The 138,117-nt window shown below is 42.0% G+C and overlaps 2 protein-coding genes and 1 non-coding gene across 3 annotated transcripts; 2 read left to right on the forward strand and 1 right to left on the reverse strand.

Moving 5' to 3' along the window:
* Window positions 1–8,384: 8,384 nt before the first annotated feature.
* Window positions 8,385–11,475, forward strand: SPMIP9 (sperm microtubule inner protein 9). Its single transcript, XM_065927392.1, has 3 exons — window positions 8,385–8,411; window positions 9,136–9,228; window positions 11,053–11,475. The coding sequence occupies exons 1-3, from the start codon at window positions 8,385–8,387 to the stop codon at window positions 11,473–11,475; spliced, it is 543 nt and encodes a 180-aa protein (XP_065783464.1).
* Window positions 11,476–31,314: 19,839 nt separating this feature from the next.
* On the reverse strand, window positions 31,315–110,221 carry EIF2AK3 (eukaryotic translation initiation factor 2 alpha kinase 3). Its single transcript, XM_065929170.1, has 17 exons — window positions 109,724–110,221; window positions 94,285–94,414; window positions 70,955–71,149; window positions 68,903–69,036; window positions 66,374–66,608; window positions 65,212–65,374; window positions 64,093–64,233; window positions 63,067–63,189; window positions 60,853–61,070; window positions 60,359–60,471; window positions 55,128–55,250; window positions 50,925–51,074; window positions 48,430–49,210; window positions 44,916–45,083; window positions 40,424–40,525; window positions 34,679–34,741; window positions 31,315–32,495 (listed from the first exon to the last, which is right to left on the reverse strand). Exons 1-17 carry the CDS (start codon window positions 110,032–110,034, stop codon window positions 32,295–32,297), a joined length of 3,351 nt encoding a protein of 1,116 aa, XP_065785242.1. The 5' UTR covers window positions 110,035–110,221; the 3' UTR covers window positions 31,315–32,294.
* Window positions 37,063–37,135, forward strand: TRNAE-CUC (transfer RNA glutamic acid (anticodon CUC)). The gene has a single exon. It is a non-coding gene; the product is annotated as a tRNA-Glu (tRNA).
* Window positions 110,222–138,117: the final 27,896 nt, after the last annotated feature.

Raw genomic sequence — 138,117 nt, forward strand, 5'->3', positions numbered from 1 at the left:
TCTTCACATTTAGCAGGAGGACACCACAGCCCAGCCGTGGGTGCCAGTCTCTGGATTAGGAACCACTTCACTTTCTCAGGCAATTTCAGGACACTGAAAGGAAGACCATCCCCTGGAGTACCCTCTTCTAGAACCCTGTCCATTGTCTCTCCAGGTGTGTGGAGGCCGTATGGCCCTGGGATGGAGAATGTGGACTCTGACCCAAGGCAGCCAGGGCTGCAATCCTGATTCTGCCACTTACGAGGCACAAGGGACCCTAAGCAAGTCACTTAAACTCTCTGTGCCTCATTTTCCTCATTTACAAAATGGAGAGAGGGATGAAAAGGGCTTTGTGTAGAGACTTCCTTGGTGGTCCAGTGGCTAAGACTCCACACTCTCAATGCAGTGGAGGCGTGGTTTGGGGAACAAGATCCCGCAAGCCACATCTAAGACCCAGCACAATCAAACAGAAGAAGAATCTGTGTTGTAGGGTTACGATGATGCTGTCAGGACAGTGACCAGCACAGGGTACATGCTCTGTTGTTTGTTACCAGCATCTCCAACTGTCCAGCCAATTCTCAAGTGCCCGGTTGATTGTAGAGGCTCCAGATGTTGTCATTGCTCTGCTGTGTCCCCTTTCTTGTCTGTGCTGCACACTCATCCGCACTGACTTCTTTAAAATATCCCTTTCATCATGTTACTATTGAGCGGTATCTACCACACTCATTCTCCTTCGCTGAGTACTTCCCATTTGTGGTATGTGCTGGGCATTGTGCTGAGCAGGACCAACACAGCATTTTATTCCTTTCTCCGGCCAGCAAGGCATTTTCAACCCCCATTTGACCACTTAAGAACATAGGTAACTTATCCAAGGACACACTGTTGTTAAGTGGTAGTGCATGGGTGCATGCTCAGTCATGTCCAACTCTTTGTGACCCCCATGGACTGTAGCCTGCCAGGCTCCTCTGTCCATGGGATTTCCCAGGCAAGGATACTGCAGTGGATTGCCATTTTCTTCTCCAGGTCTTCCTGACCCAGAGATCAAACCCACATCTCCTGCGTTGGCAGGCAGAGTCTTTACCACTGAGCCACCTGGGAAGCCCTGTAAGTGATAGAGCTGGGTTCAAATGCAAAGTCATCTGACCCTCAAACTCTTTCCTCTTCGCACTCTGCCTCTTGTCCGAAAGTCCACACTCCTTAGCATTGAAGGCCTTTACTGTCCTACTGCAGTCTGCCCTTCCAGTTTGACCTTGAAAATTCCCCAGACAATCAAAGAGTGTCATGGAAGACCCAGCACTTACAGGTCTAGTCTGGGAGGCTCAGAGGGTGTGGAGAGGCAAAAGGCAGTTCAGATCTCTTGAGGAAGTAAAAAATGCATACCTAATGGAAATGGCATCTATAAGTGATAGATGTCTGTTGGAGTGTCTTAAATGTTCAGAGAAAAGGGGTGTGGGTGAGCAGGGGTGGACAGGAAATGAAACCTTCAGAGAAGGATCAGGTTCTGGCAAAAGAAAACTCTTCATTTAAGACTTGGTTTTACCACCACGTGTCTGCCAAGTCTCCAGGCCCCACTCTATACCACGTGGTCCTGCCTCCACACGCCCACCTGTGCTGGTTCATTCTTCCTCCTTCCCCCCCACTCACCAGGTTATAAAGTGCTGGATGGCAGGAACCTGGTGTTTTTCTTTTTCTTTTTTTGGTGGCACCATGTGGCATGTGGGATCTCAGTTCCCTGACCATTGAAAGTGTGTATGCATGTGCTCAGTAGTGTCCAATTCTTTTGTGATCCATGGACTGTAGCCCGCCAGGCTCCTCTGTCCTTGGGATTCTTCAGGCAATAATACTGGAGTCGGTTGCCATGCCCTTCTCCAGGGGATCTTCCAGACCCAGGGATCAAACCCGTATCTCGTGTCTCTGGCCTTGGCAGGCAGATTCTTGACCACTGCACCCCCTGGGAAGTCCATTACCATTGGAAGTGCAGAGCCTTAACCACTGAACCATCAGGGAAGTCCATGTTTTCCATTTTTTATAATCATTCCAACAACACACCCTTCCTCCTCCTCCTACTACACACAGCAGCAGCAGCATCCAACACGTCTCCGTCGCCTAAGGTGGTCATAGGTTTGTGTTGAACAAATGAAGCCAAATGCCCCACATTCTTGTCCCAATTTAACAATTTCCCCAGCTCTTTTGGCATCATTTCTGGAGTACCCTACACATCCACCACAGTGTACTAATCCCAGCCAGTCGATTGACTGTCTGCCCTTGTACAAGATCCTGGAAGGCTCTGGGTCTCAGCTCCCTCCTGAACAAAGGCTGGGGGTAGCCCCGTCAGGATTTCCTTCCAGAGGAGTGTAGGAATCCTAAGAATCACCGGGGAAGCTTGCGAAAAGGTAGATTCCCTGGTTGGCTCCCTCTCCCAGAGATTCTGGCACTGAAGGTGGCAGCCGAAATCTGGGTTTTTAAAGCGCATCCCAGGCGACTCTGAAGCAGTCACCGCGCTGCCCTTGAAGAAATCCACAGCTTGGCGACCCAGGAATTTCCCAGGAATCTGGCATGGAAGGGGCTGGCAGACTGTGTTGGGAGCTGGCGAAAGCATCCTTGTGGGGACAGACCTCGCTGATGCGCAAACACAGCTTAATTTTCAGAGCCGTCCACTTCAAAGCGAATGACCCGGTGGTGAGCGTACAGGAAAACCTAGAAGAGCGAGGCGGTGGGACCAGCCCGCGGCCTCTCCCCCTCCCGAAGATGCTTCCGCTGCTGCCGAACTCCAGGGATCGACTTTTGTTTGTTTGTTTGCTCTTGGCGTGAAGGGGTTTCTATTTCTACTGAGGGCCTTCCCGGCTCAGATACCCAGTTTGGGGAAAGCAGCGTTTGCTAAACCCTCCGAGACTCCGGGCTCCCGGAGGGGGATCAATATCCCCACCGCTCTGGGAGCAGGCCTTTGTACTGTCGCCTCGCTGTTTGTGCTTCAGGCTCTGGGGGGAGGTTTGCTCCTAATTAAAGGCGTAAATGCTTTAATCCCGGGCCTGAGGGCTTCCCAGAGCGCATTAGGCGAATTAGGAAGGAAATGGATTGTAATCCCTTTAATATAAGCCTGGAGGAACTCGAGGGCTTCCAGAAGAATTTCCTCCTGTGATTTAACGACATTAGCAAACTGAATTTGCATAGACAGAAACTGCGGGCCCAGGTTTTCCTTCAGAGAAAGCCAATAGGAATTTCTCTCAGATGAATGAAGGTTGCAATAATTAAGCTCCTACAGCATATCAGATCAGGTGCCAAGGCATTATCCGCGTTTTTCTCCTTTGTTTGCCTATTCGCTCAGCCCTTTCGTACTCTGCAACCTTAAGGACTGTATCCTACCAGTCTCCTTTGTCCTTGGGACTCTTCAGGCAAGAATACTGGAGTAGATTGCAGTTTCCTTCTGCGGATCTTCCCCACCCAGGGATGGAACCTGTGTCTCCTGTGTCTCCTGCATTGCAGGTGGATTCTTTACCGGCTGAGCCATTGGGAAAGCCCTTTTCTCCTTTAGCTTTCCCTTCCAATCTATGAATATGTATTTTGTCAATAAGGAAATAAAGATGATTTGCAGCAACAGGGAGGAACCTAGAGATGATCACATTAAGTGAAGTTAAGTTTGGACAGAGAAAGACAAATATCATAGGATATCACTTACACGTGGAATCCTAAAAAAAAAAAAGATACAAATGAACTTTACAAAATAGAAATGGACTTACAGAGAGGGATAAAAAAAAATTCATGGTTTCCAAAAGGGAAGGGGAGGAGGGATAAATTGGGACTTTGGAATTAATAGATGCACACTACTATATATAAAGTAAACAGCAAGGACCTACTATCTAGCCCAGGGAACTATAGTCAATATCTTCCAATAACCTAAAATAGAAAAGAATCGGAAAAGAATGTGTGTTTGTGTGTATAATTGAGTCACTTTGCTCTACACCTGAAACAGTGTAAATTGACTGCACTTCAATGTAAAAAAAGAAAAGAAATAAAGATGCAGAGGTTAATCTCCTCCTAGAGGCATCGGGGGAGGATTTTTTGAGAGCCTTTGTTGTGCTCTATGCTTTGTTATACACTGTTTATTGAACCCTGTCCACATACTATCTTTTTGTGTGTGCTTTTTAAACAACATTTATTTCACCTTAACCATGTTTTCAGAAATACACTTGTGTTGGTGTGTTATTTATTTTGTGTGTGTGTGTTGGTGTGCTATGAACTCATGTTGGTGTATTATGAAATTTAGTTTATCTTAGCCCACACAATTTGAAGCTAGCACTTGTATGTGATTTAGGCTTAAAAATAACAACAACCAGGATTTGCTTTCTGGTTTCTTTTTTATACCTAATGAGTGTGGAAAAGATGCCCCCTACACACACACACACACACACACACACACATACGCTGTTGAAGGAGAAGGCAAGAACCATGAGAAATTTACCTGTGTTGTGTATTTCAGAAAAATAACATGCATCACACTATAACTATTGTTTTTATCAGACCCAACCTGGCCCTGTGCATGTGTGCATTCTCAGTCACGTCTGACTCTGCAACCCCATGGACTGTCAAAACAGTGAAGGACAGGGAAGCCTTGCATGTTGCAGCGCATGGGGTCTCAAAGAGTCAGACACAACTTAGCGACTGAAAAACAATAATCACACTGTACAAACTTAAAAATTGGCACCACGTGATATTTTGCATTGTCCAACACAAGCTTCACAAAAATCTCTGACTATTTGAAGTCTGGTTGGAGGAAGTCTGAAGCATAACAGTGTTTCAACTCTCAGTGAAGAAATAGGGACCCTGAGGTACCCTGTCTCAGAAAGAGAGATCCTTTTTCCCAAGAGCTAGGGATGGTACTCACCAGCCCACCTTGGGTCACTATCCTCTCCCTGAATGGCAGCCTAGAGCTGGAATTTTCTGGCAACAATAACACCCATTTAGAGCTGGGGTACGATCAGCACCACTCAAACTACATGATTCCTGAAAGGAAGAGAAACAGCTCTCTAAAGGGAAGCTGGAATGAAAAGGGGGGAGTCAGAGATGTACATGCTCCCTCTCTTGGTTTCATGCCCTCACCCACTCCTTTCCTTGGCTCTTCTTGTTCCACTCTTGTTCCTGTCTTACAAGTTTTGCACTCCTGACACCCGTGCTAAGAAGCCCTTTTCTCCAGGTCTTTCCCTACTGAACCAGTGGGAAAGCCCTTTTCTTTCTTTTTTTTTTTTTAAGCCCTTTTCTCCTATACTTTTCCCATCCAATCTATGGATATATGTTTTATCAATAAGGAACTAAAGATGATTTGCTGGCAACAGAGAGGGATCTAGAGATGATCATACTAAGTGAAGTAAGTTTGGACAGAGAAAGAAAATATATGCTATCACTTACATGTGGGATCCTAAAAGAAAAATAGATAAAAATGGACTTTACAAACAGAAATAGACTCACAGATACAGAAATCAAATTCATGGTTACCAAAAGGGAAGGCGAGGAGGGATAGATTGGGAATTTGGTATTAATAGATACACACTACTATACATAAAATATATGAACAACAAGGACCTACTGTATATATGGAACTATATAGTTGCAGGGCTGGTTCTTTCTCTGCTTAGATTGCTGCTTTAATATCTCTCTCCTTTTCGGACAACCTCCACCCCAACCTGAAATGCCTCAGTCATTCTCCCATCTTGCTTATTTAAAAAAAAAAATTATTTATTTGGCTATGCTGGGTCTCAGTTGTGTCATGTGGGATCTAGTTCCCTGACCAGGGATCAAACCCATACCCCCTGCATAGGTAGCGCAGTCTTAGGTGCTGGACCACCAGGGAAGTTTCCCTCATCTTGCTTCTTCGCTGGATTTAATCACTTGGTACTTGGTTTACTCTATATCTTGTTCACACCAGAATGTAAGTCCTATGCCAGCAGGAATTTCCATCTATTTTGTTCACTGATGAATCTGCAAGGTTCAGAATGGTGCCCAACACCAAATAAGTCTTCAATAAATATTGGTTGGGTCAATGAAAGGAGTCTACAGTGTGTCTAGAGAGAAACCAAGGAAAGCTTTGTGGAAGAGGTGGCCCTTAGAGTGGATTTGTGTGTATGAGAGTAAATATATTAACATTTATGCAAATAGTATATATCTGTAAAGTTTATCGTTTGAACCATTTTAAGTTCACAGTTTGCTGGCATTAGATACTTTCACAATGGTGCACGATCATCACCACTCTATTTCCAGAACTTTTTCCTCTTTCCAAACTGAAACTTGATACCCATTCCTCCCAGCTCCCTGGCAGCCACCATTCTATTTTTTGTATCTATGAATTTGACTCAGGTATTTTATATAAATGGAATGGTGCAATATTTGTCCTTTATGGTCTAGCTTATTTCACTTAGCATGTTTTCAAGGTTCATACATGTAACATGTGCCAGATTTTCCTTCCTTTTGAAGGCTGAGTAATATTCCATTGTGTGTATACATCACAGTCTGTTCATGCATTCATCCACTGATGAACCATGGGTTGTTTCCATCCTTTGGCAATTGTGAATAATGCTGCCAGAAACACAGATGTATAAATGTCTGTTTGAGTCCCCGCTTTCAGTTCTTTTAGCTACATATTCAGAGGTGGAATTGCAGGATCAAACAGCAAATCTATCGGAGAAGGAAATGGCAACCCACTCCAGTATTCTTGCCTGGAGGATCCCATGGACAAAGGAGCCTGGCGGGCTACAGTCCATAGTGTTACAAAGAATCAGACATGACTGAAGCAGCTTAGCACGAATGCATGCACGCATGGCAAATCTATGCTTAATTTTTTGAGAAACCATCAAGCACTTATCCACAGTTGCTGCATCATTTTACGTTCCTTCCAGCAATGCACAAGTTTCTCCCCATTCTCGTCTACACTTACTATTTTTTGTTTTGGATTACAACCATCCAAATAATTGTGAAGGAGAGTGGAATTTTGACAGACAGAGGAGGGATAAGCCAGGCTTTCAGGCAACAGACGCTTGGAAGGGCTCTGGTATGAGGTGGTTTCAGTCACACAAAGTCTGATGTCATAATCCCCATGAGATTCCTTTTAACCTGCAAATAGACCGATTCAGTAGAGCTTTGGAAAGCCTTGCATCCTGGGTACCTTTCGCTGCTGCCAGGGTTCATGTTGGCTCAGGTGTGCTGGAATACCATCAGCTCTCCGTGAGAGAGGGTGGGCCAGGGATAAGGGGACTGACACACAGGAGGTGGGCCGGTCACCCCATCACAATGCCCAGGGACTGTGACCAAAATAGGCAACATCGTATGGGTCAGGGTTCATCTCACAGACTGCTGTGGTGAGGGACACAGCCGCAAGACTGTCCAGGTGGCAGGGACACTTGGAATTGGCAGGGCTGAAACATCATTATCCTCTTGGCAGAAGGAAGGGTAGGTGCTGTTTGCATTGAAGTTGCCCCCCTGTCTGGGAGGGGAACTGTCTATGTACAAAAAGGAAGGGACACGGGGGCTATTTGGGGTCTCTCAACCACCCTGATGGTCCACGGTCCCTGAATGGAATGGTGCTCAGGGCAGGATGCCATGGGAATGAAATGGAGGAGCCATCCAGAACCTAGAGAGCCAAGTACATGAGACAGAGTGGGCTCAGAGAGCTCCCCCAAGCCCAGGCAGAAAGGCCTCCCCACTAAGATATCAGGATTGGGGGGTGATTGGACCCATCCGTGGCTGTCGTCCACCGAGAATGCAGAGCCTCAAAACCTTCACTCTAGATCCCTTCGGTCTCCACTAGAAACATAGTTTGTGCTTCTGCATCAGGATGCCTCTGAGTTCCAGGCCTGACCGTTGCTTTCTCCGGGCTGTTCAGAACCCTGGCTCCTAGGCACCCCGTGCACTGTGGTCATCCCGGCTCTGGGAGCACATTCTGTTTGCATGAGTGCTAAGTCGCTTCAGTCGTGTCTGGCTCTTTGCGACCCCCGTGGACTGTAGCCTGTCCGGCTCCTCTGTCCATGGGACTCTCCAGGCGAGAATACTGAAGTGGGTCGAAATGGGCCAGGGTGGAAACGACTTAGCAAAACTTTGCAAATGCTAAAAACTGGGGTTTATTTGCCTCCCCCGCCCAAAAGGAGAGTGCTAACATTTACTAGCACAACACTTGCCTTGCTACCAGATTCACCTCTGCCTGAGGGGTAAATCTGATGTTCTCAACAACTGTGATTCCCTCTGAGTCCTGCTGGAGCCCCCTTGCCCCAGGACCCCTGTCCACCAACCCATTTATCCCTGCTGCCATCACCAGGGCCTGGCGATTGAGTAATGTGATTGGTTGGCGGAGCTTTAGACTATATTCCCTGCCTGTGGCAGAAGCAGGGCTAACCAGCTTGTCTGTGTCTAGGTCGTCTGCTATGTCAGGCATGGTGTTCCCTGGACAGGTGAGTGTTGTGAGCTTCTGACCGCTGTGACCACCTCAAGATTGTCAAGTGTTGACAAACAGCCACAGGGAGGACCAGGCTCCTTGAAGCTCCTTCTGGTTACCATCCCTGCGTGGCGTTCTTTTTTTTTTAAATAAGCAGAAGAAAGTTAAGAGTTTACAATTTTCTGGAGATTCCTTTACTTGCTTAGTGTACATGTATTGGTCACCCTAGGTGTGTTGGGCAATGCATTGGGCTTTGAGGTTGAAGCGATGCTTAAAATTAAATCCTAATCCTTCACTAAGTCAGTGATAGCACACCATGATAACTGCTGTAGTGAGGGATGTAAAATGTGCCGTAGAAGCAGAGGAACAAGAGTTTAATTGTTGGAAGGTAGAGAGAGATGGGAGGAAGATATTTGGGGGGAAGGGATTTAATATGGGTTTTGGAGGAGGTGTAGGAGTTTGCTAGCAGGTGAAGAATACAGCTCATGTTTTTAGCCGGAGATAAGAATGTGTGCCAGCCACTTGGAAGAGTCAAAAGAAGTGAGGCTGGAGTAATGGGCAGAGTTGGGCCAAGGGGGTTGAGATGGTAGAGTCAAGTAGAAGCCAGATCATGAAGAGCTCCAAATTCCAGGCTCAAAAGTTAACCTTTGTCCTACAAACAATGAGAAGTCATTGAAAGCTTTTAAGTGGAAGAACGACAGGATGAAATCTCTTGTTTAGTGTTCTCCCTTAACTTTTAGGCTCCTGTGGATTTGGACATATACCAAAGCTCCTACATGATCGACTATAAACCCTATGGGAAACACAAATATGCCAGGGTCACATCAGAAGAGGTAAGAAGTCACTCAGTCCTGCCTTCCATTCAATGGCCCACTGAAATCCTCTTTATCCATTTTTATTGTGAGTGTGGACATTGAGGGCACTTACTGAGAACAATATCTGAAGCCAGGAGATCTAAAGAGGTATTCTGTGTGTATGTGTGTGTACTGTTTTATTTATTTTTTGGCCATGCCTCGGGGCATGTGGGATCTTCCCAACCAGGAATGGAACCAGTGCCCGCTGCAGTGGGAGGGCAGAGTCTTAGCCACTGGATCACCCAGGAAGTTCATGTGTGTTGTTTTCAATTATACACCAAGTATGTCATCCATACGACACATAGTAAATAATAAACATTTACAGTTTAAATAATGTTGATAAAGCAGCAGCTAGTAGCTCAGACAGTAAAGCATCTGCCTGCAATGAAGGAGACCTGGGTTCCATCCCTGGGTCAGGAAGATGCCTTGGAGAAGGAAATGGCAACCCACTCCAGTATTCTTGGCCTGGAGAATCCCATGGACAGAGGAGCCTGGTGGGCTACAGTCCGTGGGGTCACAAAGAGTCAGACACGACTGAGCATGCACACACACAATGTTGATAAACTCCAATGTACCTATTATCAGTCAGCTTAGAACACAACACTTTAGAGCACTGCGTGCCCCTCCCTATTCCCACCCCTCCCCCAACTTCCAGAGGTAATCATTCTTCTGAGTTTTGGATTAAGCACTCTCTCGTGTGTGTGTGGTAGCTCAGACGGTAAAGTGTCTGCCTACAATGCGGGAGACCCAGGTTTGATCCCTGGGTCTCTCCTGAAGAAGGAAATGGCAACCCACTCCAGTATTCTTGCCTGGGAAATCCCATGGACTGAGGATCCTGGTAGGCTACAGTCCAAGTGGCAAAATTCCAGTCTGTGACTTGTCATTTCACTCTTTCACTGAACAGAAATATATCAGTCTTTTCCTTTATCATTTGCTCTTTTTATTGTTGCTTAGTTGCTAAGTCGTGAATGTCCAACTCTTTTGAGACCCCATGGACTGTAGCACAACAGGCTCCTCTGTCCATGGGATTCTCCAGGCAAGAATACTGGAGTGGATTGCCATTTCTTTCTACGGGGGATCTTCTTGACCCAGGGATCAAAACTGCGACTCCTACACTACAGGCAGATTCTTTACCACTGAGCCACTTGGGAAACCCTTGCTCTTTATAAGTCTTATTCAAGACATCTTTTTCTATCTTGAGGTAACCCCATTAAAATTAAGAAGAAGATCTATACAAACAAAGGTGGAACAGTTTCTGAGATTAAATTATTTAGGAGAAGCAAAGTGCAGACTGAAATAATAATATATATCACTTGTGTACAGAGGAAAGGCATCTGGATATATACATATAAGTTTACATGTACATAAAATATTTCTAATAAGACACAGAACACTCTGATGACAGTGGTTGTCCCCAGAAATGGGACCTGAGAAAGAAGGAGAGTAGGAAATAGACTTACTTTTCACTATAAACCCTTTTGTACTATTTCAGTACATCCTTCTGTTGTATATATTACCATTCAAAAACTATTTAATCTCTGGAAAATAAAGAAAAGCATACCCTGTCTCATTTGTTTATTTACTTTTAAATTTGATTTTCTTTTTTTTGGCCGCCTTGCAGTATGTGGGATCTTAGATCTCCAACCAGGGATTGAACCCATGCCCCCTATAGTGGAATCATGGTATCTTAACCACTGGACTGCCAGGGAAGTCCCAAGTGTGCTCTGTTGTGGAGACTTCCTGGGAAGAAGCTCCACTGTTGCCTCTCTCAGCCCTCTTTTTGCGTATGGTTTATTTCCACAGCAAGCAAAGCTGGACACCCAACTCCGGGACAAAGAGTTCTACAGACCTACCCCCAACCCCAACCCCAAGCTAGAAGATGGATACCCTGCCTTCAAAAGACCCCACATGACCGCCAAGGACCTGGGGCAACCTGGCTTCTTCCCACCACAGGACCATGTGGCCCCAGTGGAGGATGAATGTAGGTTCACCAGCATCTGTCCATCCGTGTACCCAGCTTCCCATGCTCTGTACCTGGCCCACGGCGACCCGAACCGGATTCGACAGAGTGCCGACTTCCCCTGTCTTCTGGAGCCTGAGCGCCAGCCTGCCCCAGACGTGGGCAAAGGCTACTTTCTACTGCCCGGCTGTGCCTGCCCTTATCACGGTACCGTCAAGGTTCCCATATTGAACCGATGGGGGCCCTTGATGCCATTTTACCAGTAGGTAGGCTGAGAACACCTTCCAAGGGCTCTGTGGAAATTCCTCCCTCTCACAAGGAAATCCCTTGGAGTATGGATCGGAGAACTAAAAATAAAACTCCGGAAAGATGATCCAGTGGCACCAAGACTGTGCTTGTTTGACTTGGCCTGCCTGATTTGACTTGACTCCCTGGCCTGCCCTGGGGCACAGCATCCCCTCCATAGAAGGAAGATGGGAGGGAGGGAAGAAGGGAATCTGGTATGTATGAAGGGCTGGGATATGTGTGTTTCAGTATAATTAAGAACCCTGCTATAAGGAGTCTTACAAAAGGGAAAGTAATCACGTTTCCCATAGTCATTGAATGTTGGGTATGATTGTAAACCTTAAAATGCTGTTGGATAACTTTTTACCTCAATGCTCTTAATTCATTCCGCACTCCCACCCTTGTAGCAATCAACAGTAACCATTTAGACGGCTTCATTTCCCATGTTTCTTCTTGCTCAGTGGACCTTGGGGAACACAAATGTAAGAGTCAGTTAGGAAACAGTCTAAGGTGCTGTAACAAAGAGAACCAAAGTACAAAGTCTTGAATAATGTACTAGTTTGTCTCTTATCTAGCAGTTTAGAGGTAAGCAGGTGAGAGAAATGGCATTCTTTGCAGCAGTTTCTAGCTCTGAGTCCCAGGTGACTGCTGTGGAGTCCATTGTGTCCCCCATCCAAATTCATATGTTGAAATCCTAACCTTTAACGTGACTGTATTTGGAGACAGGGCCTTTCAGTTCAGTTCAGTCACTTAGTCACGTCCGACTCTTTATGACCCCATGGACTTAGGGGGTAATTAAGGTTAAATGAGGTCAAAAGGGTGAAGCCTTAATCTGAAAAGACTGGTGGTCTTTAAAAAGAAAAAGAAAAAACTAAACACACGCACACACAAAGAAAGAGAACTCCACACACACACACACACACACACACACACACACTCCAAAGAAAGGCTATGTGAAGATGGAGCAAAACGTTAGCCTGGGAGCGGTAAAGAGGTCTCACCCTGCCAGATCTTAATCTGGGATCCTCCAGCCTCCAGAACTGGAAGAAAGTTAATTTCTGACTGTTGTACTTTGTTATGGCAGCTGAACAGACTCATATAGTGGCTGATACTGTGACTGAAAGCTTTCAGTTAGCAGAGAGTTAGAAGCAGGGCTTTCCTGGTGACTCAGTGAGGAAGAATGCACCTACCAATGCGGGAGACCCGAGTTTGATCCCTGGTCCAAGAAGATCCCAGGGCCACAGAGTGGCTACGCCTGTGAGCCACAACCATTGAGCCTGTGCTCTGGAGCCCGTGTACTCCAACTGCTGAAGTCCGCATGCCCCAGGGGGGTTCTGCACGAGAGAAGCCACCGCAATAAGCCCTTGCATCACATCAAAGAGTAGCCCCTGCTCACCACAACTAGAGAAAAGTCCTCATAGCAACAAAGACCCAGCAGAGCCAAAAATAAATAAATAAAATAAGTTCACACTTCTAAAAAAAACAATGTAAGTAAGAAACAACCAGCGGGATTCGGGCAATGTCCCTTTTAGGGGCACAATGCAGAAATGACCCTCTTCACTTCCAGTCTTGTCCTCTTGGCCAGAGCTCAGCCACATGGTCCCACCCAACTGCAAGAAAGGCTGGGAAACATAATCTTTGTCCCCGGTGGCCATGCACCCAGCTAAAAGCGAGAAGTTAATGTAGAAGGAAAGGTCGGACTTTGGCAGATGATTATCCATTTTTGCCATGACACATGAGAAGGCTTCTGCTTTATAGGATCACACTAAACACTGGTGTTTCTGTAAAGAATCTTGTTAAAATGCAGATTCCAGTTCAGTAGGTCAAGGATGAGGACAAGGGACTTCCCTGGCAATCCAGTGGTTAAGACTTCTCCTTCCAATGCAGAGGACGTAGGTTCGATTCCTGGTCGAGGAGCTAAGATCCCACATACCTCGCAGCCTAAAAAACATGAAAAAGAACCAATATTGTAACAAATTCAATAAAAACTTTTAAAATGATCAATGGTCCACATCAGAAAAAAAAAAGGTCAAGGGAAAAAAAAAGAATGTGGACAAGATTCTGTATTTCCAAATAAGCTCCCAGATTATGCCAGTGCTGCTGGGAGATAGATCACACTTCAGTAGTGATGCTATACACAGTACTCTATCTATTCCTTTTCACACTCCATTACTTATAGATCTAATTCTTTTTCATGACAGCCTGATAGTCCACTGAATTGATAGATTTTGATTTATTATTTTCATATTGTGGATAGTCATGCTTTTTCCAATTCCCTTTCTACAAATAATGCCACAATAATTATTCCTAAACATATATCCTTACAAGTGGTACTTTGATTTCTATTAGGCAGAATTGTACAAATGGGATTTCCAGGTCAAACCATATGCGTATATAATGTTAATAGATCCTACCAGAAGAACCCCCTTCCTGCCAGCGGTGGGTAAGAGTGCCTCTTTTCCCATCTCCCCACCAGCTTGTGGATATTATGAATCTTTAAAATTTTTGCCAGCTTGATAAAATGGAGAATGGTATCTCATCATGTTTTTGTTTTGGCGGTTTTTTTTTTTTTTCATTTTTGGCATTTTTTTTTTTGGCCACACCACAAGGCATGTGGGAATTTAGTTCTTGGATTGAAATCAAGTCCCCTGCAGTAGAAGCATGGAGTATTAACTACTGGGTCATCAGAATGTCCCAGCATGGTTTTAATTTAACTTCTAGGAATATATTGAATCTTTTGGCTACTGAATCTAGCCATTGGGTTTCTGCATTGCATCTTTCTCCCTTGAGTTATTTATCTTTTTTCTTATCAATTTATAGGAGCTTTTTGTACATTGGTTGTGATAAACTTTTATCTAGCACATGCTCCAAATATGTTCACTATTTAGTTTCAAATATAAAAATTTAAATATGTAATCTGCACATATTTTCTCTGGAATATGTTGCAAAATGAAGAAAGGTAGAAGAAAAAAAATAAACCACCTGTAATCCCACTGCTCACCAACAACTTTGATTGACTTTTTGATGCCCAGGGAGTCAAGGTAACTGTTAAATTCTTGTGCAGTGGAACCAGACAAAACTGGAATTTCACCAGTTTGGGGGAGCCAGGCAAAACTGGGGTTCCTGAGTTCACAATTTACCAGTTGAGGAGTATTCTAGAAACTTATTTCATCTCTCTGAACAGTTACTTACTCATCTGTAAGGGGTATTAATAATGCTAATACATTTTGAGTGAACATAACACCTGTGATACAGTCTGTGTTTAATTATATGCACATTTTATATGTTTATATGCATATTTACAAATCTCACACTGAATACATTATTTTACATTCTGCTTGGTCTTGTTGCATTAAGTGTACATACTGTTACTCAACCTTAAACCTTCATAAATATTATTGCACGAACGCATACCATAATTAGTATTGTTCAACATCCAAGTTTCCAATGTTGTATTTTCTCTGACAAATAATGCCACAGAATAAACATTTTTCTCCAGTTAGGTAGAAAAGGAAAGACAAAGTTACTGGGTCAAAGTGTATGAATATGTTCTTGATGCATATTACCAAATCACTTACTAAACAGGTATAGTTTTTAAATTTTATTGAAGTTGATTTGCCATGTTGTGTTGTACCTCTTAGTCCCATACCCCAATCTCTTGCCCCTCCCCCTTTCCTCTTCTCACAGGTAACCTCTAGTTCATTCTCTATGTCTGTGGGGTGTGTGTGTGTGTGTGTATGTGTGTTGCTCAATCATGTCCAACTCTGTGACCCCATGGACTATAGCCCACCAGGCTCATCTGTCCATGGGATTTCCCAGGCAAGGATACTGGAGTGGGTCGCCATTTCCTTGTGTATGTGTGTGTCTAACTGAATATATGTATAATGGAATATTAGGCTTCCCTGGAGGCTAGGATGGTAAAGAATCCGCTTGCAATGTAGGAGACCTGGGTTTGATCCTTGGGTTGGGAAGATCCCCTGGAAAAGGGAACGACAACCCACTCCAGTATTTTTGCCTGGAGAATTCCATGGACAAAGAAACTACAGTCCATGGAACCACAGAGTCAGACACCACTGAGCAACTTACACTAACTAACTAATAATGAAATATTATTCAGCCATAAAAATGAACAAAAATTTGCCCTTTGCAACAACACAAATGAATCTGGAGGGTAATATGCTTAGTGAAATAAGTCAGACAGAGGAAAGACAAATACTATATGCTTTCACTTATATGTGGAAACTAAAATATAAATGAATAACTATAACAAAACAATTGGACTCACAGATATTTGTCTCCTCATCAGTTGTAAAATGCTTCCTACCTAGTATGTTCCCTTCTCCCTCACTTGTTATATTCTTTAGTGAATTTCTTTTATCCATGCTGCCTTCCAACATGTCCATAAAAAAGGTATCTAAGAATGAAATTGCACTACTTTTCAGTACTTGTTAATAAATAACATTTTCCCCAGGGTTGTCATGTGAATCAGCTGACTGAACATATAGTTTCTTCCACAAAATGACTTAGTTGAGGTGAAAACATGAATAATAATGTGTTCTTTCTTTCTTTTTTTTTTTTAATGTCTCCCTCTCTCTTTACATGTTTCTTTTTTGAAATATTTATTTTTGACTGTGCTGGGACTTCGTTGCTGGGCACAGGCTTTCTCTAGTTGCTGCCAGCAGGGGCTACTCTCTAGTTGTGGTGCTCGGGCTTCTCAATGCGGCGGCTTCTCTCCTTGTGGTGCATGGGCTTGGTTGTTCCCAGGCACGTGGGATCTTCCCAGCCCAGCGATCCAACCCAGTGTCGCTTCCACTGCAAGGTAGATTCCTAACCACTGGACCACCACGGAAGCCCCCTTTCAGGGGTTCTTAATCTGAGGTGTTCAGGAGGTCCTAGGCTTCATCATAGCCTTACAAGGGGTGTGACTGGCTCTGCTTAAGTTAGACAATTGACCATCCAGACATGCCTGGACAGCTCCAGGACTGGACGGGGCAAGTAGACTAGCTGAGCCCTGGGTCATGTGGAGCAGGAGAGGCCAGCGGAGGGGGGTCCCAGGAGGGATCCGCTCAAAAGAGGAGGATGAGACTCCAACACGCTGCATATGAGGCACTAGCTCCACGTTCTCAAGGTCTGAAGGCTGATAAATTGGGCTTTCTCTGAGCTACAGCCACTAAAGTCCCAAGTTTCTGCCTCAAATATCTGACTTGGTTCTCCCTGCGGACGCCGCTGCAGAAGAGTCCTCTGTTGGCACAGGAGCGCCCCCTGCAGTTTCTCCTGGTATTACCCCAGAGGAACCTATGGAAAAAAGGTCGGATTATTTCTCATCTCCCTGAAAGAACCAGCCCTTTGGGGTCGTCACTGCAAAGGCCCTTCATATGTGGCATCAACCTTTCCAACTCCACCTCCCTGCCTTCCCTATACAAACACACACATTTCACACCTCTGTGCTTTGCACTTGCTGCTTCTGTCTACTAGAAAGTCCTTCTGCTTTCTCCCAACTGCATTATCACCTCCTCCAAAGAGCCTGCCTTGATATTCTCCTGCCCCCAGCAGTTTGGGTTCCTAGGTCCTTTCATTATTCCATTCTTTATAAGGATGCTCTGAGGGTTACATGAGTCAGTGCTTAGAGCTTGGCAAACAGTGAAGGCCCAATAACAATAAGATATTTTTAATTTTTATTTTTATTATCTTTAGAATTGTTAGGGCTTCCTTTGTGGTTCAGACAATACAGAATCTGCCTGCAACGCAGGAGACCTGAGTTCAATCCCTGGGTCGGGAAGATCTGCTGGAGAAGGGAATGGCAACCCACTCCAGTATTCTTGCCTGGAGAATGCCATGGACAGAGGAGCCTGGCAGGCTACAGTCTATGGGGTGGCAAAGAGTTGGACACGACTGAGCAACTAGCACTTAAAATTATTGCTGTTGTATTTATCTTGGTGGCTCCTGAGACCTGGCACATAGCAGGTGCTGGATAAACACCGAAGGAATGAATGGCAGAGGACAGGCTTTCCAAGGGGAGACTCAAAAGGGAGGTCCCAGGCCTGACCTCCAGGCATTTCTGTAGCTGCTCTCCATGCTCTGGCCTCCAGCTGCATCAGGCTCCAGACAAGGTGGTCTGTCCAACTTCAGCCAGGGAAGCTCTCTGCACCTGGTCATGTCGAGTGAAATTACCTGGGCAGACATTCTCGAAGATGGTCCACACCTTTGCTCACTGAATTCTACTCTCTACCAATCAGTCATCTTTCGGAAAAGCAGGATGGTGAGAACTTAAAATAAAGTTTGTCAACTACCCACCCCCCCCCAATCTCCCTGGCCCCATGCCTTCCTAGTCCTGACCCTAGCCTAGACTGTTTGATCAGTGGATCCAGGAGAAGCCTGCCATGGCCAACAGACATGGCAATTTTCTCAGCAGAAGGCTTTTAGCTCCATGCCTGGTTATTCCTGCAGCAGAACATGGCTGGATAGCAGCCCATCTGTCTTCATTGCTCTCCATGTTTAGAGCTCCCTGAGGTCCCCCGGCAAATGAGTAGAGCACAGAACAGGGAGCAGGGACTGTGCAGGGGACCCATGTGCCAACCCCGGTGTCAGGCCAGGCACATGTCTCATGAAATACCCATCATAACCATTGAGGAGATAATCTACCTCTCACTCTGCTTTATAGCCGAGGAACCTGAAGGATCATGTGACTTAGCCAAATGTCACAGGATTTAAAGCTTGGCTTCTTTCTTTCATGAAATCTCATTTCCATGAAAACCTTCAGTTTTCTTATCTGTAAAATGAGGATAATTATACCCATCTTACAAGGTACAAATGTGTACGTTAGTTGCTCAGTCATGTCTGACTCTTCTGTGACCCCATGGACTGTAGCCCGCCAGACTCCTCTGTCCATGGAATTCTCCAGGCAAGAATACTGGAGTGGGTTGCCATTTCCTTCTCCAGGGGATCTCCCTGGTCTAGGTATCAAGCCAGGGTCCCTGCACTGCCGGTGGATTATTTACCATCTAAACCAGTACATGACAACACAGGGAACTACACTCAGTACCTTGTAATAATCTATAGGGGAAAAGAATCTGAAACAGGATATATATATATAAAAGTGAATATATATATATATAAGTGAATCATTCTGCTGTACACCTTAAACTAACACAACATTGTAAATCAACTATATCTCAATTTAAAAAAAAGAGGTGTACTTAAAATAAAAAGAATGTACATGAATGGATATTTTAAAATTTTTGGTAAATGTTAATAAAGTGTTTTGCTTCATTTGCTTAAGACATGACACACGCACTGAGTTCCCCGCCCCCACCATGATGTCAACCTGATGGGATGTTTTTGTCATTCCTTGGCCTGGGGTGGGGCCTTGATGATGAGCCTGCAGAAACAGGACCAGGAGGCTTCTGTGAGATAATAGAACAGCCTTTACATGTGTATATTCTTCAGCGTTTACAAAACACAATCACAGATACTATCTCCCAAGATGCTCATTTCATCTCTGTGACTTAGGAATTCGTAGCCCCATTTCACGGAAGGGTAAGTACAGGCAGGGTGGGGCTGCAGACCTCAGGCTTGTACTGCCGTGTGCCCTCTTCTGGATCCACTGTGGACTGGGAACTCTGAAGTCACGCCTAGCAGGCAATACTATCTGAGCACCTTGATAAAATGCTGATTCCTCAGCCCCACCAGGTGTGGGTGGAAAGTCACTAGGTCTGGAGCAAATGTCAAGCATCTGCATTTGTATCCAGTTTACCTAGAGATTGGCTCCCTGGTGCGGTGAGAAGCAGCAGAAGAGAATGTCGAGTTCCTGAAAGTCTTGACAAGATCAGCCAGTAGTAAATCTCTGATAGAGCTAAATCACAAAGTGGGGTGCAGGAGACAGCATGGAGGGGGTGGGGGTGGGTCAGAGTAGCATCTTTTTTTTTTTTTTTTTTGGACGGCGACACAGTGGCTTATGGGATCTTCCTTCCCTAATCAGGGATTAAACCTGGATCCTTTGCCATGAGGGCTTCCCTTAGTGACTCAGCAGCAATCCGCTCCAGTATTATTGCCTGGGAAATCCCATGGACAGAGGAGCCTGGTGCATTACAGTCCATGGAGTCATAAAAGAGTCAGACACTACTTACAGACTAAACAACAAACGATAGCAATAACCTTGGCAGAGAAAGCCCCAAGTCCTAACCACTGGACCGTCAGGGAATTTCAACACCTATTTAAATGTCTCAAGAGTGTTTTGGCCATGCAACAAGCCAGAATGTGTGCATTAATTTCCAAACATCTCCCTTGTGGCTCAGTTGGTAAAGAATCCACCTGCAACGTGGGAGACCTGGGATCCATCCCTGGGTTGGGAAGATCCCCTGGATAAGGGAAAGGCTACCCACTCCAGTATTCTGGCCTGGAGAATTCCATGGACTGTACAGTCATGGGGTCACAAAGGGTCAGACACAACTGAGTAACTTTCACTTTCAAAACTTGTGTATGTGTATGTCTGTATATATATATATATATATATATATATGTATGTATATGTTTCACTTTTAAGAAGTACTTGGAGTAGTCAAACCCATAGAGACAGAAAAAAGAATGGTGATTGCCCAGGGATGGAAGGAGGTGGGAAGGTGATGATATAAAAGTTCTGGAGGGGGATTGGTGATGGTTACACAGAAGTTTGAATATACTCAATGTTACTGAACTATACACTTAAATGTGGTTGGAATGGTATATTTTATGTTATGTGTACATTTTATCACACATAAAACATATAAATATGTGTGTGTGTTAAGTGACTTGAGTCATGTCTGGCTCCTCATGTCTGGCCACCAGTCTCCTCTGTCCATGGGATTCTCCAAGAATAATGGAGTGATTTGCCATGTCCTCCTCTAGGGGATCTTCCTGACTCAGGGATTGAACCCACATCACTTTATGTTTCCTGCATTGGCAGGTAGGTTCTTTACCACCAGTGCCACCTGGGAGGCCTATATATATGTATACACATTTAGAACACAAATGAAAAAAGCATCTGAGTCCCTTACATACCAAAAAAAAAAAAAAGGCCAACAATGCAGGAGAAAAATTATTTTTGAATTCAACTCTTTACTTGTTTGCAAATATTTGTTTAATGGTATATGCCAGGCACAAGTCTAAGGGCTAGGAATATAGCAAGAACAGTAAGACAAGGAGATTCCATACCAATTGGAAAAATGATAATAAACTAAAAAGGAAAGCAAGAAGGCTGAGCACTGAAGAATTGATGCTTTTGAACTGTGGTGCTGAAGTAGACTCTTGAGAGTCCCTTGGACAGCAAGGAGATCAAACTAGTCAATCCTAAAGGAAATCAACCCTGAATATTTATTGGAAGGACTGATGCTGAAGCTAAAGCTCCAATCTTTTGGCCACCTGATGCAAAAAGCTGACTCATTGGAAAAGACCTTGATACTGGGAAAGACTGAGAGCAGGAGGAGAAGGGGGCTTCAGAGGATAAGATGGTTGGATGGCATCACTGACTCAATGGACATGAGTTTGAGCAAGCTCCGAGAGTTGGTGACGGACAGGGAAGTCTGGTGTGCTGCAGTTCATTGAGGTTGCAAGGAGTCGGACATGACTTAGCGACTGACCAACAATAGGAGAAGTTGGTAGAATTAACTATGGCCCAGTTATTTATGCTACTTGTAGGTGGCTACTCATAATTTCAATCTTCTCTCCACACTATCATACTGAGGCTAGGCTACTGGAGGAATGCTGAAATAAATGGAAAACCTCACCCACATCTATCTCAAACATTAATTTGCTTATGAATCATTTGGGTGCTCCTGTTAAAGTGTGGATTCTGAACCAGCCAGTCTGAGATGTTGGGCCTGAGATTCTGCATTTCTGCCCACACTCCTGGGCCAGCAGTTTTACTATGACTGTTGAGGCTTGTGGTTCCCAGGCTTGGTTGTATTTGGGAATCACCCGGGAGCTTAAAAAAAAGCCTGATGTCTGGACCTCACAGACAGAGAGTGCAGGTTTTTAAGGCTGGAGTGTGGCCGGGGGTTACTGGAATTTTTAAAGGTCCCAGTATTCTAACCTGCTGCAGAGATGGAAAAGCAGAGTTTTAAAAATCATCCAGGGAGCTTTTTTTTTTAAATGTAGGTTCCCAGGTAACTCAGTGGTGAAGAATCTGCTTGCCAAAGTAGGAGAGATGGGTTCCATACCTGGGATGGGAAGATCCCCTGGAGGAGGGCATGGCAACCCAATCCAGTGTTCTTGTCTGGAGAATCCCATGGACAGAGGAGTCCATGGGGTCGCAAAGAGTCGACAAGGCTTAGGGACTGAACAACAACATGTTCTAGGATAACCATTCCTAAAGGCTTTGATTCTTTAAGCCTTGGAAAAGGTTCCCAAATAAATGTGCGTTTTAGCAGGAACCCCTAGAGACTCCACTGCCCATGAACCGCTTTCACGCGGGAGCGCTCCCCCTCCCCCGCTCCAAACGATGCCCAAGGCCAGCGATTATCTGAATCAGATACAGCGGGTTTGGACTCCAGGCTCATTCAATAGCTGCATAATTGCAGGTAAATTACCTTAAAACAAAACAAAACAAAACCTTATTTGCCTTTCCCACTAAGGTTAATATAGTGTGTGGCTATTTCTGAAGAATAGATTCCACAAGGGGAATTTCTGTATCAAGAAGAATTTCTTTGCAAATTTCAACAGATACCAAAATTCATTCAAATGCATTCCTCTTTGCATTCCTAACACTGTGGAGAATTCTTTTTTTTTTTTATCACACATGCATCCCCACAGGTAAATCTTTCAAATTCTTGCCATCGACGAATGGAAAAATGGAATCCCCGTTGTTGCTTTCTTTCGTCTTTCCCTGTTGAGCAGCGAGGTTGAGTTCTCTTCATTCATATATTTATTTTAAAATATTTACAATCCTCCTGGTGTGCCTGATTATCCCTATTGTGGGTAAATCCTTCGACTTAGTTTTCCTTTCCTCCGCTATAGAATGGAGGCAATACTATCTCCCAAGGCGGTTGTGAAGATTAGAAGGGATCTCATGAATATACAGTGCTTAGTATAGGAGTGGATGTACAGTAGGCGTTCCAGAAATGTTTGCCTTTGAAACTCGCGCAGGAGCCCACCCTGCCGCGGCCAGCAGGTCTGAGCCCCAGGCAGGCTCATTCCACCCGAGGGAGCGGAGAGGGAAAGAGGGCTGGAGGTGGGAGGTAATTAACAACGCGTAGGTACCAGCTCCTCCGCGCAGCGCGCACCATTCGCGCAGCGCCCGCGCTCCATCACATCCCCACTGAAGTGCCCTCTGTCCAGTTCGCCTTCCTGCATCTGCTCCGCAAAAGGACAAGCCACTGGGCCGACTAGGTGGCCGACTAGGTACCACCCAGTCAAATCCCCCGGCCTTCCCTGGGTGTCTTATCGCCCCCACGTGGTCGATCGGAGCTCTCTTCCTCCGCGACCAGTCTTTGCACCAATAACAATTCCTGGCGCCGCTCCCGGCTGCGCAGGAGCCAGACCTCAGAGAATAGGAGTCTCATCCACATACCTTTGGTCTCCAAACCCTCTGGCCACCCTGCGCTCCGGCTCCCCGCGGAGTCAAACCAAGGAAGATTCTCAGGCTGCCCTGTTGACCTGAAGCTTAGGGTCAAAGTTCTGAAAGAAAGGGGAATTTTCAGCACCACCCCCCACCTGCCTGGCCCCACAGGGCAGCCCCACACCCCTCGGCTAACAAAGGGCGTCTCTTGATTACTTTAATAATAACCACACTTTCACCTTAACCAAACACATTATCCTCGTAACATCAACTGTCAGCCTCTGGTCTTCGTCATATGTGTATTCAATGTCTGTAGTTTTGCAGAAACTATTTTACTTTGGGATCTTTCCTGCTTTCATCTCATTTTTCCTTCCTTTCTACTCCTTGAGGGTAGTTAGCAGCCAGGGGTTCTTTCTCTACCTTCCCCTCCCCCCTCATCAGATAATCGTAGATTTGCATGTATGCACGTTTGTGTGACTCTTTAACTCAAATTATGTCACTTAATCCTCATAGTAACTCTGCAACAAATTATGCCCATTTTGTTCATTTATTTTTGACTGTGCTTGGTCTTTGTTGCTGCTCGGGCTTTTCTCTGGTTGCGGGCAACAAGTGGAGATCAATATTCATTGCAGTGTGTGGGTTTCTCATTGCAGTGGCTTCTCTTGTGGAGCATGGACTCTCGGGCACTCTGGCTTCAGTAGTTGCAGCTTGCAGGCTTGGTTGCTGTTTGGCAACTGGGATCTTCCCAAATTAGGGATTGAAACCCTGTCTCCTGCATTGGCAGGTAGATTCTTTTCCACTGAGACACCAGGGAAGCCCTATTTGTTTACTTCTGTTGTTTTATTTTTTGGCCGTGCCGCAGGGCCTGGGGGATCCTAGTTCCCAGATCAGGGATGGAATCCGAGCTCCCTGCATTGGCCAGGGGGGAGTCTTAATCACTGGACCACCAGGGAAGTCCCAAATTATACCCATTTTAGAGTTGAGGAAACTGAGGTTATGATTTTGTTTTCATTTCTATTTATTGAGTGCTTACTACTTGTAGAATTCTGTGCTAAACGTTATATATCTTATCCCCTTGATCTTCAAAACCTGTTACTTGCAGTTGTGGAAACAGATTAGAGCCCTCAAGGAAAATTATGATAAACAAGTAAATAGTAATACGGCTGATTGTGGCTACAAAGCAGTCTCTCTTGTTACCTGTCACTCTTTGAAATCGCCCTCTGGATTGAAGGAAATTCAGAGAAGTGAAATTGTGGGTAGTGGGATGATAAGTGTATCATTACAAACTTCCTGTTATGTGACCATAGTTATTTTAACAATGGTGTTGGTTCCTTATGGATAAAATGGCGGTGAAAATATCTGAGTTGCAGAGGGCCCAGCAGAATTAAATGAGACCATATCACATCTGTCTGAACTATAAAGAGCAGGATACAAAGATGAGATCAATTAAAATAGTGGAAATAGTGGAAAGTTTGCTGGTTTCCTTTTTTCTTGTTTTATTAATTATTGTTATTATTTGATACTTTATAATTTTATTTTTATTTACTTGTTTAGTTTTGGCTGTGCTGTGTTTTCATTGCTGTAAAGACTTTTCTCTAGTTGTGGTGAGCGGGGGCTACTCTCCAGTTTCCATGCGCGGACTTCTCATTGTGGTGGCTTGTTTCTCTTGTTGCCCAGCTCGGGCTCTGGGTCTCACAGGCTTCAGCAGCTTCGGCTCCCAGGCTCCAGAGCACAGGCTCAGAAGTTGTGGTGCATGGCCTTAGTTGCTCTGTGCATGTGGAATCCTCCCAGACCAGGGATCGGACCCATGTCCCCTGCATTGGCAGTCGAATTGTTTATCACTGAGCCGCCAGGGAAGCCCTTGGGTATCGTTAATCCTGAAAATAGTGCATCTGTTGGAAGAGATCAAACGATGGGTGAGATGAAGATTGGAGTTAATAATCTCTTCCCTTGACCCTCCTCCCCTACTCCTCTCTCCTGAGGTAACCAGTGTGGCGTTTGGTGTAGATACTTCTAAACTTTATCCCGATGAAAATATTCCATTCAAACAGATATAGAAGCCATTCCATTTGGCTGCAATCATACTACTCACACTCCTCTGCAACCTGGAGATTTGTTGCTTATCTGCTTCACAGACATTTAATCATTCCATCTAGGCTGCTGACTCATTTGCAACATATCAGAGTACAAATGTATCTTCATCTATTCAGCCATTAGTCTGAGTATTTCTTGAAAAGGATCTTTTGAAGAAAGAACACCCTTTCTTTTCCTTTTTCCCTTCATTACTTCTCAGTATCAAAGCCTCTCCCTGCAACTGGGCAAATTTGTGATCTTTCTGGGGAGTGCAAATTTCCTCTGTCTCCTGAAAGCACCTGAGTTCTGACTGGTAAACTCTACCTTGTCTGGGCTCCTCTTCCTACCCATGCTCTTGCTGCTAGCAACAAAGCAGATGCCAAGGTTGAGCTGATCCCAACCTTGCTGTTATCCTTCCTGACGTATTCTCTGAGTGAGCTCTTGTTGTTCAATAGCTCAATCATGTCCGACTCTTTGCGACCCCATGGACTGCATCACACCAGGCTTCCCTGTCCATCACCGTCTCCCAGAGTTTGCTCATTTCATGTTCATTGAGTTGATGATGTCATCCAACCATCTCATCTTCTGTCACCCTCTTCTCCTCCGGCCCTCAATCTTTCCCAGCATCAGGGTCTTTTCCAATAAGTCGGCTCTTTGCATCTGGTGGCCAAAGGATTGGCGCTTCAGCTTCAGCATCAGTCCTTCCAATGAATATTCAGGGTTGATTTCCTTTAGGATGGACTGGTTTGATCTCCTTGCTGTCCATGAAACAGTAAGGAAAGAGTGAGTTCTAAAAGTCCTTGTCTCCCAATTCATCCCACCCCCTTCCCTTCCCCAGATACCCATACATTTGTTTGCTTGTTCTCTGTGTCTCTTATTTCTGCTTTGCAAATAGGTTCATCTGTACCATTTTTCTAAATGAATTGTGAGATTGGGAAAGGATATATATACTGTTGATACTGTATATAGCAAATAGGTTACTAATAAGAACCCACTGTATAGCTCAGAGAACTCAGTACTCTGTGGTGACCTAAATGGGAAGGAAATTTTAAAAAGGAGGGGGTATATGTATACATGTGGCTGGCTCACTTTGCTGTACAGTAGAAACTACACAACACTGTAAAGCAACTCTACTCCAGGAAAAATTGATTTTTAAAAAGTTAAAGTAGAATTACAAAAAAATCGCAAAATAAAAGCTCCCTTCTTTTCAGGAGGCAGAAGACAAGGAGCCTCCCACTGCAACAGCCCCTGGAGAAATCTTTCCATACCCAGCCCTAAAGAGTGATGACAGAGGAGCAGCCCCTGGGCTACCGGGAGCGAGCCCAGGTTTAATCACTGGACGAGGAGTGTCTTCTGGCTCCCACAGACCAGGCTCAGGCCCTTGGCCCCCTCTGCTGGGTGAAGGCCTCTCTCTCTCTCTCTCTCTCTCTCTCTGTGACTCCTCCCTCCAGTCCATTCTCTTCCTCGCTTGCCACAGGGATCTTAAGGATCACATCACATCTGAGTCTCCCTGGCTCAGAAACTTGGAATGGTTTCCCATTTTCTCCTGACTAAAGCCCCAGGTTTTTGTTTTTGTTTTTGTTTTTTTAACCACAGAGACCTGGGAAATCCATTATTTTCAAAAGGCAACAATCTGTCCCCAAACCACCTCCTCCTTCTTTTAGATTCTATGGAAGTTTCTGCACCAGAAATCCAAGAGCCTGGGAAAGGAGGTAGGAGGGAAGTTCAAGAGGGAGGGGACATCCACGGGGTTGCAAAGAGTGGGACACAACTGAGCAACTGAATTGACTGACTGACTGACTGAATTATTCACTTAATTCCAGTGTCCCTGGCCTTCCTGCCTCATAAATAATTGTCAAGTTCTTCTATTTCTCTCCGCTCCCACTACAGAGATCTCACTTTCTCATTCCTCCCCTCCCCATCAAGCCTTTGATTGGGCTGTTCCTCCTGCTTTCCCCATTTTTCTTATTGCACCAGCCCGAGCAGGGGAAGCAGTGAAAGAAGCTACTCTCTTGCTCTACAGAGGGATGCTGAGCCAAGGATGAGGGATGCTAAAGCTGTTGGAAGTAGCCAGTACATATTGCCCTGGGTTTATTATTTTAAGTCATTGTCCACTTGAGGAATTTAAAAGTATCTCATTGCAGAAGCATTATGGGACTTGTGATGGTTAAATTTTTTTATGTCTGGCATGTTTAAGTCAGTCACTGTGGACCTGCTTGTTATATTGTTCTCATGATGCCTGGAAGAGGGGGAATACCTTTATAGGTGGAAGAGTGTTTTCTATTCCAGCTCTCAACTACAGATTTTCCTCAACTTATCATGGAGTTACATACCCATAAACTCCTAAGTCGAAAATGCATTTAAAACAGCCAACCTTCTGAATATCATAGCCTCATTTATTTTAAATGTTCTCGGAATATTAACCTCAGTTCAGTTCAGTCACTCAGTCGTGTCCGACTCCGCAATTCCTGTGGATAGCAGCACACCAGCCTTCCCTGTCCATCACCAACACCTGGAGCTTACTCAAACTCATGTCCATGGTGTCAGTGATGCCATCCAACTATCTCATCCTCTGTCATCCCCTTCTCCTCCTGCCTTCAATCTTTCCCAGCATCAGGGTCTTTTCCAAGGAGTCAGTTCTTCACACCAGGTGGCCAAAGTACTGAAGCTGCAACTTCAGCATCAGTCCTTTCAATGAATATTCAGGACTGATTTCCTTGGGATTGACTGGTTTGATCTTGCAGTCCAAGGGACTGTCAAGAGTCTTCTCCAACACCACAGATCAAAAGCATCAATTCTTTGGTGCTCAGCTTTCTTTATGGTCCAACGCTCACATAAATACATGACCACTGGAAAAACCATAGCTTTGACTATACGCACCTTTGTTGGCAAAGTAATGTCTCTGCTTTATAATACACTGTCTAGGTTGGTCATAACTTTTCTTCCAAGGAGCAAATGTCTTTTAATTTCATGGTTTCAGTCACCATCTGCAGTGAGTTTGGAGCCCAAGAAAATAAAGTCTGTCGCTGTTTCCATTGTTTCTCTGTCTATTTGCCATGAAGCGATGGGACCAGATGCCATGATCTTAGTTTTTTGAATGTCGATTTAAACCAGGTTTTTTACTCTCCTTTTTCACTTCCATTAAGAGGCTCTTTAGTTCCCCTTCACTTTCTGCCATAAGGGTGATGCCATCTGCCTATCAGTCAGGCAAAATCTTCAAATACAAAGCCTATCTATTATTTTTAATTGCACTGGGTCTTTCATCGCTGTGGCAGGCTCTCCTAGTTGTGGTGAGCGGGTACTACTCTCTAGTTGCGGTGTGCACGCAGGCTTCCCATTGCAGTGGCTTCTCCTGTTGCAGAGCACAGGCCAGGGGCACGAACTTCAGCAGCTGCAGCACGCGGGCTCGGTAGTTGTGCCCCTGGAGCTCTGGAGCGCGGGCTCAGTACTTGTGGCTCACAGGCTTAGCAGCTCTGTGGCATGTGGAATCTTCCCGGACTGGGAATTGAACCTGTTCCGCTGCTTTGGCAGGTGGGTTCCTATCCACTGAACTACCAGGGAAGTCCTCATTTTTTTTTAATACAGTACTGAAAGTGAAAAACAGGATAGCTGTCTGGGTGCAGAATGATTTTAAGTGTACTGGTTGTTTCTCTTCCTAAATGTGTGGCTGAATTCCCAGCATCACTAGAGAGTATGTCATACAGTGTATCACTAGCCCAGGAAGAGATCAAAATTTTAAATTCAAAGTACAGTTTCTACTGAATGTATATCACTTTCACGTCACTATAACGTCCAAAGATCCTGTTTGAAAGGTCTGTGGAAGTGAAGTGAAAGTTGCTCAGTTGTCTCTGACTCTTTGTGACCCCATGGACTGTCCATGGAATTCTCCAGGCCAGAATCCTGGAGTGGGTAGCCTTTCCCTGCAGGGGATCTCCCCAACCCAGGGATCAAACCCGGGTCTCCCGCACTGCAGGTGAATTCTTTACCAGTTGAGTTACAAGGGAAGCCCCTGAAAGGTCCGCATTTACTTCCAAACTTCTTGGGAGAAAAGGCGAAAATGAGCCCCCTGGTGGCAGTTACGGTGGTTGCAGGACTAGAATCTGGAGGGGGAAGTCTCCTTAAGCAAGTTCAGTTCAGTCGCTCAGTCCTGTCAGACTCTTTGTGGGCTAATCGCAGCACGCCAGGCCTCCCTGTCCATCACCAACTCCCGGAGCTTACTCAAACCCATGTCCATTGAGTCGGTGATGCCATCCAACCATCTCATCCTCACCAACTCCCGGAGCTTACTCAAACCCACGTCCATTGAGTCGGTGATGCCATCCAACCATCTCATCCTCTGTCGTCCCCTTCTCCTCCTGCCCCCAATCCCTCCCAGCCCAGGTTAGATATGTGCAAATCCTTAAGACAGCTTGGTATGAGGCAGTAGACAAAAACCTTAACTAGGGATTGGAATTCCTGGGAGTTGGTCCCAGTTCTGCTGATTGGCTGTTATCAAAGGGCAAATCACAGCATCTTTCTGGACCTGAGTTGTACAATACGAATGGTAATAATAACATCTGTCATAGTGTTTTTATAACTTTTATTATTATTTTATTATATATTTTTATTTATTTGACTGCACCAGGTCCCAGCCTCAGCAAGTGAGATTTTTTTTTTTTTTTTTTTTTCAGTTGCTGCATGTGGAATCTGCAGCTCCCTGACCAGGGATCAAACCTGGGCCTTCTGCATTGGGAGCTTGGAGTCCTAGTTACTGGACCACCAGGGAAGTCCCTAAATAGCTAGCTTTCAGGGTGGTCTTGAGGGTCAAAGGGTCTGCAGCTGGAACTGAGCAGGCAAACTGGGAAGAAATCAACAAGATCCCTTGCTGGGATGAAGGGGAAAATAGTAACTGAAGCAGGCTAAGAGAAGAAGGAAAAAAAAAAAAAAGAGTTGAACTGGCTAGGAGCCAAGCAGAACAGGGAAGAAAGACCAGGTGGAGGGAGCCTCACTGAGCAGTGAGAAACTGGGAAGAGCACAAAGGATCTGTGACGTGTGCCCAGCTTACAAACTGCTCAGACTCTATGGGGCAGACATAACGTGTCTGTAAGATGGAAATAATCATGCATTTGACCCTTGAAGGCTGGGCCTGGCGAGTTTGTGCCGGGCAGCTCTGCACGCCACATGCCTCCATCAGACACATCGTGATCCCAGCACAACTGGCTTTGCCGTATGTAGCCTTTGCTCTTCGCAGCCTCCCTTTAGGGTAGGATGGTCTTTATATCTCTGGCACAGAGTAGAAACTGAGCTAATGTGTTTGGATTATGAGTCCAGTGAATTTTGAAAAGGACTTGATCCTGTCAACTCTTTGGGAGAGGACAAGAAGATGCCTGTTTAGAACAGGTTCAGTTCAGTTGCTGAGTCGTGTCCAACTCTTCACGACACCATGAACCCGCAGCACGCCAGACCTCCCTGTCCATCACCAACTCCCAGAGTTTACCCAAACTCATGTCCATTAGAACAGGTTAGGAATAAGTTTTCTATTTTTTAAAATTAATTTCTATTGGAGTATAGTTGCTTGAAATGTTGTGTTAGTTTCTGCGGTATAGCAAAGTGAATCAGTTATACATACACATGTATCCCTTTTTTGGTTTCCTTTCCATTTAGGTCACCACAGAGCACTGAATAATAGAGTTGCTTGTGCTATGCAGTGTGTGTGTTTGTGTGTGTGTGTGTGTTCAGTCGTGTCTAACTCTTTGCGACCCCATGGACTGCAGTCCACCAGGCTCCTCTGTCCATGGAATTTTCCAGGCAAGACTGGAGCATGTTGCCATTTTCCTACTCCAGGGGATCTTCCCAACCCAGGTTTCTGAACCCTTGTCTCTTGCGACTGCTGCACTGTCAGGCAGATTCTTTACCACAGAGCTACCTGGGAAGCCCTGTGCTATACAGTAGGTTCTCATTAATTATCTATTTTATACACAGTATCAATAGTATGTATGTGTCAAGTCCAATCTCCCACTTCATCCCCTGGTCCTTGATGTCCTTATGCTTGTTCTCTACATTTGTGTCTCTATTTCTGCTCTGTAAATAAGATCATCTATAAGGAATAAGTTTTCTTGAGAGTAGAGTTATGACTCTTTTGAGACCTATGATCCCATTTTAAAATCTGAAAAATTCCATTTCGGAGCTAGTTCCCTCAAATAAGAATCAACCATAAATCATTTCTAAAAGTTTTATTAAACCATTTAGACTTGAAAGAAGTCACAATAGTTAACACACTTTTAAGTGCGTTCTGTACACCACCAACCCAAATGGATTGAGTTCAGAATTTTTATAAATAAAAAATAAACCTATTTACAGTGAAAAATAAAAACATGTTAGCAAGTTAGATGATTAGACTGTTATCTACAATCAGTTCTGAGACAGTATCAACCTACAGAATTACATTTAAGACATGTAAGATTTCATTAGGTTTAAGAAGTCCGTAATTGAAGCAGTTAGCTGTGATATATGATTTGTTTCTTACTACGACTTTTTTTCCTTCTCCAAGCCAGAATTTTTGACCAATTTACACCAAAAGCTTCATTTTCCCTTTATTGGAGGTAAAAGTACAAAAAGCTCTTAAAATTTTTTCTCTCTAGAACTATCTGAGGAATAAAGCTATTTAATGCTACAAATGACCCTAGAAAACTAGCTATATAATTTGTGCTACTTGTCCTCCAAAATAATGCAGCTTCCTAATTCACCCACCAGGGACAAAAATGGAGTCAGCTTTGTTTTGAAATCAGTTTCAAAACTCCCATGATCTCTCTAGAAAGCGTCTTTCTAGAACAATATGGTTACCACCATGTAGGGACTTTCATTTTCTGTACTATAAAAATACTTCCATTTTATAATTCTCTCTATACATTTTAGGGATTGCTTCTACCTCCCTAGGCAAAACGTGAGGGTGGAATGCTTGGCCAGCCAGTTTCAACAGACCAGTGAGGGAAAGGAGCGCATGTGACAGCCCTCCCCTCGACTGGAGCAAAAATCAAAAGTTGGCTCAAATGAGGTGTGCGCTCCAAAATCCAGTTTAAAATCTGATTTAGAAAAGGCAACCTAAAACGAAATCAAGTGGAGAACCATATTTTCAAGTTTGCGATTTTGGAAAAGCAATATTCCTTTGAAGCAGGCTATTCCGTTGTCACCTGTTAGGGGCGTGAGCGGAACTTAAGGCTAATTGCTGGGCAAAGGGCTGTGGGGGCTGCTGGAGTGTCTTGAATGTTTCGCCCCAGACGAGCTCATGGATCGAGACCTCTGTCTGAGGACCGTCTTTCCTGGAAACTCCAAGTCCTCGAAGATCGCGTTTTCAATGATGCTCGCAGCTTCTGGCCGTTCAGTAGGAGATGGGGACAGCATGTCTTGCACCATGGCATACTGAAAGATAAAAATTGTTTTGTGATCAAGGGGCCACTGAACCATTGCCTAAAACAGGAGTCTGCCAAATATTACGTTTCTGTAACTATGTTAAGTTGGTATGCCAGTTTCTCTTTTTTTCTAAATTAATTTTTATTGGAGTATATTGCTCTGCAATGTTGTGTTAGTTGTGTTGAATGTTGTCGAACCTGGGTTTCTGGCATTGCAGGCAGATTCTTTACCATCTGAGCCACTTGATTCCATAGGGAATCAGTTATAGGTACACATATATCCCCCCTTTTTGGATTTCCTTCCCATTTAGCTCATCACAGAGCACTGAGTGGAGTTCCCTTTGCTATACAGAAGGTTCTCACTGGTCATCTATTTTATACATGGTGTCAACAGGGTATGTACGTCAGTCCCAGGCTCCCACCCCATCCCACCCACCTCACCTCACCCTCCCTTGTCCGTATGTTTGTTCTCTACATCTGTGTGTGAGCAACTTCTCAACTGAGCCACTGAAATACAAAAGCAGCCACAAACCGCACGTAAACAGGTGGGTCTGCCTGTGTTCCCATGAAACTTTATTACCAAAACAGGCAGCAGGCTGGATTTGGCTTATGGGTCATAGTTTGGCCAAGTCTTGCTCCAAATATACCTGGACTATTTCAGGTTAATTGGTTGTGTCCTAATATAAAGGGCCCTAAATCACATCTCTGAAACACAGTCTGACCTTTAAAATAAATTCATCTTACAACTGCATGTGAATATACAATTACTTCAATAAAGATTTCAATTAAAAAATAACCATACCGAAGAGACACAGAGACACAGAGAATGGACATGTGGACACGGAGGGACGGGGAGGATGGGATGAACTGGGAGAGGAGCGTTGATGTACATACACTACCACGTGTAAAAGAGATAGCTAGTGAGAAGCTGCTTTATGGCACAGGGAGCTCAGCTCAGTGCTGTGTGATAACTTAGCTGGGTGGGATAAGAGGGCAAATAGATGAGGGAGAGGATATATGTAAATGTGTAGCTGATTCACTTCATTGTACAGCGGAGACTGACACAACACTGTAAAGCAATTATACCCCAATAGATAAAAAGAAAAATAAATCATGCCAGGGGTCAGTACCTAGCCCCTTTTCCTATTTTTTTTCGAACCACTTTCGTATAACACAGATTCTTGTGAGTCCCCCAGGAACTGATTCACCACTTTTCAAAATACACAACAAACCAATTTTTAGTAAAATAAACTTCACTTTAAGTTAGCATATCTCTATATTGTTATAAAGTTCATTTTTAATGCAATCCTTCAATATACTTAAAATATTGAAAGATCAATTAGACTTTTTCCAATTTGATAATTAGCCACACATTTCCATTTACTTCAACTGAATTTACTAAGAAAATTCAAGCATAAATTTTAAAGCGATGTGTTTGTGGACATAACATAAACAAACAAAAACTGCAAAAAGAAACTTCAAAAGTTCATCACACACAGTTTTCACCATCAAGACCATTTTAATTTTCCCTTCCCACTATTCTGAATCATTTACTGTTTCTCTGAGGGGTATAATTCCAACACACAAAATCAGTGGAAATGAGTGACTTTTTTTAAGAAGCTGGTTTTTAAGATCTGTGACAAATTCACTAAGACAAATAAATTAATGGCCTGATTATAATGGCAACTTGATTCTTATGAGGGTGAGCTCTTTACGTTCAGCCTTACTGAAAGTCATGTCGGACTCTGTGACCCCATGGACTACAGCCTGCCAGGCTCCTCTGTCCATGGAGTTTTCCAGATAAGAATATTGGAGTGGGTTGCCATGATCGAACCTGTGTCTCTTGCATCTTCTGCATTGGCAGGCAGGTTCTTTACCACTGAGCTACTTGGGAGGCCCTACTGAAAATTGAGGTTGCTAAATCCCCGGATGGGCTGTCATGCAGCATGGAGCAGACTCCTAGCTGCCAGAACAGGGACTAAACTCCCACCCCTGCAGTGGAAGGTCACATTCTTAACCAGGGAATTCCCCAGCCTTTGGTTTTAACAAGTTGCATGTTGTTGGGATCAGGTCACTTTCCTCTCTAGACCTTAGGCCTCCTCATCTGTAAAACGTAGAAACTGATGAGCTGACTGCTGACTTCACGTCCTAAGTAAGATTTTAAAGAAAATAAAAGATAAGTATTATACCAACCTCACGAGGATATTTTTGAGTAAATAGTGGTGGAAATTTGAGATCTCTTACATCAGTTAGGATCTGAAAAGATAGAAAAGTGTTACTTGTCTTTAAATCTATTTTGATATGTGGATCTATTTAAACAGAGATATTTTTTGATACTGTAAGCAAGGCTGACCATTAAGCAGATGGAAAATTTATCAAGTTTTTCCTGACTTGATAATCTATACATCAGTGCTCCCTGGGCACAGATTTACCTGCCACCAAATCACCAAATAATTTACATCTATTAGAACTGTACATGATCCTGACATCTGGATTTTAACTGAAAATGGACTGATCTGCATCAAAAATAATTCAATCATTCATGAACACACATTTGTGTTCTTAAGTGGGTAACTTTTTGTACTAGTCACTAATCATTTTATTTGCTATAAAAGGACATAGCGTTCTTTTTAAGTGAAGAAAACTAATTGTGCTAAATTCTAAATATAAAAAATAAACTAGCTTTTTGGGAAATTTTCATACAAACAGGATAACAGTGTCTACTTTGTATGACCGCTTTGAGACTTAAATAAGGTAATTAAGGCAAACTATTTGGCACAGTGCCTTAAACTCCTTTAAAACATTTTTATTACTTATTTCTTTTTGGTGGCTCTGGGTCTTCGTTGCTACACTTGGGCTTCCTCTAGCTGCAGCGAGTGGGGGCTACTCTCCAGCTGTGGTGTGTGGGTTTTCATTGTGGTGGCTTCTCTTGTTGCAGGACACAGGCTCTAGGCACGTGGGTTTCAGTAGCTGTGGCACGTGGGCTTAGTAGCTGTGGCTGCCGGGCTCTAGAGCACAGGTCAGGAGTTGTGGCTCAGGGCTTAGCTGCCCCACAGCACATGGCATCTTCCTGGACCAGGGACTGAACCCGTGTCCCCTGCACTGGCAGCTGGATTCTTTACCACTGTGCCACCAGGCAAGTCCCTGATACTCCTTTTGTAATGAATCAGTTTTGAGGAATGAAATAAAGCAAGTATGTCTTCATATTTCTTGGGAAATAAGCTAAAATGTACTTAAACAAAAACATGAACTGGGTTGGCACTTGTCACTTCCCACTAAAGAAAAACAGAAACTTCACTAGAAGAATCCATGACGCAGGCCATAGAAGGGAGTGTTTCACCTGCTAAGAGGTAGGTCATACCAAACAATGTGCAGATAAATGCTTAAGTCTTGAATCACAGAATTTTTAATCCCATCAGACTTTTTTTTTTTAACCTGCTGCCCTTTGAAAGACATCATTAATGAAATCAAATGGGAAGTCACTGGCTGGAAAAAATTAGTCATAATACATATACTTGGCAAAGGACTTGAAAAGATGATCAAGGTCATTAGTTATCAGAGAAATGCAAACTGAAACCACAATCTGATTGTATTGTACTCCTATCAGAATACCCAAAAAATGTAAAGACTAAAAAACCTAAGTGTCGATGAGGGTGCCGAGGACCTAGAACTCGCCTACACTGTGTGTGAGAATATAAAATGGTACTTTCTTATACAGTTAAACCACTTACACATAATTTACCAACCCTATCTCCTCATTACCCAAGACTAATGAAAACAGATGTATATCTACAAAGAGACCAGTTTACAAATGTTCACAGCAACTTTATTTCTTTATGGCTGCGCTGGGCTTTCTCCGGCTACAGCACACGGGCTTCTCATTGTGGTGGGTTCACTTGTTGCGGAGCACGGGCTCCAGACTGCAGGCTCAGTAATTGTAGTAAATAGGCTTCAGTTGCTCTGTGGCATGTGGGATCTTCCCAGGCCAGGGATCGAACCCCTGCTTCCTGCATTGGCAAGTGGATTTTCCACCAGAGGACCTCCAGGAGAGTCCCACAGTCACGTTATTCATAGGTGTTTCCAACAGGCAAGTGGACACGAACTATGTGTATATACCATGAAATATTACTTAACAAAAAGGAGAAACTGCTGACATACTGAGTAATGAATGAACGTTAAAACCTTTAAGGTGAGTCAAAGAAGGTAGACACAAAAATGTATATACACGTATGATTCCATTCATATGAAACTTTCTAAGACAAAACAGATTAGCGGTTGCCTGAAATCAGGATGGGGGATGAAAGAACAGGAGACTGACTGGGAAGGAACAAAAGGCAACTTTTGGGGATGATAGAAATATTCTGTATTTTGAATGTAGTGGTCGTTACATGAAGGTTTAAAAGTATCAAAATCTCATAAAAATATACAAAGTGGGTACATTGTACTGTGTGTAAATTATAGCTCAATAAAATTAGTTTCTTGAAAAACATCTTGGTCAAATCATTGAATAGTCTCTTTTACATTCACTAATAGAATCTCAGAGGGGTTCTGCCTAAACAAGGCAGATTTTCTGAAATTCCCTGATGGTCCAGTGGCTAGGACTCTGCACTCTCACTGCAGGGGGTCTGGGTTCAATCCCTTGTTAGGGAACTAGATCCCACGTGCCACAACAAAAGATCAGAGATCCTCTGTGCTACAACTAAGATCCAGTGCAACCAAATAAATAAATACTAAAAAAATTTTTAAAAAAGAGTAAACATGGCAGATTCTTTTTTTTTCTTTTACTACATTTCCAAACATTTTCACTAAAGCAACAGCAAAAAAAGGAAAAACATTTTAAATCTTTAAAATGAGTGCAATGGAAGAAAAGATCACATCTTTGGAAAGAGAGAGAAAGTAGATGGAAACATAGTGTAACTACTTTAGGTCAACAGAGAAAGCTAAACCAGGGCGCCCACAGGGATAATAAGGCCAACAGGTGGGGAACTGCTTAGCTGTGTGGAACCTGCAGGAGGTGGGGGTGAGGGATGAAGATGGCTGTAGGAGAGCTGTCGGAAGTTCTGTACAGGAAATGATATTACATACCCGCATAGGACACAAAGGGCTTCCCCGATGCCTCCAACAGTAAAGAATCTGCCTGCAATGCGGGAGACCCAGATTCAATCCCTGAGTTGAGAAGATCCTCTGGAGAAGAGAAGGGCAACCCACTCCAGTATTCTTCCCTGGAGAATCCCACGGACAAAGGAGCCTAGCAGGCTACAGTCCACGGGATCACAAAGAGTCAGACAGGACTGAGCAACTAACGCTTTCACTTTTCACAGGACACATAAGTTTGTTATTCGAAGAAACGGAACCAAGGCTTTTCAAACATAGGGCCAATACAGAGGCATGAGGATGAGTCGGGGGCGGGCATGGAAAACAGAACAAGCAAAGTCTGCAACAGTAAGACACTCTCCACCCCACCATCCATCCCAGTTCTTTCTCAGTCAGGAGAATGAAGCTTCTTCTCTGGAGAGAATGAGGAAAGTCCAAGAGATGCTAACATGTGAGTATTCTCCCCCACTGCCACCCCAAAGACAGAACTGGATCATAACACTTAACAGTCATATCCACTTCAGGGTTTTTTGTTTTTGTTTTTTTGGTTGCCTGGCTTGCAGGATCTTAGTTCCCTGTCCAGGGATAGAATAGGGGTCCACAGCAGTTGAAAGCTCTGAGTCCTAACCACTGGACTGCCAGGGAATTCCCTTTTTTGTTTATTTTTTAATGTCCACTTCTAGTTATCATTTTAGAGCACCATTCTTAAATATGGACAGGATTGTCAACATGTGAAACACACACACAAATCATTACAAAACTCAGAGGTATTAGTAGGAAGAAAGAAGTGTGACTATAAAGTGGTAGCAAGAAGGATGGAACACTTCTGTATCTAGACTGCAGGGTTGGTTACAGAAACCTATACATGAGATAAAATACCATGGAGCCATACATAATACAAAGTACCAATGTCAAATTTATGTCGTACTATAATTATGTAAAATGTAACACTTAGGAGAAATTGGATGGAGGGTATCTCTTTGTATTATCTTTGCAACTTTCTGTGCATCTATAATAATTTCAAATAGAAAGCTTAAAAAAAAAAAAAAAGAAAGAGACACTATGGGGGAAGAAATACATACATACATATAATTGAGATTCTCAGCAATATGAAGAGAATGAATTCATGTAAAAAGAGTGCAAATACTACAAAAAAAGGAACAATCTCAGATGGTAAAAACTGAATTGCCATTAATTAAAAAAAAAAAAAAAACTGAATTGTCAAAGGAATTAGGAAAGTTAGAAGAACAAGTTAAGGAACTTCTGCAAAAAATAGTACAAAAAGACAATGACAGAAAATAGGAGGGGAAAAAAGTAGACATTTTTAGGAATAAGTCAGGAGTTCCAGGAAAAAACAAAAAAGTTGGAGAAGAATTTATAAAAAAAAAATATGAAACTTACTAGACTGAAGGATGAATCCCTTCTAACTGAAAGAATCTACCAAGTGCTAAGTATTATAAGTGAGCAGGGGGGTGGGGGTGAGGGGTGGGGGCGGGATTGGTGGGGAGATCTGGAAGGATCTAAGTGGACTAAATTTCATAATGGCACTGATAAAAACTAAATTCCTAAAGCCCTCAGAAAGGAAGATATAATGGGTTCAAAATACCCCATATAAAAAAAATGATGCATCAGAATGGTATCAGCTTTTCAACAGCAGTATTGGAAGCTATAAGAGAATGGGGTAATGCCCTCAAGGTTCTGAAGGAAAGTTATTTTCAATCTAGAACTAGAACCTAGTCATTTATCAATTATATATAAGGATGGGGGGAAAAAATACATTTTCAGATACCTGAGGACTCTAAAATTTTCCCTCTCATACATTCTTTCTGAGAAATTTACGGCAGAATGTGCTCCAGCAAAATAAGAGAGTAATGTAAACAAAACAAAACATGAAATCTAGGACACAAGGGATCCAAGCTGATCAACATCTGGGTTGCTCCTACCTTCTAGTCATTATGAAAATGTTACTATGAACATTTGTGTACAGGTTTTTGTGTGGACCTATGTTTTTATTTCTCTTGGAGAAACAGGAGTAGAACCTAGGAGAAGAACACGGTCATTCCCTGTTTACCTTTTTGAGGACGTGTCAAACTGTCTTACACAGTAGAATGTACCACTTTACATTCCTACCAGCAATGCATGAGAGCACTAATATCTCCATATCCTCGCCAACACTTATTTTCTGCTTTTGTTTTATTCTATTAGAGTTATTCTGGATGGTGTGAAGAGGTATCTCACCGTGATTTTAATTCACATTTCTCTGAGGAATAGTGATGCTGTACTTATTGGCCATCTGTAATCTTCAGAGAAACATCTATTCAAATCCTTTGCCCATTTTTTTAACAGGGTTGTTTGTTTTTTGTTGTTGAACCGTAGTCATTCTTTACATATTCTAGACACTACTTTTAAGACTTTCACTACTAAACTCCTTAAAGGCAACAGTCATGGTTTATTTTGAGAGGGGAAAGAAAACTTAACTATGCTTAGGTTTTCCGCTTTTAAGCATACGACTGTGTGGCCATTTGTTCTCTGGAAAATTCTCTGACCACGACCATCACCCCACCTTGTGGTTTCCCTAACTTTGCCCTTATGACAAATTTGAGTGCAAAATATGGTTAAGTTATGATGAATTTAAGCAACAGCAAGCAACAGACAATTCACCTCAACCATTTTTGAAGGCTGAGCTTTAAATGGAAGCAAAGAGCCTACAAATTCTTTCTCTTCTACTTGCAGTCAACAAAGTTGCTGGTATTAAGAATAACTTATTTTTCTTTTACAACTCATTCTTTTGTAAATTGAAGAGTATTTTCTTCTGCCTTTTAGGAAAGGAGGAGAAGAACTTACCCTGACCCTTTCCATCTGAGTGCTGAACGGGTACAGTAATTCAAACAGAATGAGGCCCAAAGAAAAGATGTCCACTTTATGAGAGTAGCTGCTGCCATGAATCTGCAATCCCAAATAAAGAGGATTAGGAGAACAGTCACAGAGACAGTATCACAGATGATCATACAGCATGAGTGAATCCCAACACTGACTTAGTCCCTACTTGGTTTAAACGTAATCCAGAAGGTAAAAATGTCAGCAAAGAGTTAATCATCTCTGAAGCCCCTTTTCTTCAAGTCACCCACAGCAAGAGTAATTAAACTACTCAGCATCACAGAAGGAAGCCCAGGTATAGCTCTGAGATATGCATCAGTAAAATAGGCCCAGGAAGCCAGGAGCCAGGAAAAGCTGCCCCCCTACCCCTGAGGTGAAGTTTTTCAAAGCCGGCACTATCTAAAGCACATCTCTCACTTCTGACTATCTTAGTCCTCACCTATTTTTATGAGAAAATCTTCCAAACCACTCATCAACTGTGGTTAGCCCTCATTACAGCACTTAATTATGGACTTCTCTGCATTCTTGGTTGTATTTTTCATGTGTGTTATTTCTTACTCTTCACAACTAAATTAGAAAGACCTGGAGGGAAGGGAGCTGCTTCTTTTGTATTCCTACTATCCAGAACTGAGCTAAGTACAGAGAAGGCCTTCAACAAAAATTTATTTGCTAAAAGGAACAAATGAATTACAACCCAACAGACTCTTAAAAAGTCTCATTCAAATTAAAAGTGACCTCCTAGGACTCAGAAGAAGCCTTTCATTTGGGAAAATGAAGCTAGGCACATAACTTGACACTTGGCAAAGGCCAAGGAAGGCCAGAACTTTGAGAATACTCACATCAATATTTCTTTATATTTAAGTTAGTTAGTTTTTAAATTTTTTGGCTACAGCATGAGGCATGCAGAATCTTAGTTCCCCAACCAGGGATCAAACACGGGCACCCAAAAGTGAAAGGATGGAGTCCTAACTGCTGGACCACCAACCAATGCCCCATGATTTTTTTTTTTAATCTTATTTACCTAAAAATGCCTATTTTCTTATACACAAATGACTTTTTCCAGAAACATGATTTGCAGGTCATAGCTATTTTTCATCAAAACTGTACTTATTGGTTTATTGTCTTCTAGGGTTGAGTGTTACAGAAAACAAACTCTTTAAGCTGTAACCTGGTTTTTTCCCTACCTAAATACTTTAATACTATTTTTCCTTTATCTTGAAATTCAAGATGTCTAAGTATAGGTCTATATAAAAAACCTAATTAAATTTAAAAATGAAAATATTAAGCATGAAAAAGAATACACTTGAATAATGCAAACAACTCAGGTAGTCTAGAAGGATACTGTACAACAGTAAAATAAAGGCCAATTCCTATGACTGGTCTCTGATAAAACCTTCCAAAGATAATCTAATCCATTGGTTCTTAAAGTGTGGTCTATGGATCCCTGGGGATCCCAACATCCTTTCAGGAAGTCTACAAAGTCAAGACTATTTTCACAATAATTCTAAGACATGATTTGTCTTTTCACTAAGTTGACATTTGCTCTGCTGAATCTTAGCACAAATTAAGGCAGTGGCACCAAAGCATACTAGTAGTAATTATGTTCTTCAATTTACATACTGGGGGAGTAGGGTGGGAGAAAAAAGAAAGCAAGAAAGAAAAAGAAAGAGAGAAAGAGAAAATGAGAAAGCAAGAAAGAGAAAGAAAAAGCAAGAGAGAGAAACAGAAAAAAGAGACAAAGTGAAAGTAAGAGATACAAAGAGAGAAAGAGAAAGAGAGAAAAGGAGAAAGAGAAAGCGAGAGAGAGAAAGGAAGAGAGACAGAAAGAGAAAGAGAAAAGGAGAAAGAGAAAGCAAGAGAGAGAGAGAAAGCAAGAGAGAGAGAGAAAGAGAAAGGAAGAGACAGAAAGAGAAAGAGAAAAGGAGAAAGAGAAAGCAAGAAAGTGAGAGAGAAAGCAACAGCAAGAGAAAGAAAAAGAGGGAAAGAAAGAGAAAGCAAGAAAGAAAAGAGAAAAAAGAGAAAGAGAAAGTGGAAGTAAGAGAGAAAGACAGTTTCACTTAAACTATCCTTGCTGAAGCAGTAAAACTGATTAATTTTATTATGTCCTGCTCCTTAGGCACACATCTTTTTAATATTCTGTGTGACAAAATGAGCAGTGTTCATAAAGCAGTTCTGCTCCACACTGAAGTAAATGCTGTCTCAAGAGAAAGCATTTATGTAATTGTTCGAGTTCCTATATGAACGTCTAATTGAGCTCTTCTCACCGAGCACCACTTTGACTTGAAAGAAAAACTGGTAGACCAACTGTGGTTATTCAGACTTGGATACTTGACAGTATTTTCTTAAAGATGAATGAAGTGAGAATGGCACTTCAAGGAAAACTGACAGTTGCTGCCAAAGATAAAAGTTGAACTTTGAAGTGAACTTCAGAATTCTGGAAAATTTGTGTCCATCACTGGGAACCTGACAGCTTTCTTAATACTTAAAAGCTCTTTCTGGTGAGCTTTGTCGGTGATATTAAAATATTGATGATTTTTTAAAATATTATATGAGACTGAGAGGAATAGGAGAAGGGGGCAACAGAGGATGAGATGGTTGGATGGCATCTCAAACTCAATGGACATGAGTTTGAACAAACTCTGGGGGATGGTGACGGACAGGGAAGCCTGGTGGCTGCAATCCATGGCATTGCAAAGAGTTGGACACAACTTAGCGACTGAACAACAACAATAATGAATCGTGACAATTTTTGGAAAGACACATAATGTAGAGAACCAATAGTTTCCAAATGACCAACGCACAACTTTAAAAACTCAGGCATGGAAAAGAGGTCGGTTCAAAGTGTGAAATGAATGCTACAGTAACAGAATACAGAATGTCCACTGCTATGGTTTTAGATTCCAGAGGCCAAATGATTCTTCAGAAACTTCAGAAACTTTTACTTATTGAGTTTTGGTCATGCCCACAACTACCTGAAAATGGTATTAAAATGTTCCTCCCTTCCCCACTGCATATCTGTTTAAAGTCAGATTTGCTTAATATACTTGAACCAAAACAACATATTTCAAGGGATTAAATGCAAAAGCAGATATGAAATCTAACCCTTTTAAGTCAGATAGTAAAGAGCTTTATAAAAATGGAGATAAATACCACTATTCTCACTAGTTTTCTTTGGAAAAATATTTATTTTTCAGAAAGTATCTTGAAGATGTAATAGTTTTAAGATGGCTATTTTTAATTGAATTACTACAATTTTATAAATTTCTGCTTTCATCTCTAATATGGCAAATATCAATAGATATAATCTCACAAGAAAAATTATTAAGCTCTCAATCATATTTAACTATAAACAGGCACTGGTCAAAAAGTCTGAGAAACACTCATCTAAGCCTCTATAGGCTCGTGAATATCACCAGCGCTGGGGATGCTACACTGAATCTCCCAGGATGCCCCGCTCCCACCACTTCCGGTCTCCGTTCCGTTTGCCGAGTTTTTCCCACAAGGCAACACAGCTCAGCCTGTCCGCCTGTTTCCTGATGTGCCTGTGGATTATCACAGAGGGCAATTTGCTAAACTACCTCCAACTGTCTCTGAAAACAGTTCCTACCTAGTTCACATAAGGGGAAATGAGAGTTAGGTGTGGGAGGAGGACATTCAAAGTCTCCTCTAAATTTCTGGGACTTCCCTGGTGGTCCAGTGGTAAAAAGTCAGCCTGTCAATATAACAGGCACAGGTTCGATCCCTGGTCTGGGAGGATCCCACCTGCCGCAGAGCAACTAAGCCCGTGGGCCACAACTACTGAGCCAGTGATCTAGGGACTGGGAGCTGCAACTACTGAGCCCATGGGCTGCAACTACTGAAGCCCGCTGCCTAGAGCCTGTGCTCCGCAATAAGAGAAGCCACCACAATGAGAAGCCTGCGCACCGCAACAAACTGCAGACCCTGCTTGCCACAACGAGAGAAAAGCCCACGCGGCAATGAAGACCCAGCAGAGCCAAAAATAAACAAACATTAAATTTCTGGCTGTTGTCAGGTTCTGGTTCAAAGGGCAAGCACATTTCATGCATTGTGAGTATTTTTCTTTATCCACCCCCAATCCAGGTTGCAGGAATTGTACCCTAGCTGTGTTGCCTGTGGAACACTACTGTCAGTTTTCATCATTTTCAGATTTTTATTTTATTGGGTATTTTAAATGGAGCACAGGTGAAGATTCACAGGGAAACATCTAGCTTGCTGCCATCCTAATTAATAAATTATTTAGGGACTTCCCTGGTGGTCCAGTGGTTAAGACCCTGTGCTTCCAAAGCGGGGGTATGGGTTCGATCTACTATCAGGGAACTAAGATCCTGCATGCCAGACTTCATGGCTTAAAAAAAAAAAAAAAAAGGACAGAGCATACTTAAAAAAACAATTTTAACAAAAATCTAGTTATTCCTCAGAAGGAAAAGGAACAGCTCACCTGTTCTGGGCTCATATACAGCTTGGTCCCCACTTGTCCTGTGTGCCTGGCGTAACCTGGCATTGGGGTCAGAACCATCTGATCTTCCTCATCTTGGTCCATTGCCGTCACCAATCCAAAATCTCCAACCTTGACCACATCATCCATTGTAAAGAATATGTTGGAAGGCTGAAAAAAAAAAAAAAAAGCAGATAAAAGCACAGTGGGTGTGTATGGAGGAGAGACAGGGAAGAGAACTATTTAAATGACTACAGAAAATAAATACAGGACACTTGATATTCTCAAGCATCTCTCCCTTTATAATAGTTTAATATGAAAATGAAAACAATCCTTCAATGCTAGACAAGTACTGTGAATAAAGAAGAGGCAAGGGGAGCAAGTATTCACTGAACATCTGTTTAAATAAACCCTTAGAGAGTCACATTCCCTAGTGTCTAGGGTGCTTAATCCTCAATCTCCTTATTCTTTTTTTAACTTTTTATTTTGTATTGGAGGTACAGCCAATTAACAACGTTATGCCAGTTTCAGGTGAACAGCAAAGGGACTCAGTCACACACACACACACACACACACACACACACACACACACACACACACACACACACACATCCATTCACCCCCCCAAACTCCTTTTCCCATCCAGGCTGCCACATAACACTAAATCTCATTATTCTGTACACTCTCTCAGCAAGCTTCTCTACATTTCTGACCTACAGGATGTTTATAATAACAACAAACACATACAGAGCATTTGCAATAGGCCAGAAGATGATCTAAGTGATTTTATTACTGTTTATTATTATTAACTCATGCAACACTCATAACCCTTTTAGTCCTATTGGTCTCTCCTTTCACAGATATGAGAACTGAGGCCCAGAGAGAAGCTAAGTAAATCACCCAAGGTCACCCAGTTAGTAAGGAGTGGCGCAGGGTTTCAAACCCAGGCGATCTGGCTCCATGAGAAAAGGGCATCTGCCCCACTGCCCTGTGGCAGCAAATCACTACTACCTGGTGAATGAATGAAACAGAAGGATCTTTGGGCTTGTTATGAAAGGGAAATGTAGGCTGTCATGGAGAATAATAAGAGCTCTTAACAACAATCTTTATATATATATATATATATACATATATATATATATATATACACACATATATATAATTTTTTTTTCTTCCGGCTGTGCGGCTTGAGGAATCTTGGTTCCCTGACCAGGGATTGAACCTGGGCCCCACATTAGTGAAAGTGCAGAGTCCTAACCACTGGACTGCCAGGAAATTCCCTTAACTACAATCTTATGTTGTCTCTTCTAATACAGGCTCCCATATACTGCATGAACCTTGTCCCGAATTCTAAGCTCTTATATGCAACTGTTCATTGGATACACCTAACCATGGGCTCCTCACATTCAAAATCCTGCACAAGAAATATATCATCTTGGGACTTCCCCGACAGCCCAGAAGTTAAGACTTCACCTTCCAATGCAGGGAATCAGGTTGGATTCCCGATCTCAGGGAGCTAAGATCCCACATGCCTCTTGGCCAAAAAACCAAAACATAAGTAATAGTGTAACAAATTCAGCAAAGATTTAAAAAATGTTCCATAGCAAAAAAAAAAAATAATATATATATATATATAAATATATATATGTATATATAATATTATCATCTTTCCCTACAGCTTACTCTAACCTCAGCTAACATGACCACCATTCATAGGCCTTTGAAATAAGAGGGGGAAAAAGACATTTAGCTCATAAAATTTACTTTCATTGGGCTTCAAATGTGGCTTCCCAGGTGGTGCTAGTGGTAAAGAATCTGCCTGCCAATGCAGGAGATGCTGGAGATGCAGGTTCAATCCTTGGGTCAGGAAGATCCCCTGGAGAAGGAAATAGCAACCCACTCCAGTATTCTTGCCTGGAGAATCCCATGGACAGAGGAGCCAGGTGGGCTACAGTTCACAGGGTCTAGAAGAATTGGACAAGACTGAGTGACTTTGCACATAACCCCCTATTCTTCCTCAAATAACCTTGTACAAGAGATAGGGTTAGACTGTGCTGCCTTCCATTTCCTCATTCCTCCCCTCTCTGGTGTCAGCTTCTATGTACCCAGCACTAACAGACTTTGGTTCCTTTTTGGTTCTCCAGCATCTATCCATCCCTCTATGCTTCCACTGGAAGCATCTGGAAGTGACTTTAGAAATTTCCTTCTTCTGGGCAGCAAGTCCATGGTTCATGTGGGATGTTATCTGGAGGTTGCATCTAGAGCTTGCATCCACCATAAGCATAATCCCAGCCCCTGGCCAGAAGACTCGTTTGGGGATGGGTATGTGTCCAGTATTTCGGTCACCTGATGTGAACAGCCAACTCATTGGAAAAGTCCCTGATGCTGGGAAAGATTAAGGGCAGATTAAGATGCTGGGAAAGAAGAGGACGTCAGAGGATGAGATGATTGGCTGGCATGCAATGGACATGAACTTGTGCAAACTCTGGGAGATGGTAAGGGACACGGAGGCTGGGTGTGCTGCAGTTCATGGGGTTACAAAAAGTTGAACACAACCGGCGACTGAACAACAGTGTGTCCTTGGCTTATCAATTAGAAGAAAGCCCAGGACTTCGTGATCAACAGCGACAGAAAAAAATACTTTTCTCCCTAGCACCTCCAAAAGACTTAAAACGTGGAGCCCTGAGAACTGCTGGCAGTTATGCTGAGACTGACATGTGACAAACATGTGACCAAAATATAAAAAGCTTAGAGGGCCTAGAAGGCTTAACATTAGGCTCAAAGACAGGTCAGAATGAACACAGTAAAGAACTTTTCAACTGGGAATATATATATAACTGAATCACTTTGCTGTTCACCCGAAACTAACATAACATTGTGTTACTTCAATAAAAATAAGTACTGGAGAAGGAGATGGCAACCCATTCTAGTATTTTCTCTTGGGAAATTCCACAGACAGAGGAGCCTGGCTGTCCATGGAGTGGCAAAGAGTCAGATGTGACCAAGCGACTGAACAATAACAACAAACTGAGGCTGAGATGTACAGTCACTCAGCTCCTAGGGGGCTGGCCCAGATGGGTCTGACTCTGAAAAGTGGTTCAGAAAAGTCAAGTCAATCTTCTAAAAAAAGAAAAATAAATAAGTAAAGGACTTCCCTGGCGGGCCAGTGGTTAAGAATCCACCCACCAATGCAGGGGACACTGGTTCGATCCCACGTGTTGGGAAGCAACTAAGCCCATCAGTTCAGTTCAGTTCAGTTGCTCAGTCATATCCAACTCTTTGCGACCCCATGGACTGCAGCATGTCCATGCACCACAACTAATGAAGTCAAAGCACTCTAGAGTTTGTGCTCTGCAACAAGAGAAGCCACTGCATTGAAAGATCCCATGTGCTGCAACAAAGACCCAATGCACTCAAATAAATAAGATCAATTTTTAAAAAAATAAGTAAACGAAATAAATGAATAGAAAAATAAAACAGGCTGAAACCCTCGGGTGACAAGCCACAGATAACAGACCTTGAGGTCCCTGTGCATGAGCCCTTTGCTGTGCAGAAACTCCACCGCCTCTGCAATCTGCAGAAAGATGTGCAAACATACGCTCCTCTCTCTCGCCTCAATGGTGCAGCGGCTGTTCAGCCAGTCTTTGAGGTTTTCCTTTCTGCACAGCTGCATCTGGATGTACAGATAAACCTTGGGCGAACTGGGTTGGAGTTTTCCCACTGAGCTTTTAGTGAGGTCTAAACTTAAAGTGGTCGGTCTTGACGGAGAAACAGACACAGTAGGTTCTGAAGGAGATTTGCTACCGGAATGCTGGAGCGCAGTTAGTTTATCCGCATAATGGTTGCCCACAGGTGGCTGGTTCATTCTGGGCTCCTCTTTGCTGGACGCGTTATCACAGCCAGAATCTTCAAATACTATAGACGAGGAGGTTCGCTCCCTGGACCTTACATAAGGAGAAGCTTCCGAAGGACAAAGTTCAAAGGAGTGCCCTTCATCATTACCATCCATGGTACCATCCTCCCCCTCGCAGTCTGTAAGGCAGCTGTCCTGGAGTTGGCATACCACATCTGCTGACTTGCTCACATTTCCGTGGTCCATCCCGGAAAACTCCAGCGGAGAGAACTGGCTCTCTGATGAACTAGTCTGGCCGCAGGAAATCCCAACTGAAAAAGACCTGCTGCTGTGTGGCGAAGGAGCTATGATTTCAATACGTTCCTTTGTAGAGAAAGGATCCATTCTGCGTATTTTAACAGAAGGCACATCCACGGGACTGGGAGAGCTGAGTGGCCAGTCTGTGCTAAGAGTGGGAGAAGTAAAAGGCAGAGGAGTGAACATGTGCAGGTTAAATTGCATGAACTACATCCTCTATCTGCTTATTAATTTTTTTTAGAGTATCTTTCTTTTTTAATTTATTTTTTTTACTGAAGTACAACTGTTTTACAATCTTATGTTCTTCCCAAGTGGCACTAGTGATAATGCAGGAGACGTAAGAGACATGGGGTTGATCCCTGGATCGGCAAGATCCCCTGGAGGAGGGCATGGCAGCCCACTCCAGTATTCTTTCCTGGAGAAATCCCATGGAGGGAGGAGCCTGGTGGGCCACGGTTCATAGGGTTGCAAAGAGTCTGACACAACTGAAGCGACTTAGCATGCATGCTGTGCAACATGAATCAGCTCTAAGTATACATATATGCCCTCCTTCTTTAGCCTCCCTCCTGCCCTCCATTGATTTTAATTTTATTGAGGTATAGCTGACTTACAATGTTGTAACTACACCCTTTGCTTCCAAAGCTTCATCTATAATAAAGCCAGTCCCCAGAGGAGGACACAGAAATTCAATGAAAACATGCCACAGGAGACAAAGATTACAGTCGGGCCGTTCCCTAACTGGAAAGCTTGATTTCATACCAGAGACTGTTATCTGAGACTGTCATGCCCAGAGCAGCCATGTTCTATGTAAAACAGAAAGCACAAAGGAAGACCAAGGCCAGGAACCCTCGTACCTGTGATCTGGAAGCCCCCATCCAAATCAGGGCTTGACATACAGAGCCACTTCTCCTGGTCCTTCTGTGGCTGGGCTATAGACAGTGGTCACTGCAGCTAACTAGGTACCTCATGTGGATCTAGGGCTGTGTCAGATACTTCTAGGCAGAAATTTTATTCCAGCTCTTTAGTAAGTAGTCTATTTAGTAAGCAGGCTTCCTAGGTGGCTCAGGGCTAAAGAATTCGCCTGCCAATGCAGGAGACACAGGAGATGTAGGTTTGATCCCCGGGTGGGGAGATCCGTTGGAGGAGGAAATTCCACTCCAGTATTCTTCCCTGGAAAATTCCATGGACGTAGGAACCTGGTGGGCTACAGTCCATTGGGTCACAGAGTCGGACACAACTGAGCATGCACATGCTCGCATACACGCATGTACTCACGCTATTTAGTAAGTAGTCTATTTTTACTCCAGTCCTTTAGTAAGGAGCCTGTTTCCTTTTTCTTTTTATTTAGTAGTTTTTAAAAGGACCTTCTCTTCTAGGGAATAGCATGTTTAACATAGGAGTTATCTACAGGTTGCCTAAGTTCACATATTTTTAAATGCAGGCAGTTTAAAACTACTTCAGAAAAGAGTTGTAAAATTGCTAACCATCAATCTTAAGAAACTAAATGAAAATTGAAAATAAAAAATGGAGACAAAAGTCAGACAATGTCTCTCACTGAGAAAGGCTACTGTAAATCCCTCAGTGAATTATAAATCATATAGCCCTATCTACCAGTAAGTTTGGAAATTCACGTTCTGGACAAAAAAAGGAAAAAAAAAGTTCATGTTCTAAAAACTAAACCAACTTAAGTAACTAGAGAAGATTCTAAAACATGATAACAGAATCAGTAATGTGCTATTCATTTGTTTAAAAAAAAAAAACACCTCTAAAGTTATACTAATAGAAAGGATATTTTATTCATGTAAGTCCAAGACTAACCTGAAAGAAACACTCATTTTTAAGTCTATGTCAAACCAAGTTACCTGTCATCTTTCAGCCAAATTTCATCCATTTTTTCTTGCCACTTTTCTGGTGGCGCTTCCAACCAAGCATTGAAATATCTCACAATTCCTGGGTGTTCAAGCTTGGCTAAGGCTTTCACTTCTCGCATTACCTTCTCCCGAGCCAGTTCCCTGAAACAGAGAAACAAAGAAGACACTGAAGGTTGCTCTGAAGAAGCAAGTATATCCAACAGTGCAAAATAATAAGAAAAGAATTCTTGCTTGATTCTAAAAATCAGAAACAGAAAAATCAGCCTAGTAGCATAATTCTAAAAACCAACAAAGTGTTGTATTAAAAAAAAAATGTAGAGTATTTCTTTTCTCTTCTAGAAATAAGTGCTACAAGTATATCCATCCATTCAAATAAAGAGTTCTTAACTTACAGACCCTTACAGGTAATTGCTTAATGCTCATTCCTTAATAGGGGGATGAAAAGGTGGAAGTGACGTATTCAGAAAAGAGAGCTCAGCTTGGCAGCTCTGGAGGAAACAGAGGGAGCACCCCGACAAGGTATATACAAGAATCCTAAAGGCTTGTATGTGTACCCTGACTGTTTAAAGCCTCAGGCTTCCCTGCTGGCTCATACGGTAAGGAATCTGCCTGCAATGCAGGAGACCCAGGTTTGATCTCTGGGTCAGGAAGATACCCTGGAGAGGGGAATGGCAACCCACTCCAGTATTCTTCGCTGGAGAATTCCATGGACAGGGGAGCCTGGCAGACTACAGTCCATGGGGTCGCAAAGAGTTGGACATGATTGCATGACTAACACTTTCTTTCACTGAATATCACAGGCAGTAATGTTTAGCCAGAAAAGCATCTGGATTTGATCTGCTTTGACACCTTTTCTGATGGATCTAAGCTCACATTCAAGGGATTCCACCATCACCTGAAACAACATAATATTAATGAATATGTTATATCCTCTTCCCTCCCCAAGAGAGAGTCAGCTACTCCCACTTTTCTCTCTGGGCTTTATTACTGTTAATGGTCCTGCCCTGAAAATTCCAACAGATTTCTGAATTCTTCACATTCAGTGACCAAATCCTATCAGCTCCTCCTTTTAATTCCTGATACTCATTCCTTCCTCACTTCATAGAGAATAGATGGGGAAATAATGGAAACAGTAACAGACTTTATTTTCTTGAGCTCCAAAATCACTGTGGTGGTGACTGCACTCATGAGATTAAAAGATGCTTGCTCCTTGGAAGAAAAGCTATGACAAACCTAGAAAGCATTTAAAAAACAGAGACACCATTTTGCTGACAAAGGTCCATATAGTCAAAGCTATAACTTTACCAGTAGTCATATACGGATGTGAGTTGGACCATAAAAAATACTTAAGTGTGGAACAATTGATGCTTTTGAACTGTGGAGCTGAAGAAGACTCTTGAGAGTCCCCTGGACTGCAAGGAGATCAAACTAGTCAATCTGAAAAGAAATCAACCCTGAATATTCATTCACTGGAAGGACTAATGCTGAAGCTCCAATCCTTTGGCCACCTGATTTGAAGAGTCTACTCACTGGAAAAGACCCTGATGCTGGAAAAGACTGAAGGCAGGAGAAGGGGGCGACAGAGGATGAAATGGTCGGATGGCATCATCGACTCAATGGACATGAGTCTGAGCAAACTCTGGGAGATAGTGAAGGACAGGGAAACCTGTGGTGCTGCAGTTTATGGGGTGCCACAGAGTCGGACGTGAGTGAGCAACTGAACAATTCCTTCCTCATCCGTCTCCACTTCTGCTGTACTAATGCTCTGCATGTTAGGACTGAACTTCTAAAAAAAAATATCTACTGAACATGCTTACATGCTAGTCTCTTACTATATACCACCTCCACTTTGATCACATCATTCTTCTGCTCAAAGGCACAAAGTTGACTGTCTATGGAATAAAATCTAAACTCCTCTACCTGGCATTTCAGGTGCTGGAAGCCACTTTTTCCATCTTTCTTCCATACTCTCCTCCATTTTTTTTTTTTTGGCCATGCTGCAAAGATTACAGGACTTTAGTTCTCTGACCAGCGATCAAACCCATGCCCTGAGCAGTGGAAGCATGGAGTCTTAACCAATGTTCACCAGGGAAGTCCTACCCCTCCATTTTTAACCTTGCTTCACTCCTGTCAGAATCCTTACTAACCTTTACACCTCTGCAAGTGTCTGCCTAGGGACCAAGCTCAGCCCACGTAGTGCATTTGGCTGTCCTTCCCCTACATGTGTGTCCACCAACGGACAGGCTCCCCTTGAACATGGTGCAGACATCACCACCATCATAAGGCTTGCTTTCCTTGACTGCTTTTTGGCTACATCTGTGCTTTCTTCATGAGAACCTATTTACTAAGCTAAGCCATGGGTGACAATCTTCCTCGCTTTGCAGTTATATGAGTACATATACAAGGGCCTCAAATAGTTACAGGGTCTGGAGGGCAGAAGCCTTTCTTAATTTTACATCCTATGCAGAGCCTAATATATAGAGGATATTTAAACTACTCAAAAATTATACACCAAAGAAAAGAAAATTATAATCAAAGCACTCATGTTACCAACCAACCAGGGTTCTTGGCTTCCTTAATCAATAGAAATTGATCAGAAGCCAGATAAGAAATTCAGGCAAGGCTTTATGGGGGCCCCTGCTATTGCAGAGGCAGCAAGAATAAACAACAGGTTCCCTTGCTCACTCGCTGCCTGAGGAGGGGCAGGCTGGCTCCTTACATGGGGTGAGTGTAGGCATGTGTCCAGGGGTTGCGCCAGAGGGGTGACTTAGGTGGTCTGCCCACACCTTAGGTGGTGTTGTGTGCAGAGGGCATGCGCAGTATCCTACTCTTGCTCCAGGGTCTTCAAAAGTGGCAGTTGGGTTTTTTGGTCTCTTTGTATCTTTTGTCTACAATTTGCCCCAACTGTGCATGCATGCACTTCTTTATTAGTCCTATGTAGTAATAGTTTCTTTGTATTTTGTTGCTTGAGGAGAGGTGTGTCTAGGTGCAAGCATCGCAGCAAAGGGTCCAGGTTCCATCCTGTCTCACTCAGACCATCTCATTCCTGTGTCTCTATCTGTTGGACAGCACGTTTAACTATTCGTTAGAATGACAGTTCAGCAATTAGTGAACGTTTAATCAAGAATCCAGAGGAGAGGATGTCCCTGGCGGTCTAGCGGTAAGAACCCACCTGCCAATGCAGGGGACACAGGTTTGGTCCCTGGTCCAGGAAGATCCCACACGCCCGGCTGGAGCAACTGAGGCTGTGCGGCACAGCTACTGAGCCCATGTGCCCTGGGGTCCGTGCTCCACAGTAGCAGAAGTCCCCCGCCCGCCACATCTAGAGAAAGCCCTCGTGCAGCAACAAAGACCCAGCACAGGCAAAAATAAATGCATTCATTATTTAAAGAAAAGAACCCACAGGAGGCTTCAACAGTAGATGGCAAGAAAGGTATTACTGAAAGCCAATCATTTTAAGTAGCACACGTTCTGAACCCAAACTTCTATTTTCAGGAATCTATTCTAAGGAAATAGATGTGATCAAAATTTTCCGTAAAATTTGAACACTGCAAAGTTATTTTTAATTTCAACAAATTGGAAACCTAAGTATTTAATGACAGCAAACAGTTAAATAAGATATGGCACAAGGATTCATTGGACTATTATCCAGTCATAACACATCTTCAAGATATTTTAGCATCTCAATAACAAACCCTTAATGGCAAGGAAAATACTGAGCACACAACAAAGGAAGCAGTAGATAAACTGTATTATATTGATAACTGTGCAACCAATGAGCTAAATTTATGATCAGTAAAAAAAAAATCAAAATACTCTGAAATGTTAAAAGTGGTTATTACTGGGTAGAGTAGACATGGATTGGTCTTTGTTTTAATGCTATTTCTTATTTTCCACAATAAATATAGATTATTTTTCAATGGTGATATGTAATAGAAGTTTGTAGTTATCAAAATTCACTGTGGGAATGCCCTGTGTTGTTAAGAATCAAAAACAGGGCATATTTTTTAAGAGGATACAAAGCGGTCAAAGTAGATGACATTTTTTAGAGTTGATTACCTGGTGGCACAGGACATTAGATTCAGAAACTATGTTTTCTATAGTCTCTATGGAGTACAGTAAGAAGGACATATTGCCTATGAGATTAGATAATATAGTTCCAACTCCAAGTTTACTAAAAGTACCATCCATTACCTGTTGGGGAGACGGATTCTCTTGATAGCATAATTGCAGTCATCAACCTTGTTTCTAGCTTCAAAGACAACTCCAAACCCCCCACGGCCCATGCACTGAATTGGTTCAAAGTCTGTTAGATAACTAAAAAAAAAAAAAAAAAGGTAAATTTATAAAAGTTTGTAATAGTTTTAAATTTTGCTTTGTAAAAACTAAATCTCCTAGAAATTACCTTAATAGACTGCAAATAAACTCTTATTTAGCTTTCTTTGCTTTTCTATTTGTATAAATCAAGTAAACACATTTTAATTTTTTTCCCTGGGAAATTTATAAAAAGTTAAAAAGCTTCTGTTTCATGGGGAAATCACTTGTTAATCACTTATTCTTACAGCAATTTTTTTTCTTAATTTATTTATTTTAATTGGAGGCTAATTACTTTACAATATTGTAGTGGTTTTTGCCATACATTACCATGAATCAGCCAGGGGTATACATGTGTTCCCCATCCTGAACCCCCCTCCCACGTCCCTCCCCATCCCATCCTTCAGGGTCATCCCAGTGCACCAGCCCCGAGCACCCTGTCTCACGCATCGGACCTGGACTGGCGATCTGTTTCACATATGATAATATACATGTTTCAATGCTATTCTCTCAAATCATCCCACCCTCACCTTCTCCCACAGAGTCCAAAAGACTGTTCTATACATCTGTGTCTCTTTTGCTGTCTCGCATATAGGGTCATTATTACCATCTTTCTAAATTCCATGTATATGCATTAGTACACTGTGTTGGTGATTTTCTTTCTGACTTACTTCACTCTGTATAATAGGCTCCAGTTTCATCCACCTCATTAGAACTGATTCAAATGCATTCTTTTTAATGGCTGAGTAATATTCCGTTGTGCATATGTACCACAGCTTCCTTATCCATTCATCTGCCAATGGGCATCTAGGTTGCTTCCATGTCCTGGCTATTATAAACAGTGCTGCGATGAACACTGGGGTACACATATCTCTTTCAATTCTGGTTTCCTCAGTGTGTATGCCCAGCAGTGGGATTGCTGGATCATATGGCAGGTCTATTTCCAGTTTTTTAAGGAATTTCCACACTGTTTTCTACTGTTCTCCATAGTGGCTGTACTAGTTTGCATTCCCACCAAAAGTGTAAGAGGGTTCCCTTTTCTCTGCACCCTCTCCAGCATTTATTGTTTGTAGACTTTTTGATAGCAGCCATTCTGACCGGCTTGGGATGGTACCTCACTGTGGTTTTGATTTGCATTTCTCTGATAATGAGTGATGTTGAGAATCTTTTCATGTGTTTGTTAGCCATCTGTATGTCTTCTTTGGAGAAATGTCTATTTAGTTCTTTGGCCCATTTTTTGATTGGGTGGTTTATTTTTCTGGCATTGAGCTGCAGGAGCTGCTTGTATATTTTTGAGATTAATTCTCTGTCAATTGCTTCGTTTGCTATTGTTTTTTCCCATTCTGAAGCCTGTCTTTTCACAGCAATTTTAAAACTCTTCTGTCCAATCCAATACTTTCCATCATCCATCAAATCCTTAATTCTCTAACCTTTTATCTCCTGTGGCATTCTGTACTCAAGTAGAAAATGTACTTTACTCTTATGTCAGTGCCTGTATATTTTATGGAAAAGATTCAATCAGTCCTATTATATTTAAGTAACTTTTTTTTTTGGCTGCACCATGCAGCATGTGGGATCTTAGTTCCGTGACCAGGAATCAAACCCATGCCCCCTGCAGTGGAAGCATGCAGTCTTAACCACTGGACCGCCAAGGAAGTCCCTTAAGTACATTTTTATCCAGAAATTTCTCTAGGAACCAAAGCTATCTGAAATTTGCTGAGATGCCTCAGGAGAGAGTGTTCAGTTCAGTTCAGCCCAAAGGTATTTGGACAGAGCTAACTCACCATGTGGCACTTACAGGTAGACTCCCACTTTGTAGCCTATCTCCCCATTAATGTCTGGCCTTGCTGCTCTGCTCTGTATATTCCAGTTGGCTTGCACCAGGTTTTCTCAAACTTGAGGGCTTTTGCTTCCACTATTTGCTCCAATGGGAACTTCTTTGGACTTAATAAAACTCTATTCTTCATTCATTCTGCTCATCTCACCACCTCTGTAAGGCCTTCCTAGACCCCGATCTTAATGATCTTGTAGCACTTTGCACACAGTACATGGAATATTTAAATTAGTTCTTACTATTTTGCAGTTATTTATATGCAGCTAGGATATTCCAGTCAGCTTGCACCAGGTTTTCTCAAACTTGAGGGCTTTTGTTTCCACTGCTGGGGGACTTGACTACCTGGTGGCTCAAAAAGTAAAGAAACTGCCTGCAATGCAGGAGACCTAATTTGATCCTGGGTCAGGAAGATCCGCTGGAGAAGGGAATGGCAACCCACTCCAGTATTCTTGCCTGGAGAATCGAGGAGCCTGGCAGGCTACAGTCTATGGGGTTGCAAAGAGTTGGACATGATTGACTGACTAACAGACTTGACTGCAGGAAAGCATTCTTTTTTCTCTTTGTATTTCCAAAGTCTGGTTTTACTTGGCAAATAGAAGGTCTAACAAGTATCTATCAAATAATGCATGAATTAATAAACAAACGAATGCATGCATGTGTGCTGTGGAAGATATTCTTCCAGCCACAGAAGGGAGAGTTGAATTAGATTACCTTTGGTGTCCCTTATAAGGTTAAGTTTATTACTTTATGACTCACACACTCATATTAATTTAGCAGTTGGCTCAGCTGGTTAGAGTGTGGTGTAAGGAGGAGAGACAATATATCCCAACTCTCCATGGGCCAATTACTGTCCAGAGAATAAAGAGTAATAATCTGTATGCCTAAAAATAGCTACTCAAGGTACTTCAGTACAAATCCATCTCCCCAACTGTAAAAGTCCATGAAGTTCACGTACTCCTCCTGGAAGGCCAACTGAATTATCTGCCTACATTAAAGAAAACACTAATATGAAAACGGATGTTTCTTTTGAAAAAGAGATATATCCATTATATATATATATAAAATCTAAGTATAGAATATATATATAAAATCATATCCTATACATGATTACAGACTTTATAAACATAAATATCACCTTGACTCAGGTCCCAACATAGGACTTAAATTCATGACTAAATCCAGAGTTCATGCTTTTAATGATGCCTAGAACATAGTAGGCACTCAATAAACACCAGTTATTACACAGAGCTCTGGTATTTTAAAAACAACCAGCATTCTCTTCATATTGAATAAAATGAAAGGAAAATTAAGTCTGATACAATTTTAGAGTACATTGTCCCAATTCTCTTCAGAACAGCCTTACAAATATATGCCTATTCATCATACCCCACTCACCCTCCATCTCCATCTGTCACTTACTCATGATTTATGGTTCAATTAAAATGTGACCTCATTTATGACACCTTCCTGAATCATCACAATCAGAATTAGTCACTTAGCTCATGGTTTTTTTCCTCCATATGTTTATGTTTTATCTAGTATCACCTTCTTCCACAGACTTCAAGCTCCTCCAGGTGATAAGCCCAGTCTTTTTATTGATATTTCTCCCAAAGCCTAAGCTACTGTCCTGCACACAATTTTTCAGCATAGAAGTTGAATGAACAATGAATGGCTTGGGTGGTGAACTGCCCGTGGAGCTGGTGGGCCCCCCTCTCCTCTCCCTCCCTGCCTGCTGGTGGTGTTGGCCACTGACATATAAGTCAGCGTCTCTATGAGCAAGGGTATTAAAGCCTTTATTTACCACTTGCTGGTCGCCCAGGACGTTTTGCTAGAACATACTGATTACAGTCAATTCTCAATTTTTGAGAATACAGTATGAATGCAGCTTAGATAAATCCACAGATAATCAAAATAACACACATTTTAGTTGTAATTATCAGTCTTTTCTATCATAAAGCTGTTGTTATCCTGGATATTAAGCAATAAGTTTCATACAGAACTTCCCCTTGTCCCAACATTACAGAAGTGCTAGGCATGATATCAAAACCTAGGGGAAATGTAGCAATAACCCATGGAATAAGAAAACTGAACCACAGCATCATTTCTAGTCCCACAAAGCATTAAAATCCGTACACCTGACAGACCTGCTAACAGATTCTCTACCTACATTTTACTTCCAAATTATTTGACTTGGCTGCTTTTTAAGTAACCAATCTCTTCTGCTTATAACAATGATCTATTCTATTGGTATATTCCTCCCATTTTTTTTGCTTTTTATTTTAGACAGAAAGGATGAGATAAATAACTGAGGATTAAGTCACACAGGAGATTTATATCATACTCTAATAATATAATAATTAACATTATCATTTATTTCATATTTTAGCAATGTAATAATTATCAATCATTAATGTCAAGCCCAGTACATGGTAAACCCTCAATAACTGAGTTATCTGAATAACAACTCAATTTGTGGCCATAATTCTTTTTTTAATTCCAATTTTACTGAGATGTAATTGACATACATGGTGGCTGCACTTTTAAACCTTTGTAACACTATACTTCTATCTGTCTTATACGCCACTTTGAATGAGTTTAAGTAACTTGAAGGATAAGTCTGTTTCAGGGCTTCCCACGTGGTGCTAGTAGTAAAGAACTCGCCTGCCAATGAAGGAGACATAAGATAATAGGTTTTGATCCCTGGGTCTGGAAAATCCCCTGGAGGAGGGCAAGGCAACCCATTCCGGTATTCTTGCCTGGAGAATCCCATGTACATAGGAGCCTGATGGGCCACAGTCCACAGGGTCAAAAGAGTTGGATGTGACTAAAGCGACTTAGTACACATACATTAAAAAAAAAAAAGTTAAACAAGATCTTAGTTTAGAGGTTGTTTCTTCTTTTTTAATTGAAATATAGTTGGCATATAATATGTAAGTTTCAGGTGCACCATATAACAATTTGACTTTTGTATACAATATAAAATGATCACCACGGTTAAGTCTAGTAACCATCTGTTTTCCATAGACAGTTACTGCAGCATCATTAACCATATTCCTTACACTGTCTATTATATCCCTGTGACTTATTATATAACTGGAGGTTTACAGCACATGTTAAATGAACAACTAGTCTTCATATATTTCGCCCACCACTCCCACTCCTCTCCATTCTGGCAATCCATTTGTTCTCTGTATCTAAGGCTATTCCTTTCTGGATTTGAACAGTCACCACCAGAAGCTACAACGCACACACATGCACTTTAGCATAAGACTCTTACCGTGACACATATCCAGAATTTTTTATGTCATTCCAGCTACTGTCATTAGCTTCTCCACTGACAGCATCATATTTATTTTCAGTTTGACACTGAGTTTCAGATTCCTTCCTTTGCTGAAGAGGTGGGGGAAAAAAATCACTCTCAGTACAAAAGCTGAATTGAAGTTAGCTAACAATATTAGGCTGCAAAATAACATGGAAGAACAAACAAGACTGAGAAACTCTAATAGAAGAACGCAAAACAACAGCATTTTCTTTGTCAAAGGGAAGGGAAATGATCAGGGTGGAGCCAGGGTTGAAGAGTGAAGGAGGGGTGACATGCACGTGGAAACAAAAGTACAGGCAACAGTGATTTTAGGGTGAAATTTAAGGAAACGTACCCCTTGCCCAGCACATGGGCACGCGCACACACACACACACACACACACACACACATATAAAGCTTTCTATAGTCCCAACACTTTGAAATAAATGCGATTCTAAAAAATGTCTTACTCTGTGAGGATGAGGATGGAAGAGTCTGCGTACAATGAAAGTTGTTGCTACGATACAAAACACGATGGTTCCAACTATTTCTTTCCACCAGTGTAAGAGAAGAACGGGGTCCTTTTTGCGGATGTTCTTGTAATTCGGGTTGTCAAGAAATCTGACTGTGATCTGCGTGCTCCGTTTGTTTCTCTCCCTCTTATAGTATGGCAGATAATAACCATTATCTTCAAAAAAATAAACATTAGATTTTTTTAAAAAGATAAACCAATATAGTTCCACCATTAATTGCTAAAAATTATCTCATTTCCTATGACAACACTTTCAATTCCTTTTCCTAAAGTTTCATCTCTTCTTTAGAACACTTCCACAGCCTCACTTACCGTGCTTTTTCTTCCTTCTACACAGATATATTTTTCTTTATCCCATAACATCATACATTTTCTTTCTATTGAATAATAATAAGACTAAAAAAAAAAAACCTCTTATTATCTCATTAATAATTCAATCCCTTAAGTGGAAAAAAAAATTAGTACTCAAACTTCCTTCGAGGATTTTAAACTTTCCTTTCAGTTCAGTTCAGTTCAGTCGCTCAGTAGTGTGTCCGACTCTTTGCAACCCCATGAATCGCAGCATGCCAGGCCTCTCTTTAGCCCCCCCAAAATACCAAAATACCAAATTTTAGCATGACTCATTCTTCACAAGGAAAGTAAAACATTTCCACTGTGCTCTCTGGTTCATTTCAGGCTGTCAAAATGAGTCTGTCCTAGAAAGCAGTTTTTCTTTTTAACTTCTGCTTTACACCATGTGGGCAGATTACACAGTTCTTACCTTCTATGTTGATCAATAACAGACTTCAGCACCTTGTTTGTTTGTTTTTACTAAATCAATTTAAATTCTACAATAACTTCCCAGTTCTACCATCTAGGGTAAGTAACTGATGAGGAGTCTATGTTTTTGCCTAATACAGATTTGAGGATTGTTTTTTTTAATGTTCAACTGTTCAAAAGACTTTCATATCTGAACATACCCTAACTTTCCCGGTGGCTCAGATGGTAAAGCATCCGCCTACAATGCAGGAGACCTGGGTTCAATCCCTGGGTTGGGAAGATCTCCTGGAGAGAGAAATGGCAACCCACTCCAGTATTCTTGCCTGAAATATCCCATGGACAGAGGAACCTGGTAGGCTACAGTCCATGGCATCACAAAGAGTCGGACACAACTTAGCCACTTTCACTTTCATAAATAAATAGGAATGTGTTGCATGCCAAATTTCACCTATTTTTGACTTCATGCTAATTTTCCTTGTCTTAAAACAAAATTAAAATAATCCCATTGTATAGCATTTTCACATAGCTCTATGGGAAACATCTATTTTCACTATACTGACAGATATTACATAGACTATATTATATGAGCTGATCATTAAATAATAGGTAATAACAAGAACTAAGGCTTACTGAACATTGACTATTTGCCAGACTTGGTGCTAATTAAGACTAAGCATTATTGGATTTCCCTGGTGGCGCAGTGGATACGAATCCATCTGCCAGAGCAGGGGACACGGGTTCAATCCCTGGTCTGGGAAGATTCCACATGCTGAGGAGTATCTAAGCCCACATGCCACAACCGTGTTTCAGAGCCTGTGAGTCACAACCACTGAGCCACAACTACTAAAGCCTGGATGCTTTAGGTCCCACAAGCCACAACTAAAGAGCCCGTGCACCAGAACTACTGAAGCCCTCGCGCACTAGAGGCTGTGCTCTGCAACAAGAGAAGCCCTTGCGTTCTCACGGTGGGCAGCCCCTGCTCTGCACAGCTAGAGAAGGCCCTCATGCAGCAACGAAGACCCAGTGCAGCCAAAAATAAATACATAAATATAGCAGCGTGTACATGTCAAAACAAAAAAAGACTGCATTATCTCATTTAGACCTTGGAACAATTTGATAAACAGATACATAGGATTACTATATCTTTGTTTTACAGATGAAGGAATAGAGACATAGGTGTTAGGTGTGTCCAATCTAGCATGTGACAAAACCCCTGCAAACAGTCTTTGGAACCTTGGCCACCATATACAACATTTGCTTCCCAAGATATTTTATTTTTTACCCTCCAACTGATTACCCTGCATTTGAATTCTATTAATTAATTTCAAACAAATAAACTAAAATAAATAGAAAAATCAGACACCATTTTCAGTTCAAATGTAATCACACTTACCATAAGGATACTGCAAGATTGAAAGTGCACCATTACTGTACTCTTCATGAGAAAACTTATCGTTACTAAGACATTTGTCAAATTCATCAGACCCCACCAAGACAGGAGTTCTAGAAGGAGAATCTAAAAGAAAACGGTGAAATCTTAACTGTTATGATTTTAATGAAAATATGTATGCCTCAATCATTCAAAACAGAGATATTCAACCATAGTTCAGTTTAAATATGTTAAACAATGGCCCAAGGTTTTTTCCCTTGAAAAGCAGTCTTGCAGAGAAGATGAGTCATACAAGTCATTAAAATATGATGTGAATAAATAAATAAATAATAAAATAAAAAAACTTTTTTAAAGAAAAAAAAATACGATGTGGTATGTGTGATAAAAAAAAAAACATATACAAGGTACAGAAAGACAGCTGAAGAAAATAGATGGCTTAGTATTTGAATTCAATTCATTTGAGTGTCTCAAAGAAGTATGATGTGATAGCCAGATAATGTTTCACAAATATTCTTAATATAAACTAAATGATACCAAGGCATAGTCAGAGAATGGTTAGAAGTTTTTCTAACCTGTCTCGAGAAACATTTTATTATTAACACTGATTTCTACAGAAGCAGCTGTTGCTTCGATGAAATCATGCTGCAAATGATAATTAAAATTCATTAACTTCTGAAATGCCTTCCCCATTTATTAGAAAGGATGAGCATGTGTGCTCAGTCATGTCCTACTCTTCGTGATCCCACGGACTGTAGCCCGCCAGACTTCTCTGTCCATGGGATTCTCCAGGCAAGAACACTGGAGTGGGTAGCCACTTCCTCCTCCAGGGGATCTTCCCGACTCAGGGAGCGAACCTGTTTCTGCATTGGCAGGCGGGTTCTTGACCTGCTGAGCCATGAGGAGGCCATTAGAAAGTACAGAGTATATAACAGTTGTGATCCTTGTGATACTCAAAACTAGGGCAAAGACAGTCATGATCAGGCCTCTGAACATCTTAATAACATTTATAAAAGTTCACAGTTCACTTACGAATTAGAGGTTTCCATTTGATGGTTGGCAAGGGAATAATAGCATTTTCACTGTTGACAGATTCCAAGGCCTTGGGACTCGTAGGAAACTTTTCTGAAATTCTGACTGATGACTGCAGATACAGCTGGCCCCTGTACATTCCTAAATCAACCAGAACCCTGTCAATCACATTTAGAATCAAGTGCCCATGATATTTTTTTTCAAAAAGGTTCATTTTGGTTTAATAAAATTAGATGAATTTCAGTTATTTATTCATGTGCTACACAGCTCTTTTCAAAGACTCATGCATGAAGCACTCAAATTTGACCCAAAGGTTATTCAACAAAAACAGGGCAGGAAAGTTATGTACAAGTTACAATGTTTCTCACTGAATAATCTTTGGTAAAAACTGGAAAACCCCTCTGGCAGGAAAATTCAAAGAAATAATTGTTCTCTTAGGAAACTAGTAGCTTAGATGAAGTAATCTTTTCTTTAACAAAACCTAAACACCTGTCATTCACAAGATACTAACAATTCAATTAAATACTATCATATCATGTGTGTGACATGTCACTCTTTCAAATTCTTGCATTTCACTGAGATTGAGCAGTGGGTAGCACATTGATAGCGCTAAAAGAATTTTATGAGTATTTGGCCACAAAATTAGTTCAAATAATTAGATTTTAGGGTTTTCAAAATGTATTACATTAAAGGCTTTCAATTGCCCAGTAGCACACAGGCATTTTGTTTCAATTTTTCAGATAAGCTGTATAGACACATCGAAAAAACTAAACATAATCTTTAAGAGGGAGCAAGCTGATAGAGATACAAATACATATGTAAAAAGTTTTAGACTTTGAGGATACATAAGTAACATGAAACCATGCTACCTAATGGCAACATTTTTAAGCCTTTTAAATAAAGGTCTCCAAGAAAAAGAATACACTATGGTAATTAGAAGTTTCAGAACTGAAAAAATGAGAAAACACTGCAGAACAGAAATCAAAGTATAAATCTTAAGACCAGAGAATGTACTAAGGAACTAAAACTACTATAGGCACACCTGAAGTAGGGAGAGCCATGTAGGAATAAAACCTGGATTCAACATGTACTCTCTCGAGATAAGAGACACCCACTCACCCAAGTAAACACTGTTTTCTGTGGCTCCCCGGGCAGCTTCTACAATATCTTCTTCATCTTCTAAAACTCCATCATTGGGGGCGTAACTTGTATCATCAAAAAGACTGATGGGAATGACCTTGCCATCCTTAACCAACCAGGCAGATGCAATGGGAGTGCAAAACTAAACAAACAAAAACGGAAAAGAAAATTTAAATATCTTAAAGCAGTATTTATATGTATCCCAACTCCTGAAATACCATTTAAAACCACAGATTTATTTTAAAGTTTTTCACTTTTCCAGCTTTTTTGTTGTTGTTCAGCTTTACTGAGGTATAATTGACAAATAAAAATGTATGTACTTATGATATTGTTGTTTAGTTGCTAAGTCGTGTCGAACTCTTGTGACCCCATGAACTACAGCCTGCCAGGCTTCTCTCTCCATAGAATTTTCCAGGCAAGAACACTGGTGAGGGTTGCCATTTCCTTCTCTAGGAGATCTTCCCGACCCAGGGATTGAATCGGCGTCTTCTGCATGGCAGGCGGGTCTATAACACTGAGCTACCTGGGAAGCCATTTATGGTATAGAGTGTGCTATTTTGGTACATGTATGCACTGTGAAATAATTAGCACAGTCAAGCTGATATATCCATGACTTCATAGTTATTTTGTATGTGTGTTTTAAGAACATTTAAGATCAACTCTCTTCACTTCTGTTTAACATCGTAAGGATCCTCCATGCTGTTTTCCGTAACATCTAGGTCGAAGAAACGCTGCTGTACGCTGTTCACCTCACCCACACTTGCTGTCTTCTGTCTTTTTCATAATAGCCATTCTAACAGAGGGCTTCCCTTGTGGCTCAGCTGGTAAAGAATCCACCTGCAATGCAGGAGATCTGGATTCGATCCCTGGGTTGGGAAGATCCCCTGGAGAAGGAAAAGGCTACCCACTCCAGTATTCTGGCCTGGAGAATTCCAAGGACTGTATAGTCCACGGGGTCACAAAGAGTCAGAAACGACTGAGCAACGTTCACATTCTAACCGATGTAAAATCACAAATTTCTTCGAGCACAGAGAACAAGTTGAAAAACTGCAAAATGGCAGTCACCTCCCTCTTCCCAACATGTCTGGTCAGATTGAGAAGGAAAGAAACACGTTCATAAATTCTCAGTGGTTCTAGGTACCTGGTATTCCCACTCCAGGTGTCCTCCCTTCTTATTAAACGCCATAACTTTCCAATCCGCAACGGAGACCTTTATCACTGTATCCATCATGACAGCTTCCTGCTCTTCCACGTCTGAAATGATTTTAGACTGCTCTTTGTTTCCACTGGGCTTTAAAGTGCTTTCAATAAATCCGGCTCTAGTTTCCATGTCTGGAATATACCGAAGTTCAAAGTGGCCAACACTGAAATTCCACCTTAAATTTACAAAGGCGTGTTTTAGAAATTTACATTTTAAAAAAGGGACCAAACAATAAAGAACTCTTGTAGAGTGAAGAAACAAACACTAAAATCTGGGTGATGAGAAAAGAACAATTAAACACAATCCTCAGGAAAAGAGCACACTACTGATTTCAGCCACAAGAGAGCGTAACTTGGGTCGTGACCCTTTAGAAACTGAGAGCTGTGATCTGACAACAGCTATGGGATAGATTTTTCTCTCAAAGATTAACAAATGTTCACATTTCTAAATCAAGGCGATTTTCTCAAAACACATTAAAGTCACATCAAAATGACGCAGCTTGCAGTCGGTCCTACTTCTTAATTAAAGTGTGGAAACATTTCACTCAAGTGTAGAGAAACTAACTCTTATTGGGATATCCCAATAAGCCAATGTAAAAGGCAAGAAGAATACATCAATTTTAGATTTTTATGAAAATAGAGCCTTGAAAGGCAATGTGACCCAGTATACCAAGTCTGAAGGTCATAACACCTCAGCTCCAACCTTAGTTCTCTGCTGACTGAGATCTGGTTAGCCTTAACCTTGTCTGAGTTTTAGTGTCCATATCTGTAAAGTGGTAGCAGTAATGTCTCCTCTATAATTAACATATAGAAAAATCACATATCTATTGACACTATAATGGTCTTGACACTTAGATATAAAATGGCCCTAAATTCTGACATCTGTTAAAAAGTAGACACTCAAGGAATACGGATCTCAGACGTCAGACTCTTCCCATTCTGATAATTCAAATTCTGTTAAGTTGAACATCTGCTCCTATGGTGGCTGAACACGCAACAAGCACTCAACATTTAGGGAATCTCATCAGGATAAAGGTGCTCTGGTTGCAGCAAATCCCTCGACTTACAGTCCAGGGAATGAAGAGAGAATACATTCTTCACTGAACTTGAGAAAAGTTTTCAGGAAACAATTATTGTGCATCAAATTAGACAAAATCTCAAAGTCTGGTTCACTTTCAAAAAGATAAAGATGGGCTCTCAAATTCTTTTTATTGTATGGCAATTTAGAATTTAAACATTAGGTTTAAAAACAGTCAAAAAAAAAAAAAAAGTCAAGCATGTAATTTATGACCACTAGTATATCTAATCCAATCACGTAATTTTATTTTAGCTTTTTAAATATTTATTTATTTGGCTGCATTGGGTCTTAGTTGTGGCAAGCAGGACCCTTTGCAGGCTTCTCTCTAGTTGTGGCACGTGGGCTTATTTGCCCCGTAGTGTGGGATCTTAGTTCCCTGGTCAGGGATTGGTCCCAGATCCCCCCGCACTGGAAGGCAGATTCTCAACCACTGGACCACCAGGGAAGTCCCTAATCACATTACTTTAAATGTAAAAATTTACATTATTTGAAAAAGGAAACAAAAAAGTATTTGACCAAATAAATTATACTTTAATGCTTTAATAAAATAGCTTAAAATGTTATTTTAAAATTGAGGTGGTAGTCAGACAAACCACAAAACTATCTACCAGAGAGAACTTCAGAGTCCAACAGGCCCAAGTAAAACAAACCACATCAGCTTTGTCTTTCTGTGTTCAAAGAACTTTGACCAGTGAGGTTGCTGTGAAAAGTATCATTAACCTAAAACTAAGCTAATATATGGGCTTCCCTGGTGACTCTGGTAAAGAATCTTCCTGCAATGCAGGAGATGCAGAGATTTGGTTTCAATCCCTGAGTGGGGAAGAACCCCTGGAGGAGGAAATGGCAACTCACTCCAGTATTCTTACCTAGGAAACCCCACGGACAGAAACACCTGGGGGGCTACACTCCATGGGGCCAAGAGTCAAACACAACTGAGCGACTAAGCAATAACAACAACAAAGCTAATACACAGTCATTGTACGGCACTCCTCCTGGTTACCATATCCAAAGGCACATGGTGAGAAGTTCAGCTCAAGATTTGTTAATATTAATTGTCAAGGAGCTGTTTTAAATTTAGGGGCCACAAGGACATCCTTGATGGTCCAGGGGTAAAGAATCTGCCTTCCAATGCAGGGGACATGGGTTCAACCCTTGGTGGGGGTACTAAGATCCCACATGCCACGCATCACAACTGGAGAAGCCTGTGTGCTGCAACCAAGACACAGCACAGCTTAAAAAAACAGATAAATCAAGGGGCTACATTTCTCCTTAAAAAGTAGTATGCTTCTGGGGAAACAAAACCGTTCAGAAAATTTCAACAAAGAAAAAGCCGATGAACTCTGCTCTTCCTGTACTTCTAAACATCAACAGCAACATCATCTAAATACACACTTCTCATTGCCGCTGCGAGGTCCAACAGCTCTCACGGTTTTCTGGGTGCGCTGCAGAAGCAAGATGTCTTCTTCTTGTTCCATTTCATCATTATCCCACTGGCGACAACCCAGAGCTGAACAGATGTACCTCACCTGAAAAGACAGGTGTAAATTTAGTAAAGAGAACATGTTCCAGGAGATCAGAGACAGTAAAAGACTCTCGATAATTTATAAAAAGTGAAAGGAAATTGAGGAAATGTGTAAAAAGTACCCAAGGATTAAGAAGCAACAGCTCTACTGTTTAGCACAGGGACCTCTGCTCGATACTCTGTAACGGCCTATATGGGCTTCCCTGGTGGCTCAGCGGTAAAGAATCCACCTGCCAAAGCAGGAGACATGGGTTCAATGGAGAAGGAAATGGCAGCCCATTCTAGTACTCTTGCCTGGAAAAGCCCATGAACAGAGGTGCCTGGAAAGCTACAGTCCAAGGGGTCGCAAAGAGTTGGACACCACTTAGCGACTGAACAATGATGACAGTGGCCTATATGGGAAAAGAATCTTAAAAAAAAAAGAGTGGATATGTGTACAACTGATTCACTTTGCTGTATACCTGAAACTAACATAACACTGTAAATCAACTATACGCCAATAAAATTTTTTTAAATAAATAAATTTTTAAAAACTGGGGGAAAAAAGCAGCAATAGCTAGATTACCACCAGTTCCTAAAATGAAACATTCAGAACCATAGAAGTGCCAGTTACTATTTACTTCAGGAAACGAGTTTCAGGATTTAGACAATTTCAGTCTTACTGTGAGCATTTATTTCCATGAAGAAATGGAGAGCTAGTTGTGATCTCTTAGTAATACTACCATGAATAAAATCCAAGGTGAGCTAAAAAAAAAAAAAGAAAAATTGCCTCGGAGTTTCCATACAACAGAAGCATTTAGTTCTAAAAAATTCAAACCTTCTCTAACAGCTGTTAGCATTTTCAAGTACCTCCTTCAAATTCTCATTCAAAGGAAAGGGGAAATTCTTTGGATGGTGTGACCAAAATCCTCACAGAAAGTGTACCTGCTAGGATACTAGAATTTTGGAGCAGCACATCAAATCACAAAACTAGGTGCCCGGGTTCAGTCCCACTGTTTTCCCGATGAGAGCACTGGAGGAGAGAGAGGACCACAAGGCCCCCTCAGCACAGTACAGATGCAGGTGGCTGGAGAAGGCAAAAAAGTTTGCGAGAACAAGAAGGGCCTATGGGCTGAACACTCAGACCAGGGATCGTCATCAAGTTTGAAAAACTCAAGGATCAAAGACCTTTTTTCTATTCTTCCTTGTTTTCAAGTCTATATACAAATATTCAAGTATTGATGTGTTAAGGGGTTAGAAAGAGATTTTTACCTTTCTAAGAAAGTGTGTTTTTAGTTATTCCCAACAATGGATTTATAAGATCCAATCTTAAGAGTCAGATTATTTCCTAAGAGCTAATAATGGAGAAAGCATAGGTCATTAACAGCATGACTTTTTCATCAGACAGATTTAAATCAAATTTGACCTTGGCAGTTTCTGAACCTTTGAAAGCCTCAATTTTCTCATCCTAAAATGACCACAGACTTGCCACTTAGATTCTCTCATGACAGGCTCAAACTAGAGAAATAAACAGTAGTAGCAATTATTCTTATCATCAGGATTATTATTAATCTTTGGAGCGTTCCTCATCTATCCAAATAAAAATTTTTTAATGCAACCATTAGAAATATTGTGATGATTTCAAAATGATGCATGAAAAATGCAACTGACACACAGCAGATCACAGTTATTCATTCTCTTCCTTCTGCTATTCCTGGCTCTGCTATTTGACTCTGCTGTTTATTCTGTTATTTTGGATAAATTCCGTTTCTCTTAATAGTATTTCCCCCTTTCTACTTCACAGTTCTTTTATCAAAAGAAATGACAGTCTTGGGGGAAAATTATAATAGATCTCAACCAGTAGTAGTATAGTTTAAGAAATTATTTCTTCTACTCTTATTTAGTCTGACTTCTCCCCAAACAAATTGAACATTTTTACTCACCTTTCCACTATATGCACTGAGTCCATATGTAGTGAGAGACTTTCCTCCAACCAAGACAACATCATCGCCAAATTTATAAGATGATTCAAGAAGTGATTCAACTGTAAACGGAACTGTTTCCATGCTCTCACGATCCCGGTCCCACTGGAAGAGATCTCCATCCAGGGAAGGAATGATCATCTTGTTCCCAAATACCTAAAATAAAAACTAACTTTTAAAAGGATTTTATGAATGAATAAAGAAGATGTGCTACATATATATAATGGAATATTACTCAGTCATAAAAAAGATCAGAACAATGCCATTTGCAGAAACATGGATAGACCTAGAGACTATCACACTAAATGAAGTAAACCAGACAAAGACAAATATCATGTGATATCACTTATACGTGGAATCTAAAACACAACACAAATGAACCTAACTACAGAAAAGAAACAGACTCACAACAGACACTGAGAATATACCTGCGGTTGCCAAGGGATGGAGGGGTGGGGAAGGGATGGACTGGAAGGTTAAAATTAGCAGATGTGAACTATTATACATAGAATGAATAAACCAACCACAAGGTCCCACTGTATAGCATAGGGAATTATATTCAATATCCTGTGATAAATCATAATACGAAAAGAATATGAAAAAGAATATATATACGTCTATATAACTGAATCACTTTGCTGTACATAAGAATTAACAACACTGTAAATCAACTCTATGTCAATAAAACAAATCTTAAAAACAATAAATAAAAGGATCAGTAGGAACTTAGAGCCGTGGTCTCATGCCTCATGTACTTTGGCCTCTGGAGCAGCACACGAAGTTGCATAGCTTATCAACCAAAAGCAATTTATAAGAACCACCCATCTCTCCTGGGGCCCACAGGTACACCCCAATATGGTTTCCCTCAGACTCTGCTCACCAGGAGCCAAGAGTGTTCCATAATAAGAGCTACCAACTGAGAGTTCTGTGACTCAGTGGGTTCAAGCAGAGGTTACTGGAGGAGTTCTTACGGTGATTACCATGCCAATAGATAATGTGATTTTCTAGTAAAGGGACAGTTTATGCAGCACTTTTCAGGCCTGTTTTATCCAAGCCAGTTACCACCAATGATTCAGCTCCAAGGAACACAGGTTGATTTAAGCAGCACCCCACTCTTTCTCTCATTCAATTTCTCAGATCTGCTAAGAGCAAGAAGCCTGGTAACCAAGCTTAATGATTTCATGCTCTTAGAGGTCCTTCCTTCTTTTAACAACGTTTGTGGAGGGCCTATTACCTGTCATAGGGAATAGAGCCGTGGTCTCATGCCTCATGTTCTCTGGCCCCAGGAGCAGCATACGAAGGTGCACAGCTTATCAACCAAAAGCAATTTAAAAGAACCACCCATCTCTCCTGGGGCCCACAGGTACACTCCAGTATGGTTTTCATAGGAAACAGAATAGGAAAGACTAGAGATCTCTTCAAGTAAATTAGAGATACCAAGGGACTATTTCATGAAAGAAAGAAGAAAAGAAAGTGAAGTCGCTCAGTCGTGTCCGACTCTGCGACCCTGTGGACTGTAGCCTACCAAGCTCCTCCGTCCATGGGATTCTCCAGGCAAGAATACTGGAGTGGGTTGCCATTCCCTTCTCCAGGGGATCTTCCTGACCCAGGCATCAAACCCAGGGATCGAACCCAGGTCTCCCACATTGGAGGCAGACACTTTAACCTCTGAGCCACCAGGGAAGCCCCATTTCATGCAAAGATGGGCTCAATAAAGAACAGAAATGGTATGAACCTAACAGAAGCAGAAGATATTAAGAAGAGGTGACAAGAACACACAGAAGAACTGTACAAAAAAGATCTTCATGACCCATATAATCACGATGGTGTGATCACTCACCTAGAGCCAGACATCCTGGAATGTGAAGTCAAGCAGGCCTTAGGAAGTATCGTTACGAACAAAGCTAGTGGAGGTGATGAAATTCCAGTTGAGTTATTTCAAATCCTGAAAGATGATGCTGTGAAAGTGCTGCACTCAATATGTCAGCAAATTTGGAAAACTCAGCAGTGGCCACAGGACTGGAAAAGGTCAGTTTTCATTTCAGTCCCAAAGAAAGGAAATGCCAAAGAATGCTCAAACTATTGTACAATTGTACTCATCTCACACACTAGTAAAGTAATGTTCAAAATTCTCCAAGCCAGGCTTCAGCAATACGTGAACTGTAAACTTCCAGATGTTCAAGATTCAAGATGGTTTTAGAAAAGGCAGAGGAACCAGAGATCAAATTTCCAACATCTGCTGGATCATTGAAAAAGCAAAAGAGTTCCAGAAAAACATCTATTTCTGCTTTATTGACTATGCTAAAGTCTTTGACTGTGTGGATCACAATAAACTCTGGAAAATTCTGAGAGAGATGGGAATACCAGAGCACCTGGCCTACCTCTTGAGAAACCTGTATGCAGGCCAGGAAGCAACAATTAAAACTGGACATGGAACAACAAACTGGTTCCAAATAGAAAAAGGAGTATGTCAAGGCTGTATATTGTCACTCTGCTTATTTAACTTATATGCAGAGTACATCATGAGAAACGCTGGGCTGGAGGAAGCACAAGCTGGAATCAAGACTGCCGGGAGAAATATCAATAACCTCAGATATGCAGATAACACCACCCTTATGGCAGAAAGCAAAGAAGAACTAAAGAGCCTCTTGATGAGTGAAAGAGGAGAGTGAAAAAGTTGGCTTAAAGCTCAACATTCAGAAGACCAAGATCAGGGCATCTGGTTCCATCACTTCATGCCAAATAGATGGGGAAACAGTGGAAACAGTGGCTGACTTTATTTTTTGGGGGCTCCAAAATCACTGCAGGTGGTGACTGCAGCCATGAAATTAAAAGACGCTTACTCCTTGGGAGGAAAGTTATGACCAACCTAGACAGCACATTAAAAAGCAGAGACATTACTTTGTCATCAAAGGTCCATCTAGTCAAGGCTATGGTTTTTCCAGAGGTCATATATGGATGTGAGAGTTGGACTATAAAGAAAGCTGAGCGCAGAAGAATTGATGCTTTTGAACTGTGGTGTTGGAGAAGACTCTTGGAGTCCCTTGGACTGCAAGGAGAGCCAACCAGTCCATCCTAAAGGAAATCAATCCTGGGTGCTCATTGGAAGGACTGATTTTGAAACTGAAACTCAGCTTCATATTTTGCCCACCTGATGTGAAGAGCTAACTCACTGGAAAAGACCCTGATGTTGGGAAAGATTGAAGGCAGGAGGAGAAGGGGACGACAGAGGATGAGATGGTTAAATGGCATCACCGACTCAATGGACATGAGTTTGCGTAAACTCCAGGAGTTGGTGATGGACAGGGAGGCCTGGCGTGCTGCAGTTCATGGGGTCACAAAGAGTCAGACAGGACTAAACAACTGACCTGAACTGAACTGATTACATGTCAGGGACTATTCAGTTGCTTATGATACACAAGTAAGTAAAACAAACAAACAAAAAAAAACACCTAACAACTTGGATCTCAAACTCTGGATTAGGGCACTAAATAACATAATAAATAATTACAGACTACGTTAGGGCATAAATGCCATAAGAAAAAAAAATAGAACAAGATAAAGGAGGAAGGGAAAGTGTATGCGTGGGAGGGGAAGGGACTGTCATTAAGGGTTAAGTTCAGGGCAGGCTCCCATAAAGAAAGTAACATTTGAGCAAACTTGAAACATAAGTGTTAACTCTGTTGATACAGGGGAACAGTCCTTGCAAAGGTCTTAAGCAGGAAGTACACGGTGACAACGGAGGGGAACAGGCTGGAGAGGCAAGGATGGAGAGCAAGCAGAAAGCCCGAGACTGTGCTGGTGGTTGGCAGCGGAGGTGATGCTAGTGGTTGGATAAAGTAAAGCCAGCAGGATTTCATGGTGGATTGCCCATACATACGAGCACAAAAAAACAGCCCAGGATGACTCTAAAGGTTTTGACCAAGAACACCTTGTTTCTGGAGAAAGAGTTAAATTAGTACATGCCTTTGTGACACTGGCCTTTCAGCATTAACAAACAGACACAACTCAGGAATCCCCTGGCGGTTCAGTGGTTAGGACTTGGTGCTGTCACTGCTGGGGCCCAAGTTCAATTCCTGGTCAAGGAACTAAGATCCTACTAGCCATGTGGTGCAAAAAAAAAAAAAAAAAAAGACACAGCTTGACTTATTTCAGCTAATGACAACAACTATTTTCCTGACTGTGAAGGCTCAAAACTTTGGAAAGGGGGCTATGAAAGAAGTATGAGCTTAAAAACCAAAGACTCCAAACAAATGTCGATATAAACTTAAAAAAAAAAATTCTCTATGGACTTCTTTGTTCCTTAAGCAGCAGAATCTTTTCTTTAAAGAGATACTTACAGGGATCTTTTAAAGAGATCCTTTTCTGTCACAAAGAGTTTTAAGTTGTTGTTTAGTTAACATATTCTTTCCCCCACCCCCTACCCCCAGGTCTGTCCCATACTTCTGAAGTTCTAGAAAACAGGCTGAAAAACTGGACTCTAATCCACTTCTTTCCTTCATTTCAAATCCTTATATCTCTGCGTGAACTATTATAATAATCTCTTCACAGGTTTTAGCTGGAAATTTCCTCAACCTAACCTCTGCATATCTTTTAGATTAATCTTTAAGTCAGAGTTAAGCTTGTTATGACATTATTCAAAAATCCTCAATAGCTCTCCATTATCTTCTTACTAAAGACCCCAAATCCTAAGTCCAACATTCAAAGTCCTCTAAACACAACCTTGTACAATCTTCTCCTCCTTGTCTTTCACCTTTCCCCACGTGGGTGGAAATCAGGCATCATTACTTAAGCAGGATATTTAATGTTATGTCATTGTCAATGTCATTCATTCCCCCTGGAGCACCCTCCAGTATCAACTCTGCCCACTGAAATCCCATTTGGCCTTCAGGCTAGCATCACTTATGCTTTTCCTTTGAAATCCAGGAAAATTTTAGCAGTGGAAGTTCACTGACAGAAGTCTTACTACTATACTTTTTGCTGTAACTATACTGAGACAATATTATGCACAGTCTCAAAAAGTGTTCATTGTACTGTTAAATATTAAATATGTTAATGTGTACACATTTATGCTTATACAGAAGCTGTAAAATTAATGCACTCAAACCTAACGGCCAGATTTTTATCAAATTCCATTCCCTCAGCAAAAGAACAAAGGCCTCTAAGAGACACGGCTGACTCCTGGGCTGGGACAAGGCAGGTAGAAGGTGAACCTTTAATATCTTATTGGTCTGAAAAGTAAGAGCATGCCCCCCAAAAAAGATGAAAACGTGTCACTGACCACATCTGGAACTGAAGTACCAGAATGATTAACTACTGAATTATAAAGCATTGAAAAAAAAACAAGGAATTTATGAGTCCATATTGTTAACAAATAGATAAACAACATATGGGAGAGAAGGGAATGCGTGTACTGCAATAAAATGCCAAGAGTCTACTGATATATTTGAAGGGAGGACTGCAGTTGGAAAAATTAGCATCTTGCAGTCATCGCAGTTAAGATTGTGTCAGGCAAAAATCAGCCATGCTGTTAAATCTAGGTGAAAATTTTGATGAGAAGCTGGATATCTGTATGGTCCTAAAGTATCTTCCTCTGCTTCCCTAGTGGCTCAGAGGTAGGAAATCCGACTGCCAATGCAGGAGACTCAAGTTCAATTCCTGAGTCGGGACGATCCCCTGGAGGAAAAAATGGCAACCCAGTCCAATATTCTTGCCTAGAGAATTTCATGAACAGGTGAGCCTGGCAGACTCTAGTCCATAGGGTCGCAAAAGAGTTGGAAATGACTTAGCAACTAAGCAACAACAAAGTATCTTCCCAACTGCTTATTAGTTACAATAGACTAAAAACAAAAACAGTAAAGTCATATAGTGGAGAATTTAGACAATACCTTGACTAGATGATCAAATGAGTTTGATAGACAGGAAACCCTAAGAGAAGGTTACCCCTACAGCATTTTGAACCAAGAATGCACAGCCTGGATCTAATTATCAGGAAACATCAGACAAGCACAAAAGAAGGAAAATTCTATTTTATTTTTAAGCAAAAAGCCAGAGAGACAATATTTTTTTAAAATGTCAGTGTCATAAAAGAGTCTGCGGGGAAAAAAATCCAGATTAAAAGAAGCTAATGTGACAAGTAACTGTACTACCTGACCCTAGACTAGATGCTACACTGGGAATGAAAGACACCATAAAAGACATTATTAAGTCAACTGATAAAACTGGAATATAGACGATAGATTAGAAGCTGATGACTGTACTGTGATTACGTAAGAGAGTATCTCTATTAAGAAATGCACACTGAAGCATTTAGGAGTAAAGAGCTATAAGGGCTATTTCATTTATCTTTAGATATTTCAAGTAAAAAAGAGTATGTATGGGGGTTTGGGAGAGGAGAGATTACACAAACAACTCAAATGATAGAGCAAATAAGTTTTGAGGAGATTAATCTGGGAATACAAGGGTTGGTTCTTTTTTTTTTGGTACTACTTTTCATACCAAAAAGTGTGCAATTTCTTGTACTGTGAAATTACTTCCAAATAAGAGGTTAAAGAAAAAAGATACTCAGCTTTGCAGCTGTAATTAAACTCAGAAGGCTATACCATGAAATTGAAGGTTCATCGTAATTCTTGATATCTAAAGATCTCCAACTATTTCTCTTTATTTTAAAGAAATCTAAATTTGGGGGAACTTCCCTGGAGGCCCAGTGGTTAGGACTCTGCACCTTCACTGCCAGAGGCCTGGGTTCGATCCCTGGTCGAAAACTAAGATGCCATAAGCCATGTAGCATGGTCAAAAGAACATAAATACATAAATAAAAATAAACATTTGATTTTTAATGAGCTCTCAAATGACACTGGCATGTATACATATGTATACCACCGCATATTATCTTAGAGTTTTAACATTACTATTTTATTCTTTGCTTTCTTCTATTTCTTGGTAACAACAGATAAACAATTCTATTCTCAAAAATCAAAGTTTTTCATCTTTTGAAGAATGTTCAACTTGAAGTTGTCATTAAAAACAGATTTAGTCATAGTTTACATACCCTATGGTGAAGCTACCATGGTATTTAGCCAAAGTAATCACCCATTTTAAGTTACACATTAGTCAGAAAATCAAGTTCACTGTTCTCTACCTTCCACATTATATTCTCTATTCTATTCACTAGAACAATAAATTCAAACTATGATATAAAAATGATAATAAGGGACATCCCTGGTGGGTCAATGTCTAAGACTCCTCGCTCCCAATGAAGGGGGTTTGAGTTCAATTCCTGGTCTGGGAACTAGATCTCACATGTTGCAACTAAAGAGCAAAGATCCTACTACATGCCACAACTAAGACTTGATGCAGTGAAATAAATATTTTTTTTTTACAAATGATAATAAAAATAATGATAATAAAAACTTCAATAAAATGATAAAATTAAAAAACAGGCATTGTCTGGTAATGTCAACAGCAGTACTGGTTGAGGACAAATAGGCAGAGCAGGTGTGTTATCACTACAAGAAAGAGGAAGAGTGGTTAGTGGGTCTGCAGTAAACAAATAACATTTATTTTTACTTGTTTCCTCTTCCATTAAACAACTTCTCTTCCTCTAAACAAGCAGCAGGCCCTTAGGGAACACAAAGGCTTCGAAGTGCAACCATCCCCAGTCACTCCCCCCGCCACACACACAAAAAGAACAAATAAAAACCTCCATCAGACGAACAGGAGCTAAAGTTCACCTTTGCTTCCAAATGTAAAAGAAAGTAAACTTATCTGCAATTAAAAATATGGTTTAAACAACCAAGAAGATGTCATGTGATTGACCATAAGGAGACAAACTGCCTTATTTTATCTGCTGGTTTTTTTTTTTTTTTTTTTTTGGTCTTATTTTAAAAGAGGACAAAACCCAAAACAAAAATGCATTATGATTCAAGCCTTGATCATGTCATATTTCTGGATGATGATTTTAAAGTTCACTTTCAAATAGCTGCTCTTCACTAATTGGCTGCTTATGAGTCATACTCACGGCTGCTAACCTCTGCACCAATCTTTGTGAAGTCTTTGAGGCTGCAGCTGTGAAGCAGATGGTGCTTTTTCCTTGAGAGCTACAAGAAGCGGTCGAGGCCTGCAGTTCAGGTAGAGAGATGACCTCACCTCTCAGAAAAGCATTACCTCACCCTCCCAGCATAGGAATGAGTCACCCAGAGAGTCAGCTGCAAATCTCTTGGTATAAAAAAAATGTAGGTTATGGTGATGCATTTTCACATTCCACCAGTTTGTCTTTGGAAGGAGCCATTTGTTCTGATTCGCTGCTCTGCATCTCAAACTAATTACGTGCCTCGCTTCCCACTTCAGTCATTTTCAAAAACCCACACGCTTATTATCTGCGGGTGGTGGTGGGGTTTCCCTCTATTTGTTTTTTCCTGTGAATAATTTTAAAATAAAAGATTTGTCAAATCGGCAGGCAAACTCGGGATCAAAGATTCAACCCCAGTCTTTAACCACCAAGTCACAAAGCAGCTTAGTAAAAGTAATTCAGTTACCATTTCTGATCAAAACCTGAACGGCATAATGAATACCTGCGGCACCCGAAATCAAGGACTGCTATTTGAAATCAGAATGTGAGGATAAGAACTCTGTTTTCAAGTGGCAGGAGGAACTTCAACTGAGAAAATAAAGGAACTGACTAAAAACAAAAATTCTTCCTATTTGAAAAAAACATATTTTCATTTGGTTCTTCCTTCTTTTTCTATGCGATCACCTCTCCACTCACCCAGCCCAAACCTCCCACCATCAACACATACACTTTGAGTGGGTATATTCAACTTTAACTTAAAATGGAAGTTTTAAAACACCAAATGTAAAGAGATGACTATAATAAAACCCCATGTGTCTATGACCCAGTTTCAACAATCATCAACATTTGGCTACTCTCCACTCATCTGCTGCATATATTTGTTAGGACAGTATTTTAAAGTCAGTCACAGGCATCATTGTCACTTCACCTACACATACTTCAGTATTTGCTGCTGAGAAATAACTACTATGCCAAATGTTACATCTAACAGAATTAAGAGGAATTTCTTAAAAATCATCTAGCATTCAAATTTCCCTGACTGTTGCAAAGACATACTATATAATTGGGGCTTCCTTGGTGGTGTTAGTGATAAAGAACCCACCTGCCAAGGCAGGAGGTGTGAGAGATGTGGGTTCAATCCCTAGGTCAGAAAGATCCCCTGGAGGAGGGCACAGCAACACACTCCAGTATTTCTGCCTGGGAAATCCCATGAACAGAGGAGCCTGGTGGGCTATAGTCCATGGAGTCTCAGAGTCGGACATGACTGAAGTGACTTAGCACTCAGAACTGTATAATTCATTTGCTCCAACAGGAATATAAAGTCCACATATCACATTTGATTCTTTTTGTCCCCAATCAGGGCCCCTTTTACTCCCTTTTTCTTGCTTTGATTTACTTGAGAAACCAGATTATTCATCCTACAGAATATCCCTCGGTGTGGATTTTGCAAGTGACTTAACTTGTTACTTTATTCCCAGGATTTCTTTCCTTTCTTTCTCCCCCCCACCCCTTTTTCTTTTCTTTTTAAAATTTATTTGGCTATGCGAGATTTTAGTTGCAGCATGTGGGATCTAGTTCCCCGACCAGGGATCAAACCCACGCCCCCTTCATTGGGAGCATGGAGTCTTAGTCACTGGTCCACCATGGAAGTCCCTATTCCCTGTATTTAACAGATGTAATACACCTTTTCTTTAAAAGGTGTAATAACAACTGGAGCTTTGATCTGATGCAGCTTTGATGTTTTGGGACAAGACTACCTCACAGGCTGTGCTGTATACTTCCTATTATAGAGGTCAGACATTCTCATTCATTTCTGTATCGCCTATGACTGCTTTCTCACTACAACTAGAAAGACTGCATAGGCCACAAAGCCCAAGATATTTACTATCTAGCCCTTTACAGAAAAAGTTTGCCAACCCCTGAGTTATGTCATATGTGTTACTATTAATCAGTGGATTCAGTGGAGTCAGTCTGGTCCCTTCATTTTAAAGAGCCCCATCAACCTTTCACCATTTTAGTATCAACTGAGGATCTACTACTTCAATAAAATGATAAAAGAATGACTTTCAATTCTATCATTCTTTCTTCATTTCTTAGATAGAATTTTTCTTAAAAAAAAAAAAAAAAAAAGAACTTCCCTTATTAGACTTTAGATGCTGGATTTGCCTCTAGTTCCCTATCAGGGATAGAATCTGGGCCTCCTGAATTGGGAGCTTGGGGTCTTAACCACTGGCCCACAGGAAAGTCCCCTCCAAAGCTATTAAAAAGGTATGTCTACAATTAACGCTGGAGAGGGTGTGGAGAAAAGGGAACCCTCTTACTCTGTTGGTGGGAATGCAAACTGGTACAGCCACTGTGAAGAACAGTACGGAGATTCCTTAAAAAACTGGGTATAGAACTGCCATAATGCCCAGCAATCCCACTGTTGGGCATACACCCTGAGGAAACCAGAAATGAAAGAGATACATGTACCCCAATGTTCACTGCAGCACTATTTACAACACCTAGGACATGGAAGCAACCTAGATGTCCATCAGCAGACGAATGGATAAGAAGTTGTGGTACATATACACCATGGAATATTACTCAGCTATAAAAAGGAACACATCTGACTCAGTTCTAACGAGATGGATGAACCTGGAGCCTATTATATAGAGTGAAGTAAGTCAGAAAGAAAAGCACAAATAAATGAAATTTAGAAAGATGGTAACAATAATCCTATATGCAGGGCAGCAAAAGAGACACAGATGTAAAGAAGAGACTTTTGGACTCTGTGGGAGAAGGTGAGGGTGGGATGATTTGAGAAAATAGCACTGAAACTTGTATATTACCATAGATAAAATAGATAACCAGTGCAAGTTTGATGCATGAAGCAGGGCACCCAAAATTGTTGCTCTGGGACAACCCAGAGGGATGGGGGGGATGGTGGGGAGGGTGGTGGGAGGGGGGTTCAGAATGGGAGGGAGGGTGGTGGGGGGGGTTCAGGATGGGGGGACACACATGCACCTGTGGCTGATTCATGTCGACGTTTGGCAAAAATCATCATAATATTGTAAAGTAATTATCCTCCAATTTAAATTAATTAATTTTTAAAAAGGTATGTCTCTTGGTCCCCAAACTACTGATGAATGTTTCTACCATTTTGGGGATCCTGCTTTTCCCATTCTTTCCTCTGTTCCCCCAATTCTTCCACAGTCAAAACAGAAAGGGTTTTGATGGTGGTGTTTTTTTTAACATTTTCTTCTGCTTGAAGACTTTCAATGAGACTTTGACGAATCAAAGGATTCTCTTAGTGAGGCATGTGCATTCTAAGCATATTTGTAAATACTTCTAAAGAATTCACACCAACCAAGATGTCAGGAAATCTAGAAGAGAGCAGGAAAATCCTAAAATCCTACTAAAGCCAATCTGTCCTTGAAACCCTCTTCTCTCTGATTCATCACTCTCTACTTGAATAAAAGGGAACAAAACTGGGTCATTTGTAGAGACATGGATAGACCCAGAAACTGTCAGAGAGTGAAGTAAGTCAGAAAGAGAGAAACAAATATTGTATATTAACACATATATGTGGAATCTAGAAAAAGTTTACACAGATGATCTTATTTACAAAGCAAAAATAGAGACACAGATGTAGAGAACAAATATGGATGGATACCAAGGAGGAAAAGTGGGGGTGGGATGAATTGGGAGACTAGGACTGACATATATGCACTATTGATACTATGTATAAAACAGATGACTAATGAGAACCCATCACAGAGCAAAGGGAACTCTACTCGGTGCTCTGCGATGACCTAGAAGGGAATGAAACCCAAAAAGGCGGGATGTATGTACAGTGGGCGGAAACCAACCCAGCATGGTAAAGCAACAAAACTCCAATAACACTTTTAAAAATTTAAAAAAAAAAAAGGTTAGGGATTCGGAAAGGTTGGTTGGAGGTCATTTTCTCATCATTCTCCTCTGCCAGGTGACGGTTTCTCTCAGTTCCCAGGACACTAATACTTCTAACTTTTCTCTTCAGCGCAGACTTTTCCTCTGTGAGCACCAGACCCATATATACAAATGCCTTCCTAACCTCTCTGCTTGAAGAGCTCTCAAAGTCACTCTGAACTCATCACGTCTAAACAAATTCACATTCTCCCTCTCTACACCTGTTCTTAAGTTACTACTAATTCCTCCTTCGGTCTTTTAATTTCACAGAGACTTCCCTCCTTAAACATCTCTTCGATCCATCACTTTACTTCCCTCCACTTCCTCTGTCTCACTCCAATCCAAGCTATTCCCATCTGTACCAGACTAGTCTCTTAACTAGTCTCCCCACTTTTGCTCTTCTTCCTCTTCCAGTCCATTTTCCATGGTTGTTGTTCAGTGGCTCAGTCGTGTCTGACTCTCTGCAACCCCATGGACTAAAGCAAGCAAGTCTTCCCTGTCCTTCACCATCTCCTGGAGCTTGCTCAAACTCATGTCCATTGAGTTGGCAATGCCTTCCAACCATCTCGTCCTCAGTGGTCCCCTTCTCCTCCTGCCTTCAACCTTTCCCAGCACCAGGACCTTTTCCAGTGAGTCAGCTTTTCCCATCAGGTAGCCAAAGTATTGGAGCTTCAGCTTCAGCATCAGTCTTTCCAATGAACATTCAGGACTGACTTCCTTTAAGATTGGATAGTTTGATCTCCTTGTAGTCCAAAGGACTCTTAGAGTCTTCTCCAACACCACAGTTCAAAAGCATCAATTCTTCAGTATTCAGCCTTCTTCATGGTTCAACTCTCACATCCATAGAAGACTACTGGAAAAACCATAGCTTTGACTATATGGACCTTTGTCGGCAAAGTAATGGTTAGCGCAACTATGTAACATAGTATACTGTGGTTAGTACAGACAATATACATAGTCAGCAGAGTACAGGAGAGATTGGCTTTACTAGGATTTTAAGAATTTATCTACTTTCTTCCAGAATTCCACAACTTCTAGCTGGTGTGAATACATCATAAATATTTCATTTTTGTTTATTTATTTGGCTGCACCAAGTCTTAGTTGCAGCACTCAGGATCTTGAACTTTCATGGCAGCATGCAGGACCTTTTAGTTGCTGCATGTGACCTTTTAGTTGTGGCATGTAGAAAATCCCATGGACAGAGGAGCCTGGCAGGCTACAGTCCACGAGGTCGATAAGAGTTGGACATGATTTAGCGACTGAGCACACTCACGAGATCCAGTTCCATGACCAGGGATTGAACCTGGGTCCCCTGTACTGGGAGCAGGGAGTCCCAGCCACTAGACCACCAGGAAAGTCCCTTTACAAATATTTTCTAAATATAAATACTTCCACAGTTAGAGATAACTGGCTTATAGTACAAATGCCTCACTGTGCCAACCTTCTGATTCATCAGTCTCATTGAAAGTCTCAGCAAAACACAATGTGAAAAAACCCTTTCCATTTTGACTATGGAGGAGTCTCTCCCAGTTAAAACCTTTCAGTGGCTTCCCATGGCTGACGATGAAATCCGAAACGCTTCCCATACATTGCGAGACCCCATATAGCCTGACCCCAGCCTCCCTCTATGGACTCATCTCTACCTCACCCTCAACCCTCATGCTAGTTGCCATCCTCACCTTCTTTAGTGCTCTGAGCACACAATGATCATTCCTGCTGCAAGGCCTTGACGCTGCCCATTTCCTCTCCCAGAGCAGTCCTTCTCAGCATCTCTGTCCATCTCTTACAGCTCTTTGTCCTCACAGGATCTCAATTGTAAACACCGTTCGTTTCTTCCGAGCAGCCCTCTCTGACCTCTCACCTTGGGAGGTCAGACACCCTTGCTAAGCCTCTCTTAGTTCTACCCTTTCTTGTGGCAGTTACTGTACTTAGACTATGCTATTTACACTGTAATAATTTCATATCTGGCTCCCCTGCTAGCTCCACATAGTGCCACATAAGTTCCATAATGGCTAGGATCTTACCGAACCTGTGCATTGCTGAAACCCCAGCTGCACAGTCCTGCAGGACCCTCTGCCGCCTTGAAGATCAGTTGAGTTTTGGGTGTGTTAAAGTTCAAGTACCACTGACTCTCTCACTAGGGTTAAGAAGCAGGGACCTCTCTGGTGGTCCAGTGGTTAAGAACCCACCTTCCAATGCAGGGGACGTGGGTTCCACTCCTGGTTGGGGAACTAAGATCCCACATGCTGCAGGGCAACTAAGCGCATGAGCTCCAACTAGAGAGAAGCCCGCACATGGCAATCAAAGATCCCATGTGCTGCAACTGAGACCCAATGCCGCAAAATAAATAAATAAATATTAAAAAGAAAAAAAAGCAGCAGCAGTCAGGTGCTCACGGTGCACTGAGCACCATGGTAAGTTTGCTCTCTATTATGATGGGCTTCCCTGGTTGCTCAGATGGTAAAGAATCTGCCTGCAATGCAGGAGACCCAGGTTCTATCGCTGTGTTGGGAAGACCCCTTGGAGAAGAGAATGGCAACCCACTCCAGTATTCTTGCCTGGAGAATTCCATAGACAAGAGGAGCCTGGCAGGCTACAGTCCATGGCAGGTCACAAAGAGTCAGACACAACTGAGTGACTAACACGTGATGTCTTTGTCCCTAAATTTCAATGAGAACGTTTAAATTAACGTGACAGGGAGAGAAGAAGAAGCTTATTTGCTGAACGGTCGGTGTTCCAGGGAATCATACCTCAAGGATTAAGGAGAGGGCCTCATGGTTAACAACTAGTTAATTGATCTAACATGAAGAATTATGAAATCTTTCAGTAGATTTGGATATTAGTCAAAGGCATCCTGTGTGACATGCTTAAAAGGAAATGTAGATTTAAAAGAAGAAAGAAAGAAAGAAAATGCAGAAGAAAAAACAAATCCTGAAGTGATTTGGAATTTACAATCATCAAAGATTCTGAATTATTGCCCAAGAGTAGTGAGATACCAAGTAGATAATCATTCTTTCATTCTTTCTTTCCTTAATCTATACTCAACCTACAAAACAAAATACCTCAAGGAAAACTACTAGCTTAACTGCTTAAGTATACTTTTGGCATTCCTGGTGAAAAATAAGAGTTTAGTAACTACCTCTGCCTTCACTTAGGTTAATAAACATCCATAAAGTAGATAAAACAACATGCACAAGGAGTCAGTTTCCTACAAAAGAGAGTCAATCAATTTCTCACTTGACAACATGCGTGCTGGAATAAATTGATTTAGTTCACAGCACTGCTTTCAGCCACGCTAAGGGATGAATAATAAGACAAAATTATATCAAAGCACTGTTTCACTTCTATAATTAAAAGAAAAGCAATTAGCCTAAGCAATTATTTAAATATTGGCTTGCTCCATGACTGACAGCGACTTTTCCAAATAAACTACCATCTGAGATGGTGCTCATCTAAGACTCATGTTGTGCTAGTTTATGTACAAATGAAAAACTGCCAAATGATCAGACATCTTTCAGTATAAATTAGAGAATCTTTAAAAGAGATTACAAAGCCTCTTTTAATAAAGCAATGCTCAAAACAGTCTACTGATGGACCTTTTATGAACAAATCAAGTAACCATTAAAAATGTACTCTTTTTCAAAGGCTCCCTCCACCAACCCTCAGCCTCATGAAGGCCCGTCTTAACAAATGCAGTCTGATGTAGGGCAGGGAGGAGGCTGGAAGGCTCTCAGATTATAGTTGTTTCTGCACCTGTCTGAAACAGAAAGGCAGTGTGTCCCTTGGGGAGAAACATGCCTAAAATAAAATAAAACAAAACCCCAAACTCTAAGTATAGACTTATAATAGAATTGTTTGTTCCTTTTAAGAGGAAAAAAAAGGAGAGGACATTTTAACAGAAAAATGAAACAAAAAACAAATATGGTATCTCTAAATAAAGAAAAGGTAAAGATATTGTCTAAGGACAGACTAGCTATAAATACACAGTTATAATATGCATTCTAAATACAGATAAGGAAGGTCTTTGTATTTATAAGTGTGTTTCAAAACATAGAGAAGTAAGCAGCTAGTTCAAGAATCTGATGTCTACTTAGATTTGGTGAACTATGATCCTAATGCCATCCAGAGACCCCAAAGAAAAACCATGCTACAGTTTACAATAGCCAAGACATGGAAGCAGCCTAGATGCCCATCAGCAGACGAATGGATAAGAAAGCTGTGGTACATATACAAGATGGAACATTACTCAGCCATTAAAAAGAATGCATTTGAATCAGTTCTAATGAGGTGGATGAAACTGGATCATATTATACACAGTGAAGTAAGTAAGAAAGAAAAACACCAACACAGTATACTAATGCATATACATGGAATTTAGAAAGATGGTAATGACAACCCTATATGCGAGACAGCAAAAGAGATACAGATGTATAGAACAATCTTTTGGACTCTGTGGGAGAAGGTGAGGGTGGGATGATTTGAAAGAACAGCATTGAAGCATGTATATTTATCATATGTGAAACAGATCTCCAGTCCAGGTTCGATGCATGAGACAGGGTGCTCAGGGCTGGTGCACTGGGATGACCCTGAAGGATAGGATGGAGAGGAAGGTGGGAGGAGGGTTCAGGATGCGGAACACATGTACACCCATGGCTGATTCATGTCAATGTATGGCAAAAACCACTACAATATTGTAAAGTAATTAGCCTCAAATGTAAATAAATAAATTAAACTTAAAAAAAGAAAAACCATGCTAAGGAGATCCAACCAGTCCATTCTAAAGGAGATCAGTCCTGAGTGTTCACTGGAAAGACTGATGTTGAAGCTGAAACTCCAATACTTGGCCACCTGATGCGAAAAACTGACTCATTTGAAAAAGACCCTGATGCTGGGAAGGATTGAAGGCAGGAGGAGAAGGGGACGACAGAGGATGAGATGGTTGGATGGCATCACCGACTCAATGGACATGAGTTTGAGTAAACTCTGGGAGTTGGTGATGGGCAGGGAGGCCTGGCGTGCTGCCGTCCATGGGGTCACAAAGAGTCAGATACAACTGAGTGACTGAACTGAACTGAACTCATATCACAAAACAAAATTTTAAAACCATCAGGGAAGAACCATGGCCAAATCCCCTGTGTGCTTTGACTCTGCATATAAATCACTAGAGAAAAGCAAATTGGATTTCAGGTGGTCCTTCTGAAAACCGAAAACAAAATTCTTAACTACTATCAAAAGTATTAAATAGATAGCCAGTGGGAATTTGCTGTCTGACTCGGAACTCAAACTGTGGCTCTGTGACAGCCTAGAGGGGTGGGATGGGATAGGAGGTGGAAGGGGGGTTCAGGAGGGAGGGGATAGATGTATACTTATGGTTGATGCATGTTGATACATGGCAGAAATCAGTACAATACTATAAAGTAATTATCCACCAATTAAAAATAAATAATTTTTTAAAGAAAGTATTAGATTTAGAACCTAGGAGCACATCTGCTAAAGCTAACAGAGTAAACTTCAGGTTCATCATTCATTCTCACACACACACACACACACACACACACACACACACACACACACACACACACACACACACAGTTTTAGCTTGGTTTATATCACTTTTCTTTTGAGGAAGTTTATAAATACCTAGTCAAGAGGAAAAGAGTGGCAAATCAGATCTCTGTCCCAAGGCACCTCAACCTTCCTGCAGCTCACAATTCATTCTAAAAATAATGTGAAACCCTTGTTTTTAATGGAACCATCAATCTCTCTTATCCTCTGGGAACTTATTTTTTTCCTTAACATAATTGAAACATGACTAAAACAACATAATAAGTTATTTTATATGCCTTTTGAGTCAGAAAAGGTTAAGGGCATCATCAGAGCAGGTTGAGAGGCAATGAGATATGTACCTAACGGTCATGAATTTTTGCTATTTTTAAAAGAATCCTTAAAGGGAAGTCAAAAAATTCCTCTAGATAATTTATAAGGGTGTTTCATGTATTTGATAGTAACTGAGCCCTGAGGTTAGGACAATCTTTAGAAATTTAGTCCTATCCGTCATTTTACAGAGAAGAAAATTAAAGCTCTCCTGAAATAAAGAACATGAGTTTGCACAAGCTCTGGGAGTTGGTGGAGGACAGGGAAGCCTGGCACGCTGCAGTCCATGGGGTCACAAAGAGTCAGACACACCTGACCGACTGAACAACAGCCACAACAACCGAAATAGTTTAGCCAAGTCACACAGCCAGCTAACAGCAGCGTATCCACTAGAACTAGCCCCTGAATCCTGGTGCATACGCCACACCACACAAACTCCCTGTGATGCTCTTACTCTATTATTCAAGCAAAAAGTACATGTGACTCACAACCAATTCCTCTAGCACTAGCAACTTTAAAAGATTCTTTACCACTGAGTCACCTGGGAAGCATCAGATCAATCAGTCACTTTAATAATCATTGCACAGAAGACTTTCCTCGTGTTCCAGTTGTTCAGAATCCGCTGGCCAATGCAGGGGACACAAGTTTGGTCCTTGGTCCAGGAGGTTTCTATATGCCAGCAGGCAGTTGAGCCCACGCACCACAACTACTAAGCCTGCGCTATAGGGCCCACATGCCGCAACTACTGAATCCCGTGTGCCTAGAGCCTGGGCTCCGCAATAAGAGAAGTCACTGCAGTGAGAAGCCCATGCACCACAACCAGAGAAAGTCCACAGAGCAATGAAGACCCAGTGCAGTCAAAAATAAATAAACAAATAGCAAAAAAAATAAATAAATAAAACATAATCACTGCATAGAGAATATATCTTCTCTGGTCTTCTGGGTTTAATCTGTTTCACCTTCACACCACTCCTGATGAAAGCATGGAGGAACTGACACTCCAGCAGAGGAGTCAACAAATGGAGACTTACTGTCATCTGGGTGGCTCCTGTTACATCTCCCCACCAGTTCCTTCTGCCTGCTGGGTTCACCCAGTCCTTCTCCCGACACTACCTGCCCTAGCAAATGCTGAGTTTCAGACAGAGAAAATTAATTTTTCTCCCTAAAAGCTAAGGACTATCATAAAATAGTCTATCAGATGCATTCAGAAGAGTATTGTCCTGCTAAGCATCCAATCTGGGGCATTTCAAAGAGCAGTTTTTGTTCCTCTTTTGGTGGTGTTTTGTCCAGTTTCTGAACACAACTTCTTAGATGATGGGCGACACACACCTTGCTGAATAACAGGTGACCCAAGCTCACAATATAGTTCTCTCTCCTTATTAATGTTTATAACCTTACAAATACTCTCCTAATATTTCTATTATAGAAATATATAGATCTATATATAAATATAGATCGGTTGGTCTCAAAGCATGGTCTGTGGATTCTATCTCAAGTGCAGACGGTCAAGTGGTTTTCATAAGAAGGTGGTGCTATTTGCCTTTCCCTGGGGTGATACTTGCATTTATGGTGTAGAAGCAACAGTAACTAAAACTGGTGCTTTAGCCTAAATCTAGCACCAAATTTGTAGCCCTGGAATCTTCACTTGTCACACACTTGTGACAAAATAGAAGAAAAAAAGTTTCACTCAAGAATGTTCTGATGATATCCCAATGTTCATTGCAGCACTATTTATAATAGCTAGGACATAAAAGCAACCTAGGTGTTCACTGAAAGATGAATGGATAAAGAAGTTGTGCTACATATATACAGTGGAATATTACTCGGCCATAAAAAGGAAGGCATTTGAGTCAGTTCTAATGCGGTGGATGAAACTGGAGCCCATATACAGAGTGAAGTAAGTCAGAAAGAGAAAAACAAATACCATACATTAACACATATATATAGAATATAGAAAGACGATACTGATGAACCTATTTGCAGGGCATCAGTGGAGATGCAGACGTAGAGAACAGACTTATGAACAAAGTGGAGGAAGGAGAGGGTGGGACGAGTTGAGAGAGCAGTGTTGAAACACACACATTACCATATGTAAAAGAGATAGTGGGAATTTGCAGTATGATGCAGAGAGCTCAAATCCGGTGCTCTGTGACAACTTAGAGGGGTGGGATGGGAAGGGAGGTGGGAAAGATGTTCAAGAGGGAGGGGACATATGTATGCCTATGGCTGATTCATGTTGATGTATGGCAGAAACCATTGCAATATTGTAAAGCAATTATCCTCCAATTAAAAATAAATTTCTTTAAAAAAGAGTGTTGATGAAACAATAAAAATTAATTTCATCAAGTTGTGACCCAAATACATACCTTTCTACTATTCTGCCCAACCAACCAGGAGGTATACATTAAGGACTTCAGCCACAAATGGAAGCATGTTTTGAGAAAAAGCACTTGTGAGACTGAGTTTTGAGCTGAACTAGCAGCACTGCTCACAAAGCTCCATTTTTACTTGAAAAACTGAGAGAAAAGCTATGATTACGAGACTTGGGTATCTGGCAGACATTTTCTCAAAAATAAACAAAGCGAACCTCTTACTTTGAGGAAAACAATTGACTATGTTAATGATCAAATCTAAGTTGCCAAGTGAAAATTAGAATCTTGTAAAAGCTGTATCTTCCCAGGCGAGCTTCCCAGTACTTAAAAGGATTTTCTCATGAGATTGGTGGGAATAATAAAAAGTTTGACTTTACAAAATAGTCTACAAGGAAATATGTCAACATTTGCAAGATCTGTGTAACTCAATGAATCAATATTTTCCCAATGATGTTAGAAGATCATGCATGAGTAAAAAGCAAGACAGGCCAATGGATGTTACTGGAACAGAGTACAACTGCTCATTGATATGATTTCAGATTCCACAGGGCAACTAACCTTCCAGAAACTTTCACCTGTTCTTGTGTAGAACCAAAAAAGAATGATCACAATTATCTGAAAAGGCTACTAAAATACTCTTTTCCCAACTACCTGTGGATTTTCTTTTTCATATAGCTCAACCAAAACAACAATGCAACATGTTGAAGGCAGAAGCATACAGGAAAATCAAGTTGTCTTCTATTAAACTAGAAACAGGACATTTAAAACAAGAGAGTCCCATAACCAGTGCGAGTCTGATATTTGAAGCAAGGCACCCAGAACCAGTACTCTGTGACAACCTGGAGGGATGGCGGGGGGCGGGGGGGGGGGGGGTTCAGGATGGAGGGGACACATGTACACCTACGGTTAATTCCTACTGATATATGGCAAAACCCATGACAATACTGTAAACTAATTATCCTCTAGTTAAAATATATACATTTCAAAACAAAAAACAAGAGAGCCCTAATTAGCCACAGAAAATGGTAGGGACAGTGAGAAAATTGTAGTTTAAAAATAGCTAATATAACTGTTATAGTAAGAAAAGCTTCAAGGTTGACCAGCTGCTTATAATTTAAACACACTCAATGGCACCCAGGTTATCACAACTATTTGTCATAACATGCAATTTCTCTTTTTGTCAGTATTCATATTTTAGTTTGTAAAAGTACACATGCTTTACACCACTACAACACACCAGAATGTTACCTCAGGTGTAAACAGCTTACAGTCTTCTGATTTTGCTCATCATCTTTCACGTCTAGTTTGAAAATAAAGCAAAATGTGCATGCCCAAGCATTATCCCAGGAGGACACAAATAAACGCCTCTTCAGTCTGGGTAGTAATTCATTTGACTATTGCACCTGATTCAAAATTTGCAACATACTTTATAATCAAAGTGCTTTTATATTAATAATTCACAACACAGAAGTTCACGATTCTCAACAGATGTTTTCAGCATACTGCTGGATAAGCAGCAGGCACTCTGAAAGTCTACTCAAGGCTCAGCACACAGCAAGTGTGGAGGCTGGGCAGTGCCATCTCCCTAAGTATCTGCCTGGGTGCTCCAGAATACAATTCAACCTGGGTTTTCTAGAGAGCAGTGGGGTTACTGATAGCAGTTATTCCATCATCACTAATCAGGTCATTCTCAAGCCCCTCATGCTAGGTTTTTCCCAAACTTGTTACCAGCTTAAAAGCTTTTTGAAAGGGAAAGATTGATAACGAAAGGGGAAAAAAAGGGTGACTTCCCTGGTGCTCCAGAAGGGCGTTCCTGGTGGCTCAGACAGTAAAGAATCTGCCTGCAATGCATGAGACAGGGGTTCGATCCCTGGGTGGGGAAGATCCCTTGGAGAAGAGAATGGCTGCCCACTCCAGTATTCTTGCCTGGAGAATTCCACAGACAGAGAAGTCTGGCAGGGCTACAGTCCACGAAGTCACAAAGAGTCAGACATGACTGACAGACTAACACTCCCTGGTGGTCCAGTGGTTAAGGCTGTATGCTTCCACTGCAAGGGGCTTGGGTTAGATTCCTGGTCAGGGAAGTAAGATCCCACATCCCACAAGGTGAGGCCAAAAAAAAAAAGAGTGGGGGTGGGGGCAGGAGGAGGAAAAGTATCCTAGTGATTCTAGTATCTTACCTCTAAGAACAAGGTAAAAGGCTGAGAATGTTCTGGAAAACAGATGACTGCTTCTATGTCAGCAGTCATAACTCCAAAGAGGGACCTGTTTTAAATGATTTAAACAAGAGGGTAGAGTGCCAGAAAAGAAGAGAGACTTCATCTGAGTCTAGACTAAAGGTGAGAAAAATAAACTTCTTTCATTTAATTCTCCTTAACCTGCTCCTCTCATCAAGGTAGGCAATGTCGTGACTTTACCCAAGCAGATGCTAAAGCTCTTGAGGGGCTAAGTCACCTGCGCAAGTTCGGGAATCACGTGCCAGAAAAGTTTTGAAAGCAACTAACTGCAAATAATCCAATTTGTCTAAAATTACACTCAAAGAAAATTTCAGATGAATTATATTCAAAATTAGGATGGACAGCTGAGGGAACACATAGCGAATAATTTATGGGGTTTTGCAACATGTATTTCCAACTGTTAAAACACAGTTGTTTACATTTGTTTTATTATTCCTAGGGACTTCATGATGGTGATGATGATGATGTTAGGAAGAAGAAATTATGATCATGTTACAGCTAATGAGCTTTATTGGTATAGCAGATAGTATCCTCAATTACTCATTTATACGATTAACTCATTTCAGGCCCCAAACAATCCTAAGAAGTAGGTGACATCATGCACCTCATTTTACAGAAGGGGGAATTGAGGGAAAGAAGAGCTAAGCAAATGCCTGCAGGGGACACAGCTTGCTAGAGACAGACACCCCCCACACCTAGGTGATCAGCTCCTGAGCCCCAGTCCTATAAGCAAATATCTCCTAGTAACAGCAGCAAGTGCTCATTTTAACTAAGTTTTCCTGTCGACACATAACAGAAAATTCTCACCTCTGGTTTGCTAAGGCTGGATGACACCAAGGAACCAGACCCCACGTCCAAATCCCACTGCTTTTTCCCATGATTCTCAGGATCCAAGGCAGCGATTCGGCCATCTAAAGTGCTGATGATCACTAATGATCTGTAAAATTCAAAATGAAAAGGACAGAGTTAAAAAGATACCAAAGGCATACACTCAAAAGAAACCAGCCTCTCCCGGGCTTCCCTGGTGGTCCAGTGGATAAGAATCCACCTGCTGGTGCAAGGGACATGGGTTTGATCTTGGTCCAGGAAGATCCCACATGCCACAGGGCAAGTAAGTCCTTGTGCTACAACTACTGAGCCAGAGCTCTAGAGTCTGTGCTCCACAAGAGAAGCCACCACAAGGAGAAGTGCACGCACCACAACTAGAGAAAAGCCAAAGGGCAGCAACAAATACCCAGTGCAGCCAATAAAGAATGAAAGAAAGAAACCAGCTTCTCCCCAGGCCTCTATCTGTAAGAGCAGGGAGCAGGGGTACATCCCCGTGACACTTGTAGTCTTTCCACCTTGTCTTGAGCCCTCCAAGACAACTGCACTATGCCCTTTTTCTGTTTGTGCCACCTACGAAAAGCCCCAGAGTCCAAGGTCACTCCTCGTCCCCACACTCTAATCCCCACTGGGAACTCAACATACCCTCTTCTGTCCCTTAATCTTGTATTTCTCCAACTCCTGAAGCCTTCACCCTGAAACAGCCTCCCCTGAATGTCCACTCACCTTCTTGCTCTAAGAGAAACCTGAAGACACTCCTGAAGAAGCTATGAGAATTTTTTTTCTCCATCACCCTTACCAGGTCCAGTGATGGGGTAAGTGTAGTCCTCATACCGTGCTACCATTTTTAGACTATTTTCTTTCCTTCCTCTCTAAAAATCCTCAGGATCAAATCATTCCATCCATTACCCCTCCTAATAATTGTCTTTTGATCTTTGGGTCACTGGCTCCATTCCTTGGAAATTTTGGGCTCCTGGTTCACTGTCACTATTAACACATTCTGTGGGTTTTCAAGATCTGTCTACCTTGCCTCAGTCATTCCCATGATCAGACCCTAAGACCCTGTCATTACCTATCACAGCTTCCCTGTCCCACTGAAATGTTAAGCATCCAACCCTAAGCCACCAACTCCTCTTTTCAGCTCACCTCCTCTACTTCTCTGACCCCACCAGAATCTATTAGCTATTGATCCTACCACTGTTACCCTGAACTTCACCACCATTATGCCTTTACTTTGTCCTTATCCAGTTTTTTGTTTTGGTTTTGGTTTTTTCCTTAAAGCCAAGATAGTTTTTATTTACTTGACTGCACCAGTCTTAGTTCTCGCATGAAGGATCTTTGCTGACGAGTGTGGGATCTAGCTCTCCGACCAGGGATGGAATCCAGGACCCCTGCATTGGGAATGCTGAGTCTCAACCACCAGACTGCCAGCGAAGTTCCTCTTATCCAGCTTAAATTCCACATCTTTCATCTTAAGCACTTCCCTGCTCATGCCTTCAACTCCCTTTTTCCTCTCCTACACATCACACTGGACTAGCAGAACTCCAACCCGAGTTAAACCCAACTTTCTGCCTTTGCTCCCTCTTGCATCTGTGTGGCTAAAGACAGAGAGACATAACCATGATGACAGGTATCATTTTTATTCATTTACCATCAGCGTCAAAAGGGCTACAAATGATGTTCCACAACCTAGTCTATCCTCTCCCACTGTCCTAGGTTAACTATTTCATTCTGCCTTTGTCCTCAAACTTCCTCCACTATTCTTCCAAGCTCGTGCATCTGGGACTAGGCCTCCTAGACAGGTGTTTACTAAGGAAAACAGAAATAATCAAGAGACCCCACCATCCCATCTCTCTATGTATCAGCACTTGGACCCATGAAATCCCCCTCGCCTCCTAGTACTGCAAGTGAATTGTCCACATTCCCACCCACTCCCAACACTTCCACTCAGGTAACAGGTCTTTCCCCATGCATATATGAGGACTTGTTCCTCAAAATCTCTCCTCCTGCTTTCCCATCAATTATTTCCCAACTAACACAGCACTCCCCACCCCCAGTCATCAAACCTGCTACTATTTCTCCCAACTTAAAAACCAAACCAGATTAAACATAATGATTAACTCTCCATGCTCCAGCTTCCAATCCATTGCCTGGTCTACTTTGGAACAAAGCTCCTTGAAAGAGCTGTTGTGTAGTCTTAGTCTCCAAATCCTCTCCCCCATTCCTGTACTGAACTATTTCTAACCAAGTTTTTGCCTCTACCCCTCCATTGAAAAGGCTCTCATGGGACTCATCCATGCCTTTCACATTGACAAATCCCATTCACTTCACCATCCAGTAGCACATGACCAGCCACTTCTCCTGCTCTCTATCAGCTACATTTTTTTTCCCTCTAGTTTATTGGCACTTTTTAAAAAACTTGTAGCTGATTTACAGTGTTGCGTTAGCTTCTGGTATACAGCAAAATGATTCAGTTACATATATCTATGTTCTTTTTCATATTCTTCTTCATTTTGCTTTATTATAGGATACTGAATATAATTCCCTGTGTTACATTAAGAAGAACTAAAGAGCCTCTTGATGAAGGTGAAAGAGGAGAGTGAAAAAGCTGGCTTCAAACTCAACATTCGGAAAACTAAGATCATGGCATCTGGTCCCATCACTTCATGGCAAATAGATGGGGAAACAATGGAAACAGTGACAGACTATTTTTTTGGGCTCCAAAATCACTGCAGATGGTGACTGCAGTCATGAATTAAAAGACACTTGCTCCTTGGAAGAAAAGCTATGACAAACCTCGACTGTATATTAAAAAGCAGATATTACTTTGCGAACAAAGGTCCATATAATCAGAGCTATGGTTTTTCCAGTAGTCATGTATGGATGTGAGAGTTGGACTGTGAAGAAAATTGAGCACTGAAGAATTGATGCTTTTGAACTGTGATGTTGGAGAAGACTCTCAAGAGTCCCTGGGACTGCAAGCAGACCAAACCAGTCAATCCTAAAGGAAAACAGTTCTGAATATTCATCGGAAGGACTGATGCTGAAGTTCCAATACTTTGGCCACCTGAATGTGAAGAGCCAATTCACTGGAAAAGACCCTGATGCTGGGAAAGACTGAAGGCAGGAGGAGAAGGGGAAAACAGAGGATGAGATGGTTGGATGGCAGCACCAACTCAATGGACATGAGTTTGAGCAAGCTCCAGGAGATGGTGAAGTACAGGGTAGCCTGGCCTGCTGCAGTTCATGGGGCTGCAAGGAGTCGGACATGACTGAGTGACTGAACAACCCTGTATTATATAGTAGGATTCCATCCATGGACAGAGGAGCCTGGCGAGCCCCAGTCCATGGGGTCGGAAAGAGGAGGACACCACTCAGTGAATAACACATATATTAGGACCTGGTTGTTCATCCTCCATCAACCACCCTCACACAGCTTCCAGGACACCATTCTCTCCTAATTATTTTTTCTCCATTCTATGCTTCCTTTCTCAGTCTCATTTCCTGGTTGTGCCTCATCTCTCCTATCTCCAAAAATACTTACATGTACTTTTCTTTAGTGCTCTCCTAGATTAAAACATCATCTATTCCTGGTGGCTTAGAAAGTAAAGAATCCACCTGCAATGCAGGAGACGTGGGTTTGATCCCTGGGTTGACAAGATCCCCTGGAGAAGGAAATGGCAACCCACTCCAGTATTTTTGCCTGGAGAATCCCAGGGACAGAGAAGCCTGGTGGGCTGCCATCTATGGGGTCGCACAGAGTCGGACACAACTGAAGCGACTTAGCAGTAGCAGCCAGCAGCAACACTAACGACATACATTTGCAACTAACAAATTTATATTTCTGGTTCCAGGCCACTTCCCTGAACTCTGGGCATACATATCTAACTGCCTGCCAGATTCAGACTGTATAACAGGCTTCTCAGAGTTCACATACCTAAAATCAATATCAGCAGACTGAGTCCTCCAATTCCTCAAACACATCGTGTGCAATTTTCCCTCAGGGTCTTTGTACCTGCTCTTCCTTCACGTCCTGGAACATACATCCCAGACACATGACAAGCTCTCAATAAATATCTGCGGAATGAAAAGATGTGTAGAACAGTCTTTCTGGGAATTTGTTAGGTATACTGGTCTACTCCTCAAAGATGACACAAATTCCAAGCATAGACAGTTATACTCCTGGCTTGGATTATAAAATGCTACTTTTATCTATTCTACTTCATTTACGATATATACAAATTCAAAGTAAAGCTACAAGTTGACCAAGACAAACCAGTTCAAGTAATCTCCTTTGAAACCTTTCAAAGAAAATAAGACAAGCCAGTTCAGTAAACTCCTTTGAAACCTTTCAGAGGACTTACTCATTTAGCAAATGAATAAATTTATCAAGTGAATAAAAGTGTTAATTTAATTTAGTTCCCTATCTATACACTAATTTTCACTTTGAATTGTTCAAGTAGTAACTCTTAGCCTAATTTATGAAAATAAACATTTTTGCCATACTACAAACTAGTAATTTTAAATAAAAAACGAAAAGAAAAGGAACAATTGGACTTCCTTCCCCACACATTATCTTGCATTCTATAGAGATCTACTGGGAGTTGGAGAAGGATATAGTGAGCCAAAAAATTATATCATAATGAAAGGTATAAAAAATTCATACCTGACAAACCATCATGGAAAAGAATATGAAAAATAATATACATATATATATAATAGAGTATATTACATACTTTCAATTGAGTCACTTTGCTGTATGGGTTCAATCTCTGGTCTGAGAAGAACCCAGATGCCATGGAGCAACTAAGCCCATGTGTTATAACTACTGAGTCCATACTCTAAAGCCTGCAAGCCATAGCTACTGAGCCTGTGTGCCACAAGTACTGAGGCCTGCGTGCCTAGAGCCTGTACTCCACAAGAAGAGAAGCCACCACAATGAGAATCCAAAGCACCACAATGAGAATCCAAAGCACCGCAAATGGAGAGCAACCCCCTGCTCACCACAACCAGAGAATGGCCCAAGCAGCAGCGAAGACAGAACAGCCAAGAAAAACATTTCTTTTCTAAAGACGCCTATGTCTTATGTAAAGATTCTGCTTTTCAAAATAAACAAGATATTTTCAGATGATGAACTGGATCTAGAAGGTATGTGTGAATTCAAGCAATAAGTGAAAGAAAGAAAAACATGCAGGCAGGAGCAATTAAGTACATCATGCTCTTAAACTGGCCATTGATATTTAGTATAATCTGGTTCTTAGATTTGAATGGCATATCCTTAAATCTTTTTAACTCCTCTTAATGGGAATAACAGAAATTCCCATAACAAACCCTGTCAATTCTTTCACGCTCAGGCATGTCCAACTCTTTGCAACCCCATGAACATAGCCCACCAGGCTCCTCTGTCCATGGGATTTCCCAGGCAAGAATACTGGAATGGGTTGCCATTTCCTTCTCCAGGGGATCTTCCTGACCCAGGGATCAAACCTGTGCCTCCGGCATCTCCTGCACTGACAGGTGGATTCTTTACCACTTGAGCCACCTGGGAAGCACATATCAGATGTCAAAAAAAAAAAAAAAAAAAATTCATTATCCCCATTGCTACAATTTATGGGCTCTGTCTCAAGTACATCACTGGAAGAGGGCTTTCCCTTCTGCGGCTGCTGGAAATGAGTAACAGCTGGAGGGCAAAGAGATACTTAATAGTTGAGACAGCTACATCTTATCACATTCTTGGAGAGAGGTGTTCTGACATACTATTGGTTGAGAGCCACAGGAAGGAGACAGACACTGCTGGAAAAACAGTCCCTCCAACTGAATGCAGAACAACCAGAGGTCAAAATAAGATATAGCACTTAGAACAAACATCAAGGCCTTCCCTTTCCTCAAAAAAAAAAAAAAAAAAAACGGAGAATCTAAGGCCGTTTATCTCCCCATGATCTACTCTATTTGGCAGTTTCTATGAACGAGATGAAAAACTCTTTAACTTATTTAAAAATCAAAAGAACTACATAGGCAGCATTTCCAGCGGAAAGAATCAGAGCTTTGAAGTCAACCCTGTGTACCCATCCCCATGGCCCTGCTGTTGTTCTGCTCATGGCTCCATTCAAATTGCTTTTTCATGGATAAAACAGGACGATTTCACCCAGCTCAGCATAACTCAAATTGACCTGATTACCAAAATAATCTGGAGTGCTTGTTAAAAACCAGTAAAGGTTCACCGGTTCCCTCTGCAGAGGGGATTCGGAGATGGTGGCTTAACAAGCACTCGAGGTGAGTCTCAAGATAAGACCAGTCTGGCAAAGAGTGATTCAGCTCAAAGGGTGATTGCCTGGGAGTAAAAAATAATAAAAATAATAATAATCCATTACCTTGATGAAGATGGCCTACTGATCAACACTATCAGCAAACTCTAGAAATTTCTCTCACTTATAGGCTGCTTTGATTTACAAAGTCATTTGTCTGGATGGTTCAACAGCAAGCACTGTTCTCTCACTCATAGCGTGATTCTTCAAAGCCCCTTTCAAGAAAGGTTTGCAATGACCTCGACTTGACGGCCAGGTCTCCTCCCCTCATCAGGTTTGTCCCTCCAATGGTGGCTGGGACACAGTGTGGGGGCTCAGTCACTCAGCCGTGTCCATCTCTTTACAGCCCTATGGACTGCAGCCCACCAGGCTCCTCTGTCCATGGGACTTCCCAGGCAAGAATACTAGAGTGGGTTGCCATGCCCTCCTCCAGGGGATCTTTCCAACCCACGAATTGAACCTGTGTCTCCTATGTCTCTTGCATCGCAAGATTCTTTACCACTGAGCCACCAGGGAAGCCCTAAGTTGGAACACTGGCTGTCTCCCATTCTAGACCAGTCCTTGTCCCCACCCTCACCTGCCATCCTGACAGCTTTCAATCTCCAAAGAGTAGGCCAAGGAGTTCTAGTTTTATCCAAAGTCGCCACTTACTGTGTAATCTGACAGATCCCTAAAATAATGTAGTGTTTACAGTTCATCCCTCTCCCAACCCCACTTCAGCATTTCCAGCAAGGCATCACCACAACAGGTTCAGAAAGCTTCCCTTCTCTCCCCAGGCTTTCTGCATCCACCCTATCACTGAACATCCAATCAGAAATGACACCTGCCTCCTCCCTCACCCCCTGCATTTAAACAACAGTCGTGTACTCTTGACCTGTTTTTCAAGCTTCCTTTAAATCTTTTCATTCTTCTTCAGTCCCACTGCCCTTGTTCTATGACAGATTCGCACGTCGCATTAGACCATCTTAAAAAGATGTCCAGCCTACACAAAAACAAACCAGAAAAAAAAAGACTAAAAAAAAAAATTAACAGAAAACACAGCCCAAAACAAACAAACAAAAGACTTCCTGCCTCTGGCTTCTTCCTTCCTCTATTCTTCTGACAGTTTTGTTTCTATAACTGAAATCTGATCAACTTCCAAAGCTCCCTGTGCCCACTGACTAAAGGCCACACTACTTGGTATCACACATAATCTGGCATAACCTAGGTTTCTAACTCTTTGAACAAAGTTCCTTTGTTAACTTGGCTCTTGTCTCATGTCTTTTTTTCTTTATTTTTTTTTTTTTGTCTCGTGTCTTAAATGATTTTATACATCCCCCAAATATCACTTCTAATGAATTTTCCTATCTTCAGAGAAACTATTTAAGTACTAATCAAAATATTCAAGACTTCTGGAAAGAAAGAGCTAATACTACTAATTAAGTCTGGTATTTAGTTCCAGTGCAAAACTGAGAAAACTTGCCTTTTTAATTAGCCTTCTCCTCAGTGAATGGCCAATTTCCCTTAGGTTATTTGGAAAACATAGACCCCATCTCCCGGCTCCCCGACAAGCAAGTATATAAGGGTCCCGGAGCACCGGTTTGGCAACCTCAGCTTTGAGCCGGTGCTCACATCATCCCAGCAGCCGAGACCTTCCCTGACACTTCAGGTTCAAGGGCTTGCTCACTTGACGTCTCCATTCTCTTCGCTCTCAAACTCCTCTTATGTCATTATCATCCATTTCAGCACAGTTAATTCTTTAACACACGTAGCTCCCTCTCAGGCCTGGACTCAAGGACAGTCCATGTATCCATTCCCAGCACCCAACAGTGTGGGGCTCCTAGGAAAAGGCAGTAAATGTTTGTTGGATGAGTCAATTTTGCTGGGGCAGATACCACTACTCACATAAAACAAAAAAGGTGTGAAAAGATGTGACTTGGCTAAGGTCATGCACCTAAAAGAGGTTTTGGACAGAACTGTACAGCATAAATTTTGGGGTTTTTTAAAAACTCTAATTCAACTATTCTGTTAACTATATGTCTGCATAAGTGGCGACTCCTATATTACTATAATGTGCAGCTTTTATTTCCCCCAGAAATCTCATCAAAATGTTACACACCCTGTTACTGCTCTGATTATGCCCTTAACTGAGCAGAAATGCTCTTAGGCCACAATGAATACCAATTTTAAAAAATTTTGTTTGCTCCAACATCCATCACCTAGAATCCCTGCCTATTTATACTTAAGTTTATCAGAGTCTGATAAGTAAATGCTGAATTCTTTCATACAGTAACTTGGCCTGAATAAATTTCCCATTTGAAACAGAAGTAGGTGACAGTAGAAAGTTCTATCGATTGAATGGTTTCTACGTTAACAACTGCTTATTTTAAAATTCACATTTCCTTTCATAGAAAAAAAAACAGTCACAAAATTAAAAATGTGATTGGGTTAAATCTGCTTTTTTTTTTTTTAATGTAACCAAGAATCCTCTACCTAAAATATATGCTCTCACTGAAGGAAGCATATATGCTTGTTGAAAAACAAATATATTAAAAAAAAAAAAAAGAAAAACAAATATATTAATTGGACTTTACTTCGTAGTCCTCACCTACTAAGTAAATCTTCAGATTAAACTTCCTTTATTTAAACCTGTCACAAGACTAGTCATGACCCCAATACAAACAAATATAGTGCCAAAAATGACTGACTATATAACTCTGACATATCAGCTAAGCCTTACAGAAATACTCTTAAGTTTTCAATGTCATAAACCAAGTGAGGGAAGTAGATATCTGTTTCCAATTAGAATTAAACATTTTCGAAGCACTTTGCTTTATTCCATGAAATCTTTTAAATAAAATGGTTATTGACAAATAGAACAGGGTGGAAAACATTAAAACAGTGTTTTTTAAACTTTTTATTTTGTATTGGGGTATAGCCATTAATTGGAGGAGGAAATGAAAACCCACTCCAGTATTCTTGCCTGGAGAATCCCATGGACAGAGGAGCCTGGCAGGCTACAGTCCAAAGGGTCACGAAGAGTCCAACACAGCTAAGTAATTTAGCACATAGCCAATTAACAATATTGTGTTAGTTTTAGGTGAACAGTGAAGGCACTCAGCCATACATATACATGTCTCCTACACACTCCTAAGTCTCCTACAAACTCCCCATCCAGGCTGCCACATAACACTGAGCAGATTTCCAGGTGCTATACAGTAGGTCCTTGTTGCTGACCCATTTTAAATATAGCAGTGTGTACATGTCCATCCCAAACTGCCTAACCACCCCTTCCACCCACGTCAACCATAGTAAGTTTGTTCTCTCAAGTCTGTCTCTTTCTGAAAAACTTTAAAAAAAAATTTCCCCCCTCACACTTATTTCTAAAACCTACCAGCTTTCCTTTCTGCATTTTAAAACGTTTTGTAATAAAAATATACAATCAGCTCCTATCTTACCAAAAAAAAAAAAAAAAAAACTGATGGAGTTTTCAGACAGTATTTATGGAATGAAGGACCATATGGAAGCCACAGCTTACAGCTGGTGATAAAGACAGGTCAACTTCAGCCCAGGAGTGTGAACACAGAACAGTTTCCTCAACCCTGTCAATATCAAAGCCAGAGTCCAGGTGTCAATTACACTAAAAAGACAATTATAGACAGGAAGGATAATCCATTACTCACCAGGTATATTTACTTTGGCTTATAGCCTGCCTTGAAAGTTATGCACAAATTCTTCTTTCAGTGTGATTCTTAGTCAACTTTAAAAGTCTGGGGTCTTACGGTTGCCGAGGGGAAGGGATAGTTAGGGAGTTTGGGATGGACATGTACATAGTCCTATATTTAAAATGGTAAGCAACAAGGACCTACTGTATTGTACATGAAATTCTGTTCAGTGTTATGTGGCAGCTGGATGGGAGGGGAGTATGGGTGAGAATGGATACATGGATATATATGACTAGGTCCATTTGTTGTACATCTGAAACTGGCACAACATTATTAATCGACTAGACCCCAATACAAAATAAAAAGTTTTAAATAAGTGAAAAAAAAAAAAGTCTGGGGTCAGAAAAGTGAACAGATAACTGAGTTTCCTTTTAACACTGTATCCTGTAATTCTACTATTCAATGGTCATTTTAGTTGGGAAAAAAAGGCTTGTTTATGAATTTGAAAATCTGTGGAAGACTATATTTCTAAACCATTGATTCAGATCAGACCAGCTTGTAAAGGAGAGAGAGGAGAAAAAAATAAAGAGAAATTAAATCATCTTATATTTGGGAAGTGTTTTCCTGTTACAACTCTCATTAAATCCAAAAATTCCAGTTTACAGATGCACCAATTAAAGAAGCATGAGAGATGAAATGAATGTCAAATGTAGTGATACTTTTGTTAGAGGGGAATCAGAGGCAAAAGGAACTTTGCCTCGAGAATTGGTGTGATAGCTAAAACTAGTGCTTTACAATTTCCAAGGTTGTCAGATATCAGTCGGAGGATGCTCAACCCATCACAAGAATGCCAAATGACATCCTGCTGTTTGCTTTTTGTGCTGAAGTCAGAAAACTGGTAACTCATCATATAACGCCAACATGCATCCATAAAACTGAACAGTGAGGTGAGAGTCTGACTTTCTTCCCAACACTCTGCAATGACCGTCTCATTTAAATTTCAACTAAATGTAATATTCACCAAAAGAACCACTGACAACAAGACTGCTACAAGAAAAACAAGTTCATTTTAGCTACTTTTTAAAGGGAAAAAAATTGCTTATTCACTCATTTACATGCCTGAGATGCAGAGTAAGCATTTAGATTGAAAATTCCATCACAAGAAAATGAAAAGTCCATCAAGAGAAAAAAAAAAAAAAGAATGAGCAAGTTGCATTCTGCTTCTTGGGAGATAAAAGATAACCTGTAAAAACAAAGATCTCAATTTCCCATCTCCTACTTTTAAAAAGTTTTGCAAAGACCATGGCTCTTCACAGTTATCTGCAATTAACGCTTGGTTAATCCAAATTTGTTCCCCTAATCTTCCTTCTTTAAATAAACAGGATATTAGTTTATTATTATAGAACTGATATTCTCTCTTTTTTCTCACTTTTTTCTGTAGCGCACTTAAAAAAAGTCTTTTACAAACTACATGCTTATCTCTTGCTGATTCTACCAATTTACTTACTCAAGGTTTCTCAAACTTTCTGTACTATCTTAAGCTACTAGGCAGACCCCTAAACCCCAGCCCATCTTATCCTAACCAATTCTGTTTGTCAAAGCTCTCTCACTCTCTGGCAGGTGAAATTCCTCTCTTTTCACTCTTTTTCTTTCTGAGAAAGAAGTAGTTCTGCTTGCCAACTACCTTCGCCTCCTCTCCTATTCCTTCCTTTTCCAACCTGTCTGTATAAGCTCCCACTCTCTGAATATATAAAGAAGATCAGCGATCCCAATAGGTTTAACAGTGAGGGACTGAGGAAGTGGGGCCAAAAGGATGAATCTTTTCTTTGGTGGGCAGGGGGGAGCCGTGAGCCGTGTAGCGTGGCTTAAAGGATCTCAGTTCCCCAACCAGGGACTGAACCTATGCCCCCAGCAATGGAAGCTCAGAGTCCTCACCACTGAACCACTAGGGAATTCCCAGAAAGGATGAATCTTTAACCCCTTCTTTAGGTATGCTTGCTCTCTTGCTAAGTCACTTCAGTCGTCCAATTCTTTGCAACCCTATGGACTGTAGCCTGCGAGGCTCCTCTGTCCATGGGATTTTCCAGGCAATACTAGACTGGGTTGTCACTCCTGACCCAGGGATTGAACCCTCTCTTACATCCACCTGCATTGGCAGGCAGAATCTTTACCACTACCTTCATCTTCTCAGTCCTTACCCTATGCCTCCTGTACAACCTGGCCAGCTGTACCTGACTCCTTTGCAGGCTTCTCTCTCCAAAACATAAAGAGCATTTCCTGAAGTTTTTATCACAAGCTCCTCTTTGCAGTTTCAACCATTTACCCTGACATCTCTCCACCTGCAGGCATTCAACTTCCTACTTAATCTCTCCCTCTAGACGTCCTGCCAGCACTGCCAAGTCACCATGTCCAACACCAACCAGTTACCTTTTCCTCTCTGCTCCCCTTAATCTTTCCACTTTCCACCTGTGCTCTACTTCTTAGCCATCCCATCTGCATCTTCAGCCGGTGGTGCCAAGAGAGGAGGAATCAATTTATTTGCCAAGAACCAAGGTTCCATCTGCGATCTCTCATCTCTACCTCCTCTGTTCTCTATCCACTGGACAGTGCACCTCTCATGGGCACTGCTATAACATGCTCCTTCTGGTTTCCACACCTTAAGTTTTTTTAATATACACAATAATGCCAGAGAAACAGTCCCTAAACACAAGCTTAGATCAAGCCTGGCATTTGAGATACTCTACACAACACGTCTCAAACTGTAGTGTGTGTGGGACTTTCCTGATGGTTTAGTGGTTAAGACTCTTCACTTTCATTGCAGGGGGCATGGGTTTGATCCCTGGTTGGGGAACTAAGGGAGCTTCCCAAGTAGTGCTAGCAGTAAAGAATCCACCTCCCAATGCAGGTAGATGTAACAACACAGGTTCGATCCCTGGGTTGGGAAGATCCTTTGGAGGAGGAAATGGCAACTCCCTCCAATATTCTGGCCTGGAGAATCCCATGGACAGAGGAGCCTGGCAGGCTATGGTACATAGTGTCACAGAGTCAGACACAACTGAAATGACTCAGCATGCACCCATTCAGGGAACTAAGATCCTACATGCCAAGGGATGCAGCCAAAAACAAACTATAGTGTGCATGTGAATTGCATGCTGATCTTGTTAAAATGCAGATACTCATTCAGTAGGTCTGAGCAGTGCTTGATTCTGGATTTCTAAATTTCTAACATTTCCAGGTGATGATGATGTTACTAGCATACAGCTGTATATATACAATATGGCTGCAACTTATTTTTCTAGCCTTATCTTCTACCCCTCCCTGCCCAGCACAAATGTATGTATGTTTGTAACTCTTTTGTGCCTACAGGTCACTCACATGCACACATACACACAAATGCATGCAAACAAAATAATGGGTGTGTGTGTGTGCACTCAGTCGTGTCCGGCTCTTTGGGGCCCTGTGAACTGCAGCCTATCAGGCTTCTCTGTCCGTGGAATTTCCCAGGCAAAAATACTGGAGTGGGTTGCCATGCCCTCTTCCAGGGGATCTTCCAGACCCAGGGATCAAACCCGAGTCTCTAGCATCTCCTGCATTGGCAGGCTGATTCTTTACCACTAGTGCCACCTGGGAAGCCCTCCCTAAACACAGCTTCTGTGCCCCTCACTGTGTCCTCAAGTCCAGGCTCTGCTCACCACACTTCTACCCACTTTTGAGGAAGCAACTCATTCTGCCAGAGTATTTTCTTGTCTTCTGTCCAACCTCACCCCAGTACCACTCACTGACCCCCACAAGAAACATGGGACACTGAGAGCACTTAATTTGCATGGCTTCTGCCCTATAATGTCATTACGGGTCATCTTATTTAATCCTCACTGCTGGACGGCACCTCTTGCTGGAGGACAGGGGCTAACTGCCTAACCTCTGTAACCCCAGAGTATCATGGGGGGGGGGGGGGCCTTTTAAGCACCAACAAACACCTGTTCCAGTGGATCTGTATTTTAAGAAAAATGAAACATACCACTCTACTTTATGTACCTCACTTGGGGCAAGTGCTTCAGAAGTTTAAGATAAATAAAAACATTCTTTCTGGATAGCTAATTCATTAGCAAAACCTCTGAAAATTCTGTCAAATGTTTGGCATTTTGAAATCATCTACATATAAACATTCAAAGGGTGTTTCTAAAATTTTAGTACTTCCCAGGTGATGCTAGTGGTAAAGAACCCACCTGCCAAGGTGGGTTCAATCACTGGGTCGGGAAGATTCCCTGGAGGAGGGCATGGCAACCCACTCCAGTATTCTTGCCTGGAGAATGCCATGAACAGAGGAGCCTGTCGAGCTACTGTCCACAGGGTCACAAAGAGTTGGGCATGACTGAAGTGACTTAGCGCCCTCACCCAGGCATACAGATCAAAGCTCTGATATTTAACTGAAAAATTAAACCCAATTTGTCATAATCTAGTCATTATTACATTTAAACTTAAAATACTTTCTAATCCAGTAACCCGCTCTGGTTTAATTTACCTAATGCTCCCGTTATCACTCCATCCATTAAATGGGATCTCACTTTCTCCTCCGGTGTGCTAAGGTTAGTCATCTGCGAAATAATTTACCATTAAAATGCCTCACACCTGTGCCCAGTCATGAAAAGTGCTTTAAAACATGCATCTTGAAGAAACGTTTTTAAGGAGATGAAACAACTCAACCAAAACAGCCCTATATTAAATGCTTATATACTAAACCCTCTAAATATCAAAGAACCGCCGAAATTCAAACAAACAAAACCATAGCTTCTAAACTTCAGTGTGTTCAAAAATTGTCTGCAGTGCGTATTACATGTGCAGATTCCAGTTTCTTACCCTGAGGAAGTCTAATCCAGTCAATCTGGAATGGGACTTAGAAAACTGTACAGTCCACCAGCATCTCCGGGCGGTTCTGATGCAAGTGTTCCACAGATCTCAATTAGAGAAATACTGACCTGGTGCGTGGGCACTACAGGGATTTTCTTTTTTTTTTTTTTAATGCTGAAATCTCTTTGTGAAGTTCTTTCCCCAAACAGCTGTCACACTAGCACAAAATTGGTAATTCATTAAAAAAAAAAAAAAAAAAAAGATGGGCGGGGGATGCTGTAAGTTGCTTGGGGTGCGAGTAAAGCTCGAAACCAATCAAAGAAAGAAAGTAACGTTTCTTTCCCACTTCGCACTCCGTCCTCCTAGCATCCTCCAGGTACCTTCGAGGATGCTGCTCGTACCAAGGAACTACAACTGGGCGTCAGGGAGCAGAGTGAGGCCCTTCTCTGGTCCAGGGGATGGACAGGCGGCTCCGATCTCTCCTCCAGGTCACCAGCGGTCCTCGGCCAGCTAGAGGTCGCGGCGGAGGGGGGACCGCGGCCCCTGGATCCTCCACGGCGCACGCGCATAAACAAGTCGCCTCCAGGGGGTCAGTGATCCCGGTGCTCTACCCGCGCCCCTTACCTGCCGCATGGCCGAATATCGGGCTCCTCTTCCGGCTCCGGCTCCGGCTCCGGAGGCTCCTGCTCGCCTGCAGCCGCCGGCAGCGCCTCGGAGTCCTCCACCGTCACTTCGGCCGCAATCACGGCGCCCGCCGCCGGCACCCGCGTAGCCGAGGTGGGAGCCGCCGCGGCCCCCAGGCCGAACGCCGCCTCCGCTGTCGGTGCGAGGAGGTCAGAGGTGCGCCGCGCGGCCACTGTCCCTGCCACGAGCCCCAGCAGCAGCGGCAGCAGCAGCGCCCGTGCCAGCGACCCCGGGCCGGTGGCGCGCTCCATCAGCGGCCCGCCCCGCGAGCCGGCATGGGGGTGTAGCCGCCGGCGCCCGCCTCTCCCGCAGTTCAGAATCCCCTACCAAGGCGAGGACGCGCTAGGGACTCCGCCGCCGCCTAGACGGTCAGGAAGTCCAGCAGCTTTCCCTCGGCCACGTCTTAGCCCGGCCTCCGCCAGCGCCACCTGAGTGACAGCTTCCCTCGGACATCGCCCATTGAGCGAGCGTTCCGCGCATCTGCTCGCTGATTGGCTGCAGACTCTGCCACTCTGGGCACCGACGCTAGTCTTGTTGGAGCAGGTGGGCTCTCCCGGGTTGTCAACAGCAAAGCTGCCAATCAAATTGTACTGCCTTTAGCCCGAGGCCCGCCCTCTTCCGGACGCGCTTACCAATGAGAAACGCCCCTCCAAGCAGTTTTTTTACCTGATTGGTTGATTTGGCAGTACCCAGAACACCATTCCCCAGAGAAGATTGGCCATTGTGCTGATTGGCCTCGCCCCTCAAAGCGAGGCGCTAGAGAATACTTAAAGATCATTGGTGAAAGCGGCTGTCCTTCAAAAGTCTGAGATAATTTCTTCTTGATTGGTTGGAAGCAGCACTTACTACGTGGCGGATTCTGACTGCGGAGAGGACAGTCCCAAGTGAAAGGAAGAGGGAAAGGCGAGTCTCTGGTGGTGGGGAGGCGGCCGATCTTCAAGGAGTTATCTCTGTAAAGCCTGGTCCGTTTGGAAAGCCAAAAGAAGAGCAGGAAAAATAAGTGACCGCACAAAACATGTAGTTCCTGAAAGTGGAAGGGGTAACGTGAGGTGGGGAGACGATCCAGCCATCGGGTTGGGAATTACGGCTTGTTTAGAGATGCTGATTTCTTCGGTGACCTACAGCAATCTAGTCTAAGCGACACGCCCCTTCCTTGTTCGAAAGGAGAAGGAGCACAAGCCCGGTGCACTTACGTCATTTGTCTACAGTCACATAAGTAGTTATTTACAGAACCATGACTTTTCGTCCAAGCCTTCTGATCCTGGTCTGCCATGCTTTGTAGCTCACTAACAGGGCAAGAAAGAAAACCACAAAAGGCCAAACTGGAGATTTGAATGCTTGGCCAAGGCATTAGAACTTTTCATGCAGCGGTTCCGGACACCCTGAAGATTCCTGAGCAGATGAGTAAAGTGACAAGCGTTGTGGTTTAGAAACAACCCAGCTGCTGTGAATTCCTCAGCAGTGTTCTCAAAAGAGCGTTAAAGATGAGACCAGTTGTGTGCCTATATGTGAGAGGCCATGTCCCCATCAAAATTTTGAAGATTTTTTTTTTCTAAGTTACTGGCATACAGACATGCTCTTAATTTCTTCAGTCCAAAAGCAAAACAAGCAAAACCCTCCACTTCCCCTTCCACAGTCAACCGCATTTCATAGTTGCTCAGTTCAGAAAAAACTTTTAAAGTGTCTTCGATTCCTCTTTTCCCCTTGTCAAACACACTACTTGTGTTCCCACAACTCCACCAAACTGCTCATGCTGTGGCCACCATTGCTAAATTCAAAAGACTATTCTTCATCTTCGTTTTATCATCTATATAATGAACCCATACAGAGGATGAGGTGGTTGGATGGCATCACTATTCAATGGAGATGAACTTGGGCGAACTCTGGGTGATGGTGAAGGACAGGGAGGCCTGGTGTGCTGCAGTCCATGGGGTTGCAAAGAGTCAGAGAGAACTTGGCAACTGAACAACAATAACTAACCCAGTACATCAGTCTCTCCTGTATAAAACACTTTTCACTGGTTTTCCAGCTTCCATGTGGGCCAAATCGTAGCCCTCATTACCACCTCAGTTTAACTTAATCTCCTCCTTAAAAGGCTTCTCTCCAAATAAGGTTACATTCGGGGGTACTAGGGTCAGGACTTAAACGCATGAATTTCAAAGGAGACACAATTCAGCTCATAACACCCAGATACTCATGAGACTAGTTCTGGCACTTTTTTCAGGGTTCTGTTACCTTCCCAGTAAAGCCTCTCCTGACCATCGTTTTTAAAATTGAACTCCCCACCCCACCTCAATTCCTAAACTCCTCCCCTGCTTTATTTTTCTCTTTAATACAATCTTTTCGGTTCAGTCACTCAGTGCTGTCTGATTCTTTGGGACCCCATGGACTGCAGTACATCAGGCTTCCCTGTCCATTATCTCCCAAGTTTGTTCAAACTCCTGTCCATTGAGTCAATGATGCTATAATTTGCATATTTATTTATTGTCCATCTCCCTCCACGTCTACATAAATTCCATTACCATTTACATATTGATATGTTCAAAGAGCCTAAAACAATGCAGAGTATTTAGTGAGCATTTAATAAGTATTTGTTGAATAAATGAAAATCTGAGGACAGAGCAAAATGGATAAATGAAGGAGATTGTAGTTGCTATAGATAGAAGGGAGTGATTAAGAAAGCAAGAACCCACAGTATCTGGAGAAAACAGAGACTGCTGTGCCTTCCATGTTGAAAGTAGAGATTAGAAAGTACCCCGAAAAGATAAACTATTTTGAAATGAAGAGAAAATAGATGAGAGAGCTCAAGCTAGTTGATCACTTTCTACTCAACTAAACAGGAGATCAGATCTCCTAAGTGAGAGAATATAATATGAGGTAAGTGTCAGAAAATTAACGTGAGATGAGAAATGATTGTTGACTATTTGCAATGCCCATTTGAAATTGCCCTGGGCTATGTGCCCAGTCATGTCCAATTCTTGGTGACCCCATGGACAGTAGCCCACCAGGCGCCTCTGTCCACGGCATTTTCCAGGCAAGAATACTGGAGAAGGATTGCCATCTTCTTCTCCATGGAATCTTCCAAAACTAGGGATTGACCTGCATCTGTTGCATCTCCTGCATTGGCAGGCAGATCCTTTACCACCGAGCCACCTGGGAAGCCTGCATTTGAAATTAGCTTGTGTATATGTTTTAGTGGATTTAGTCTTCATAGATCTGTGACTTTTTCAAAAGATGATCATGGCATGAACAATAACAATCTGAGCTAATGAATCAGAAATCTGCTTGCCATTTGTAAATTATGTGGAAGGCTTTTATTATTGTTATTATTCATTTACCATGCAGGGAGGACCATGTGTCTAACTGCATGTAATGGGAATAAAGATGTGAACAAAACAGGCATGGTCCCTGCCCTTCTGAAGCTTAACAATTATCTAGTTAGGGAGGCAGACACTACTTTAGTAAAATATTTATATTATTAAAACCAAGAAAAATAAAAATAAAAAAAATAAAACCAAGATAAGTGCTATGATGGAAAGGGCACAGGCAGGAGAACACAGTGGTTGAAAATGTTAGGAGAGTCAAGCTGTATATTCAAGGAAAAAAACATGCAAGAATTTCCATTTTGGAAAAAGAAGATGAGTCCTGAGTCATGGTCAGCTGAATGGGATAAAAAATTACTGAAATGGAAAAGAGTATGTGCCAGTTTTAACAGCATGCAGAGTCACAGTGACTACACAGTATCTCTGGAATCTGAATCAAGTGAGACCGACTGGGGCCTTGGACTATTTAGTGCAGTGCTGCAATGCTTGACCTGGACACATCTCTCCTCGAGCGGCAAAATACAAAGAAACTGTATGAAACTAAAAATAACTACATGCATGTGCATGCATGTGCAGTTGGGGCAAATTCTGGCCCCCAAAATTCAAAGAGACCAAAAATCCAATTCTGTCACTTTTGAAGAGCCTGGAGCAAAAGCAAGGTTGATCCCTGGGTTGGGAAGATCCCCTGGAAGAAGAAATGGCAACCCACTCTAGTATTCTTGCCTGGGAAATCCCATGAACAGAGGAGCTTGGTGGGCTACAGTCCATGGGGTCGCACAAGAGTTGGACATGACTTAGCGATTAAACAATAGCAGAACTAAAATAAGTACCAATAGTACAAGAGGTGTGTATGTGTGTGTGCTCAGTCCTGTCGGACTCTTTGTGACCAGTCAAGAATACTGGAATGGGTTGCCATTTCCTCCTCCAGGGGTTCTTCCTGACCCAAGGATCAAACCATCATCTCCTGTGACTCCTATATTGGCAGATTCTTTTACCACTGAGCCGCTGGGGAAGCTCACAGCTTGAAAGGAGGGAGTGGGTAAATGCAGTGAAAACAGCCTAACACTAGACTTCCCAGGTGATTCAGTGGTTGAAAATCTAAGTGCCAGTGCGGGGGAAATGGATTCGCAATCCCTGGTCTGGGAAGATTCCACATGTTGCGCAGTGACTAAGCCTGTGCACCACAACTACTGAAGCCTGAGCACCCTAGAGCCCATGCATAAGATAAGCCACTGCAACAAGAAATTCACACACAGCAAATAGAGTAGCCCCTGCTCGCTGCAACTTGAGAAAGCCCAAGTACAGCAATGAAGACCCAGCACAGCCAAAACTAAATAAATAAATAAAAATTTTTAATAAGCAGTCAAACATCTTTGCATTATCTGGGAAAATAAAGTACTAATTTAATTATACTGTATTAGATCAAGGATGCATGTTACAGTCTTAGGGTAATCACTTAAACAATGATATTCATACAAAGGCGATATAACTAATAGAGGGAGGAAATGTAATAATAAAAATCTGTGATTTATTCAAAGTGAGCAAGAAAAGAGGAAAAAGAGGACAAGAAACATGTGGGACAGGTAGAGATTAAAAACAGTAAGTGGTAGCTATAAATGCCAGTATATCAGTATTGACGTTAAGCATGTATGGCATAAGAACTGTTATAATACAAAGCTTATCTGCCTGGATAAAAGATAAGAGACATACCTTAACTGTAAGGTGAACATGCAAAAGTTATATATGCAAACAATAGCAAAAAGAGATCTGATGTAATCATAATTAGATCTGGAACAGTTGATTTTTAAAATGACTTGAACATTTTTAAAATAGATTTTACTTTTTTACTGTATGATAATTTTATTTTTTATTGGAATATCATCACTTTACAACATTATGCTAGTTTCTGTTGTACAACATCATGAAGCAACCGTAAGTATACCTATATCCACTCCCTCCTGAGCCTCCCTCCCACTCTCCCATTCCACCCGCTAGGTCGTCCCAGAGCACTGAGCTGAAGTCCCCGTGCTATGCAACAGCTTCCCACTCTTTATCTATTTTACACACGGTAGTGTATATGCATCAGTGCTACTGTCTCAGTTCTGCCCCGCCTCCTCCCCCCACTGTGTTGAAAAATCCGTTCTCTACATCTGTACCTCTATTCCTGTCCTTCAAGTAGGTTCATCAGTACCGTTTTTCTAGATTCCATGTATATGCGTTAATATACAATATTTATTTCTCTTTCTAGCTTACTTCACTCGAATAACAGGTTCTAGATTCATCTACCTCACTAGAACTGACTCAAGTTTGTTCTTTTTTATGACTGAGTAATATTCCATTATATATATGTACCACATCTTTATTCATTTATCTGTCAGTGGACATCTAAGTTGCTTGCATGTCCTGGCTATTGTAAATAGCATAACTATTGTAAATAGTAGTACCCTGAGCATCAGGGAACATAGGGGTATTTGTGTCTTTTTGAATTATGGTTTTCTCAGGGTATATGCCCAGGAGTGGGATTGATAGGTCATGTGGTGTTCTATGTTTAGTTTTTTAAGGACCCTCCTTACTGTTCTCCACAGTGGCTGTACCAATTTGCACTCCTACCAACAGAGTAGGAGGGTTCCCTTTTCTCCACACTGTCTCCATCATTTATTGTTTGTAGATTGTTTGATGATGGCTATTCTAGCTGGTGTGAAGTGATATATCACTGTGGTTTCAATTTACACTTCTCTAATAATTAGTGGTGTTGAGCATCTTTTCATGTGCCTCTTGGTCAGCTGTATGTCTTTGGAGAAATGTCTGTTTAGGTCAGACAAAAAGATTAATCTCCAAAATGTGATAACAGCTTATGGAGCTCAATAGCAAAAAAACCACAAACAATCCAATCAAAAAATGCGTGGCAGACCTAAATAGACTGTACTTTTTGAGAGTAGTTTAGGACTTCCCTGGTGGTCCAGTGGTTAAGACTTCACTTTCCAATGCAGGGGGTGCAGGTTTGATCCTTCGTCAGGGAGCTAAGATCCCACATGCCTCCTGGCAGAAAACAAAACAAAACAAAACAGAAAACAGGAACAATATTGTAACAAATTTAGTAAAGACTTTAAAAATGGTCCACATCAAAAAAGCAATCTTAAAAAACAGAAGAGTAGTTTTTAGGTTTATAGCAAAATTGAGCAGGAAGTACAGAGTTCCCATATACCTCCTCTCCCCACATACCGACAGCCACCCCCAGTAGCAAAGTCCACCCCCACCAGGGTGGTACATTCACTACAATCAAAGAACCTGAGTTGATGCATCATTATCATCCCAAATCCAGTGCATTTATCCCATGTACCCAGCAAGCAGACTGAAAGGTTTTGGTTACCCTGACTTTGAGGTCCTGAGTTTAGATTCCTTGCTCAGTATTACCCGTAGTATCAGTGAAGGATTTCTAGAGGGCAGGAGATTTCAAATGGACATTGCTGATCCAATACTGGATCCTTCGGCCAGTACTTGATTCTCTCGGCCAAGACAGAAGTTGGTATTCAGACAAGAGATTCACACTGAAGGGCCCATCCTGCTGCAGACAGCTTTGATGACTACCTGTCCAGAAGAGGTGATGATAGCTTTGGAGACAAGTGTTGAGATCATTATGATTCATGCCAATATGCGTGTCAGGATAAACAGGATAGTAGGATGGTCCAGTTCACACGGGGATGTGGTTTGACATAGGGGCCAGGATTGCTATGATGACTGAGGCAGTAGAGACTATGGCAGTGGCTATGGTTACAGGACAGGCAGTGGCAGGAAGAGTATTTGGTTGTGGGCACCAGAGGGATTAGGAATACGAAGGAAGAGGAGACCACTATGAAGATAGATATGGCAGACGATTAGAGAGGCATGATGGTACAGGTCCTCTCACCCACAGACTCATAGTGAATGTAAAGCTCCAGGGTACTCCCAAGGAAGACATTTCCTCTACTAGCACCTCCCGGTGAGCAGCCTGTCTGAGTGAGGGGCAAAACTTGTTGACACAGCTGCTAGAGACATTCTAGAGCCAAAACTAGAACTTCAAACTTGGGAGAGACACATAAGCTGACAAAGTGAAGAAATTCAGGAAAAGGAAGGGCTGAGGACAGAAAGTGAATCATCACAGACTGCACCTAGCAGAAATGTATGGAGAAAAGATAGGAAGAAGTCTTTAGAAAAGAAAACACTAAGGAGGAAAATTGTCCCTCTCCAACTTCTAAGCCTACCAAACCTGAGCAGTCTCTAAAGGTAATGCCAACTGCTCCACCAAAGGAGAAGGCTCCTGGGGAAGCAATCTAACCCTCCTGCTAATCTCAGAGCTCAGACACAGAGCAGCAATAGTAGTTTTGGCTCTGCCATCTGAGCAAAGACCAGCAGGAAAGGTGAAAAGAAGATAGTTGAGCAAATGTCCCAAAAGGTCAAAGTGGCAAGTCCAGTCCTGATCCAGACCGTGGAGGGAGAAAAGACTGCCAGAGAGTCAGGTGTGAAGGATGGTAAAAAGGATCAAGACTCCTGATCTGATTTACATTGGAGTCAAAGAAACCTGAAGGAAATCCAGCCTCCAGGTTCAGTTCTGCAATCGGTCATGCTGCTCTTTCCTTTGACAGTGAAGGTGAAACAAAGCTGACGATCTAACCTTGTGCTTTCTCCTTGTCTCTCTCTCCATCCTGGAACATTTGAGAACAAATCAAACCTCCATCCAGACAAGATGAAATAAAACTCAGCCTCTCCATTGCCTGGGCAGGGTGCGGGAGAAGAGAGGATCAACCCACCAAGATGATTGAATGATTCTGAGACTGGGAGATTTTCCAGGACTTGGAAGCTTGTGCCTTAAAACTGGGAAGGTTTTGGGCAAAGCTGGGATACGTTGGTCCCCCTTCATGGTGGCAAAAGACCAGGGATCCTGTGTGTCACAAATAAGCCCTAGGCTTCCTTTTTTTTTTTTTTTTTTGGTGGCTCAAATGGTGAAGAATCTGCCTGCAATGCAGGAGACCCAGGTTCAATCCCTGGTCAGGAAGATCCCCTGGAGAAGAGAATGGCAACCCACTCCAGTATTTTGGCTTGGAGAATCCCATGGACAGAGGAGCCTGGTAAGCTACAATCCATGGGGTTACAAAGAGTCCGACACGACTGAGTGACTAACAATTAACACTTTCAGGGAACTAGATCCTGCAAGATGCTATTAAAATATTCTGCATGCCTCAGCTGAGACCCAGTGCATCTAAATAAATTAATTAAATCAATTAGTTAAGTAAAAAGAGGGTGACATATATTTCTGTATACATATGTGCATGTGTGCTACTATATGCATATATTTCTATGTAAATGAATGTGTATTTCTATACCTGTCTATATCTATATCCCTCTGGAAGAAGAAAACAGGCTACAAGATTGTTTCTGGAAAAACAGGGTGGCCAAGGCACAAGAATGGGAGAATAGGAGGAAGACTTCCATTTTTCTAGCAGCCTTATTGAGATGCAATTCACATAACATACAATTCACTTATTTAAAGTGTAGCATTCAGTGATTGAATATATTGCCCAGTTGTGCAACCGGGAAGAATTTTATTTATGCTTATTTTTTTCTTGTGCCATATGATTTGTGGGATTTTAGTACCCTGCCCTACCAGAGATTGAAAGTGCTGAGTCCTAACCACTGGACCTCCTGGGAATTCCCAAGAAGGAGAATTTTAAATGTGTACCCTTTTGTATCTTTCCAAGTAGGCATCAGATGTTATATCATCTACTACAACTTAAATAAAGAAATAGACTAAGGGACTTAATGCACTTGTGGTGCAGTGGATAAGAATCCACCTCCAATGCAGGGGACATGGGTTCAATCCCTGGTCTGGGAAGATTCCACATGCTGCCAAGCAACTAAGCCCATGCACCCCAACTGCTGACTCTGCATACTAGGCCTGTGGGCTGCAACTACTGAGCCTGTGTGCTGCAGCTGCTGAAGCCTGGGGCCTGGAACCCTTGCTCCACAACAAGAAGTCACTGCAATAAGAAGCCCATTCACTGCAACTAGAGAAAGCCAGCACAGCTACTAAGGCCCAGCATAGCCAAAAATAATTATTAATAAATATTTTTTAAAAAAGAAATAGATTACTTACTAAAAATTGACAACAGCAAGAGTTTCTATTCTCCTATGACCTATCAAACAATGGGGCTGGAGCTTATAAACAAACTCAGTGTTAGCTAATTGTTTTATGCATTCTTTATCAAATATTTTCAATGCCTAGGCTGCTAGGCACTGAGATTCAGACAGAAAGTATTCTCATCATCAGGAGAAAAACAATATTCATTTTAGATGTTCCTAGCAAAACTGGTAGCTCTTTGGAGGAATACATGATCTGTATTCCCATTTTCATTCTGCACTCCCACCAGGTAGCTGGGGACACACATTCAGTGCTTGCAGCATAGATGCATTAAAAAATAAAATAAAGTCTAGGAGACGTCCTCAGTTTCCTGAAAGTCTGTCTCCCAGATTAATCATCAGGTTGGCTTAAATAAAATTTTCCATTTCTTTCTCAAGAAAATAAAAATAATATAAGATTCAAGGCACACTTCAGGTGGAAAGACCCCTCAAGGTCTTTACTGGGTGGGTAACTTTTGTTGCCGGTAATCAGAGGGTGGAGGAGGACTCCTCAAAAGACCTTGGCCTGTATACAGATCTTCCCTCTCTTGTCTCCTCAGGGAACTTATATCTTCGCAGGGACAGATTTCAGCATTTTCAGGCACCTGTCACCAAGCATGGCGTCCCAGGACAGGACCCTGTAAAATAAAGTGTGGTTGCATGTTTAATCTCATAACCCCTTCAACATTGCCCAAATCAGAACTTTGCTTTTTTTGGCTGAGTTGGGTCTTAGTTACAGCATGTGGGATCTTCACTGGATCATCTGGAATCTTCTGTAGTGAACGATGGACCCTCTGAGCTTCCCTGGTGGCTCAGATGGTAGAGAATCTGCTTGTAATGCAGGAGACCCGGGTTCGATCCCTGGGTCAGGAAGATCCCCTATAGAAGGGAGAGGATATCCACTCCAGTATTCTTGCTTGGAGAATCCCATGGAGAGAGGAGCCTGGTGGGCTACAGTCCATGGATTTGCAGAGTCGGAAAACTCTGAGTGAGCAACTAACACTTTCAAATGGACTCTCTAGTTGGTGCTCGGGGGTTCTGGAGCACAGAGACTCAGTAGTTGTAGAGTGCAGGCTCAGTTGCTCTGGGGAAAGTGGGCTCTTAGTTCCCCACCAGTGATTCAATCCAAGTCCCCTGCATTGCAAGGCAGATTCTTAACCACTGGACCACAAGGGAAGTCCCAGATGTTTTCAAAAATGTGTTTATGCTTATCTTTCGTGTCCTTTCTTGACTCACTCTAATTTTCTACATTGAACCTATGTTACCTGCATATTTTTTAAGTTAAAAATTAAACATAATCCTCATGATGCCTCCTACAAGAAACCTTTCTTGACTACTCCTTCATTTCCTCATGGTAGGTTTAGTTCCCTTTTCTTAGTTTCCATGGTACCCATGCTCACCCCTAGCACAGCACTTACCATAGGTGTTTTAATCACCTTCTAATCACCTGCCTCCCCCTTAGACTGTGTTTTCCTTATGGCAGGTGCTGTGCCTTTTATAACTGCGTCCCTTGGGCCTTGACTGGGATCTGGTACACAGAAGGAGCGTTTCTCTTTCCACCTCCCCTAACTGTCCTGCCTTTAACACCCACCCAAACCAAAGAAGGCCATCCTTTCAATCAATTGATTGAGTAAACTTTATTGCCAACAGTAAGAAGTTGAAAGGGGCGCTTCTCAAAAGTCCATTGCCCTGGGATGCAGGGTTTCCATCTCCTGTCTTCCTAGGGAACTTGCCCCTTACACATAGACAAGTTTTACTAAGCCCTGAGTACCCAACACTATGAAATTAATATGAGAAAATGAGGATTCCAGAAGGACATTGTTGGCACGGCCATCTTGGGAATGCTGTAAGTCAAGGACCTTGGGCATACTATTTGGGCAAGAGCTATATTGCTCAAGAATGAAAGGAAGAGGAGAGGAAGGTAGAGAGCTAGGAACTAGAACTAGAACTTCAGATAAGATGTAAATTGGGAGGTGGAAAGGCAGTTAATTCAGGAATTTCTGTTTTGGAAGACAGTTGATAGAGGAGGAAAAGAGCACCATACTAACATCAAGCTGACATGCATTCAATTAAATATGGGCTTCCTTTGTGGCTCAGCTGGTAAAGAATCTGTCTGCAATGTGGGAAACCTGGATTCGATCCCTGGGTTGGGAAGATGCCCTGGAGAAGGGTAATGCCACCCGCTCCAGTATTCTGGCCTAGAGAATTCCATGGACTGTATAGTTTCTACACATTATACATTTTATAGTTTTTATACATTAAATATGCTTGGCAGAAAGGAAGACAGGAAGAAGGAAAGAAGCAAAAGTAAGAGGGAGTGGAGAAAGAAGATACAAGAGAAATAGCCACTTAAATTATATAAGTTTTGGGACTTCCCTGGTGGTCCAGTGGCTAAGACTCTGCACTCCCAATGCAGGGAGCCTGGGTTCAGTCCCTGGTCAGGGAAATGGATCCTGTATGCTGTAACTAAGACCTGGCATAGTCAAATAAATAAATTAAAATGTTTTAAAGAAAGAAAAACACGAAAAAGAATAATCAGTAGGCTTAAAAAATAAATGATATAGGTATGTGTGTGTGTGTTAGTTGCTCAGCCATGTCTGACTCTTTGTGACCTCACGGACTGTAGCTCACCAGCCTCCTGTGTCCATGGAATTCTCCAGGAAAGAATACTGAAGTGGGTTGCCATTCCCTTCTTCAGGGGATCCTCCTGATGCAAAGATCGAACCTGACTCTCCTGCATTGCAGGCAGATTTTTTACCATCTGAGCCACCAGAGAAGGCCATATAGGTTTTTATATTTTGTTAATATACAGGGGATCCTACCCAACATTCCACTCAGTGCTATTCCAGAAGAGTTTGAGAAGGGAGAATTGACATATACTCTACTTTTAGTGTACTGGGACTCAGCTTTGACTGCACTTGAATTAACAGGGGAGTTTTATTGTTGTTCAGTCACTCAGTCACGTCCGAATCTTTGTGACCCATATACTGTAGCACTGGGCTTCCCTGGTAGCTCAGCTGGTAAAGAATCTGCCTGCAATACAGAGGACCCTGGTTTAATTCCTGGATCGGAAAGATCCCCTGGAGAAAGGAAGGCTACTCATTCCAGTATTCTTGGGCTTCCCTGGTGGCTCAGACCATAAAGACCTAGGAGACCTGGGTTCAATCCCTTGGTTGGGAAGATAATCTGGAGGAGGGAATAGCATCCCACTCCAGTATTCCTGCCTGGAGAATCCCTATGGACAGAAGAGCCTGGTGGGCTACAGCCCAAGGGATTGCAAAGAGTCAGACATGACTGAGCTACTAAGAACAGCACAGCACACAGACTGCAGCACACCAGGCTTCCCTGCCCTTCACCATCTCCCCGAGCTTGCTCAAACTCATGTCCATTGAGATGGTGATGCCATCCAACCATCTCATCCTCTCTCAGCCCATTCTCCTCCTGTCCTCAGCCTTTCCCAGCATTCAAGGTCTTTTCTAATGACTCAGCTCTTCCCATCAGGTGGCCAAAGTATTGGAGCTTCAGCTTCAGAATCAGTCCTTCCAATGAGTACTCAGGACTGATCTCCTTTAGGATTATCTAGTTTGATCTCCTTGCAGTCCAAGGGACTCTCAAGAGTCTTCTCCAACACCACAGTTCAAAAGCATCAATTCTTTGGTGCTCATCCTTCTTTATGGTCCAACTCTCACATCCGTACATGACTACTGGAAACACCATAGTTTTGACTATAGAGACCTTTGTTAGCAAAGTAATATCTCTGCTTTTTAATACACTGTCTAGGTTTGTCATAGCTTTTCTTAAAAAGAGCAAGGGTCTTTTAATTTCATGGCTGCAGTCACCATCTGCAGTGATTTTGGAGCCCAAGAAAATAAAGTCTGTCACTATTTCCATTATTTCCAAGGGAGAAAATATATATACATATATATGCCTGGATCCCACCCTCAGAGGATCTGATGTAATTAATTAGTTAGAGATAGAGCCTGGGCATCAGGTTGGTTAAAAGCTCTCAAGAGACTTTTTGGTAAAGTACACATAACATAAAATTTACTGTCCTAACCATTTTAAATGATGTAATCCAATGCTATTAAATACATTCATAATGGTGTACAACCATCACCACCATTCATCTGTAGAACTCTTGTCTTGTAAAACTGAAATTCTAGACTCATTACACAATAGCCTTGGCAATCACCACTCTACATTCTGTCTCCAAGATTTTGACTCTTCTAAATACCTCATATAAGTGAACTTATACAGTATTTATCTTTTTGTGTCTGGCTTATTTCACCTAGCATAAAATCCTCAGAGTTCCACCATGTTGTAGCATATGTCAGAATTTCCCTCCTTTTTAAGCCAAGTAGTATTCCATTGTATGTGTATAACATATTTTGCTTATCTATTCATCCATTTATGAACACTTTGGTTACTTCCAAATTTTAACTATTGTAAATAATGCTGCTATGAAGATGGGTGTACAGATATCTCTTCAAAACCCTGCTTTCAGTTCTTCTGTGTATGGACCCAGAAGTGGGATTTCTGGATTACATGGTATTAGTAATTTGAGGGGAGGGAATGATCCTACAGGAAATCAGATTTCTATCAGTTGAGGAGGGGATGAAGGCTGGGCAGACAAAAGCAAGTGTCTAGTGCTGAGGAAAGGAAGAACTCTGGAGTGGGGCCTTAGCATGGCCAGCTGTGGAACTGGAGTTCAAGGAGGACTGAGTGGGCCTTAGAGGATCAATCTCTGGAGTTACGACTTGGGCTCATGATTTTCTCTTCACTGGTGAAGCCTGAGAAACAAGAGCTGCACTGGAGAAATAGAGGCCCCATAATACATGTAATGGAATATTACTCACCATAAACAGGAATTAAATACTGCCATTTGCAGCAATGTAGATGGACTTAGAGACTGTTATACTAGTGAAGTAAATCAGAAAGAGAAAGACAAATAGCCTGTGATATCATGTATGTGTGGAATCTAAAATACGACACAAAGAAATTTATTTACAAAACAGAAACAGACTCAGACATGAAAAACAAACTTACGGTTACCGAGGGGAAGCAAGAAGGAATAAATTGGGAGTTCGGGGTTAGCAGATACAAACACCTACATATAAAATAGATAAACAGGGAGTTACTGTATGACAAAGGCAACGATATTCAATATCCTGTAATATACCATAATGGAAAAGAATCTGAAAAATAATATAAATATATGAAATTTATAAAAATGAAAGTGTTAGTCACTCAGTTGTATCAGAGTCTTTGCGACCTCATGGACTGTAGCCTGCCAGGCTGCTCTATCCACGGGAATTCTCCAGGCAAGAATACTGGAGTATATCACCCCCCACTGATAATCAGGGGGCAAAAGTTTTTATAGACAGAGAGAGGGGCTACATTGCAGAAAAGAGCACAGTCAGCTCTGACAGTCATCTTGAAATTGGTCATCCGAGTTCTGATCAGCATCTTCCTGATTATTTTAGGTACAGTTAATCTTCAGTTCCAGGGTGGATTTGTTCCTATTTCTGTCAGACCAGTTCTCGAAATTGTGGCGGCTTATATCATGGCTACAGTCTGGTCATTAACTCCTCCCACCTGGTGGAGGTTTAAGTATCTATAAGACAGCTCACAGGATATGGCTCCAAATATTATCTATAGCCTTTGAGAAGGAACTGAAGGTCCTTGACTTTGCTTACTGTCTAATCTATTATTGTTTTGTTCTCTTTGACTACTTTTCTTTGCTTCTGCATTTTCTCACTTCTCTAATTAAACTTATTTTGGTTTTGGCTAAATTTTCCACAAACAAAAAGAAGGTTGAGGACATGGGTCAAGGAACATAGGGTCTTGTTCTGTTTCAAAACTAACACAATATTCTGAATCAATTGTACTTCAATTAAAATAAATAAGTAAACTACCTGGATATTTAAAAGCAGATTTCAAAGTAATAAAGGAGAAGAAACAACATGAAAGATTCCTGGGCAGGAGGACATTCAGGGACTCACCAAAGCTCAAGGCAAGAGCTCCGCCACCTGCCCATGACAAAGAAGGTCCCATCCATTGGTCCAGGTGGATAAGGGTTGTGTTTTCAGTGCTCCCAGGTCACTAGCCACCAACTCATACAAATCCCACTGTTTGAGAGGTTCACGGGTCTTGTTGAGGGTGGTTGTACTGTGATGTTGAATTGTGAAAAATGTAGAGTAGTAACAGTCTTGATCACAAAAGCAGAGCATCTTAGAGAAACTCAGGAGACTGGATGTAGGTGAAAGTTAAAGAAGTTATTCAAAACTAGAGTGATTCATCTAGGAAGCTGTGACATTTTCTTCCTTAGATATCTTTAAATAGACAATGAAATAAATTTCCAGCTAAATATCAACTTCTAGATGTCTTTTCTAGGTGCTGCCAGTCCTAAGGTTTTTTATTCTCTTAAGAGCTGAAAAATAAAAATAGAAACCAGGATGTGTCTTTCAATTATAGTTCTGATACCTCTTTGACATGTTGTATTAATTCCTGGCTTTCATACTCTGAAGCTTGGATGCTGAGATTTGAAGGATGAGTGGCTGTTATCTTTATTCATCAGTTTTTAGAAAGATCTGAGCCCTTTGGGTGCAGCAGTTAGGAGAAGCCCAGGAAATAACGATATTAAATTCCAATCTTGTTTTACCCACTTCATTGTGGCAAAGCTCCTGACTTTTTAAAAAATATTTATTTATTTATTTTTATTTGGCTGATTCTAATGTTTAGCTGCAGTGTGTGAGGTCTTTAGTTGTGGCATGTGGGATATAGTGCCCCAATCAGGGATCGAAACTGGGCCCCCTGCATTGGGAGCATGGAGTCTTAACCACTGGACTGTTATGCCCGATGTCCAAATCCCCGAGCGGAAAGAGAGAAGGCCTCCAAGACAATGCAACTCGCAAAAGGGAAGTTTATTGCTGATTCGAGTCAGGGCTCCTGCCGCATCCAACGCAGTGGTGCGGGTCAGAGAGCCCCGAGCCCAAGCTGTTACACAAATTTATAGGGTGAGCACACGCCGTTGGTAGTTGGTTTAAGCAGATTGGTTACAAGTTTGCAAAGCAATTTCATTGGTCAAAACTTGCACGCCCGTGGGACTTTCCTGGGGGTTTCCGCCCCGGTCCTAATTTCCTAATTGGCCAACAGCGGTCAGTGTTTAAGCGAAAGCTGATTGGTTGTATCTAGGTGGCCTGATAATCTTACCACCCAGAAGTAGGAAGGCCTGCTCCTAATCTAAGCTGCCTGTCATGGCATTACTTCTGCTTGCCTCACAGGACCACCAGGGAAGTCTTGCTCCTGACTTTTTTTCCCCCTATAATTTTATTTATTTATTTTTGGCCATGCTGGGTCTTCTTTGCTCCCCTCGGGCTTTCTCTAGTTGTAGCGATTGGGGGCTACACTCTAGTTGTAGTGCTCAGGCTTTTCATTGTGGTAGCTTCTCTCTTTGTTGAAGAGCACAGGCTCTAGGGCACGTGGGCTCAGTAGTTGCAGCTCCCTGGCTCCACAGCACAGGCTCAGTACTTGTGGCGCTTGGGCTTAGATGCTACTCAATATGTGGGATATTCCTGGACCAGGGGTCGAACTGATATTTCCTGCACTGGCAGGTGGATTCTTTACCACTGAGCCACCAGGGAAGACTCCTGACTTCTTTAAGCTCCATTTCTTTCTCCTTTTTCCTCCCTACCTCTTCTTTTCCTATCACTTGCACATTTATCTTGATAAAACCGAAGCACTAATGATATCAGAGACTTAGTTTAATTTTTAATTATCTTTGAATGTGCCCAGTAGGAAACAAATACTTATCCTTCCCTCCTCTATTCTATGGTTCTAACAGAATAATTCCCATTAATTTTATAGAATAATAATAAACTTAGGAACTTCCCTGGCAGTCCAGTGGTTAAGATTCTGTGAAGACAAGGGGTGCAGGCTCAATCCTTGGTCAGGGAACTAAGATCTCATGTGCTGCATGGAAAGACTGAAAAAAAAAAACTTATAAACTAATAATTCCCATTAATTTTCTTACAAATAAACGCAATTGGTTGGAGAGAGGACTGGTGTAAAGAGTTTGAATCAATGCTGACTCAGAACTAAGAAAATAATTCAGAGTTCACACTATTAATTGTAAGTCAGTAAGTGTCATTTTCCTGGAAAAACACCAGGAGTCAGAAAAGGAAGTCAGAGGGATCATCCTAAGAGACCCTTCCCTTTTCGTTTTTGGCAGCGAGGGATTCAGGGATCCTAGGTCCCCAACCAGGGATCAAACCCAAGCCCATAGAAGCATGGAGCCCTAACCACTGGTCTGCCAGGGAATTCCCAACTGTCCTTTCCAACCCAAAGGTCTTTTGGCTCTCATGTTCATGTATTTGGACTTCTAACTCCTGCAGGTTGGCCCTTCTTGGGTAGCATGAAGACAGGGTCATCTGTCCTTTATCCTAAAGCACCGTGAGTCTGAGCTGCCACCAGTTCAGATACAGCCCCTCTCATTAATTGCTGTCTCTTCAGCATCTGTGCACCTCTGGGCACCTAGTAGGCGCTCAGTAAGTATTGGTGAAATGACGTGAAATAACCAATGAATAAATGAATGACTAGAACCACTGGGGCTTGCCTGCACTTGTTGCAGAATTGAGATGGTGGAGGTACCCACCCTCTTCTTAATGCTGAGTTTAGAGACCCCCACGCAGGAAATTTAGGCCAGTAACACCCTTACAGACTTCCCCCAACAACCATACTCTGAGGGAAGTGATCAACCCCGGCTGAGCTGAGGTGGAGAGTTGTCAGGTGGAGAGTTGCTCTTCTGATCCATCTGTAGAAACTCAGGTTTCCTCTCTAGCAGCTGTGCTTTGAGGTAATGAGATGTTTCCACATTCTTCCTTTCCAGACAGCCTGTGGTGAACTGAAATCCTCCTTGCACTTTGAAAGTAGCTTCCTTGCAGCTCCTGAATTTCAGAAGCAGGGCAAGCATGCCTATAATACATTCACTCTTCCTATTGGCTTAGTAATTGTGTTTCCAGCCATGCCACCATCACCTGATCCCATAGTCCAGCCCCCATTTCACCCAGAGAGGCCACCAGTGACTCAGATGTGGATCTGTTTTTCTGAAACCCCAAGGCAGATGGAGCTGTGGCCGGGCTGCTTATGGGTGGGGCACAGATGATCTGTGCTTCCTTTAACAGTTTATTCTGAGAGAACTGGCAGAAGTCAAAACGTGGAGATCAGAGAGAGCTGTGGGACAGAAGAGTGTCCTCCACTTTATCCTTTTAAACATCTCTCTGATGACCATCTCCCTCTTTGCTAAATCAGTGAAAAAACTATCCTTTATGAGAAAACCTCTTTTTTTTTTTTTTTTTTTTTTTTTTTGGCTGTTCGGCATGAGAGATCTTGGGATTCCAAGGTGGCACTAGTGGTAAAGAATCCACCTGCCAAGGCAGGAGATGCAAGAGACATGGGTTCCATCCCTGGGTTGAAAAGATCCCCTGGAGAAGGAATATTGGCAACTCCAGTATTCTTGTCTGGGAAATCCCATGGACAAAAGAGCCTGGCAGGCTACAGTCCTTGGGGTCACAGAGAGTCCAACACAACTGAGCATGCAACAACATGTGGAGTCTTAGTTCCTGGAAACCCACACCCTTGCCCTTTGCAGTGGAAGTGTGGAGTCTTAACCACTGGACTGCCAGGGAAGTCCCACTTTCATAAGAAAACCTTGATCTTGGTTCTGAAAAGAAAGCAGGAAGTGTGGTTTCTAAACACAGCTCTGGCCTTGGAATTGGTTTTCTAAGTTAAAAGGCCAAGCATGTCATGAACTTGAATGTGTACCAGGTAGCCAGCCATAAGCAGTTCAGCAGGGAGGAGCAGAGATAACCCCCCAAGTAAAGGTTCTTTGAGGATGGGAGAGAGAACCTTTTCTTGAAAGGGAACATTTCAAGCCTAGCAACCTTCTTACATGGAAGGGTGTCTTCTAAGAGCCTCCTCAACGCTGGTCCAGACTTTACTGCATGGTATCATTCTGTAAACATTGGGTGTATTTCTCAGTTTGTGGCAATACCAGAGACTTTGTTTTTTCTTTTTGCTTTTCTATGACGGTTAGAGGAGGAAATGCTAATTGGTCCTCTGCAAAACCAAAGCATATAAATAACCCAAACCACGAATACAGAAGTCCTTTAGATGTAAACTCCAGCTCTCATGACTGGTTCTTAGTTCATACTAAATTTCTCAGAGCTGTATGAGCCTCACAGGACTAAGCCTTACTTACTTCTTTTCTAAATGCAAAAGGCAGGACTTCCCTGGCAGTTCAGCAGTTAAGATTCAACATTTCCACTACAGGGGGCATGGATTCAGTCCCTGGTAGGGGAACTAAGATCTGGCATGTGGCACTGTATGGCCAAAAATAATAATAATAACAATAAAAATTAAATGCAAAGGCCCTTTGTGCACACATACTAGGATAGAACCTTTGTACATAGATCTTTCTTGTCCTGAGAAGCCAAATAAATCCTTCTTTCATAATGAAAGATGGGCATGGACCTGATGGGTTCCAGGGATGGTAAATTTGATTGCATCACTGAACAGAAATCGTGAGAACCATGTCTACCATCAGGACAGACACAGAAAGCAAAAATGGAAATGAATTAAGATAAAGTCATCTGAAATGTACAAAATCATTATCTGAAAATACCAGCAAGAGATTTAGTCTTTAGAGTTTCCAGAAGAACTTAGCTAGGTTTCCAAAAATTAGATTGCTTTCATATTAAACAACTAACTTCCTCCACAGCAAATTTGCTTGATTTGAATATTCCTTTGAAAGTCTAAGAAGCTGACATAATAGCTAGGATAGCTATGATCCTTATGGTCAAAGAGGGAGTGGGGGTATGAGGGAGCAGGCAAACCATTTCTTGCTCAAGAAAAAATTCTATTAGTCTAGCCCCAGACCAGAGACTTCAGATTTGACTAGTACTAACTCAAGTAGTTTAATAAAACCAAAAAAGAAGGAAAGAAAGAAATTGTGAGAGATACACCTACAGAGCAGGGGGCAGGTTGTGAAGGGCTTCTCTTGTCAGACTGAGAACTTTGTTCTGCACACAAATGGAATAAAGAACTGGGGAGTAATAATAAAGAAGATTATGTTTATTCCACATGTCCCATGAAACACAAACCTCAAGAAATGCTTCTTGAAAAAATGGTCACATGGACAAATAAGTTTTGGAAAGTCAGTCCACTCTTGTCCTGGAATCTCCTGGAGATTCATTTGGTTTAAAAGTCCCTGGAATGTCACAAGAAACTAATTTTATTCTGCTTAATCCAGGGAAAGATGAAAACACAAAGGAGTATATATTGTTGACAAATCTATTCAATTTTTCTTGTCCACTTCACAGCAATGAATTGATAGGTGACTTTTTTTTTTTTTAATTTGTGGGGCTTCCCTGGTGGCTCAGATGGTAATGGAATGTTGTCCAATTAATGTAGTATCATGCAAATATAACTCACATGTTCAAACTCTAGCAGCGAGTGCCTCAAAATAAAGTCCCATGATTGTAATACGAAAATACCCAGTGCTCAGAGACTTCCTGGTGGTCCAGGGCTTAAGAATCTGTCTTGTAATGCAAGGGACACAGGTTCGATCCCTGGTTGGAGGGCTGAGGTCCCACATGCCTCAGAGCAACTAAGCTGGTATGCCAAAACAAGAGAGTTCCCGAGTCACAGTGAAAGATCCCAAGTGCTCCAACTAAGACCCTTGGCAGCTAAATAAATAAACTCAATGCTCAGAGCCTCTAACAGAAAGTCTTGGGTTTCTAGGGATTCTCCTCTGAAGATATTCCTTCAGAGGAGGATGCTCACAGGTCTAGTCCCAACACCCTTTGTGTGATAACTGCTCAGTCGTGTCTGACTCTTTGTAATCTCATGGACTGTAGTCCTCCAGGCTCTTCTGTCCATGGGATTCTCCAGGCGAAGAATACTGGAGTCAGTTGCCATTTCCTTCTCCAGGGGATCATCTCAACCCAGGGATAGAACCCAGATCTCCTGAATTACAGGCAGATTCTTTACCATCAGAGCCACCAGGGAAGCTTTAATGCCCTTTAGGCTTGGCCAGTTTGATTCCAGTGAAGCCCCTTTTCCTATCAGGAGGACAAATGGGCTAGAGAGACCCTGCTCAGATCCATGCCCAGCTCACCTGGCCCTGCTTGCAGACTGTTGTCACTCTTCCCTGCCCCTCACTGCCTGCACACGGAGAGGAGAGCTTCTAGATGACTCTTCGTCACTTGTTTCCTCTCTGGCCAGCGGGGAAGCTCATTTCAGAGTGACTGCTCCTAAGGGAGTTGCAGGATGCCTGGGTCATAGTTTTCCCCTTTAGCTGTACCTTTCCCTTTGATCCCCTGGAGAAGGAAATGGCAACCCACTCCAGTATCCTTGCCTGGAAAATCTCATGGACAGAGGAGCCTGGTGGGCTGCAGTCCATGGGGTCGCAAAGAGTCAGGCACGACTGAGCGACTAACACTTCTCCTTCTCAGAGTGTTAAACACACCTGCATGCTGGATATGTATAAGGGGAAAAATCAGGCCTAGGAGAAGGCTCCCTCCTGTACTAGGCAGGGTTCTCCAGGGAAACAGAACCAATAGGATGTGTGTGGGGGCATATAGAGATGCAGATGAAGAGAATGGGGGAAAGCGAGGGTGGGACAAAATGAGAGAGAGTAGCACTGACATATACACACTAGCATGTGTAAACAGACAGCCAGTGGGAAGCTGGTGTATAACACGGGCGCTCAGCATGGTGCTCTGTGACGAACCAGAGGAGTGGGATGGGGATGGTGTGGAAGGGAGGCTCGAAAGGGAGGGGGCTTTCTTACTGTTGTTCAGCCGATCCGTCGTATCCAACTCTTTGTGACCCCATGAACTGCCGCATGCCAGGCTTCCCTGTCCTTCACAATCTCCCAGAGTTTGCTCAAGTTTATGTCCACTGAGTTGGTGATGCTATCTAATCATCTCATTCTTGGCCGCCCTCTTCTCCTTTTGCCTTCAGTCTTTCCCAGCATAAATATATCCCAGCGGATATATGTATACCTAAGCTGTTTCACATTGTACAGCAGAAACCAATACAACGTTGTAAAGCAATTACCCTCCAATTAAAAACAAACTTAAAAAAAAACCTTTAAAAAATGTAAAAATAAAAAAGATGTGTATGTGTGTGTTGTGTACGCATGGAGAGAGAGAGGAGGGTTTTTAAGGAATTGGTTCATGTGATTTGAGGGACTAAGTCTGACATTTTCAGGGCAGAGCAGCAGGCTGGAGATGGAGACTCAGGGATGATTTGATGTTGTGATCTCAAGTCCAAAGGCCCTTTGGAGGCAGAATTCCCTCTTCCTCTGGAGACCTGGAGCTTCCCTAGTGGCTAGTGGTAAAGAATCCACCTGCTAACACAGGAGACTAGGGTTTGACCCCTGGGTCTAGAATATCCCCTGGAGAAGGAAATGAAAACCCACTCCAGTATTCTTGCCTGGAGAATCCCATGGACAGAGGAGCCTAGTGGGCTGCTGTCCATGGGCTTGCAAAGAGTCAGACATGACTTAGAGACTAAACAACAACTGGAGACTTCAGTCTTTTTCTCTTAAGGCTTTCAACTGATTGAACATGGCCCACCCACATTATGGAGGGTAATCTACTTTACTCAAAGTCTACCAATTTAAATATTAATTTCTTCTAAAATGTGCCTTCACTGTGATATCTAGACTAAGTGAAAGTAAAAATCACTAAGTCATGTCTGAATTTTTGCAATCCCATGGACTATAGAGTCCATGGAATTCCCCAGGCCAGAATACTGGAGTGGGTAGCCTTTCTCTTCTCCAGCTGATCTTCCCTACCCAGGAATCAAACCAGGGTCTCCTGCATTGCAGGCAAATTCTCTACCAACTGAGCTATCAGGGAAGCCTGATATCTAGACTGGTGTTCAACAAAAACTGGGTACAGTGGTGTAGCCAAGTTGACACATGAAATTAACCATCACACGCAGGTGTGATGTGCAGTTGGGTTCACTCTGCCAGGCTCCTGGGTCACTTGCAGTAACTTACCTTTTGGGCTACTTGTCCTTCTCTGCAATCTAACATCCTGGGGCCAGACCTCAACTAAGCTCTTAACTCAGTTACAGCCAAAGTAATATAAAGTAGACAGAACCATTCTCTGAAACCCATCAAACCAGCTCTGATTTATTTGCATGACCATTTGCACTTTTGTCATTAAAGTTCCTTTCGCAAAGAATTTCTTCATTCTTCAAACACTGAAATCTTTATTTCTTTAAAAACTTAATAGAATGACACACGGAAATGCAAAGTAAATGACTGGCTACCAGACAATAAAGGAAGACAACAATACTATCCAATAATTTGATGCTCAAAGAAACTGAGTTCAGAGCATGACAGGAGTTTGGGGGATGTCAATGTATAATGGGAATAAATGGGTGATACCAAGCCAGGGAAACTGTGTGATGCTCTATGGGTCCATATGTGGCAGAGAATATTTTCAGCCAAAGTGATTTGGTTAGATCTACCTAGGCTCTTAATCTCAGATTCATTAAAACTATTTTGGGGGGTGAGATTTATGACTTCATCCATTAAATGTTTTCTAAATTTTACTTCTCTCCTCTCTTCCCATTTTAAAGTCATCCTCTTTTCTTTGTTCAATCTTTCCCCTTCAGAGATGCCAGTGTTAGAACTCTTTTGGAAGCCAGGCCTCTATCACTAAAGAATGCCTGGTGGTTTTGATACTGCTAACTTATTTCACACAAACTAGCTCAGGCATCATAGTCCATCGTGAAATGTTAACTTCTAATTCTGCCTACTAATAGCATGCAACCCTATGAACTGTAGCCCACCAGGCTCCTCTGTCCATGGGATTCTCCAGGCAAGAATACTGGAGAGGGTAGCCATGCCCTTCTTCAGGGAATCTTGACCCAAGGATCGAACCCAGGTCTCCAGCATTGCAGGCAAATTCTTTATCATTTGAACTACCTGGAAAGCCCCTGTATTGATGTATTGATGGGCATACCTGTAATTCACAACACTATTTTTTTGTTCTTCTAGCTTTATTGAGGGGTATTTGACAGACACTACTGTGTAAGGTTAAGGTGTCCATCATAATGATTTGACTCACATGTGTCACGAAAAAAATCACCACAATAAGTTTAGTGGCCATCCACATCTCATACAGAGACAAAATTAGAGAAACAAAAAATTTTTTTCCGTGTCATGAGAACTCTTAGGATTTCTCTCTTAACAATTTTTGCGTATAACATATAGCAGTGTTAATTATATGCATTGTGCTATACATTATATCTGTAGCATCTGTAACTTAAGTTACATTCATAACACCTTTTAAATTTTTTCTTACTCTAGCATATTTTTGAAAATGTATTTATTTTAATTGAAAGATAATTGCTTTACAGTGTTGTGTTGGTTTCTAACAAACATCAGCGTGAATCAGCCATAGGTTTACGCATGTCCCCTCTCACCTGAACCTCCTCCCACCTCCCTTCCTATCCCACTCCTCTAGGTGGGAGCCTAGGTTGTCACTGAGCCCCCAGTTTGAGTTCCCTGAGTCTTACAACAAATTCCTATTAGCTATCTATTTTACATATGGTAATGTATGTTTCCATGTTATTCTCTCCATACATCCCACCCTCATTCGTAACTTTTAAAAAAATCCCACTATGTTAAAAAAAATTGTTATAATATGGATCCATATTGGAACTAAACCAAGCCTTTGACTTTAGAACATAACAGACCACACCTTCATCAGGCCTCATGACACAGAACCCAAGTATCATCATATTGAAAATGTGTTCTAAGTCTTAATTGCTTGTGCCGGGCATAGTCTTATGAATCTGAGCAGTCTGAAAGCATTTGTACCCATTAGGAAATGGTACATCATCAGTATCCAATTTTCTAATGTGGCCATTTAATGGACATGTGTAGTGTACTAGGTTTGAGCTGAATATCTAAGCAACAGACTCTAAGAAAAGTATGTAGTTCAATTTGCAACTCCCTTGTCTTGGATGTTATTTCTCACGGTAATCTGGGAATTTTCATATTCATTGCCTTTCTGATTTTGGTAGTCTCTGCAACTACCACTAGCGAGAACTTGGTATAATAACCTAACTGAATGCTTGAGACCCTTAGAAGACTAAACGAGAGGGTGCTAGCATCTAGCCTTAGTGAGACCAGTGCAAATACTTAGCACTGTGGCCAATGCATAGATCAAATGGTTTCTTTTTTTTTTGTCCAGGTGAGTAGTTGTCTAATTTTGCTGCCTATTAGATTTTTGAAATCCTATTGCTCGACTGTATCTCAGATCCACAAAATTAGAATATCTGGAGGGAAGCAGGCATTGGTAGTTTTTTAAATTTTATTTTATTGAAGTATGGTTGATTTACAATGCTGTACAAATTTCTGCTGTACAGCAAAGTGATTCAGTTATATATAATATTCTATACATATATGTGCATTCTTTTTAATATTCTTTACATTGTGGTTTATCACAGGATGTCCGCTATAGCTCCCAGGGCTATGCAGTAGGTTGTTGTTGTGGTTTAGTTGCTAAGTTGTGTTTGACTCTGCAACTGCACAGACTGTAGCCTGCCAGGCTCCTGTGTCCATGGGATTTTCCAGGTAAGAATACTCGAGTGGGTTGCCATTTCCTCTTCCAGGGGATCTTCCTGACCTGGGGATTGAACCTGCATTGGCAGGTGAGTTCTTTACTGCTGAGCCACCTGGGATTTTTGTAAGGACTTGGAATTCTCCCACATATGAAAGTCCCCCTCCTTTTGTTTTACATTTTTCAAAGCCAAAGACCTTTGAACTGGAATCTAGTCCCTAAGAACTCCTGGAAGTATCAAATATTTCTCTGGGGGATTTTGAAGGAATATCTTTCTAGAAGGGTGTAGAGACTCATAACCAATATTGAAGAAGGAAAAGTTAAGAGATGAAGAAGAGGAAACTCCCTTATTTTCCTTGGATCCTGTTCAAATGGGGGTCTCCTGAGTTTGGGATCAAGTTGTATCTTGGATTCAAGTAACGTTCTCTTCCTTAGCATGTTGAGCCCAACTTCAGAGACCAAGGAATTATTACCCAACTTCTGAAAACCCACCGAATCACCAAGTCTTTGACTGAAGGCTGACTAAACAAAGTATCACACACAGATATATGACAATCCAATATCTATAGAAGTGGCATCTTTAATAAAATACAAAAATATTTAAATTCACTGAAGAATTTATGCTAGATTTTTCATTATGAGCTTTATTTGGTTTACAAATAATAGAAAAAGCAATAGAAAATAAAAAGCAGAGATCTGCAAGTTTTCTTTTTTATATGTTACTCATACTTATTATTGCCCACTTCTTCTTGAGGTAGAAATTGTTTATAGCTGATTCAGCTATAATAGAAGGTCTAATAGGAAGAATTTGCTCACAGATGGGCAAGTAGAGGAAAATGACCACTGGGTCTAAACAAGGGTGCAATCTCAGGGTCCAGCTGCCTGCTTCATATGGAGGTTCTTGGTCTTGTTTGGAAGCTCTGGGTTTTGTTTTTATGGAAGGCTCCAGTGATTACGGCTCTGAGTACCCACTGCAGGGGGCACAGGTTTGTTTCTTGATGGGGAACTAAGATCCTAAATGCCAAGTGGCCGACAAAAAGGGTTCCATCCTGACTCTGATTCAAGGCCAGAGATATTTGAGAGAAATCTCCTTGGAAGCAGTCTCTGGTAGCAGCATAAAGGTAAAAACACAGACAAAATCCTGGACCAGAATAGTCATTCACTCATTCAACAATCTTGACTATCAATTATAAGTAATAGTCGCTCAGTCATGCCCAACTCTTTGTAACCCCATGGACTCTAGCCTACCAGGCTCCTCTGTCCATGGGATTCTCCAGGCAAGGGTACTGGAGTGGGTTGCCAATTCCTTCTCCAGGGGATCGTCCCTACTCAGGGATTCTTTACCACTGAGCCACGAGAGTAGCCCTACGTGTAAGTGTATTAGTGATTAAACACAAGGGTAAACGTATCGGAATGGAACATTAACAATCAGGACCAGATTGAAAGTGACAGTGACCTATTAAACAAGAGAAAGATTCAGTCATTTATCTTCCATTTCACATACAAACTTGACTTCAGGTTAGCCAAAGCATAGATAAAGGGAGACTTATCTTTATCAACATCTCATTCTGTTCCCTCAGAGCCTAAGGATGACACAGGAAATGACTGCAAGCCACTGAGGTTGGAGGAGGGGATGACCGCTGGTGACCGTGCCTCATGACTCACCCGAACTAGACGTAGGTTCTCCCGAGGGTGGCTGGACGGTCCCTCACACACCCTCCCCAGGTGCAGCCATTCCCAGGCACTGTGAGTCATTATCATGAGATGCCTGTCTCTGCTCCCGCCCTGGCCCCGTGCCAAATCAAACACACAGGCCACAGAGCCCTGAGCCTTGTTTACCTTGAAAATTGGCATAGCCCCTGAAGTCCATCCATTATTGATGTACAGGCTGTACGTGGGCAACAGGCTGGGTCCCACCTTCCTACTCATCTACCCCCACCCCGTCCCTCTTTGTTGCTAGCACCAAACAGCATCTGACAGTGTCAGGTGATCCATCTTTGTGCAATCCTCCTAACATTCTTTTTTTAAAAGGAAGGATATTCTTTTTCTTCTTTTTTAAAGGGAAAGTATTAGTCACTCAGTCATGTCTTTGCAACCCCGTGGACTGTAGCCCACCAGGCTCCTCTGTCCATGGAATTCTCCAGGCAAGAATACTGGAGTAGGTTGCCATTCTTCTGGGGATCTTCCCGACCCAGGGATTGAACCCAGGTCT

This window comes from Muntiacus reevesi, chromosome 3 (assembly GCF_963930625.1).
Source record: "Muntiacus reevesi chromosome 3, mMunRee1.1, whole genome shotgun sequence".
NCBI lineage: Eukaryota > Metazoa > Chordata > Mammalia > Artiodactyla > Cervidae > Muntiacus > Muntiacus reevesi.

Bases quoted from the DNA above. Each gene is read 5' to 3' on its own strand.
- SPMIP9 (XM_065927392.1), top strand. From the start codon at position 8,385: ATGTCAGGCATGGTGTTCCCTGGACAG. The intron at 8,412-9,135 runs GTGAGTGTTGTG...CTTAACTTTTAG, and splicing joins GCATGGTGTTCCCTGGACAG to GCTCCTGTGGATTTGGACAT. The intron at 9,229-11,052 runs GTAAGAAGTCAC...TTATTTCCACAG, and splicing joins CCAGGGTCACATCAGAAGAG to CAAGCAAAGCTGGACACCCA.
- EIF2AK3 (XM_065929170.1), bottom strand. From the start codon at position 110,034: ATGGAGCGCGCCACCGGCCCGGGGTCGCTGGCACGGGCGCTGCTGCTG. The intron at 94,415-109,723 runs GTAAGGGGCGCG...TGAATTTTACAG, and splicing joins GATATTCGGCCATGCGGCAG to ATCATTAGTGATCATCAGCA. The intron at 64,234-65,211 runs GTGAGTGGGTGT...TGGTTGATTTAG, and splicing joins AGAAAACAGTGTTTACTTGG to GAATGTACAGGGGCCAGCTG.